The 129,298-nt window shown below is 31.3% G+C and overlaps 13 protein-coding genes and 1 non-coding gene across 23 annotated transcripts; 7 read left to right on the forward strand and 7 right to left on the reverse strand.

Moving 5' to 3' along the window:
- The first annotated feature begins 13,321 nt into the window (after positions 1 to 13,321).
- LOC101209720 (calcium/calmodulin-regulated receptor-like kinase 1) lies at positions 13,322 to 18,465 on the forward strand. Of its 4 annotated transcripts, none has more exons than XM_031883533.1 (8): positions 13,322 to 13,459; positions 14,426 to 14,850; positions 15,280 to 15,433; positions 16,255 to 16,381; positions 16,614 to 16,699; positions 16,999 to 17,070; positions 17,238 to 17,441; positions 17,899 to 18,465. In XM_031883533.1, exons 2-8 carry the CDS (start codon positions 14,537 to 14,539, stop codon positions 18,232 to 18,234), a joined length of 1,293 nt encoding a protein of 430 aa, XP_031739393.1. In that variant the 5' UTR covers positions 13,322 to 13,459; positions 14,426 to 14,536; the 3' UTR covers positions 18,235 to 18,465. The 4 variants fall into 4 exon arrangements, with proteins under 4 accessions (XP_031739393.1, XP_031739394.1, XP_031739392.1 ...); XM_031883534.1 differs by having other exon boundaries at positions 13,346 to 13,459; positions 14,445 to 14,850; XM_031883532.1 differs by lacking the exon at positions 13,322 to 13,459 and adding an exon at positions 13,466 to 13,667.
- A 5,032-nt stretch (positions 18,466 to 23,497) lies between these two features.
- LOC101209475 (50S ribosomal protein L24, chloroplastic) lies at positions 23,498 to 28,491 on the forward strand. 3 transcript variants are annotated; one of them, XR_004215641.1, is made up of 6 exons: positions 23,498 to 23,723; positions 24,107 to 24,145; positions 25,260 to 25,490; positions 25,722 to 25,969; positions 26,834 to 26,893; positions 28,317 to 28,491. XR_004215641.1 is itself a non-coding variant. In XM_031883457.1 (5 exons), exons 1-4 carry the CDS (start codon positions 23,619 to 23,621, stop codon positions 25,920 to 25,922), a joined length of 576 nt encoding a protein of 191 aa, XP_031739317.1. In that variant the 5' UTR covers positions 23,498 to 23,618; the 3' UTR covers positions 25,923 to 25,969; positions 26,834 to 27,202. The 3 variants fall into 3 exon arrangements, 2 of the variants coding, with proteins under 2 accessions (XP_031739317.1, XP_004149305.1); XM_031883457.1 differs by lacking the exon at positions 28,317 to 28,491 and having other exon boundaries at positions 26,834 to 27,202; XM_004149257.3 differs by lacking the exons at positions 26,834 to 26,893; positions 28,317 to 28,491 and having other exon boundaries at positions 25,722 to 26,080.
- An 819-nt stretch (positions 28,492 to 29,310) lies between these two features.
- On the forward strand, positions 29,311 to 36,123 carry LOC101211200 (putative anthocyanidin reductase). Its single transcript, XM_011652246.2, has 6 exons — positions 29,311 to 29,523; positions 34,583 to 34,750; positions 34,879 to 35,096; positions 35,194 to 35,353; positions 35,498 to 35,705; positions 35,782 to 36,123. The coding sequence occupies exons 1-6, from the start codon at positions 29,367 to 29,369 to the stop codon at positions 35,930 to 35,932; spliced, it is 1,062 nt and encodes a 353-aa protein (XP_011650548.1). The 5' UTR covers positions 29,311 to 29,366; the 3' UTR covers positions 35,933 to 36,123.
- A 5,721-nt stretch (positions 36,124 to 41,844) lies between these two features.
- Positions 41,845 to 43,948, reverse strand: LOC101208986. The gene is made up of 2 exons (XM_004149255.3): positions 43,084 to 43,948; positions 41,845 to 42,722 (listed from the first exon to the last, which is right to left on the reverse strand). The coding sequence occupies exons 1-2, from the start codon at positions 43,754 to 43,756 to the stop codon at positions 42,088 to 42,090; spliced, it is 1,308 nt and encodes a 435-aa protein (XP_004149303.1). The 5' UTR covers positions 43,757 to 43,948; the 3' UTR covers positions 41,845 to 42,087.
- Positions 43,949 to 52,481: 8,533 nt separating this feature from the next.
- Positions 52,482 to 60,952, reverse strand: LOC101210952. Its single transcript, XM_011654438.2, has 14 exons — positions 59,562 to 60,952; positions 59,318 to 59,455; positions 58,784 to 58,914; positions 58,488 to 58,698; positions 58,138 to 58,375; positions 57,905 to 58,052; positions 57,509 to 57,811; positions 55,054 to 56,401; positions 54,811 to 54,948; positions 53,994 to 54,124; positions 53,698 to 53,908; positions 53,344 to 53,581; positions 53,110 to 53,257; positions 52,482 to 53,016 (listed from the first exon to the last, which is right to left on the reverse strand). The coding sequence occupies exons 1-14, from the start codon at positions 60,847 to 60,849 to the stop codon at positions 52,711 to 52,713; spliced, it is 4,977 nt and encodes a 1,658-aa protein (XP_011652740.1). The 5' UTR covers positions 60,850 to 60,952; the 3' UTR covers positions 52,482 to 52,710.
- A 4,757-nt stretch (positions 60,953 to 65,709) lies between these two features.
- On the forward strand, positions 65,710 to 66,366 carry LOC101209230 (calcium-binding protein KRP1). Its single transcript, XM_004149256.3, has one exon. The coding sequence runs from the start codon at positions 65,904 to 65,906 to the stop codon at positions 66,258 to 66,260; it is 357 nt and encodes a 118-aa protein (XP_004149304.1). The 5' UTR covers positions 65,710 to 65,903; the 3' UTR covers positions 66,261 to 66,366.
- Positions 66,367 to 69,706: 3,340 nt separating this feature from the next.
- LOC101208743 (diacylglycerol kinase 5) lies at positions 69,707 to 76,785 on the forward strand. Of its 3 annotated transcripts, none has more exons than XM_011652250.2 (13): positions 69,707 to 69,880; positions 70,775 to 70,979; positions 71,069 to 71,191; positions 71,346 to 71,474; positions 71,920 to 72,005; positions 72,497 to 72,593; positions 73,475 to 73,523; positions 74,335 to 74,417; positions 74,855 to 74,922; positions 75,248 to 75,322; positions 75,759 to 75,846; positions 75,940 to 76,056; positions 76,191 to 76,785. In XM_011652250.2, the coding sequence occupies exons 2-13, from the start codon at positions 70,785 to 70,787 to the stop codon at positions 76,515 to 76,517; spliced, it is 1,437 nt and encodes a 478-aa protein (XP_011650552.1). In that variant the 5' UTR covers positions 69,707 to 69,880; positions 70,775 to 70,784; the 3' UTR covers positions 76,518 to 76,785. The 3 variants fall into 3 exon arrangements, with proteins under 3 accessions (XP_011650552.1, XP_011650550.1, XP_011650549.1); XM_011652248.2 differs by having other exon boundaries at positions 69,708 to 70,114; XM_011652247.2 differs by lacking the exon at positions 69,707 to 69,880 and adding an exon at positions 70,141 to 70,418.
- Positions 76,786 to 78,643: 1,858 nt separating this feature from the next.
- LOC101210708 lies at positions 78,644 to 79,703 on the forward strand. Its single transcript, XM_004149262.1, has 2 exons — positions 78,644 to 79,552; positions 79,638 to 79,703. The coding sequence occupies exons 1-2, from the start codon at positions 78,644 to 78,646 to the stop codon at positions 79,701 to 79,703; spliced, it is 975 nt and encodes a 324-aa protein (XP_004149310.1).
- Positions 79,704 to 80,752: 1,049 nt separating this feature from the next.
- Positions 80,753 to 88,120, reverse strand: LOC101208501 (malonate--CoA ligase). The gene is made up of 17 exons (XM_004149253.3): positions 87,711 to 88,120; positions 86,857 to 87,026; positions 86,320 to 86,478; positions 85,967 to 86,165; positions 85,794 to 85,882; positions 85,586 to 85,655; positions 85,431 to 85,483; positions 85,193 to 85,300; positions 84,480 to 84,578; positions 84,159 to 84,251; positions 83,949 to 84,026; positions 82,913 to 83,017; positions 82,424 to 82,517; positions 81,562 to 81,635; positions 81,278 to 81,457; positions 81,118 to 81,171; positions 80,753 to 81,038 (listed from the first exon to the last, which is right to left on the reverse strand). Exons 1-17 carry the CDS (start codon positions 87,871 to 87,873, stop codon positions 80,994 to 80,996), a joined length of 1,833 nt encoding a protein of 610 aa, XP_004149301.1. The 5' UTR covers positions 87,874 to 88,120; the 3' UTR covers positions 80,753 to 80,993.
- Positions 88,121 to 90,509: 2,389 nt separating this feature from the next.
- LOC101208262 (protein PLANT CADMIUM RESISTANCE 8) lies at positions 90,510 to 93,159 on the reverse strand. The gene is made up of 4 exons (XM_011652251.2): positions 92,528 to 93,159; positions 91,535 to 91,606; positions 91,096 to 91,308; positions 90,510 to 90,850 (listed from the first exon to the last, which is right to left on the reverse strand). The coding sequence occupies exons 1-4, from the start codon at positions 92,757 to 92,759 to the stop codon at positions 90,768 to 90,770; spliced, it is 600 nt and encodes a 199-aa protein (XP_011650553.1). The 5' UTR covers positions 92,760 to 93,159; the 3' UTR covers positions 90,510 to 90,767.
- A 1,461-nt stretch (positions 93,160 to 94,620) lies between these two features.
- Positions 94,621 to 96,632, reverse strand: LOC101208019 (cytochrome c-type biogenesis CcmH-like mitochondrial protein). The gene is made up of 4 exons (XM_004149251.3): positions 96,484 to 96,632; positions 96,182 to 96,359; positions 95,281 to 95,412; positions 94,621 to 95,189 (listed from the first exon to the last, which is right to left on the reverse strand). Exons 2-4 carry the CDS (start codon positions 96,323 to 96,325, stop codon positions 94,989 to 94,991), a joined length of 477 nt encoding a protein of 158 aa, XP_004149299.1. The 5' UTR covers positions 96,326 to 96,359; positions 96,484 to 96,632; the 3' UTR covers positions 94,621 to 94,988.
- A 16,385-nt stretch (positions 96,633 to 113,017) lies between these two features.
- Positions 113,018 to 118,458, reverse strand: LOC101207531 (cyclic nucleotide-gated ion channel 4). The gene is made up of 6 exons (XM_004149249.3): positions 117,850 to 118,458; positions 115,967 to 116,182; positions 114,740 to 115,065; positions 114,421 to 114,529; positions 113,882 to 114,205; positions 113,018 to 113,683 (listed from the first exon to the last, which is right to left on the reverse strand). The coding sequence occupies exons 1-6, from the start codon at positions 118,336 to 118,338 to the stop codon at positions 113,168 to 113,170; spliced, it is 1,980 nt and encodes a 659-aa protein (XP_004149297.1). The 5' UTR covers positions 118,339 to 118,458; the 3' UTR covers positions 113,018 to 113,167.
- Positions 118,459 to 122,950: 4,492 nt separating this feature from the next.
- LOC101210465 lies at positions 122,951 to 126,612 on the reverse strand. 3 transcript variants are annotated; one of them, XM_031881758.1, is made up of 7 exons: positions 126,392 to 126,612; positions 125,582 to 125,646; positions 125,451 to 125,480; positions 125,144 to 125,346; positions 124,518 to 125,002; positions 124,153 to 124,315; positions 122,951 to 123,350 (listed from the first exon to the last, which is right to left on the reverse strand). In XM_031881758.1, the coding sequence occupies exons 1-7, from the start codon at positions 126,440 to 126,442 to the stop codon at positions 123,346 to 123,348; spliced, it is 1,002 nt and encodes a 333-aa protein (XP_031737618.1). In that variant the 5' UTR covers positions 126,443 to 126,612; the 3' UTR covers positions 122,951 to 123,345. The 3 variants fall into 3 exon arrangements, with proteins under 3 accessions (XP_031737618.1, XP_031737617.1, XP_011650557.1); XM_031881757.1 differs by having other exon boundaries at positions 122,951 to 123,356; positions 126,392 to 126,610; XM_011652255.2 differs by having other exon boundaries at positions 122,951 to 123,356; positions 124,052 to 124,315; positions 126,392 to 126,607.
- A 1,633-nt stretch (positions 126,613 to 128,245) lies between these two features.
- TRNAF-GAA lies at positions 128,246 to 128,318 on the forward strand. The gene has a single exon. It is a non-coding gene; the product is annotated as a tRNA-Phe (tRNA).
- Positions 128,319 to 129,298: the final 980 nt, after the last annotated feature.

The following is a 129,298-nucleotide window of genomic DNA, read 5'->3' on the forward strand; positions in this document are numbered from 1 at the left end:
GTCTCTTCAATTATAAGTTATATATATATATATATATGAAGGTGAGAATTTGAAAAGATTATAAATAGGTAACAATAATTCTATTTTTTATATTAATTAAATAATAATAAATAAATAAATAAAATAAAATTCGATTGATACGGTAAAGTTAGAATTTAAGCAGAGTAGAATGGTTTAAAAATAATTTTGGAGTTAACCCGTTTTTAATATAGTAAGAATTAACTTCAATTTTTTTTTCCTTGTCCCCTCTCCTCGACGTTCTCTTTCCTATTCAATGGCTAATAGTCACAAGTTGCTTTTTATTCTTCGTGTTCTTTTATCCCTTCTTTTTCTCTCTCTTTTTCTTTTTTTATTTCTTCAATTCTTTCCAATATTCAAAAGAAAGTAGGATATGGAATGCATCTTTATTTTATTTTATGTTTTTATATTTTAAATATGGGGCAAGAAGAAGGGAAGAGAAGGAATGGAAAGAGAGATGAAGAAAGATAAAAGAGAGAAAAACATAAAATCATTAATTGGGCAAGGTTGACACATCTTAATCCAAAAGTTCAAATGTTCATTCCAAACTCAATAATCCAAATGTAATCATACTTCTAAAAACTATACTTTTCCTTTTATTTCTATGATTTAGTTGAGATATAATTTCAACCAAAGTTGAAAGGAAACTTAGAATTTGGAATCGGTATTTCCGAAATTTTAACACACATGATGAATTTTCTTTTGTCAATTTGATTAAAGTCAGAGGTGGCGTTGTTTATTATTCTATTTTTCTACTTTCCTTTCTTTTTTCTAACTACCAAAATTCAACAACTGCTCCCATCTCATCTTTGCCTGGATCGTCCAATTGTCGTCTAAATCAATTTTCAGTTCTTGAAAGTTAGATTTTTTTGGAGATTAAGTTGATCCCATGACTCTTAACATGTAATTATTATTCTCGCCTTTGGGCTAATTATTAGATGACAAAATGAGCTTAACCTGCTTAAATACATCTTAAACTAAAACTAATCCAACTGAAATAAAAATATTTGGAAAAAACACCAATTTAAAATAGCTTAAATACATGTGATTAACTATGTGGTTCTCTCTCAAGAATATGTTATTATTGGTCATGTTCAATGCAACTCCTAATAAATAATTGATTATTCTAATTATGATAGTGGATTAATAATATTGGTTGTATGAGTTTAAGTAATTCATCAAATAGTACAAACACACATCGAATACGGTGTGGCTCACTAGTACGGATATTAAATCTTTTGGATAATAATATGTGTTTGGGATATGCATCATAATTAGTGTTTAAAACTTAAATATTCATGTTTTATTTATCCAAATTTGTATTTAAAATTAAATATTACTTAACTAAATGTAGAAAAACGAAAGATTAGCCATTAGGATAGCATTGCAACGTCGCTCGACACTGTGTGATGAAAATCCCTAATAGTGTCAAGACATTAGGTAGTTTTTCAAGTTCTTTCTTCCAACATCGAGCCTAGTACTACACGTTGTAATGAGGTCTTAGGTGTGATTTCATCTCTTTTTTTCCTTCTTTAATATGGTTGATGTGTATTAGGGCTCCAAATGACGTTTTTAATGTCTATTTCTTACCTCTTACATGCTTCAAGTATACAAAAGTATAAAAGAGATAGCAAATTTAAGGTGTGTTACCAATCATTCTTATTCATGGACATAAATATATATATAATAGTTAACAAGGAAAATAACAATTTTAGTCTCCAATGTTTGGATAATTATGTGTGTGTTTGAGTTTTAGAAATGTATTTTTTTAATTAATCAGTTTTTAAAAATAGGTTTAAAAGGTACTAGATAGTATTTTTTTTGTTTGATTTTTTTAAATATTGTTATATATTTAAAGGGGGTTTTTAAAAAAGGTATATAAAAAATGACAAAACATTTACATTATTATATAGAACAATTTTGAAAATGGAAAAAGCTGGTCCACAAACCCACAATAGAAAATATAAAAAATACATAGATCAACAAGTGACTAATCAGTCACAAACACATGAGTAATCTTCTATTAAACGATCATCATACACGATCATGTAGACAATGATACAACTGGTACACGATCCTGAAGATTAGTATAAATGATGGCAAAAAAGGCCCAAAATAAAAAGTTCAGATAATAAACCTTAAACAATGACGTAAAGCTTTAGATATAAACGATCGTTTAGATCAGTACCTTAAAAATCGTCGTATATGTATGCACGATCATTTATGTAGGGTATAAACAATCATTTTGAGAAGTCCAATTACCCATAATTACAAAAATATCATTAAAATCAGCCCACTATAAAAAGGAGAAGTCTCTTGTTCATGCTTTTTATCTTCTTCACATCATTTTCGTCATACATCTTATTCTTCAATTGTTCATTTCCACCTATCTTCTTCAACAAAACTTCTAAAATTCTTGTTCTTCACATTTTGTTCTCCATCAATCTCCCAAAATTTGTTTCCAGCATTCTATTCGTTGCTCAATATTTTGGTTCCACAATCAAATCTATCTCAATCATCTATCTCGATCTATCTCCCTTATAAAGAGGTCTAAATCTATCTTCATTTTATTTAATTTAATAACTACTCTTGTTCTATGTAATTTAACCCTAATTTTTATTTTGTAAATAGATGGTAAGTAAAAGCAAGCAGTATCAACAAGCAAATCAATGAAATCTAAAGGGAAGGCAGAAGAAAAACATATTAAGAAAGAAAAAAGAAGTGAAGGTAACAAAATAGAATGTCAATGTCTATTTGTATAGCCCTATATTTTTTTCTTTATTTGTCTACCTTTGTCTGGTTGCTCTATCTTTGTCAATATCAATTTGAATAGTGCTCTATATTTGTGTACGTATCTATTAGCACTAGGTCTTGGTTTATAACATTTTGTTTATTATATCTTTTCCACATGTCAACACTATCTAAATGACATAATAATGCAAGATGAATACAAAAATCTTAAAATTATTGTATACTACAGTTTAGAGACATTGAATCTAATCAAATAAAAAATAAACTAAACAATTCTTTCTAGAGCTTTGATGAACAACTCTTTTGGCCACTTCCTCAACATTAAAATGGCCAAAATACCAACACAATTTCTGAATTTCTTAATAAAGAAGCAATGTCATGCAAAAAAAGTCTAATGTTCTTGCTTTTAGCTTCAATGAACATATTAGCAAAATTTGGCTAAAAGAACTATGTTTGGTCACTAGATTAAAAGGGCACAAATTCCTAGAGTTAAATCTAGGAGAAAGAGAAGAGAATGGTTTAAAAAATGTCATTTTCCCTCACGACGACTTTATAACGCGAAGAGATATAAAGAGAACTTTCAAAGCATTTCATAATGAGGAAGACTCATTGAAAGAAAAATTAGTTAATATCCATATCTTAGAAGCCTTTTTTAATTCCCAAACAACAACACAACCACATCAATCTCCAACATCTAGACATATTGGATCATGAAGAAACCTTCAAGGACTATCCACAGGGGAGATTATCCTACATTCTAGCTAACATATCAATATATTCTTCAAGAAAGTATCATACAAAGACAAGGATGTTGTATGCCTTCAAGGATTTCTCCTAGCTTTAGTCTATTGGGCTTTTGAGACAATACCAAGACTTTTAAATTTAGATGTTGGGTTTGGAAGAAATCTTAGAATTCCATGGCCAGCAACCGTGACCTGAAAATGTTTGGAATCAAGTGACTAGAATACTCTAAACATGAACATTTTTAAATTTGAGAATGTAAGTAAATTTAGAACATGTTCTATATATGTCTATTATCTAGATACACAATGATAGATTTCTATCTATGTCTATTTGGATTAGACAATGATAAAAATCTATAAGTGTTTATCAATACAGTTGCTATTTTTTCACTAATCATCTAACACCATATTACTTGTAGTCATCAATGACACCACTAGACTCAACAGAAGAAAAGTCTCAAACAATTTGAAATATTTCAAAGAGATTGAGGAGCAGTATAAAAGAGAAACATAAAAAAAAAAAAAAAAAAAAAAAAGAAATCGAAACTATGAGACACTGATCCAAACAAGAGTTCTGTTGAAGAGGAACTCCTTTGAGATAGATTATTTTGACTAAGTATAGAAAGAGGCATTCTATGAAGAAGGATGCGATTGGAGAAAGGGCGATGCAAAGAGAAGTATTTGAGTCTAAGAGCCATCACGTGAAGTAGGTAACGCGTTGAGGTTGCTAGTAATGGTATTTAATGCAAAGATCTAGGCGATTGGGGTAGCAAGGCGAAAAGAAGTGCCTACGCTAAAAAGTGTAGCAAAGAGGTAGATGTTCGGTTGAAGTGACTAGACGGCCCTTTAGGGAAAGTAAATATTCGTTGCTTCCTGAAAAGAGAGCTAGACAATTTAAAGAAGTTTAGCTTTTCAAGGAGATAAGGTTAGCGTCTCAAGAAAAATGTCTAATCACAACTAATGTTTGGCTACGTGTCATGTTTGAGTTGATTGTATAGTGCGACGAAACACAATAAGGTGACACGTGTAAAACATGAAAGTGGCCATCGAATATGAAGGATCGCTATAAATAGGACCAGATACCATAATAAAAGAGCAAACAATGCTAAACGTTTTACTAAGTTGTTAAGATGAGATTTTGGAGTATTGAAAAGTTGTTGAGGAAAATCACTAGGCAACAAGGGGAAGCCAAAAGCCAAAGGGAGAAAGAGTCGAGGCTAAGTGTTGTTGTGACTGATTCTTATGAACGAATGTTTTTTTGTGAATGATTCTATGAATTAATGATCTTTCTAAATAATTGCATGTTTTTTTTATCACAGAAACGTTGTAATTTACTATCTTTACAAATGAAGAAAGTATTTTATGATTGTTTGTATGAAAAGCTTTCTTTTGTAATCCTTTCATTGATGATTGTTGTATTATAACGGTCTTATGTGTTAAAAGTGATATGTTGAGCTAATGTCTCTCATTTGATGTTGGTGTTGTTTGTGTAACAAGTAATGGAGATTGATCTTATCGCAAGACGTTGGTGAAAATGCCAGGTCTATCATAAGATGTTGATGAAGTGAATCCCAAGTTTGGGTGTGAATGAGTTGTGTTCTTGATGCTAGATGCTATTTTATGAAAATTAGAGATCTAGGCAAGGAATGAAATGTGAGATGTTGGAGAAGGTGCATCCTAGGTCTATCACGAGATGTTGGTGAAGTGAATCTTAGGTTCAAGCGATGAGATGCTGGTGAAAGCGAATCCCAGGTATGAGATGAGATTAAGGGTTACGAGACGGTGGTAGAAATCCTAGGTTTTAATGCGTGATGTTGGTCAAGTGAATCCCAAGTCTAGGCGGTTAGATGTGGATGAGAGAATGTCAAGTCTCGGCAGTGAGGTGAATGTTCGTTGAACTGACATGCGTAAAATTGTTTGCGATCGTTGTGTTGTAAATTGTATTGAAAATTTGTGTTGATGCGGTGAAATACTATGTTCATGAGTTTAAGATTGTTATTATTGAAATTGTTGTATTCCCCAAAAAGGTATTTCTCAACCCATCACTCACTAAGTCTTTGACTTACATTTTAAGTTTCCACTTCCCAGGTTGTTAGACGTTGAAACCAAGTAAAAAATGGATGTCATGAGTAGAAGCCAAGTAAATGAGGGAAAGGTAGGTTGTTATGTAAACTTGTGTGGTGAGCAAGTCGTGACATTCTACATTGCATTTAAGCAGTCAGTGGGCAAGAACTATACTTCTTAATGCCAAAGGCTACAACTCAGAACGAAGAAAGGTTGAGACGTCCCAGAGTACTAAGCTAGGAAAACGAAGCCCTAAAGGTTGTATCTGAAATGGTTGCTGAGCGATTGAGGAGAAGGATGAAGACGAGGTTCTTACACTCTTAAAGACCTTGCTGGAATAGTCGCACCCTGTGGACGAAGGAAGGCGTGTAGATCAGAACTTAGGTTTTATTTTGTGCCTTGAGAGAAAAGGAATATAACTATTAATAAAGAGAAGTTACGTTTATTCCACTAGAATATTAATTATACTTACGCTTAGTATAATGAATTTACGTTACAGAAAGAGTATTAGATGATGGAGTAAAATCTAAATGTTGCATATTTTTTGCTGTGATGAGTAAGTCCCTAAGGTTCGAGCCGAAGGCTACGTGATGAGACAATTTAGTTGTTTCACTTATTAGGCGTTTGATGCGTCATCTCAAGGTGAGGTATGCGCAGGGTGTCTAAGCAACATGCCTTTATCTGGTCGCATGAAGTGGCATTTGGAGCGGGATGTGATAGGTGGTATCAAAGCATGGATTTCTTGGGAAAGAAAATGAGTAAGGGTTTAGTAGTTTGATACCAGGTAGTATCAGAACATGGTTTTGGGAGACCTAATAAGTTCAGAGCATAATTTTCATGGGAGAAGAAGGTGAAGGCTAAGTTTAGAGCAAGAAATTTAATTTTGAAATTTGATGCAAGTCAGTTTTTGAACTTCGTTTGTAGAAAAGAGAGTTGTTAGCAAGTAGTTTGGCCACATGACTTCATGTGCAAGCTATTCTACTAAGTGCATGATTGCATAAAGATTTCCATTGTGACAAGTGCTAAATATCTAATAGTTGATTCTCTGGCTATGTGATTCATTAATTATGTGAGAGTTGATTTTGGTCACATAACCTTATTGACTTAAATAAATGAACAAGAACATATTAAAATTTTTAATATAAATTTATTGGATATTGATCTTGGACTCGAAAGAATCAACTCCACACCTTCAAGATATTCAGAGCATCAAACTCCTAAATTTTCTAGATTATGTGATTAGTAATGTTTTGAGAAAACACTTTTCAAAATAATTACTTTCTTTTTAAATTTGAAAGAAAACTTATTTAACAAAACTCAAAATGTGTAAATTTAAGACTTGAAAATAAATTTTAAAAGTTGAAACTAATAGAAAAACACATTACTAAAAAATTGACATTAATTTAATATGTAAATTTAGTTGGCAAATCATATAATTTAATAATGCATTTAAAGAAACAAATTAACAAACAATAATATTTAGAAGGATGTTAAAAAAAAATTGAAATCAATCTTGGATTCCCAAATAATCAATTTCTCGTCTCAAGATCCTACAAAATTAGACCTCCCAAATGTTTTTACAATCTGTCTTAGGATGTTTCTTAAAATAAAATTAATTAAAAATATTAACAAATTTAAACAACCATTAGCCAGAATATATTAAATGACAATAAAGCAAACACAAAAAATTTATAAGCTCAATATATGCAACACTAAACTCACTTATTGTTCGAAGTGTGGATCATTGTGACTAAAGTCCTTACCGATACATCTCCAACTAAATTAGAGTTTCTTTTGTGTGTTGGATTCTTAATATTGTAGAGAATTTTTGTTAGAAAGATGGGGATTTAGAAAGTTGCTAGAAGAGAAAATAAAATGAATGTTGTAATTCTCTAGGTTTTTGTTAAGAAGACAAAGGCTAGTAGAAGTGATGGCTACGGGGGATGAAGGAATAATTTAACAGAACTTAAACTCAATTTAATTTGAAAAATAAAAAATACCAGTACAATGGAAAAGTACAGAAACTAATTTTCTATAACCTAAAAGCTAAGCATGGTTTTCGATAAAAAAAAAAAAAAAACAAATGTAGAGTAATTGGAACTTACGTACATTGTTGACTCTGTATCGACCAATCACCAAGTTTGGGCACCATCACTTAGAAACCTTCATATTCTCTGATCTAGAGATCTTGGTTTGTAAGAACCAAAAATTGAATGGAAAGTTATTGAGAGATACGAGATACGTGGGAAAGCATCTCACGTTCTCTGAATAACTCTTGTGTAAGGAAGTTATTCGATTAATTTAATTTAACTTAAATTAATTAATTAAGGATTTTTAAAAAAATATAACAAACAGACAAAATATTTACACTGTATAGAATAATTTTGAAAACGAAAAAACCTCCACAGGCCCACAATAGGAAATACCAAAAATGCCCCAGTCAACACACGATTAATCGGCCATGAGGGCGAGTGTAATTCTTTTTATAAGCGATCATGTAGAAAATAATAACAATTGTGTAAGTAGTATCAACACTGGCCACACACGTGCATGTAATTTTTCTTCTAAACGATCATGATATGTGATCATGTAGGAAATGATACACGATCACGTATTTCATGATACACGATTCTTAGTTCATGATAAACGATGGTTATGAAAAAGCCCTAGTAAACGATTGTATAGATGATGATACATGATCGTATGTAGATGGTGATACACAACCGTGTGTAGTTTATGATACATGATTGTGTAGTTCATAATATACGATCAAGTAGTTCATAATATACGATCAAGTAGTTCATTAAACAATGATTTTGAAAAGTCATAGTAAACAATTGTGTCGATCAGGATACATGACCATGTAGTTCATGATACACAATTGTGTAGTTTATGATAAACGATAGTTTTAAAAAGCTCTATGGTAAACAATCATGTAGTTCATCTCTATCCACAACACGTTAAAAAAAATAATACAAGATTGATGATTGATTGAAAACAAAGATAATATAGCATAAATATAATAAAAACTAATAATAATACTGGTAGAACAATGATCATGATTTCAAAAAAATATAAAAGGAAAATTGCAGAAGAAGAAGAGAAGGAGAACATCGCGGGTGCGTGACCGTCATTGTGAAGAAGATGGAAAGGAAGAAGGAACAAATCGAAGCCCCGTGAAATTCAAAAGTGGCAAGACAAACCTGAAATATTAAAAAATGGTCTGTTTCATGGGCTTTTTATTTTATTATACGAGTCGTAAATATTTTGGGATTTTGTTAAATTTATGTAAATTACACTTTAATTTAACTAATTTAGTTAAATCAAATTTAATTAAATAAAATTAAAGTAAACTATTAATTAATTCTTCAATTACTTATTTGCTAAATTAAATATCTTATATTTAATTTAATCCAAATTTGAATCATATTTGCTAAATTAAATATCTTATATTTAATTTAATCCAAATTTGAATCATATTCAAATATAAATTTCTCTCAACCTATAGTTTTAAGGTTTATCATCGACACACTAAATTTTAACATATGGTTTTAATATGAATCTAATTCATATTAAATCACTATTTGAACTCATTCAAATATTTTCTTCTCTCATAAATTAATTTTCAAACATATTCAAAATTAAGTTTATATAATAAAGTTTAATTAAAATATAAACTTTATATTATAATGTATCACCATACATTATTTTCACTCCCAAAGTAAATTTGAACATTTGAAATTATAACCTATAAACCTTTATAAGTTAGGAAGATGACCTAATGGACCTACACATCAGAAGCTACAACGATATGAGATTAATTTGCTAAACTCATTAACCACATTAATTAATATTCGTTAACTGTGTATACACTCTACTAAAGGCTCACAACTAAACTCTTCTCATTGTAGATATATTTATGTGTCAACGAATATAAAACCAATAATAGTAAGTTAGATCTTCATAAGTGTTTCTGACACTAGTTGGATCAAATTACTGTTTTCCCTTAGGTTACTTCTAGTCCTTAAATACTAGTGTTTCTCTAATAAAAAAAAAAAAAAAAAACCCTCGTGCCATAGACAGGCTAGGTCCCTTTATTCAAGTTCCTGAGACACCATATAAGAAATCACTCATCTACTTATCCTAAAGTTGAGAATGAGTGAATTTCATTTTCTGTGATTATGTTTCCAGCTCTCTACACTGTCTTGTTCCCAAAATGATAAGCATATTAAGTTAGAAAATTGACCACTTTCACCCATAAAAATCAAAGGACAATCCTAACAAAATAGAACCCTAACTAGTTAATGGAGTTAATTACATCTAGTAGTTACTATTTTGTAATCCATTCTTATGCAAACTCATTGCATAGGATACCCTTACTCGTATGTCATCTGCACGAACGCGTTGGATCATTACATTTGTATCAAATATAAAGTAAGTCATATCCATAATGTTATCAGGATAAGGTACTCATCATTATCCCTATACTGTAGATCATTTAAGTTGTATCTCAACCATTAATCTCTATATCATGTCTTTACATACTATTCAAGACTCATCAAACAACTTAAGATTTTAGTTTATTGAATTTATGTTATTAAGACAAAACTAATAATATAATAAATAACGATTTATTGAAATATTAATAATAGCACTTTATTAATAACGGTAAATGAATTACATTTACTATCTACGAGTTTTAGGACATATAACCCAACAATCTACGAAGGTTGTGTAAAAATCCTTGGCTTTTTTTTTTTTTGTGGCTTTTTCTTGTGTGAATCCTCCATGGATGAAGAGGATGGAAATTATTTAGAGTATGTTTGATAACGTTCTTGTTTTTTGTTTTCTGTTTATGTTTTTCATTTTCTAAGAAACAGTTGTGTTTGATAACCATTCTCATTTCTCATTTTCAATTTTTAAGAACGTTTCTCAAAATTAGACAAAAATTGAGAAACTATGGAAAGTAGTTTCTCCCAGCTTTATTATCATTTCATTTGATACCATTTTTGTTTTCTTATAATTCCTAGTTGGCTTATAAATACTAAGACAGACTTAAAACGATTCTTTTCCTCCAAGTCTTAGGTTCACCTCCCAACATTGATCATTTTGTATTATCTTTTTCTTTATTTTATTAATTTTTCATATATGATTAATATTTTGTTTCCTTTCTTTATTATTTTTCATATTTATATGCTTAATTTAATTTTGAATTTTGAATATTTAAATTTAGGGTTTTCTAAAAAAATAAAACAAAGCACAAAAATATTTACACAATATAGAACAATTTTGAAAAAAAAAAAAATCATAAACTCACAGCCTGAAATAACAAAATACCCCGAATTGATCGGTCACACATGTGTAAAAAATAATTTTGTATCCAGTCTAAACGATCTTGTACTACCAATTCTAAACGAACTTGTACTCTGGTATCAAATCTAAATAATATTGTACCTAGTCAAAACAATCTTGTACAATAGTTTAAACGATCTTGTACCAAATCTAAAAGGTTTTGATACACGATTTTGTATTTTTATGTAGTCAATCTAAACGATCTTTACTTCTGTATCCAGTCTCAACGATCTTGTACCCTTGTATCCCATCTAAACAATTTTGTACCAAACCTAAACGATCTATTAGTGATAGTAATCTATTTTTCTTTATAAATTTATATATAATTTTGATCTTTCAAATTTAAATATTTTTTAAAATTAAAATTTTAAATTTTGCAATAGACATGTTTATATGTTATTTTAAATTTTAAATTATTATTTTAGTTCCTTTTAAACTAGTTAGAATTTTACCCTATATAGATTTTTTACTAAAATATTCGTTTTGGTTATCATTAACATTTACATAATAATATAATATAATTAAGTTGAATTGGAATCAACACAAATGAATGATGAGAAATAATATTTCAAATAAAACATATTTATTAACATATGACTAATAAAACCTATTCTAATTTTTAATTTTGCAACTGGAATTGTGTAATTGATAATATTAATGTTAATTATTTTTTTATATTTTAAAGAATTATATATAAATTTTTTTACATAATTAAATTATATTTAAACTAAAAGAATAAGCGAAAATGTTATGAAAAATAACACAAAAAATGAGAAAGAAAAAATGATTATCGAATAAATTTATGTTTATGTTTCAATTTTTCTAAAAACAAGAAATGAGAATAGTTACCCAACGTAGTTCTAATTCTTGATTTAAAAGAAGAAGAAACAAGGAACAAAAAACAAAAAACAAAAAACGAAAATGTTATCAAACAAGTTCGATTTATTCAAAACGCTTAAATTCAAATAACTAGATTATTTTTAATTGACAATGGTGCCAAAATTAGCTCAACATAAAAAGGAATTAATATTTTGAAATTAAAACCAAATTTCAATTTTTACCTTTTTTTTTTGTAATTTTTATTATTCTAACTTTATAAGTGTACTTCCATATACATTTAAGAACTTCTTAGTCCAAAATTAAAATATCCATATGAATGTTCACATCAAAATTTCAATTTTACAAATATATCGATAAAATATCGATATCAACATATATTTCTAAAAATCACATAATTTAATTCAGTTGTTTTTTATATTATTAGTAGCATTTCTATTCACAATAAACTAAATAAATGACATATTGTCTTTTATGAGCATTTATAAAAGATGTTAAATATTTTTATGGATATTTAATATGGACATCGAGCTCTTGGATTTATGGATATATCGACATATTCATGGATATTTTATAGTTGTTTTTAACTTGTTCTCTCATATTTAGTTTCTAACCGACTTAGACATCGTAGTGATTGTTTTATATTTTTGTTTTTCAAGTCATCTCTTAATACGTTAAATAGAAAAAAATTGATTAAACTTTGGTAATGAGCAAAATGTGCCGTAGTTAATTATAAAAAGAATTGATTATATAACCAAATGAGTTTTAATAGCAAACAAAAAAAAATCAACTTATATACAGGAGATTACCTCAATCTATTTCAATTTATCTACGAGAATAATTGAAATTTTACTATATTTATCATTTAAAATAAATTTTCTTCTAAGGATAACAAATGATAAAATATTAAAACTATTTAAAAAATATAGCGAAATTTATTATTTATAATTAGTTTAATTTATTTCGCTATATATATATATTTACTATTCATAACAATTTTCTTAACAAAATATCTAATTATAGAACAACAAATATATTATTTAAAAAAAAACATTAAGAACAAAAAATGATAAAAGATCATATGGGAGCATACCCCCTGGATTATATTTGGCATTCGTAAAGAAATCAGTTTTATTAATGGACAAAATTAAAAGTTTCATGTTGTCCCAAAGGAAAAGTAAATAAATAAATAAAATAAAATAAAGTGCTTCATGTGAAGAGTATATTGGTGACATGCTGTCCAATTATGTTGTTAAGTCAATAATTTAACAAAAACATACCATCATAATTCTATTAAAAAGTTTTATAAAATATAATAAAGTTTCAGATATTATAGATGGTATATGGAAATTTAATGGTTATCGATATCTTTTTTTAATTTGTTTTTTTTTTTCAAAACTAAGGCTCAAAAGATAGGACATTTTGAATATGTATACCCTACAAAAATGAACTTTAAGAAACCAAAACTATATTATATAATTATATGAAAAGAAAAATAAAGAACAAAGCAAAACAATATAAGGAAAAAGAAAAACTTTAATTTAAAAACAATAATATTATTGTATTGAATTTAAAAATGAAAAGGAGAAAAAAAGTCGATCGGCTCGACGGCTTGACCACGAATGCCGCGTTCCGTTTCAAACAAAAACGATGGCGTTGAGGACCGCCGGTCACCATCTCACTACTTCTGAATTGTAATGTTTCTTTTTCACATTTTCTTCAATTCTTCCAAAAAATGGAGTTCTAACTACAGATTTTATTCGCTGCACTTTCATTCCCTTTTTCTTTTCTCTCTCTCCCTTCCATTTTCTCATTCTTCATCTTCTTTGCACTTTCCGTTTTTTGTTACCCAACCACGCGCAGTCGTTCCCATATTGTTTTTCTTCATCGTCGTTTCCCTAGGTACATTTCAACCACAATCATGTTTCTTCTTCTCTTTCGTTCGTTTTCGTTTCGTTTTCCTGTTGTTTATTCCTCAACTGCCGTCTGTTTTGTGTTTGTTTTTTCTTTTTGTTTTCTAATCTGATGTTTATGGACTTTTCTTTGTCTTCGTTTTCATTTTGTTGTCGGGTTTTGGATGAATTGAGTAAAATTGTTAGGGAGAAGGGGAAGGAGAAGGAGAATTCAATGAAGTTTACTCTTCGTTTCTTTATGAGTCTGTTAGTCGTAGTGTTTACGAGAATACGCCACAGTAATTTTTGTTTAATGAATTACTGGATTTTGGTTTTGTTATTCTATTTATCTTTGATCTGTAAAGGCGATTTGTCGCATCAAAGTATGGAGTTTGCTAATGTCTACTGGTAGAGAATAGGGATTGATTGTTTGTTCAGCGCCTTTTTCCATTTTAGTTAATTTTATTTGTAATCGCGATGTTTCTGAATTTATTTCTCACTTCTCACGAAAGATTATTTGTGGCGATTGAATTATTATAAGTAATTGGGATCAAGATGTCATGATTAGCTAATGTTGATGGGTACTCGACGGCTCTTGTGAGAAGATTTTTAATACATTTTTCTTTAGAATAATACTTGTCTGCTGGAATTTTATCGCTTTCTTGCGTATTTTTTAATCATCTTGTTGACTTTATTAATGGCTGTCGTGAGGGAAGAACAGAGAATGGGCCTTTTGATTTTAACATCATTTGTTATTTATTATTTCAGTAATATGTGGATGTTGCAGTTGACCAGATTAGTTAAAGGAATCTGAAGCCATTTTGCAGTTGAGGGAGGTTTTGACAAGTGAATAAGAACTTGGGGAGCACGGAAGAGGAGATGAAAGAGGAGTCAACTGGGTTGGCTATTGGAATTTCGATAGGAGTTGTGATTGGAGTTCTTTTGGCCATTCTTGCTCTATTCTGCTTTAGATATCATAGGAAGCGGTTGCAGATTGGTAATAGCAGTTCGAGGAGGGCAGCTAATCTTCCTATTCGAACAAATGGAGCTGATTCCTGTACTATTTTATCAGACTCAACAGTCGGTCCCGAATCACCGATGAAGACCAGCCGGAATAGCATGTCCTCGTGGTTTGATGGATTTAAGAGAAGCAGTGTGATCTCGGCATCTGGGATGCCTGAATATTCTATCAAGTACGTCTCCTTATGAAACTCATCTATGCTATTTACTTTGTATAGGATCTTGTCATTTTGGTACCTTGATATTTAGATTCAGCTGGATAAACCATTCGATAGGGAGAGAAGATGATCCCTATCTTAGAAATTGACAATTTCAAATTGTGATAGTTGCTTTAAAATCTTTTAGATTTATGTATGTTTATACTTTCTACGGGCTCTGGTTGCTGAAACTCTTCCAAAACTTTACATCTTTAGACTTTCACGGGTCTCTTCTAATGATTAGTAGTAAAAAAAAATTCAATTTTAAAATCTTGTTTCCTTCACCTCCCTTAATACATTTATACTGTATTACGTTCTTAGTTCATGCATATGGCACTAAGATTGCTATTGAGCGAGAAAGAAGGAAGATGCCGTTGTTATAGTTTAATTTGTTATACAATGCAGGGATCTGCAAAAAGCAACTGGCAATTTTACAAGTGTAATAGGACAAGGAGCATTTGGTCCTGTTTATAAAGCTACTTTGCCATCCGGTGAGACTGTTGCTGTGAAAGTACTTGCAACCAATTCTAAACAAGGAGAGAAGGAATTTCAGACAGAGGTAAAGATTGTGAACCTGATTCATTCAGTTACATAGAATTTGTTACAAAATGCACAATTTCATAGACAGGTTGTTTCATTCAGTTGTTCCTCGAACTTTAATGAGCAAATATTCCTCACTAGACATATGCCTCGTTTGCTAGTCTGTGGTTATGGCCTTATAGTAACTTTTGGCCTATTTCTATTGGTCCACTTTTGGATGTTATTGATGATTACCTGGTGCTGTCAAAGAAAATACAAAGAGTGAAATATTGCAATGAGTAATAAAACGGTTTCAAACATAGTCTGGAATTCAGATACAGAGCTTGGAGTTTGGATGTTATTGTTGAGTACTTGTTGCCATGAAAGAAGATATAAGGAGTGAAAGTTTTCAATGAGCAATAAAACGGTTTTGAACATTGGCATTCAGATACAGAACTTGGAGTTTGGAAGTACATTAAACTAATTCAGGATAACATTTAGTCAGACCACTATTCCTGCGTTTTCTCCTTTCTTAGAAGCTTTACCGCTGTTTGGAACTCTGAATTTTGGAGGATGAAATCATTTTTGGAGGCCTAAAAGAACATGGAGTTCAAATTCAGTTCGGATTTTAAATTCTGTTTTCTTTTTTTTTAAAAAAAAAAAATAACACTTTTGGTTCCAAATGGATCGGACTTGGCAAGATTTTGAACTTAAACATAATGTTTTCAATTTTATCTTCATAGAGATCTTCTTAAGAAGAAAATCATGCGTCCCTATGATAATGCCTCCTAATTCCTCTATATATCTTCAGTATTCAAACTCATGTATACATTTAATGTTATTTCTCTGTAAATCATTCAGGTGATGTTATTGGGAAGACTGCATCATAGAAACCTTGTGAATTTGGTTGGATACTGTGCTGAAAGAGGCGAACATATGCTTGTGTATGTCTACATGAGTAAAGGCAGCCTAGCTTCTCACTTGTACAGTAAGATAACTATTCCTTCTTGATCTGTGAAACCAACAGTGTCAGTAATTGACCAGAAACTGTCTTTCTTGTCACTATCAATGAGTCTAATTATTGGATTCATCATCAAGTGTCAATATTCGGATTGACAAATAACTTCACAAATTTGAAGGGAGAAAATTATTGTATGGTTAATGTGCCATAAGCTCATAATTTCTACGGTGGAGAATAACTTTCTTTCGTTTCTGTATAGGTGATAAGAATGGACTACTGGGTTGGAATATGAGAGTTCGTGTAGCTTTAGATGTAGCAAGGGGTTTGGAGTATCTCCATGATGGGGTAATTCTTTTTCTCCTCGGTAATCACACGAAATGACGAACATTTTGAAAGAGCAATACTTGGGTGCATCTTAATATGCACTATTTTTGCGTACCCTACCCTAATCATACTAAGAAAAAGAATATATATTTATAGAAAGAAGAGATTATACGTATTAGGTAGGATGTACAAAGATAGATATAGCGTAGGATGCACAAAGGTAGATGTAGCATAGGATGCACCCAAGTATTTTTCATTTTGAAATGGGTAAATGGCCGAATGCTATTTGTGTTAATGATAGCTTCAAAATTTTACTTCAGGCAGTTCCTCCAGTAATTCACCGGGATATCAAATCAGCCAACATTTTGTTGGATGAGTCTATGAGAGCAAGGGTATGTTCTTTCTGCTGGTTTTTAAGTGTTTCTGTAATAAGACTCCAGGGGGATTTGTTATTGTTTTCATCTAAAATCCTTTGCTTTGTGTTGATCAATGATTTTCCAAAACGTGTTTTATACATGAATAAATTCACTTGAATCTGATTTAATATAACTGTAAGCAGGTTGCTGATTTTGGGCTTTCAAGAGAAGAGATGGTAGACAGTCGAGCAGCTAACATTAGAGGAACTTTTGGATATCTTGATCCCGAGTATATGTCTTCAAGGGCTTTTAATAAGAAAAGCGATGTTTATAGCTTCGGCGTATTACTTTTCGAGATTGTAGCTGGCAGAAATCCTCAGCAGGGCCTTATGGAATATGTTGAGCTTGTAAGACCTCTCTCTCTCTCTCTCTCTCTCTGTGAATGAACTAAACAGCTCTAGTCCTTGCACTTCTTGACTGTTTTAAGTTCTTTAGGAATCTCCTTCGAGACAAGGAGTGAGTTATTATAGTCCTAAGTTATTATAGTTTGATCATAATAGTTGTGTTTGAAGTGTAGATTAATTTAGTTTGAGTTATAATAGTATGTGTTTGGTGTGTAAATTATTTTAGTTTGATAAGGGAATAGTAAAGATTGTAGTAAAAAATAAAAAAATGATGAATGTCGAATAGTAAAAACTATAGCAAATAGTAAATACTGTTGCAAATTGGGAGTTTTAAATAGTGTTTACTGTAGCTAATTGAAGACTTTTAAATAGTATTTATTATAGCAAATGATAGCTATCGTAGTCCTAGATAATCTTTGCCCCAAACGGCTAGTTAATCTTCTTCTTTGACGATGATTAGGCTGCTATGAATTTTGATGGAAAAGTTGGGTGGGAAGAACTTGCTGATTCCCGTCTTGAAGGAAATTTCGATGTTCAAGAGCTGAACGAAGTTGCAGCTCTTGCATACAAATGTGTTAACCGTGTCCAAAAAAAACGACCTTCAATGAGAGACAGTGTACAAGTTTTGTCCAGAATCCTTAAACAAAGGCACAGCAAAAAACGTAACCAAAATACATTGTCGACTACAACGGATGAAGTTGCCGTTGATGTTGATCAACTAGAAGGCAGGAGTCCACGTCCTGAACACAGAAGACAACAGTCCGCAGATAGTACAACTGAATCATGTGAAGTTTAGAAAAATGGTTTTTTTGTCCCTCTCCTAGTTCATTTTTTTTTAATTTTTTTAATTTCTTCTTATTTTAACTGCTTTTCTCAACATACCAAGAAACAAAAATTGACAGGAGAAGTTAACAAGAATGTGAACTAAAACTTCTACCTAAGTTTCTTATGAGAGTGACTTACACCCACCCCAACAAATTTCATGTAACATAGTTGACCTTTTCTGTTCATTTTTTTTTTTTTTTTTGTTATTCTTTTTGTTTTTTCTCTTAATTGAAAATATTTGTATATTCTGCACCAGTTTTGAAAATAGAAGAAAAAGGAAGGTTTTTTTTTTCTTTCTGCATTCCAGTTGCTAATGCCTGCCATGTTTGTTTATTAATTTAAATGTACATTATATATATACAATATCTATAAAATTGAGAACTTGACAATTTTGTCAATATCAACCTATTAATTCCTGTAAAGAGGTTACATGGAAAGTTGGTGGTGAAGAATTGATTCCTTGGGAGACCACTTTCAAACTATCTTTCATCCTCGACCTTTGAGTTATCCAAATGTCAGATGTTTGAAAGATAATGACAAGTGAATTCAAGCATTCTTTGATTATGCCCAAATCATTAAAGAAATTTCTCGGGGTAAGTCCTCTAGTCTTGATGAATTCTGTCAGATTACAACAAGGTCTCCGAAGATGTAAAATGTGGCTACAAATTGGCTCAATTGGTTTCGTTCGAATATTCTCACTTCTCAAATATTTTTATCATGAGCAAGATATTGAAGCCTTTGTGGTTGTTAGCCATTCCTACCAAATAATTTTAAAAGCTTTTTATGGAGGACCTGTCCCAAGACCTTACTTGTGAAATCCTTGCATGTTGATAGATCATATACGTTTGAAATGTGCCCTTTACGTTGTTACATTTCAACGATGGCTTCAAACACGTGGAGAGCTAGTGGACTAACAATTAGATCACTCGTCCTTGCCTCTTCATCACTCAACTTTCTAATCTATCACTTGTCTAACATGCAACTGAAAAGAGAAAGAACGAAAGAAAGACAGTACGAACCTTCTTCTTGGATTTATGTTCTTGATTTGGCAAGGGTTAGATGAAGAGGTAAAGTAGAGGAACGCGAAGGAATTATAGTGGTTCAGCTATTCAATCTTACATCCACTTTGAAGTAACCATGGAGCATTTCATTTCAATCTCTTTAAGAATCAAGTACAAAGAGAGTTTTTCAGATGAGTATTTCTTTCCTTTTCTATATCTTTTCTTACCTCAGATTCTCTATTTATTTCTTCTCTACAAAGTAGTTACATAGAGGAAAAGGAAAGGAATTTATAACTATTTGTAACTGACTATTTTCTGTTTTGTTTTTGTTGTAGTTATCGAGCTTGATTTAATTCCTAATGAAATTAGAATAAAAGCTTGTACGGTGGTTTGCTGGTAAGTAGTAAAATTCATTCCCGTTTTAACATGTCATCACAATTCATAATCTAATATTCTCCTTGGTTTTGTAAGGGAAGTAAAAGTATTTGTCTTTTTGGTTTCGTAGTCTCTCTCTGTGATATATCATTTATTTTCTACAATGGAGTCGTTTGATAGTCAAGCCAGTTCCTTGCCTTTAAGCCAACTATCCAAGATTTTCCTCTCACAGCGGAATTATACATTAAGTATTGGCCTTAGAAGTGTTGCGATCACAATCACTCAAAAATGACATAAATTGTTCGAACTTAAAACCATATTCTATTTAGTAAAAGTAGTTATTAAGAACTTAGCAGTGAAAATGAATACTATAATCTAATCTAATAAACTAAGTTTTCAAGGTTCTCTTGTGTAGAGTTGGACTTAATGCATAAACATAAACATGGATTAAATTTGAGTATATAGTCTAAACGGTTTATAGTATATGAATAAGATTAGACACCCTTATTCGCCAACCTTATTCTGGGTACACGATGAATACGACCCGCTTTATAGTTAGTATAGACAATGTGATCCTAAATTATTCATGTGGAGACATTAAAGTGGGAGTATCCTATATAAAGAGTTTACATAAAACTGGAACCATGAAATAGTCACTTTTACGTTATAACATCATTTTCTACTTAGAACTGACGATTTTGTTTATTGATGAACTAGGTAACTTAATATTAATCTTAAGCTAACTAAAAACTCTCGTTCACATAATTATCTTAGATCTGTGTAGGTGAGGGCAGCTTAATAGTGCTATCTAAATATGCTTTCTATTTCAGGGGTAAGACCGAGTGGATAGCTGAAAACACAAGGTACATGACATAATTCACTTCTGACCGTTTTAGAGTTAGTAGATATGTTGTTCCCTTATGCATTGAATCTTGTTTTTGAACAAGAGGCTCCACCCTCTCATTGGCCCGAGAGGGATTCAGTTTATAGGTTGGACTTTAAATCAATGGTTCATTAAAGGATTGATAGGAATTAATGAACGAGATGTAATCTGAAGGGTAAAACGATATTTTGACCAAGTCAAAATTACGAACAACCTGTGAAGAATTAACTTACTAATCAAGGTTATTTCTTATGGACACAAATATATCTATAGTGAGGATGTGAGATGTTAAACTTTGGTGAACTAATCACATGCATTATTGCATGGAATTATGTTACTTTCCTCTTGATTAGTTTTCATCTCTCTTAATTCCTTCACACAATTTGGTTCTAAGTCCGAAGAATAATATATCAATACTAGTATTAATTTAGGTTTAGTTCGTAAGAAACTACGAGCAAACAGGAGCTACGAAAGTATGACTCTCTAACCATAATTCCGTTATTAATTAGGGAGATTTAAGCATGTTAATTTGTATTTAAATTAGATGCAATCAGCGTAATTGGAAGTTACTCTAAATAAAAAGTGATTCACCTTACTAAAATTTAAGGTTAAATTTTGATTTATTTTCAATATTAGTTTAATTTAACTAACAAACAATAAATACATTGTCTATTATATGTTTGAAAATGATGTCAGTTTGATCATTGAAGTGATAACAAATACTTTATTCTTCAAAGTTTGAAAAAAAAAACTTTATTCTTCCAAGTTTGAAAAAAAAATCTAAATATATTCTAAACTCATTTTATCGTTACTACGATTTTTTTAAAAAAATAATGTAAATTTGGAAACATATGTAAAAAATAGGGTGAATGCAAAACTATTGAAAAAAATAGTTGAGTTTATGTAAAGTGTTGTATCCGTCCACGACTTCCATGCAGTAGATCCTACATTTTTTATTTTTTACTTTATATATGTATTTTTATTTTTTACTTTATATATATATATATTACATTGGGCCTCACGCTTTCTTATTTTTCTCATTATTTATATACCTTATGCATGGATTCCATACATTTTATTTTTTCTCATTATTTATATATACATACTCATTATTTTCTTTTATATATATATATATATATATTAAATTTGTAATAGAACCAATTCTTGTTTTTTATGACGATTCCTTCTGTCATAGACATTAATTTTCTTTATTCAATTAGCAATGGCTTCAAGTTTTATTATTACTATTTTGTTTGGAGTAATTTCAACATCTCTCGATTATTATTATTACTATTTTCATTTGTTTAATATATTTTTTAATAATATATTTTTGTTAATATATGAGTTGTTTTTTTAAAAAAATTGTATAATTTTGATTAAAATAATTAAATTAAATTAGAAAAAATGAATTGAATAAGAAATAAAACAATATATTTTTTAATAATATATTTTTGTTAATATATGAGTTGTTTTTTTAAAAAAATTGTATAATTTTGATTAAAATAATTAAATTAAATTAGAAAAAATGAATTGAATAAGAAATATTGAAGATTGAAGATTGAGATATTTAAATACATATAAGAAAAAGAAAAATAATAAATTGATTTAATAAAAAAGATATTTTTAGAATTTGAATGTTTAATATATATATATATATGTGAGTATAGAAGATGTGGAGTCCACTACATGAACCACGACTTCACCTAAACTCACATATTTTTGTTAATAGTTTTACATTCACCTTATTTTTTATCTATGTTTCAAAATTTACCTTTTTTTTAAAAAAGAAAAAAGTCATAGTAAAACGTATAACATTCATGAATTAGCTCATCAACTTGGCAATGAGTTGATATCTATTTTAAAATATAGTGAAAAAGTAGATACAAGTGCTTGTGGTCTTTTACTATATTAAATAATAAATTTAAATTAATAATGGTTGATACTAAATTTTGAGGTAAATTTATATTTTTGGAGAAGAGAGTTTGGTTGCAAGCAAATAGGAACATGACGGACACGAATGTAGTATAAATCACAATCATTCCAATACATAAAAGTCAAAATATTTGAAGAAGAATATGGTATTTGATGCTTGGTGGAGAACTTACCTCTTCCACCTCTAGGGCTTATTTATATGCTCTACCTCACTTCTATTTCTTATTTGAGTAGGATTTATGATCATGTTTTTTCTGGATATAAATTCATTTGGGCCAGGATCGCTATACCAGGTGTTTATAGGGCTCAATCCGTTCTTATCCTAACCCATATTGGGCTTTGTGGCATTTTAGACCTTATTTTGGGCTCAGTTTTGGACCAAGGCCGATTGGGTTTGGTCCTTGCTTGGGCTCGTCTTCTTTTACTCTTTTTTCACCATTCAAACCCTGGCTCGCAATCCAATGCTACAATAATATTGATAAATTAGCTCATCAACTTCAAAGTTCGAAAAATTATGTTACTATATTTGTCATTAAATTTTAAATTAATACAAAATTTGAACTAAACTAATTTTAGAACAATTGATAAAGTAAACTAATTTAAATAACTTGATGAACATTATCATCATCTAATTCACAAAACTCTAAACCTATCCATTAATAATTGTATCTAAATTTCATTTTTACAATAAATTTATATCATTTACTCAATTTGATAATCTAATATTAGGTGAAACAAAAAAAATGAGTTAATTAAAGTTCTTAATCTTAATAAGTCAATCAATTTAAGTTACAATTACCTTTGGGTAGAATTTTTCAAACCCCATTTTAGAAAAATGGACTACCAAAAGAAAATACATATACAATTTTTAAATAACATTCTGTTTATTGGTGTAAATTGAATTGAATTAAAATTTTATTTATGGAGTGTAAATATTAAATGGATAGAATTCCAAATCCCCAACTCAATTTATTTTACTATAAAAAAAGAAAAAAAAAAAAAAAACAGTTAATGGGTAAATTGATATGAATTAAAAATTGGGAAATACGTTGTCGTTTAAAGCCCAAGTACACAACTTCTTTCTATCCGTCTTCGCCATTTTGCAGTTTGCAATTGCTTATCCATTTGTTCTCAGTTCGCGGAGCCAAGCCTACAGCACCAAAAATGGCAGCCATGGCTGCGCTTCAGAGCTCCATGACCGCTCTATCCCTCTCTTCCAATTCCTTCCTCGGCCAACGCCTTCCGCCGCCCACAATTTATGCTGCCCCCGTAAGATTTTCTACTCTTCCCTTCCTTCCTAATTGCTTCCTTATTGTGCTTCATTTTACCTTGTTTTATATACTATCTGTAACCATCCCTATTCAAATGAAAGTACATTTCCTCATCACTTCCAAGAAGTAATTGGATCATGTTTCAGGAACTAATATGCAAGAATAAATCAAATTTAAGAATTTCGTCAAATTTTACTCAAACCACATTTCCCTCCAAACCTTTGAAATTGTTAACTACTTCCCATCCCATAGTTGCTTTAGGTTCCAAGCTAACGAAAATTGCGTTACTTGCTGTTCATATTTGAGCTTATTTTGTGTTCCATCTTGTTGAAGTAATTTTCAGGATAGTTTGTATCTAAGTATCTCTTGTTTAACTTGCAGATAACGTCAAAAGAGAAGCCATGTCTCATAGTAATGAAGGTTAGTATTCTTTCCTTTTAACGATTTCGTTCTTTTTCAACTCATTTAAATTTAATGGAGATAATGTACGTTCTATCTTGAGTATATTTGGTGGAAAATAAATGATGACGTGAAACAGCAAGTTGGATTGTTGACTTGCTGAGAAAAATGATATACCTGCTGCTACATTGTGATATGATAATGTATTGTGGTCAAAGTAAGCTTAGGCGTACACTAATTGACATAACCTTTCATTCTGTAAGTGGAAGGTTCGATACTCTATCCCCACAATTGTTGTACTAAAAGAAAAAGATAATGTATTGTGATTGAATCATTTTAGAATGTCTCTTTCATTAAGCAATCTTCCTTCTAAGAGGCTAATTTATAAGATTTTCATTGTAGCTATTTGATGAAGTACTATCAAATGCTTCTTGGACAGTGCTTCTAAATTATAGCCAAGCATACAACTTAGGAACTCAAGGACACAGTTATACAACCTATACCTATAGAATAGATCCTGTTCAAGTGAGATCTTCACCTTTGATATGGAAGTTTTGTTCACCATTAAAAACCTCCTTTCACAGTTAAAAGCAGCCCCAAGCATTCTTATACACCCAACTATCAATTATATGTTTTACAATTATATTAGGGAAATTGCAATTTAAGAATAAGATATTTAAAGTGTGTCACATGTTTTCTATTTTGCAACTATGACACTTTTTAGTGTATGAAGTGTATGGAGTATATATTAATAGTGGATCAAGTGTATTTCAGTAGTTACTAGAGTGTTGTGTCCGTACTTTTTTGAAATTTCACAGGCTGAGCTTGTTTTTTACTGTTTTGCAGAAGTAATTAGTTTGGGCTATGCATCTAATTGTTAAAACTTATTCTGCCAAATTTCCAAGAAGACCTTTATATTATAATTGTTCGTAAGGCTTCTTTCCTGGAATGGTCGTTGAACTCTCCCTTCTAAATGAACTCAACCACAAAAGTAAACGTTTATAGTGATATGTTTGATGTTTCTGTTCTTGCATTTCTTCTATTTGGCATGATATCAAAATTGTGAAGAAATAATTGGTAATTCTACGACTGTTTCCCCCATATTTACTTCTTAAATTTATTTTCTTATTGGCAGCTTAAAAGATGGGAACGGAAGGAATGCAAGCCAAACAGCCTTCCAGTAGTACACAAAATGCATGTTAAGATTGGAGACACAGTGAAAGTTATAGCTGGTCGTGATAAGGGAAAAATTGGAGAAATCACCAAAATCTTTAAACATAATAGCAAAGTGGTAGTCAACGAAATAAATCTGAAGACAAAGCATGTGAAGAGCAGAGAGGAGGAAGAACAAGGACAGATTATTAAGGTTTGTTTCTGCTCTTTGTAACAAATTCAAATCATCAACTATTGTCTATACAAAATGAAACTTTATCATCAACCAGCAAACTCCTACACTCTCAAGAAAATGAAATTCATCTGGGTGCGTCAAAAAGTGACCAATACTTTAGTGTTAACTGGATTCTGTATTTGATTAGTTCTTCACCCCATAGTCCAATTTCTTTTTGTCAACTTTCATCACTTGGTTTGGATATTTCAGATCGAAGCACCCATCCACAGCTCCAATGTGATGCTTTACTCAAAAGAGCAGGATGTAGTGAGCCGGGTTGGTCACAAAGTTCTTGAAGATGGAAAACGAGTACGTTACCTCATAAAAACTGGGGAAATAATTGACAGCACTGAAAATTGGAAAAAATTGAAGGAAGCGAATAGCAAAGCTGAAGTGGCTACAACTGCCTGAGAATCGTTTTTCAATTGTACCTACCACTGATGTAGTTATGTTGAAGGGTATTTCAATATCCCATTATCTTTTTTCAGCAAATATTTTTGTTGCGGTCTTTTTGTTCATTGATGCATAGTAAAGTAATATCGCTTTGGTAGTTTCTTGTTTATTAATAATCTATAACATATTGAGACGTATATATATATAATATATCTATATCCTCAATTATTTTTAATCGGTTCATCAAAAAAATGCTAGAAGGAGAATTTTTCGTTTGCTCTTTTAAACACGTATATGTATGTGTGTATGTATTCTAAGAAGCTCATGCATGGGACATGGAGGTGGTGAGTTTTGAAATTCTAGTCTCCCGATTGTTTGCTAAAACTACGCTTGAACCAAAATGAGGTTGTGGAATGAAAGCAGACACATTATTGAAAATTAATGTTCTGATTCTTTCATTCGTTTGCTTCCCATGTCTAGATATGTCTCCTATTTCTATCTCTCAGTTTCCTTCCACTTCTCCCACTCCTACCCCCTGCTGATTTTATACCATCTACTGTTGAGTTTAATGTATAGGGTTCAACTGCATCAACAAAAACAATTTTGACACCATTGTTACCCTCACCCTTAAATCTGTTTTTTCTACTCTGGACTAATTGATCCTTTATCTGATAATGTCGATTCTCCATAGTTCTGTGAAATATCTCCTTTCTTTTCAAGGCTTTTATCCTGTATGTTTTTATGTGTTTCTTCATACTTTCACCGGTTGCTCCACCCTGTCTAGTTGTTAATTCATCAGATTTTACAAATATTGGCACAAATACACTGTAATTTCTATGATTCATCAATATTTTCTATACCTTCATACCTTATTGTCCTCAATTTTTTCTCGTGGCCGCTCTTGTCTAACTCTGCTTTTTTCTTCGTAGGTTGCAATTGTCTTCTTCACAATTTTTGCAATGACTACTGCTCTTGTCTTTAACTATAAGGTTTTTAACGAAAACAAACTGCTATCCTAGTCTTTCATTTTCATTTCTTCGTTTTCATCTTAACAACTACATTAGATGCTTCCATGTAGTTCCTCAAAAGTAAAAAAGCAGTGAACATCTGTTAAAAATAAATATTAGAATGCAGATATGTTTAAAACGGTTAGAGATTTGGAATTGGCTATATATTTGTTTATGGTTGCTGGAGTTTGTTTTTGGATTGTCTCGGAAGTTCTCTTTCTCACGATGTCATTCTTGTAGTTTTATATTTTCCTTACCTGGAAATTTTGGAGAGTTATTTTTTCTGGATTATTTCCTTGTTATGTTCCATATATTTTGAATGGGAATGCTTTCCTTTTCTATTGTGCCTTTTATTTGCAAGAGATTGCTTGTTATGGTTACGGCTTTTGCTTTTGTTGCAGATGCAGAAATCATTTAATAATATAATTACAAATTTACAAATTACAACAAACCAAACTATATATATTATTATATTATATTATCTCTCACTTAAATCATGGCATGTGAATTCTGATAACAACAAAAAAAGTTTAAAGCACTTTTGTTATTTTGTTCGCAGAAGAAGTCAAAACCAAAACATGAGGAACTGGTAAAAGACCATAATATATCATTCATTCAGAAAGTTTAAATTTTTCATTCTTACAAACTGTTTTTTAATTAATTTAATTTAAACATTAACAATTTCAAGATACTTTGTTGGCATTGCATTGATGCTCTTCTGAAAATCATTTTTTTTTATACTGCATTTTCCGAGATGAGGTATCCAATCTACTACTTAATTTTAAGATGAAATGTCATCTTAATAATGGTAACTTATATATAAGATATTGATAAAAATAATATTTAATTCATTTTTTATTGATTAAAAACAATGTCTTGAAAACAAAAAAAAAACATGCAAAGTTTAATTCATTTTTGTTGAAGAATTGAATATAAACAACTCACAAACAAAATCAAATGTTTAGAGAGAAAAATCACAAGAAATAATTTTTATGCTAGTGATTGAAATAATATTTTGTTGGGTCCACGTAGACATGTTTTAGGAATCATGTTGACATGTACTTAGGAACTTGATACTTTGTTTTGTGCTATTATATATAATGGAAGTGACTTTGTTTGTTTGTAAAGTTTTATTTGTAGTGTAGGTATTTTGTTTGTCATATACTTTGCGTTGGGTATTGTTATAATGATCATAGATGTTTTGTTTGCTGAGTTTTAGATTTAAGTGTGTTTGCATTTGGTGAAGGGGAAGTGATTTTGGCTTATTTTGAAAAGTTCATTTGTCTGCTTATTAAAAAGGTGAAATATGTTTGGCATGTACTTCATGCTTATGCTTATGCTTATACTTATACTTACACAGTACCTAATGAATGTTGACTAATGTTCATTTTCGACAAATTTGCAGGTAGTTGAAGAATCTATCGACTATGAGATCGATCAAGCCCACTTATGCCTTCGTTTTATTAGATTAGATCACACATAAATGTATTAACAGTTAATTTATCTTTTGGATTATCGTAAAACCTTTACCGACAATGTAATTTACATTTTTTTATTATTAATATCAAAATCTTTCTAAATATATGTGGGTAATGTTTAATCATATATTTAATTTTTTTATTACATAAGAAATATATGACAGAAAAATATGTGTTGCTAACCTCGAATTCTTGTAGTGTGTATTATTTTTTAGAATATACTTTTTTTAATTTACGAGTTTTCAAAGATGGGTGTAGAAAGTGTTCGAAATAACTTTATACTTTTATTTAAAATATTTGTATGATATTTTTAAATTAAAAAATATAATTTTTAAAATTCATATTCTCTCTAAACCAATTTTTTTCTAATTTTAAATATCATATAATTATTCTTAAAAATCAAACAAAAAAATATTTTGTAAGAGGCATTTTAAAACTTAAAAACTAAAATAATACATTTTAAAAACTTAGAAATAAATTTAAAATTAAGTACATTTTAAAAACTCCATAATTAAATCTTCAGAACTAAAAAACTAATAAAAAAGAAACTCTTTTCATAATTTCATATATAAGAACCACCTTAAAGTGGAGGTCTCATAAAAGTCATATACTCGTTGGACTTCGTAACATTTTACTTCTCACTGTTTCATTCCTTATTCGAAGCAGTAAAAAAAGAAAAAGTATAGACAAACAATAAGTTTCAAGGTAGAAACTGAAGCTTTGACGTATTGTTTTCAAAAGCTTTTGTTCCACCCACACCTTGAAATAAAATAAAAAGTGGTTTTGCCGAAATAGGCAGTTTGTTTGTCTGTGTGTGTACGTGCACAGTATTTTATATGTTGAGAGAAGTGAAGAAAAGGAGATGAGGTACGTTTTTTTGTTTGCTTTTGATTAATGCTTGCATCTAAATAGAATAAATAAAAAAGGCAGTAATATTCATTTTAGCAGAGGAAGAGAAGAGAGAGAGAGCGAGAGAGATGGAAGCAGAAGAAGAAGATGAAGAAAATTTTGGGTCAAAAGAATTAGGACCAAAAACATACTGCGTTACTGGTGCCACTGGCTTCATTGGCTCATGGTTGGTTAACCTTCTTCTTCTAAATGGCTATAAGGTTCATGCCACCGCTCGAGACCCTGGTTCGTAATAACTCTTTCCAATTTTCTCTTCTCTCGTCTAACTACCAATTTTTATTATGTATATATTCTCTCTTTTCTCTTCTTTCTTTCTTTTCTTTTCTTTTCTTTTCTTTTCTTTTCTTTTGTGTTTCTTTTTCTATTCCCTTCTTTGTCTCCCTGTGTTCCTTCTCTTCAACCTTTAACAAACAGAATTGATTTTTTAATCGCTATTACAAAATTTCTAGCTTTCAAATTTTGAAAATTGTTTTCACCACGGTGGTATGCTTATTTTCTCGAGGATAATAGAATATTAAATTTATTTTTACTCGTCAACTTAATGATTTAGACAATCAATCACTCACCTAATCAATCACTAAAAAAGAACAAGTGGAATAAAAAAAAGTCGTGAATTTGTGATTTGTTGCCTTCTACCATTTAAACGCATCAATAAGAAGTGTTGGTTAATATAATATTAGCCCAACAAATACAAAATAAGCATAAAATATATTCGAATAACAACAAATTTACTATTATTTAACTTTTTTTAAATGTTAGAATACATTTATAATTATTAGCCCTAAAAATATCATTTACTGCTAATTAATTTACCTTTAACCATAACTTTGATGAATGAGTAGAGACGTTACCAAAGTATATCATCTTTGTCTCTATTCTCAACAACTTCTATTTTCTAAATTATTTAATTAGAGAAATTTTTAAAATAATATAATTTACAAAATATTTACGTCCTATAACAAATTCTATTATTAATAGTCATTTATATGCTACATATGTGATGGAAAAATAGTACGGTCATATAATCCAAAATTTTGCTATAGCTTATAAATATTTTAATTTATTTTGTTATTTTAAAAAATGTTTCATTTATTTATATATTATTTTAATGCTGAATTTTAAAGTTTCCAATACTCCCAACTTTACAAATTTTAACTTTGATTTTAAAATGGTATATTTATATATTATTTTCAATTTGAATTTTGAATTTTGCTATATAAAAGTAATTACCCAATGTTTATATTATATTATCTTTTACAAATAATGGGTCTCAATAAAAGATTTAACTATAATATAATTGAAAAGTAAAATTTGTAATATTCAAAATTTAAAACTAAAATAAATTATCATTTTAAAATAATTAAAAAATGAAAATACTAAACGATATTACTTTTTATATTAAATAACAAAATTATATTTAAACATATATTCGTAAACATTAAAGAGCAAAAGTTGAGAATGTAGTTTTTTTTTATATAAAATAAATCGAATTTATTAGATACAGAGATAAAATTAGGTATGGAATGAGTTATTCAAAGGTACTTTTTACTTGAAAGTTTGAAATTTATCATTTAATAAAATGATTATTAAGATTTTAAAAACATTTATAATACTGTATAATCTATATATGTATTAATTATTTTAATTTCACATCATCAATTGTTTTATTTTAATAAAAGAAAACAATTGAACAAACGAGCTATAATCTATCATTAGATCATAAGGTGAAAGCTTAAAGATTTAAAATTATTTAAAAGAACATACCCTGCATTGCTCTACATATAGTTAAAACTTATTAGTAATTAACTTCACTTTTTGTTCTTATATCTCCTATCCTATCCTCCCTCTTAATAAAGAATCAACATTTTATGATCATGTAATACCCAATCCTTATATATTTTTTTATATTATTTTACTTGTATTGATTAAAGAATGGAAGTAGCTAGATTGTCCAAAATTATTTTCTAACCTTAGATTGCTTTTCATAACAAACCCAAAAATTATATGTACATGTTTATGTTTACGTGTGTGATAGCATCCATATTTAAATTAACTTGTGCATCCCACTTTAATCACACAATACTATTTATATCGTCAACTATTATCTATATCAAAACAAAATTAGAACATATCAAAAAATTTGTAAGTTTGTCTTGAACCAAATTGTAATTTTCAAATCACGAAGATAAATAAATAAATAACGATAGTTAGATGAACCTTTTAAAAAAAAGAGAAGATTAATACAAATCTTAGGGAAAATCATTAAAAGGTACAATTTCTTTCCACCTATGCCTCAACTTAGAGACAAGGGGGAACCCCTTGTGAAAAGTTCGGACTTTTTCTTTTTATTTTTTAGGATATGATATGATTAGATCAACTTTTGATTCATAAATAAAGTAGATCCATTATTCGACATTAACATATTAATTATATATATCATGTTAAACTATATTAACTCTTTGGTCTCGTGAATTTGACTCTACTCAATTCTTCATTCTTTAAGTCAGAATATGAGTAAGAATTGATGTTTTGATAATGTTGTCATTTTTCATTTTCTTTTTCTTTTATATATTTCAAAAATATACACTCAGTTTGCTAACTGTTGTTGGTGTTTTGATCTCATCCGCACATGAGATGATACTGCAAAGTCTCTCATGAATTGGATCCAAGCCCGACTTTCGTTAGGTTGGTCTTGAAGTTTTCAAATTAGCATGCACGAAAGATCCTTGTAACAGTGTGGTGTTGAGTTCATCATATTTCAATGCCTAATTTAATGTGGAGAGATCATAACTCAACCTAACACAAAAAAAGGTCATCAATGCATGCTCTTCTTTACAAAGTTGTTCAATGAGGTTATCTATAAGTTTTTTTCTCTAAAATTAGCCTCTAATCATGTGTGTAACTCCAACGGTGTCCAAAATTATTTTGATGATTGAGGTTGCACGGTACTCACGATTGTTTATTGATTGATATATATTCATCAATTCGATTGGATAACCAAACCTCAAGGCATTTAGACATTTTTCTTTGGGACGCATGTCCTTCCATGCCTCCTCTCAATACTACGTGAGCTCAAACCTGTTATACTTTGTGTCTTGTCCTCGTTGACTTTTAACAACAACTTTTATTGATTGTTTCTAAGGTTTGGTTTGACAACTATTTCGCTTTTTGTTTTTGGTTTTTGAAAACAAAACTTATTTTTTCTACATTTTTTTTACCATGATTAACATATTGGTTAGGTACCATTCATGGATTCTTAGCCAAATTCTTGTATTGCTTAGGAGGGCATGGGATGGGTCGTGTTCGTACCTAGGGACAACCCCATCAAATCGTTTCTTCTCTTTTCTCTTTTCATTTATTTATATTTCTTAATTATCCAATATATAAATTTATAGTATCTTTTCCCCCTAAATTTCAACTTTTTCAGTATGCATGTGTTTGTTTATATTAACTCAACTCAGAATTCCGTTTGTTAGATATTAATTATGTTCATTTAAAATTTTGAAATATACATCGTTTTAATGTTTATTACATTTAAAACCATACTAAAAATTTGCATCTACACCAAAACCTAATATTTAAGAAGATGATATCTAGAGAGCAATATTATTAGAATAGACATGACTTGATATTAGTTAAGGTGAATGACTTGAGTAAGATATAACAGATCAAATTTGAACAATATTTGAATGATATAGTTAATTTTTTTTATATAATGTGACATTTTGATTATTCCTTTACAGTTACATCGTTATCTAAGTCTCCATATAAAAAAATAAATAAATTAAATGGGCCACATATTACGAATGATGTAAGTAGATCACTATTTGCTAATTTGCTAGGAGTAAGGTAGGTGTGTCAAGCTTTAAGAGTTCAGTAAAGTTTGATGTGGTGAATTTCGAAGGAGTGGTCAACTTTGGGTTGTAGAAAATGCAGGCTAAAGATGTGTTGATACAAGTTGGATTACCGCCTAAGTCAAGATTAAGCAATGGTAGTGGCAATGGTGAACCAATGGAGTTTAGCATAGGTGTTTAAAGAAAAAGTCTAACTAGAAGATAGGCAGCTGGGAATGTGAACAATGTGGACGCATGGAAAATAAAGGATGATCATTAAAGAACTTTAGGTCAGGTGTTGATGTTGTCTTTCTCGTTAGAGTCAACAACTTCTCTAAAGAAGACAAAATTCATCCTAATTATATGTTCCTCTTTAATTACTATGATAGATTGTGTTAGCAATTCCACGAGTTTACACATAGGCATTGGCTTGGTAGTTATGCAGGGTGTATCGTGAAAGTTTGCAAGGACTAAATTAGAACTTTTGGATGAGCGAAGTAGTTAGAAGTTGTGCCATAAATTTCATAAATGTTTATTGACATGTAATGAAAGAGAAAATCTTGGAAGGTGGTAATTAGTCTACTCTTTACTTGGGGAGTGAGTTATAATTCTCGAGTTAATGGTTATGAACGTTGGTAAAGATAGTGGATGTAAAAGTGAAATTTGTCGAGTGTTTAAAAAATATTAGAAGTGCAACGCTTTCCATATGTAAAATATTTGATGGATTTTATGTACAATAAAGAAGCCTATGTCTTTAGTTTTTAATAATTCCAATTAGAAGAAGTAAGGTCGGCAAAAATCCTTACATGTCCTCCCTCCTATCAGGGCATGGAATCCTCAATTTGACTGAGAATGAAAGTCAAGTTGGAGCTAGATTGTAGACGGGTCCTTGGTGAGGGACGAGGATGGGGTGGGTATCCCCAACTCGTTCTCAACCCAACCCCATCTCGTTTACATTTTAATAGAGACACACATATCAAAAAAGAAAACCAAGTTGGAGTGTCCATTTAAAATGAAGGCCAAGCTATTATATTTTAGAACTTTAGGAATAATAATTAATTGTATTGTAACATTTTTAAAAAATTGCAAATATAGAAAAGTCTATCGGTAATAGACTTCTATCAGTGACATACTTTTACGATCTATCATTGATAAACCAATGTTGAAAATTGTTGATAGACTTTAAAATGTTTTGATATATTTACAAATATTTTAAAATGTTGTTATATATACTATTATTTTGAATCTATATTTACGTATTTATTTGAGTTTGACGGTGTCCAACGAGAAATTAAAAAATAGGATGAAAGAATTATACAAATTTCAATAGTCTCCCAATTCTATGTTCATTATTTTCCTTTTATTATAAAAAAGTGTGCTTAAACCCTTATAAAGTCATTTCAAACTTTTATAAATTAATTGGACTGAATGTTTGTCATCAAATGTTGCAGCAAAGTCTCTAAAGCTACTATCATCATGGACGGTTACTGACCGTTTACGATTGTTCAAAGCGGATTTGCAAGAAGAAGGAAGCTTTGATGAAGCTGTAAAAGGTTGTGATGGTGTATTTCATGTTGCTGCTTCAATGACTTTCAATGTTGATCAACAGGACAACATTGGTAAGTTTTCTTAAAAAATTTGAGGCTTAATTTCTTACTTCATTTATATAAGAAGATGTCAATTAGATACAATGGATTATTGAAGCAGAGTTTTTTTTTTTTTTTTTTTTTTTTGTCTCTTTCTGAAGAGGAATATGTTCAAAAGAATGTGATTGACCCGGAAATTAAAGGGACCATAAACCTTCTGAAATCTTGCTTGAAATCTAAATCTGTAAAGCGAGTTGTACTCACATCGACAATTAGTACTCTCACGGGTAAAGACGCAGATGGAGAACGAAGGCGTTTAGTTGATGAATCATGTCGAACTTTAGTAGATCAAGTATGGAAGAACAAACCAAGTGGTTGGGTAAATAATGTTTCATATGAATAATTTGTTTCGTTCTCTTAATTTTCTGTCTAATTTGAAACTCTATTTTGACTTTATTTCACTTTGATTGCAATAGGTTTATTCACTCTTAAAGCGCCTAAGTGAGGATGCAGCATTTAAATTTGCATCTGAAAATAGCATTGATATTGTCTCGATAATTACAAGCACTGTTTCTGGTCCATTTCTCACCTCCTATATCCCATCAAGCATTCGAGTTTTCACTGCCCCGATCACAGGTAAAACCATTTTACATTTTTTTTTATTCAAATTCATATGCAAACCATTGAAAATAGGTGATAATAGTATCAAAAGTAGATCTCGTGTTTTGACTCTATAATGTCATTTTTTCTCCAGTTAATATTTAGTTATACCTTGTATAGGCGATTCAGACTTCCTTAGGATACTGTCAAATGTGAATGAAAGAATGGGATCGGTTGCTGTCGTTCACACCAACGATATATGTAGAGCTCACATATTCCTAATGGAGCACGAGAATGCCAAAGGTCGATACCTATGCTGTGTTGAAAGTTGTGGATTGTCAGAGTTGGTTGAACGACTATCGCGACACTGTGGTGCAAATTTTCAAAGGTAATGTTTGTTTCAAGCAGCGAAGTTGAATGTTGGCATATAGAGAGCTTGATATGTTTTGTTAATTCTTGTGCAGATGTGTTGATGAGAAGAAAAATTGGATGCCTTCTGAGGTTTCTAACAAGAAGTTGAAAGATTTGGGGTTTAGGTTTGAGCATGGAATAGATGATATAATAAATGAGACAATTGATGCTTGTGTTGAATGTGGCTTCATATCACTTACTTAGAATGAAGTTGCCAATTTTAGAAGCAAGAAGTTCTATACAAAGCTGTATTGTGCTCTTTAGAAGAAGGGATTGTCTACACATTCATACCAACCAATATTACATAACTCTAATATTTGCCTCAAAAGCAAAAGAAAAATAATCTGATGTCACAAGAAATATCACATATGCAATGCTACAGTAGACATTCGATATAGCGTTTCCGAAACATTATCATAAATGATCTTATAAAAAAATATTTAATTTTGATAGCAGTAAGAAAACGTTGAAAAAGTTATTCTACAACATTTGGCAAGCTATAAATCGAAGTTAATACATTGCAATCAAAATAATTTTGTCACTATTAATCCTGCCAAAAGTCTTATAATTCAATCAATTGCTATATGTTTTCATTGATCCAATAAATTCTTGTACAAATTGGTAAGGAAACAAAAGATCATTTTAGAACACAAGTCTACACATTGATATGGCAATGATAACAATATTAGGGTACCCTTTGTAACGTCTAACACAAGATACCAATTCTTAGCCAAATTATAAATTCTTACACACATGCTTTAACACCTTTATAAACCACAAGATAACAATTCATGTAAGTGAAGTGATGTAACATCCAAATATTTAAGGTAACTTTCACAATTCATGTAAGTGAAGTGATGTAACATCCAAATATTTAAGGTAACTTTCACTGCAAGAAATTCTGGATCTCCCAACGCAGTTTTAAACTGTTGAGAGATCTTGTGTCGGGAAGCTAAAGTCTCTCCCGACTCAGAAACTAGTAAGAAGAGGCACTATCTCCTGACACATTACTTAATTATCGTGTTAGAAGATCTAAGAGAACTCCCGACGTGTTGTTATATACGTTGTGAGTTTTCAACTCACACCTGATGAGGTAAGTAATGCGTCGGGAGTTCGTGGCTAACTTCCGACACAAATTTTTATGTGTCGGGAGTTAGCCATTAATAAACCCTCATCTATTTCCAGATCTGCAAAGAAGGGGAAAGAGGCAAATTTATGAAGAGAGGTGCTAGGATTGCTTTGCTCGTCGCCACCAGATAGAAACTGTCACCGTCATTGGCTGCTTTGCCCGATGCCACCACTCCCTCTCTCTTCGTCTCTTCCTCTTGCTCCGTGGTATTGTTTGAGGTAGTTTGAATGTAAACCCCTTTGGCTTCACCGATTTTACTCCTTCTTGAACGTTTTCATCTGTTACATCTCTATTTGTTAATGTGTTCTTTTGTCTGTGATCTCTATGTACTTTTTTACTTTCTTGACGTCTGATTTGTTTTTTCTAAAGGAAATTAGGAAAGTTCTCTGGAAAAGAATAAGAGACTATTAGAACCAATCTTTTATTTTTTAACCATCAAATTTCTCAAGCAAGATAGATCTAGAGTAGTAAAAAAACTCGAAAAAAAATGAGAGTTTTGGGTGAGTGCCAGAGAAATTTCAACATGCGGTATTTTTTAAAAAAAAAGATAAAGGTTCTCCCGACGAATAAAATGCAGCTTCGAAAGATCCTTTTCCGACTCATTTTCTTACATACCCCGATGATTTTGTGCGTAGGGAGATATTTAGTTTGTTGTAGTGAATTTGTTACTTAATTATTTTGAATAATTTATTATTAGATTATTATGGGTGGTAGATTAATTGGAATTGAAAGTTAAAGAAATTATTTTGTGTAATATGTTGGATTAATTATATATATATATAGGGGGTATTTTTAAAAATAGAACAAAAAAAATAAAATATTTACACCATATAGAACAATTTCAAAAGCGGAAAAAGCCCACACACCTACAATGAGAAATTTTAAAAACGTCTCGTTTGGGAAACAATCGTTTAAATTTGATCGTTTAGATTGGTACGAGTTTTTTGGTACGCGATTGTTTTGATTCGGCACATGATCGTTTACATTTGACACACAAATTTTTTTACACGATCACTTATATTTGGAACACAATCGTTTGCATTTGGCAATCCAATATTCCAACGATTTTTTACATGAACTTGAACCAAATAACAATTTGAAAAATATATTAAAAAATTACCAAATAAATAAAAAGACGATGGAAAAATGAAAAGAAAAAATTATGAGAAAAAGACGAGGTGAAGGAAAAGAAAAATTGCAGAAGAAAGAATATAAAAAAAATGGCAACTGGAAATATTTTTTAAAAATTTACATAAAAACACGATGAAAAGAAAAAATATTGGAGAGTAAAAGAAAAATGATCGCATAATAGAAGAGAAGACGATGATAAGGGAGGACAAACCTGAATGTTCTTTTCAAAAAAATGATAAATTTCATGAGCTTTTCCGATTTGTGACATGGGCCCATAATATTTTATCTGTTTGTTTTGTTCGTGAAAGTTCGCCACATGTATATTCCATTTTTTCAATCTTTTACTAGTTTTTATATGAAGTCGTATCACTGAAAACTTTAGATCAACTATGGTTGACACTTCTATTTCTTAGTTTTGTCCTTGGCTTCAAAATGATTTGTAAAAATTATATTTGAGTATTCTATATATTAATACAAGGTATAATTTTTTTTGTTTTACCTTTCAACATTATCCTCTTACATGCAAATTGCAATGTTAGCTCATAATTACATCCAACAAGCTCTCATATTTTCACTTTCACGATCTAAATGAAAAATACCAAAATATACCCTAGCTAACAATTGATTAATCGACCATACATGTGCACGAGTAATATTCTTCTAAACAATCGTGTACTACAATCTAAATGAATGATCTACATTTGTTTAGGTTATGATACACGATCGTATAATTCTTCTTAACGATAGAAAAAAGTGATCGTATTGACCATGACAAACGCTCATGTTGGTATTGTGGAAAACGATTGTGTTGATTATGATAAACGATCATGTAGTCCAATGTAAATAATCGTTAAAAATTTCAAATCTATTGATCGCATTGACCATGCTAAACGATCGTCTTGACTTTGGTAAGTGATTATTTAGACCATGAAAAAAAGACTTCAAATTTAAATGATTGTGTTGACCATGGTAAATGATCATGTTGATTATTTAAAATGACATTTAAACGATCTTGATATTCTAGAATATGAGGAAGATAAAAGAAGAATATTGAAACAAACGTGAAATAGTTTGAAAGAATATTGTCGAAAATAATGAATAAGAAATAAGAGATTTAAACAAAAGAATAAATCATTTAAAAATAGAATAAAGAAGAGAATAAATAAAGAAGAAAGAGAAAGAAAGAGAAGTGATCAATCTCAATATTGAAAGACAAATTTAGAAATTATGAAAATATTTTAGTGGTTTAATCAGTTTTTGTTACGTAAATTATCCTTTATTATGCAATATATTGTGTTTCCTTTTCTTCAAACAAACAAATAAATAAATATATATATATATATATATATATATATATATCCCCTTTTTTTTTTGTCTTTTTATGATAAATACTTTTTTAAAGGATAAGGGACAATTCATTGTAACTTGAAATTATTCTATACATCCAAAAAACTAACATTGTTTTTATTTGTGTGTTACTTTTCTTTCTTTGTTAAGTTGAATAACATGTGGGATGTGGATTGGAACTTTTTATATACAACTATATCTCAACCAATTTAATTATATTTGGTTGAAATATTCTCTCTTCTATTTTAACAATGGAGAATGTTAATTTAATGCTGATATCCATCTATTTAATATAGCATACATTTAACAACTTTAAATTTAAGGAACATTTAAAACTCTTAACTTTGATGATGACATCTTTGCCCAAATTGTCATCATTTTTTTAATTTTCTCTTTGTATTTCCACAAAAACACTTTAGTGAATCTTCCACATTTATGAAATGTCACCCATCTTTTCCTTTTTCTTTTTATATTTTTCCTTCTTTTCATTTATCTCTCTCTTTTTATGATTAAACAGTGTATATTTCATTTAATGAAAATTGGATAGTTTGTGATAAAGATAATTCAAATTTAAATTTGAGTGTATAGAAGATTTCATTTATTTAAGAAAATTTAACTTCGTAACCCTCCTAAGGTTAAAAAAAAAATCTTTTTTCTTAATTTCTTCATCTTCTCCCTTAGCTATGGACGCACCTGTTTTTTTTTCTCTCTCTCTTTTCTTTTCTTTCTTCTTTCTTTTCCTTCCTAATTCTTTCCTAACTCTTAACGTTTTTTTGGTTTTCGGTTTAATTCGGAGAACTTTTGGAGTTAATTTGTGAATATCCAACTAGGTCGGGTTTATGGAGTTTGGACATCAATTAGGTAAGCAAATTGGATATTTAAAAAGTTAGATGGTAACCGATAATTTTGGACATCAATTAGGTAAGCAAATTAGATATTTAAAGTTGGATGGTAATTGATAATTTTATTTGTTATCACTAGGTTTGATTTTGGAATTATTTTCCAGCCAAGAGTTAAACTTAGTAGTGGGATATTGAAAAGGAAATAATTATCTTATGGTACCATATAAACATGCTAAATTATGATTGAATAATTTAAAAGACATTATTTACGTTGAAAAACTTTAAACTATGACATTATGCTAAAGTCTATTGATTCTTGAATGCATGCTAAGATTAGCTTAACTTAGCTTAACTCTGTACACTTTTTAGGTGTTCCTTGAAGACCCATTATTTATGCTATTATTTGTGTGTTATTCGGTTTCACTATCTACATCATCAGGTTATTTGTACGTTATGTCTAATATTGCCTATGTTGGAGCAAGTTAGTAGTATTTTTATACTTATCCTTTCTTATTTCATGTTTTTCAGGTAAGTTAAGTGGGATTTGCGATTATGTCGTTTGTGATTGGAGGATTGCTTCCGTTCATATTTGTTTTCAAATTATTTTAATTTCTTTTATACGATACTTGATTTTATGATTATTTTATTTTATTCTTATTCTTCTAGATATTTATAACTTTTCACGGGATCCGAATAAAAAATCTATTTACTTATTAATTTTTTTAAAATTGTTTTCTTTTGTGCCATCAATCCTATTTTAAAATAAAGTTGAAAATAAAAAATCTATAGATATGGAAAGTTGAAATTTTACCCATTATGATCATATCATATCAAAATGTTCATAAATTTAGTTAAAGGACAAATGTCCAACAATTTTTTATCATACAAAAAATTCACTTCTTCACATTATCGTGATATTGTCTCGTAGGACAGATAAAATTGGGAAACCTATCGTTTAAGTAAAGGTTTTAATGTCCTATCCTCATAAATTGAACTTATGATTATTGTCAATAGAAAGAGAGGGACATGGGACCCTGGGGTTATCATGAAATAGGATGAAGGCTTTTGTGAAGAGAGTGAAAGAAGAATAGCTTGAAATTTCGAAGGCACATAGCCCTTTTGGATCAAAACTTTAGGGTGTGGTGGAAAGAGACATGCAAGAAAGACAATGTGAAATATGCTTTGCCACCAAGAGTTTGACACATACAGGTCATAGGCTCCTCTAAAATTTGTCCTATAATTTGAATTCACCTTTGTTGTTTGGGCCATATCCCTCCAAATTAAGGACCACCTGCCCTACTGCACCCTTTTCTTTATTAACTGCTTCCTCTTCTCCTTCAAATCAGCTTTTTACTTCACTTCTTTCAAGAAACAGCCATTTAAGGTGGCAACTATTGGTTCATTTTTACCCAATATTTTCATTTTTCTCATCTCTATATTTTGGGTGGACCATGGACTTCTTTTTAAAATCTTAAAAACTTTAAAAGATTAGATTAAAAGGCAGAACTTTTTTTTAACCTGAAGAGAACAAAGTAAAAGCTTCTAAGGGATTTATATACTTTGGAAGATAAAATATATATATGCTTTTGAACATGGATTTTTTCTGTCTCTGATTTTAGTACAGAAAATTCAGGTTTTGGTCTTGTCTTTCCAAATGATGCAATAAATAATTCTCAAACCCACTTTCTCCACTCAACCATTTTGAATTTCAAACTCTTTACACTCACTTTTACATACCCTTTTTTTAAACATAAATCACATACAAGCACCCCCATCTCTCACAACAAAAAGCTTCCAATCTTTTCATTACACTTTTGGAAAAAGAAGAACCAAATCTTCCAAAACATGAAAGAAAGAAAAAATATCGTGTGAACAAAAAATTACAAATTTACCACAATGAAATTTTCCTTTCATGGTTTGCAAATTACCACAAAACATGGAAGCAAAGCTCTAGGATTCAACAAATAAAGTTCTTCTATATTTGAATGCAACCCAACTTTCCCTGCCAATGAATCAAACCCTGTTTGCCCAGCCATTTCTTGTATGTTCTCCAATGGCCTATGAACCCTCCCTGCAATCACCCTGCAAACTATCATCGCCTTCCTCGTCATCCCCTCGTCCCCTCCCGATCCCTTGATCGAGCTGAATGCTCTTGCGCTCGTTGACGTTGTGAACACCCCTATCCCTTCTTCCATCTCTGTCTTTGCCGAGAACCCGTTACGTATGATCCTACAAACGCAGCATTTCTCCGATATGCATAGGCTGGATGAGCCATTAAGACCAAGCAAGCACCCAACTGTCGTGCCGTAGAATCGTAGGAGCTCGTTCCCATCGGCAAGACACCGAGGGTGCTTCTTTGGGAGCTTGCTGGCTTTGATCTTAACTGTCTCGCGATACTCTTCGAAACGAGCTAGGGTTCGTTGCATATTGTGAACTTTCAAGACTCTTTCTATTCTTCCACTTTGATTCTCGGACTTTAACCAACTTGTTCTGCATATGATCTCCACAATTTTTCTTGATGAATCTCCTTCCACAAGCTCAGTCACTAAAAATAAAAGAATCTTAAGTATAAAATATCGACCATCGTCAAGATTTAATCAAACCAAATAGTTCGTTTAATAAGCTAATCAGCTTCAAGTGATAAAACCACATACCAAAATGATGGGAATATGATTACAAGGATCAAAAAGCTAAAATTAATCAAGTTTGCATCACAAATTTAAAAGCGACAAGGGAACAATGGCTTAACCTCTTAAAATCCAAAGCAAATAGAGTCAACTAGATTAGGAAAAGAGCTGAATCTAGCTACAAAATGAACAGATTTTCCCACTTGCCAAACAGGAATTTTCCAGGAAAATGAACAATAACAAGAAAAAAAGTTGAGTAAAGAAAATTTTGATTTATACCAGCATGTTTAGAAAGATGATGAGCTTCAGCAGCATCCCACTTGTTGAATTGCTCTCCACATTTATGGCAAGTAACCGCAGAAGAACATCCGTTCCTACTATTCTCTGTTTCCAAAGAGATTCTGTTACTCAAATGAATTCCAGTACCGCGGGCTCCTCCGCCAGCGCCGCCGCCAGATTTATTAGAGCTACCAAACCCCTCTCTAAAAGAGAATTTTTTCGAAGAAGACCTCAAGGAAGGATTGAAGTAATGCATTGACGGGTGGCCACCGGGGCCGGGGGTGCCGGGTGTCAGAGTACCGACGAAGGTGGAAGTTCCGCCGTGAGTATCGGCTGGAGGAAGATCTTGGGGGAAACCACCATGAAAGCCGGTGATTTTGAGCTCGCATTTTGAGTTGCTGAGAATAACTTCGTGGGTTATTGGGTTGAGAAACTCACTGCTACCAATGGATCTTGGACTGCAACTTGGGGGTTTATCCAAATGTCTTTTGCTGCCGCCATTGATGACATCTTTGAGATTTGCTATAGACCTTGAGCAACCTGATCTTCCTCCTCCCCCTGTTTTTCTTGTCAAAATTGCTCCCAAATTCTTTTTACTTTTCGGGTCATGAACATCTGATGGCTCTGATTTACAGTGTAAAGATTTCTTCAAGGACAACCAAACTGTTGGCATATTTTTGAACCTTTGCCCCTTTTGAAGATTATTTTCAAAGATAACAAAGCCCCATTTCTTTAAAGATGAGTTATATGTTGAGCTACAAAGCAAGAAGAAGAGGGGGATTGATTGTTTAGAGAGATTTTGAGAAGAGATTGGAGAAATTCAAAACTATGAGCTAAAAGAGAAAAAACAGAGGGGAATAAAATTCAATATTTGTGTTTATATATAAAGAGAAAGAGAATAGAAAGAAAAGGATGGGAAAAAATGACAGCAAAAAAAGAAAAAAGAAAAAAAACCTTGAATAGTGAAACTAATAAATGTTTACTGAGGAAAAGGCAGAGAAAGATCCCCAAATGGGACAATTTGAAAGGGGGGTTTTCATGGCCTTTCATTGCTTTTGATCATCTGATTTTGAATTTTTTTTTTCTTTTTCAACCTAGGAAGTGAGGTTGATGTCCATTCATTGCTTTTAATCTAGTTTTTTAAATTATAGATTTTCTTTAGGAGTTTATGTTAGAATTTTATTGTGAAAGATTTACCATGAATGAAATTTAAGAACTAAGAGATAGTTGTTAATTGAATATTGACTGTTGGATTAAATTGAAGATGTTGATAACAATGAAATCTTATGAAACTTTTTAAAACTCATCTTTAATTAGAAAATAGTTGATAGGTGAATTCCATTTAGGTTACTTGCTTTTGGCTAAGTACACAAAAGTAAGGTTATGACTTTTATTTGAAAGTTACTTACTCTTGGTTAGTTTTATAATATCTTTTTCAGTTGTTCGTGGTTACATATAACTTTGATGTTAGAGTAGTTTGAGGCAATAGAGCGCTAGACTTGAAGCAATTCAATTACTTTTTAATTGATATATTCATCGACTTTGCTAGTCAACATAGAACTGAGTCTCACTTGTGATTATGTGAAACTTTAACAATGTCAGAGTAGTTTTAAGCATTTTGATATTGCATGGTGTCACACTAAATAGGACTTTGTTATTTTCTAGTATGTATATTTCACTTAACTCAAAATGTAGAACTATGAAAGCATAAACATTTTCCTTTATTTCCTCATCCACCCCTAATTTTCCTAGTGTTTGGGTCCACACGTAAACTTTGGATTTTGGAGAATGCAACCCTCAACTCTTATAATGTGTTGGATATATATTTAGAAACCAAAAACTGGTTATAGGTACCACTTAAATTATAACTTGAGCATCCACTCATATACAATATCATTTCTTTGAAAAGGAACAGAGAAAGTTACGTTTTCATGAATATACGTGTGGTTGATCCCAAAGTACATAATGTATTTTTTAGTCCTCATATTTATAAGAATAGATTCATTTGGTTTTTAAATTTTCAAAACGTACCTTATGGTCCCTGGATTTTCTAAAACAAGTTTAAAAGGTCCTAAAAGTACATTTTGTTTGATTTTTTTTAAAAATAATTATACGAAGTATAAAATAAAATATAAAAAAAGCAGTATTAGAAAGGATGAAGTTTTTAGAAATTGTTCTTCTAATATATTTAAAATGTCATATAATTATTTTAAATAAAAGTAAAAGCTTATTTGAGGGACTGTTTGAATCAATTTTGGAAAACTTATGAAATGATAAATTTAAAAAATTAGTTGAGCAAATGAGTCTATTCCTATTTTTTATAAACTTTGAGACTGAAAATGTACGTTTATTAAATTTAAGAACCAAACACACGTTGTTCCAAATTTAGAAACTAAAAAAGGATACTTCTTTCAATATTATTTTATAACCATATCACGTAATATACAAGATATTATATTATGCATACTTAAATTTGAAAGGAAAAAGATAATGAAAATTATGTTAGAAGAAATAGAGATGGTAGTGACATGGAGTGTCCACGATGGAGATACAAGTTTTAGAAATAGAGATACAAATGGAGTTTTATAAAATGAACTAAAATATTTATAAAATATAATAACTTTTTAAATTTTATTAATAATATATATTGATAAAAAAAACAAAAATACAGTAGTAGAACCAAATTATAAACAATATTTCAAAAAATAGCAAAATGAAAAAAAAAAATACAGTGATAGAAGTTTATCAATGCACTTATAAACACTAATAGACATTTATCGGTGTCTATTATTGATAAAATCTAATTTTTTACTATATTTTATAAATATTTTCATTAGTTTGTCATTTATAATGAGGTAAATTTTTAAAAATAGCGAAATAAATTAAAATATTTACAAGTTATAGCAAAATTTTGGATTCTATCAAAAATAGTCTTCTATCACTATAACATATCGATAGTCATTGATAGAATTTGTTATAGGTTGTAGAGTTTTTGTAAAATTTGCTATTTTTAAAATTTTTCCTTATAATAATTTTTCTAATAAACATCATTCATTGAGAAATTTTTGCACGTGCAAAAAAGGTAAAACTATTTAAAGAAATAGTAAAAAGAAAAACATTAATTATTGTTATAGATTTCTATCAACTTTTGTTAGTGGATTCCATCTCACAAATACTAATAGGCTTTTGTTCACATTCATCTGATAAACTTTTATCAACTTCTATTATTAAATAGACGTTGATAAATATCTATCAATGTTTATCTAGATTATAAGAAACATATAAAATTTTGTTACATCTTATAAATAATTTATCATTTTTCTATATTTAAAAAAACTTTTCATTTTTTTAATTGGAATTTACCATTGAAATTTCGTGGGAAAAGGGACATTTCAAAAGAAAAGCTATTATAAAGATAGCCTTTTGAAAGTTTATTTTTAAATTAGGTAGGGCAAACTACCCTTTTATCTTGAGGTTGCAAAACATAAATGTGTTTAGTTTTATAAGTTTTCAAAATATACTTTTTTAATTAGTTTTTAAACTTTTTAAAATATGAGCATGTTGTTCATCAGTTTTTTAAAATGTATATTTTGAACGGAGAAAAATGAAATGAAATAACGATGGAAACATATTCATTCATGTCCTCTGGTACAAAATTTTGTAGTTTAGACATGAGAATAATTTTCATATATAATTTATGTCTGTTAACTATACAAGTTCAAAACCACGTTTTCTTCCTCTCCACTCTATTCTCTTTTAATACTTTTTTAATTTTATTTATATACTATTAAAATTAATTACATGAAAATTGAATTTGTGGGTTATAAAATTACATTAGCACTTAACTACCCTAATTTAATAAACAAATAAGTATATATATATTAAACATCATAAAATAAATTATTAAAAGATTTTATCATCTAACACAAGTCTCATAATTAAATATACAATAATAGAGTTGTAACTATCCTTTCAAAGTTTTCTAGATAATTTCATCTTTCACCTGAGTCATTGTTTTAAATGATTTAAACTCACATCTAACTCAACTTCGCTACACGGGATTAGAAATATCTATTTACCCCCACATGGACTTGCCTTAGAATTAAAGAGAGAGTTGGAAGAATTTTCTCCTCATTCACAAAACGTGGATGGAGATAGGAATTACGTTATATGATCTCGTTCATTTCTCATCCATGAACAATAACAATAATTAAGGACCAAACACATACAAATTGTTTCTTGAAAAATGAGAAATATAAATGAAATCAAATGAACCTAATCTAAAATAAAAATATAAGATTGGAAGAATTAAGAACCAAACATATATATATATATATATATATATATATATATATATATATATATATATATATATATATTTTGTGTGCTTTTGTAATAACCTAAGAGCGTACATCTTTTAGTAAAGATTGTTTGGTGTTAGGGTTGGAATTGATACAAAAGAGTGCTTCAACCAATCTAACTTAACTTACTGACACACTTAATTTAACCTAAAATTTAAAACAAAATCAAATAGAAAGCATAGAAAACAAATGGTACCTCATTTTTATTCATAATTTTTTTTATAGAAAAAGTAAATAATAATGGAAATGTGAATTTACAGTGTAGTGGGGGATGAGATATAATAAATTCATAAACTGTACTTTTTCCTATCATTAGAGGGAGCTGGCACCCACCTCCGAAGGGCATTGCAATTGGCAATATGGGATGGTCTTCCAATGAGACAATTTTTGTTTATTTAATAGAAAAAGGTATATCGGAATGCATATTTCATGGCCTAAAAAGTGATTTTGTTATCTTCTTTAAAAAAGCATCAAATCAAATAAGTGTGACATGATATCTTTTTATCTTAAAAAGTAGAAATTGCGCCAAATTCATAAATCACCTCCTCTAGTAAACCCCCCCTATATTTTTTAAGTACAAAATTTCTCATTTCTAAAGCCTCCATATATATATATATATATATATATATATATATACACGTATAATTATTTAGAAAAGGTTAGATAATCATTTGTTTTTCTCCCTTCAAATTAAACTAATAAAAACTGCTTTTTGAAAGAAAAAATATATAGTGTGTATGATAATTTGAATTTAGGGATTTCCAATCTTACCGCACACTTTTCCATTTTGTAGCCATCACATAAAATAAGTTCTACCTAACTGATATATTTGGTATACACTTAATACACATATTTATATACATAAATGTTAAAAATGACAAAAGATTAAAGGCTTCCTTGTTAATGGCAATTCAGTAAATATGTGTAATGTTATTTGGATAAATAAAGCAATGTGATATTTTTGTAAATAAGTTAATTATAATTAAATTTAGGATAAAAAACGTGAAATACTTTTGAGGGGACGTTTGGGGTAAGAAGAAAGTTATTATAGTCCGTATTATTATAATTTATTTATAATAGTTTGTGTCTAAGGTATAACTTATTTTAGTTTGAGTTATAATAGTATGTGTTTGTGGTTTATATTTTTACAATAATTGTACATCAACTGCATATTAGATGTGTATCAATTAGTATCTTAAGTGAATATCACAAGTGCATCAAGTGTATCAAAGTGGATATCAATATAGTAACATATCAAGTGTATATACTTAGTGTATCAAGTATGTATTAGTGGTGTATCAAGTGTTTATCAGTTGTATTTGATCAACAAAAAGTTGTCGAGCCTTTCGATCAAACCAAATAATTGTTTCATTGTTCGCTTTAATTTTGTAATATTATTATAGTAGCAACGTCCAATTGTTACGTGTTAATATAAATGTGTATGTGTTTTAGTTCTATCTTGAATATGTCAAAAAGATTATAAGTGTACAGCTGCGACTAAGCTAGGTGACAATGTTAAGATCATATAGTAAAAGTAAAACATTATTTACCATATATTGTAATTTAACACTTCAAAATTAATATTAAAATACAAAAATTGTGAATGTGAAAGAGAACACGTGTCCCTAGTCTCTTAATAGATCCGTTCATGTCCGAGTTTTTATTTATACATAATAAAGATAATAAATGGATGTCACACACTTGGTTTTATTGTGTGTTTGTCTTATTAAAAACAAAGGTGATGGAGGGCCACAATATACCATTTTCTTTTTCTTTTTGTCTTACATGTTGTGGCCACTATCCTCCCTAATTAAAACAACATCCAAACTATAAATTGACAATCAAATATAGTTCAATCTTTTCTTTTTCTAAAAAAAATTATTATTCCAACTCAAAGTCACATGGATATACTTAAATGAGTCTCTCTCAACCCCAAAAGTTCTAATCTAATACACAATTATAAAAAAAACAAAGGGGGGGGGGGGGGGGGGGGGGGGGGAAGCATACCAACTTAAGATGCTGAGAATGGTTTTGTAGTTAAAATATCACTTCATTTCATTCAAATCATAACAAGAACAAATTATATATATGTTTGTTTTAAGAACTACCCAATTAAATTCAATTATTCTATGATAGTTCAAGTCGTGTGTTTATAATATAATTAATAACTTTGACAATTTTGGATGCATTTAATGTGGAATTATTCTACTCCCTACATTTGTTAATTTGAATAGCCCTATTTTCAACTTGTTTCTATTTAATTGGTAAATTGTGGGGGAAATGATCATCTCATTGTTTATGAAAAGTTTGAACTACAGAACTAAGTCCTAAATCTTTAATTCTTTTTATGTTAATATCTCACATTATCAAACATAGTTTTCTCTAAATTTTAAAATTTTATTGGATTCTCTAATTTTTGCATGAAAATTTGTTATTTTTCTTAATTATTATTTTCATTAATTTTTCTTTAACAAAAATGAAAAAAAGGATTCTACTATGAAAGAAGAGTATTAGGACTTCATTTGTGTGTTGTCCAAATCCAACTTTTTCCCTTTTGTCCTTTTGTCTTTTAAGTCAATAAAGGAAAGACTTTGTAACATAGCCCCCAAGCTAAGTAACATGTCTCTAACCTATTGAAACTTGTTTTTTAAAAATGTATAATTGGTATTGACATAAAAACAAATAATTAAATATTTATAAACTAATCTATAAATCGAATAAAAATTAAAATATTATTACAACCAACTTGCTATTACTTTTTTTTTTCTATTGAAATTGAATGTTTACCTTCTATCTCACTATGTATTCTATCAAAAGGTTTGAAGTTGGTGAATTATGGGGAAGTGTTAAGAGTAGTAATTGTTTTTGTAGAAAAAAGAAATATAGATTGATAATGAGGATTGGTGGGTGCAGCAATCTCAATGTTTCTTTATTTTCAGTGTAAAACAAATCTCAAAGCCCCAAAAGAAATAATTAGATGGGTAAAACTCAAACTTCAGAGACCTTTATTACCCTCCTCCCTAATCCACTTGTGATAATGCATTCAACAAATCCATTACAATAATCATAATTCAAAAAAATCTTCATTTCCTCACACAGTTGATTATTTAACTTTTATATACACATATATATCATCATAGTTATACCATCCTTTTTCAATTTTGGACAACCATCAAAAGTTATATTTATCTCAATTTGATAGGTAACTTAAAAATTAGATCTCATGTAATTACGTTTGGTGTCGTTTATCTGTATTATGCATTTGTACTAATACATGGGATCCGCATCCTAATTTGTAAACAAAAGCTACAATTTGATTGACGAACAAAATGTGTTCAATCTGATTGCGTCTAAAAATTATGTCATATACCATTATGGTTTGAGCTATGATTACCATTATTGCTACTATTTTAAGCGGCCGTTTGGATTGCAAGAATTGAAATGGGAATAAAATTGGTGGAAATAAATAGTGCTCGCAAATGAATTATACATATGTTTAAGGATGAACCTCTTCTCGCAGAACCTCCAGTATGAATTCATATCTTTCATCGTGTAGAAGATTAAAGAAATAGTAAGTACGAGATTGGTGTTTAGTGATAATCTTACCCACCCTCACTCTTTGTCAAACACTTAATTCATTTACCTTTCTAATTCCATTGACTAATGAGTTTCAACATTCTTCTGATCTAATAGACTCTCATTCAACTACCTGTCAATAAAACGCAACAATCTCTTGAATATTATCATTACCACTTGTAAGATGTGTCTGCTGATAACATTCTTAAGACCATTTACTGATGCTACCAATAGGTCCACACTTCTTGCTCTTTTCTTACTAAACCTATTTGATGTATGTGCGCGGTAGGATTGTGTATTGGTTGTTGCTTCACTCATTGAAGCATATCCATCCACTTCTTCCCCTCCAGTTATTGGTGGCTCAAGCACGTAAAAGCTATCCATTTCTCTCCAAACATCGTTGTTATTCATTTCTCACTCTAATGCTTCAAATATGTTAGTTTGACCTTCTGCACCAAGTCCATTGGCTCTATGTTTTCCAAAAACAATGTCCAACTATTTGTAGAATGGAAAAGACTTGTTTCTCAATCCTTTGCATTAGAATGACTATGTGAAAATAAATATAAATCAAATTTTAATACATTTCAATGATTACATGATAACATTGAAATTTTACACTTACATTTACCCATTCATGAAATATATATTTTTCTACTTCTATGCATTTTTCTTTATCATTACGTTCAAAATCGCTGCAATTTGGACCTAACATTTCAACTATTGCATTGTACATCTTCTTCAACAATTTAACTCTACACTGTAGGTATGGTGGTGTGGTTGAGCCTTAACTCTAGACTAGCTCTATGGATACTTTAGACTCTAGACCTCTGTGTGTGAAGTTCATAGTTAGAATTTTTTTTCAGCCATCCATTTCTCTACGTGATTGATATCCTTTCATCTAATCATTTAAATGATATCATTGTCCTCTATAAACTGCCAACAATACAGTTCATCCTAACTTGGGTTGTTCACTCGCATCACCAAAGTTATTGTTCATTTTTTTCATTCACTTGTCATTAGAATTTGTGCTTTAAAACCTCGTAAGTAATGTGTTATTAAATAATTATTTACTTACTTTATTTTCAATATTATACTATACATTACATGAAAACAATTTAGATAATAGCAACATAACTACCATATGTATGTGCCAAGGAACAAGAAGTTATACATCAATCTCCACTATAAATATGTCTTACAGTCTCATATGATGTAATTTGAATTTTACTCACGAACACCCTACCATTCACACTCTTTTACTTAGATTTCTAAAAGTTTTTAGCTTTTTAATCCCTATATATATATATATATATATATACTGATTTAAATCTAAAAAAACAGTCCCTTGGTTTCACGCTCTTTCACTTGAATTCAAATTTTTTTAAATTGGAAGTTCTGTCATATACAATACAAGACATGTAAATCTCTACAATGAACTTATCATGTAATATTAAAAGAAAATTTGAAGACAGCAATGGTGGAGAAAAATATATTCATGTTTAATATTCAGTTTTATAAACTCCCTTTAGACAAACCAATGAACAAAAAAAATTTAAGGAAAAATCAAAGGCACTGTTCCAAATGTAGATATGCAACCCCACATAATAGCAAACTCTAGCCATGGATCACTCATCCAAGTTAATAATGATCAAGCAAGGTTCTTGATTCTTGGGTGTAAACCAAACTAAACTTACCTTGGATCTGGCAGTGTAATAGTTAATTCATTAGTTGAACTTGATTTGTCTTTACTTGAGCTAATTTTCCTTGAAATGGCTTCATTTTCTATGAAAAAACCAGGTTGTTTCGGTTGCGACAAAGGAATTTCACAACCTAACATCATAATCACCGATGACATTGTGGGTCGATCATCGGGATTTTGTTGAACACACAACAAACTGATGTTGATACATCTCAATACCTCCGAAATTATGCACATTTCTCGAATGGCGTCGTCGATCAATTCCTCTGGATTTCCTTCTTTCCACAATCGCCAAGCCTATTACACCAGAATTGAAGATGAAGACAAATTTTCAATCAAAGAATTTTGAACAGAAGAATGTTAATAAAAAAATTAATCCTTGGGACTTACATATGCAATAACATTTTGGTCGTTCAAGTGGCAGAAACTTCTACTCCTTTTTCCACTAATGATCTCCAACAACAAAATGCCGTAACTAAAAGCATCCGATTTTACTGAGAATCGTCCATCGAAAGCATATTCTGGTGCCATGTATCCACTGTTGAAAGATAAAATTGTTTAAGAACTAGAATTTGACAAAGCACAAAGACAAGATGTCTGAGGAAAATATTAATGAACTCTTACTAAGTTCCAACCACTTTTATTGTTCTCCCTTCAGTTTGATCTCCACCACAAGTTTTAGCTAGACCAAAATCAGAAATTTTGGGATTCATATCCGTATCAAGTAAAACATTACTTGCTTTTAAATCCCTATGTATAATCCTCAATCGAGAATCTTGATGAAGATACACGAGTCCTCTAGCAATTCCACATATAATGTGGTATCGTTGTGACCAATCTAATAATTGACGTTGTGTTCGATCTGTAAATTTTAAATTTACTTAGTTTCGTGGAATGAAGGATGAACACTAAGATACAGAATGTGTGCTTCAATTAAATGTGACAAACTAAAAGATCGAAATTTGTAAGCATCCTTACCAAATATAAAGAAGTCCAAACTTTTGTTTGGCATATACTCATAAACTAACATTTTCTCTTCTCCTTGAATGCAGCAACCAAGAAGTTTTACAAGATTTCGATGTTGAAGTTTTGCAATCAGGATTACTTCGTTCTTAAATTCGTTCATTCCTTGTCCAGAACTCCGCGAAAGTCTCTTCACTGCAATATCTTGTCCATTTGTAAGCTTACCCTGAAAAATTCAAAATTTTCTACATGTTTCTGATTTGAAATGAATAAAAAGTGTGCCTCAGATCAGTTAACATTAAATTAAATACCTTATATACTGGCCCAAAGCCACCTTCTCCCAACTTATTATCAATCGAAAAGTTATTTGTGGCACTATTTATCAAGGATAGATCAAACAAGGGAAGCTCCAGATCTTGAGCTTCTATTTTCTCATGGTCATCTGCAATTTGATGGTCTTGTCAATGTTGACATTTATATTGAGTAACATTGACTGAATTAAGAAGGTTTCAGTCTATTCAAGCAGACAAGATGAAACTTGGTTGAAAAGAACAATCAATCTACAACAATTTATTTGCTCATTATTGAATAGTGGAATGAACTTGATGAAAAAAATTGTCATGGAAAATTTTTTGAAGGTCATGTAAATATGTTTACAAATGGTGCAAAACGACCATCACGAATAAGGATTTGGGCATAGAAAAGTAACCTTATATTTGAACAAAGATTTTAGGTATTTAGGCTATCTTCTCAAAATTTGTTTCAATTTAGGCATTTATGTTTGGTTGTTTCTTAGTATTCCAGTTATCCATTGAAAGAAGAATATTTTAGGCTGCCAGTAAAGTTATAATTGCAGCAAGTGTGACAATTACGGTAATAGGATTGGTATTAGAGGAATATTAGAGATACATTAGAAATTAGAAAGGGAGTTTGTCAGAGAAGTTGGTTTATAAATAAAGGAGAGGGAATTCGGAAGGTAAGCAATATTTTGGGTAAATGCATTAGGCCTTGAAAGTTATCTCAAGATTGAGAGGGTTCAAGTACCTCGAACATTTGGCTTATCTTGTATTTCCATTACCGTTTATCTTTCAATATGGGGTTCTATCGTATGGTTTGAGAAATAATTACCTTTGACGGTTGATCTCTTTTTGAAAATGTATAGGCCTATGAAGAGGATAGCCAAACCTAAACTGGGAGCAATCACAGCCAAAGAAATCTTCATCTTAGGCTTCAATCTATCAGTTTTTTGTACCTCCCCACGCTTGACTTTTCGCCATCAAAGAAAAAGTGAAACAATTTGTACATATTAGGAAACCAAATCAATGTAGCTGTCACGTTTGAAGCACTGAAAATTTAAACATGTTCTTTTACCTAATTCTGATGCTAGCATTTTAACATATAAATCCTGTCCTGCGTCCGGAATCAATTTCAAGTCGATTAGATCACCAATCCACAAGGCACAGCCACTGCCACTCCCACTGATGTTTGTATTTGCATAAGCCATACAAGAGCAATTACTCAAGCATTTTTGCTTGCACTCTTCAAGATCCATGCTTTTGTTGACCCAAGTACGCTTTGTGTCTGGCAATTTCAGCTGGTTGAGCGGTGCAAACCCAACTTCATCCCCACAGTTTATCAGTTTGTTTCGTTCACAACCGTCTGCAAATTCCCCCGCCGTCCAACTATCAGGTGATCTTGGCTTAAACCCTTCTAGACATTTACAAGATGGAGTTACCCTTATATCACAATACCCATAAGGGCCACACAGGGCATAATTGTCACAGAAATCTCTTGGCAATGAAGTATAAAGTCTCCACTGTCTCTCGGTTGCAGACCACAAGTACATTATGCGCAAGTAATTGGATTGGTTCATCACCACCATCACAGTATGGGACTTATTTGGAACAGAGTATTGGTAGTAAACTTCATCCTCATTTGAAACAAAGTTGAAGTTCAGAATTGGTGCAATACCTAGTGGTCTACTGGTGACTCTCACACCATTCCATGGGCCATGCCTGAAGTATTCTTGTGAACCTTTCCACATGACAGATTCAGGATATTCATGAAGCTCCATCCTCCAACTGAGGTTTCCAGGTGATGGGTCATTCGGATTCTTCCAAGCGTCTAATCTTCTATTAATGTTATTTCTCAAGTCCCAACCCAGCTTCATTCCAGGCAAGAGAGTGTCAGTGGGGTAATCAAAACTTTGCCAGGAGTAGTTTAAGGGATTTTCATCTTTCCTATCTCTCAGCACAAGATTTCCAGTGTCCAATAATTGGAGTACCCCATTGGGGATTTTTCTCAGCAACCTGGCGGACCAAACAATGGCGGTGGAATCATGGCTGTAAAGCGTAAGATTTCCTGTTGTAATGTTCATCACCAGTACACCAGATGAATCATTGATTGGGGTGTTCCTATTCGCAACCCAAACGGAGGTCGGACCTCGCCGATTCTTGAACCAAATTCCCAAGTAACGATCTCTCGAAAGACCGGGACTGAAGAAACCCAATTCGAAGTTTCCATTACTGGAAACAAGACTAAAGCCATCTTTGAGATATGGGTCTTGAGCAGTTAAGGAATCAGTGGCAGCAACATAAGTGAAGAGATAGAGGAGTAAGTTAAAAGCCAACAATGCTGGAGGGAAAGAGTCCATATCGATGGGGCGGCCATGAGTATTCACTTCAAATAAAATACAGATGGTGTTGGAAGAGAAAAAACACTGTTATGTGTTCAATGGGGTCGTTGTAGACCGATTAGCACGGCAATTTCCAAAGGCAATTTCCAATGGGGTCGTTATGTTGACGTTGAGTGACTGGATTTTTTCTTCATCTTTTGAAAATGAAGCCATCAAGAAGGGAATTGAACGGTTCTTCGAGTGGACTTGGTTCTAGAGACGGCAGCTGTGGACACGTGAATACAAACCTCTTGGTTTGACATCAGGAAATGGACTTGCCAATCAATCAATCAATCAAGAGACCTATATTGTCGATTTATTTCGGAGTAATTGACAGATAGTCCTATTTGATTTTGTGATAGATATCCATTTTCCATATTTTCGGGTATTACGTCCGTCCATTTGGAGAACACAATTGTGTGTATCCCATTTTATCTCACACATAAAAATTGAAAAAAAATAATAAAAATGAATTTGCTGACTAATTATGATTCATCAGTTTGATATAAAACACAAACATCGATGTTATATCAAATGCTGCTGAGTGTTACTTAAGAAAAAAAAAAAGAGAAATTGAAGTCCAGAAGGCTGGGAGGAATTTCTATATTTGGCCCAATAAGTTTTTAGATATAAAAGATTGACATGCTTTTTTCAAAATAACGCTAATTTATGGTTTTCTTTTTTAATTATTATAATTGAGTACGAATAAAAAATAAATAAAAACTATTTTAAGAATAATAATTAAGGATATTATATCAACCATTGGATATAAATATAATATAAAAAATTCACACATTAACAGCCGAACAAAATTATAACTCATGGTGTCCGAATTTGGACAACTAAATCCACACGACCACTATGATAACAAATTTGAATCTTCACGTTTAATTTGTCATATAATATTACAAGAAACAATGTATTGATATTATTAGGCAGTTTGCTAATCTCCTTCTATAAAAAAAAAAGAGCTAAATGAACAAAAAATATTTCAAGGCAAAAACAAAGAACCTTTTCCGAGTGTGAGATTCACACCTCATATCCAGGAAACAAACTCTAGCATTTAGTGTTCACTCGTTCACGCTAACACTTGATCAACCAAGGTTCTTAGGCTTAGCCTTGAACTAAACTAAAAAACCTCGACTGTTCTTACCTTGGATCTGGGAGCGTAACAGTCAATTCATTAGTTGACGTTGATTTATCTTCACTTGAGCATCTTTTCATTTCAATGCCTTCATTTTCTATGAAAAATCCGGGTTGTTTTGGTTGTGACAAAGGAATTTCACAGCCTAGCATCATAACCACCGATGACATTGTGGGTCGATCATTAGGATGTTGTTGAACACATAACAAACTGATATTGATACATCTTATCACTTCCGAAAGGCTGCATGTTTCTCGAATGGCATCATCGAGCAATTCTTCTACATTTCCTTCTTTCCATAATCGCCATGCCTATCATTCAAGAAATGTAGGGTTGAATTTTTTTTCCAATCATAAAACTTTGAATAGAAGAATTGTAATAAACAACTAATACTTGGCACTTACATATGCAATTAGGTTTTGGTCATTCAAATGGCAGAAAGTTCTGCTTCTTTTCCCACTAATGATCTCCAGCAACAAAATGCCATAACTAAAAGCATCAGATTTCACTGAGAATTGTCCATCAAAAGCATATTCTGGTGCCATATATCCGCTGCAAAAATAAAAATTTAAGAATTCATGAATTTAACAAAGCACGAAAACAAAGATGTTTGAGAAAAATATTGAGGTTTCCTTACTAGGTTCCAATCACTCTTAATGTTCGTCCTCCCGTTTGATCTCCACCACAAGTTTTAGCCAGTCCAAAATCAGAGATTTTTGGATTCATATCCATGTCAAGTAAAACATTACTTGCTTTTAAATCTCTATGTATAATCCTCAATCTCGAATCTTGATGGAGATACATGAGTCCTCTAGCAACTCCACAAATAATGCGATACCGATTTGACCAGCTTAATAATTGTCGCTGTGTTTTATCTGTCAATTTAAAATTTACTAAGTCCAGTAAAAATGAAAGGTAAACACCAAGACACCATATGCTTCAATTAATATGGAAAACTAAAAGAATGAAATTTCAAAGTATTCTTACTAAATATAAAGAAGTCCAAACTTTTGTTTGGCATATACTCATAAACTAGCATTTTCTCATCTCCTTCAATGCAGCAACCAAGAAGCTTTACAAGGTTTCGATGTTGCAGTTTCGCAATCAGGATTACTTCATTCTTAAACTCATTCGTTCCTTGTCCAGAACTCTGTGAAAGTCTTTTCACTGCAACATCTTGTCCATTTGTAAGCTTACCCTGGAATTCAAACTTTTATATATATATTTCTGATTTTTAAAAAATAAGAAGTGTGGGCCAAATCAGTTAACATAAAAATAAGTACCTTATATACTGGCCCAAAGCCACCTTCTCCTAGCTTATTATTAAGTGAGAAGTTATCTGTGGCACTGTTAATCAAGGATAAATCAAACAAGGGAAGCTCCAGGTGATGAGCTTCTATTTTCTCATGGCCATCTGCAATTTGAAGGTTTCGTCAACGTTTACATTCATTTTGAGTAACATTGACTGAATTAAATTGAATTAAGATGAATTCAGTCTATTGAAGCCAAAAATGAAACTTTTGTGGCAAAAAAGGTTCAATATATTGAATAGTGTGTAAACGGGATTAAATAAAAATTATCCTGGAAAATGTTTTGGAAGTTCACGAATAAGGATTTGGTTAAAAAAAAAGTAACTTGAAATTGCAACCAAGATTTTAGTCTTTAGGCTACCTTTCTCAAATTTGATCAATTTTGAATTTTGGCATCTTGACTGTTTCTTACTTTCTCAGTTCATCAATATCCATTGAAATAAGAGTATTTTAGGCTGAACGGCAGAATGTGTCAAACATGTTAGTTTGAGAAATAGTAACGATTACCTTTAATGGTTGATCTCCTTCTGAAAATGTATACGCCTATGAAGAAGATGATAGCCAAACCAAAACCGGAAATTGCAAACAAAGCAATCTTCACTTTCGAATTCAATCTTCCAGTCTTGTGTGCTTTCCTATGCATGACTTTCCCATCAAAGGAAAAGTTAATCAATTAGCATATAGTATACATTCAAATCAATGTTTATTTGTTGTACTACATGTGAAGCATTGAAATTTACATTAGCTTTACCTAGTTCTGATGCCAGCATTCTGACATATAAATCCTGTCCTGCATCGGGGATCAGTTTCAAGTCAATTAGATCACCAATCCACAAGGCACAACCACTGCCACTGCCACTGCCGCTAATATTTGTATTTGCATAAGCCATACATGAGCAATTTCTCAAGCATTTTTGCCTGCACTCTTCAAGATTCATGCTTTTGTTGACCCAAGTATGCTTTGTATCTGGCAACTTCATCTGGTTGAGATGTGCAAACCCAACTTCATCACCGCAGTTCATCAGTTTGTTTCGTTCACAACCGTCTGCAAATTCCCCAGTTTTCCAAGTATCAGGCGATCTTGGCTTAAACCCTTCTAGACATTTACAAGATGGAGTTACCCTTATATCACAATAACCATATGGGCCACACAGGGCATAATTATCACAGTAATCTCTTGGCAATGAAGTGTAAACTCTCCACCGTCTTTCAGCTGCAGACCACAAGTATAATATGCGCGTGTAAGTCGATTGGTTCATCACCAACATCACTGAATGAGACTTATTTACAACAGAGATTTGGTAGTAAACCTCATTCTCATTTGAAACAAAATTGAAGTTCAAAATTGGCGCTGCAGCTAGTGGTCTACTACTGAGTCTCACACCATTCCATGGGCCATGCCTAACGTACTTTCGGGAACATTTCCACATGACAGTCTCGGGATATTCATGAAGCTCCATCCTCCAACTGAGGTCTCCAGGAGATGGGTCATTGAGATTGTTCCAAGCCTCTAATCTTCTCTCAATGTTATATCTCAAGTCCCAACCTAGCTTCATTCCAGGCAAGAGAGTATCAGAAGGGTAATCAAAGCTTTGCCAGGAATAGTTTTGGGGATTTTCATCATCCCTATCTCTCAGCACAAGATTTCCAGTGTCCAATAGTTGGAGTACCCCATTGGGGACTTTTCTCAGTAACCTGGCGGACCAAACAACAACAGTGGAATTATGGCCGAAGAGTGTAAGATTTCCTGTTGTAATGTTCATCACCAGTACACCAGACGAACCACTAATGGGGGTTTTCCTATTGGCAACCCAAACAGATGTTGGACCTCGGCGATTCTTGTACCAAATTCCCAAGTAACGGTTACTGGGAAGTCCAGGACTAAAGAAACCCAATTCAAAAGTTCCATTAGTAGAGACCAGACTAAGGCCATCTCTGAGATATGGGTTTTGAGCCGTTAAGGAATCGGAGATTGCTGCAGACCTGAAGAGAAGAAGGGCTAAGTTAAAAGCAAGGAGTGTTGCAGAAAAAGAGTCCATATCGATGGGCAGCCATGAGTGTAACTATAAGCCTCAATAAAATAGTGAAGGTGTTACAAGAAAATGTGAAAAGTTGTAAGGAGTCGTTGTAGACCAATTAGCACGATACTCACCAAAGGAACACGATGAATGACTTGCTTTTTCTTCTTTGACAATGAGGGCATCGACAAGGAAATTGAGCGGTTATTGGAGTGGAGTTGGTCGGTATGAATGGCAGTAGTCAGCTGTGGTGACCGCTTGTTTTGTCGTCATTCTATCAAGAAATGACTTCGGCCATGGAAAATTATCGGTTAACTTGATAATAAGACTAAAGCCTATCCCTTTCTTCCAGAAGCTAATAAGAATTTAGCTAAGTAGTTGTTCTTAGATTTAGTTTTTCTAAAAGTTTCTCAATTTTTTAACAATTATAAAAAGTATTCTTCCATATTAATATTTTATACATATATTTTCCAATTCTAATTCATGTGTTACTGATTAAATTGAAAATTCTTTGACCAATATGAGCATCAAATAAATGTATACTATGTGAAAGTTTTTCTCTTTGTAAAAACAAATCACTTACATTGGCATGACATGAGCAGGAAATTGATCTTCACCTTCAAACTCACTCTCCGTCGTGGCCAATTGGGTGAATTGATTGATTGCCTGTGTTGGTGGAGCCCGTTCCAAACTCTGGTTGAAATGCCTTGTTTTCTTGTCGCATTGCTTGACCTTGTTAGAATGCTTGAGAAGAAGAAAAAGTAGGAGCTGTGTAGATGGGGTTTTGATCCAATTGGGCTTGGTTTTCACATGTCATATTTGGATTGCAACTCCATTCCGAGTTATAGTTGTTGTCGTAGAGAACATGCCTTTGACTACAACCTCCCTTTTCAATATCAGAAATCATCATATAAGTTAAATTTGAAATTTGAGAGTCAAGTTCTCTTGGCTCTTCTATTGATATTTCTATTTCTTCTTACATTTTCTTCCAAGCCATCTTGGTTTTGAAAATTATTTATCAATAGTCTCTTCTTCCTTTATAAAAAAATCTAATCTTCTTTTCTAAATACACTCAAACGAATCTGTATTAATAAGAGAAGAAGAAAGGTCATGCAATACACTTAGAGATAATAAATTTTATCAAACAACTATTTTTCGACTTTTCTTACAAATTGAATTGAAGATTCAAGAAATCTAAAAATCAAGAAATCAAGATTCAAAAAAATTTGCATATGCCTAGCTCCTCAGCAATGACCCATTAAGAATGCAAAAGGTGTACACAAGAATATGTAAGAATTAAACGGAGGGAAACGCAATTGCAATACAAGTAATCAATAGATAAAAAAGATTAAGGAATTGTAAAGGAAATACAAATGGGTAATAACCTACCAAAAACAAAAAGAATCCTTCAAGTAAATTTATAAACTCAACTTCCAATGAATTAATGGAGTAAAGGTAAGACGGGGTTGTACCCAATGGAGCTATATTGATAAGAAATTTATGAAACAAGATCTTAAAAAAGAAAATTAGTAATCTCAAGAATCTAAAATGAATTATTGTAGTAAAATGAGGGTGTTTATGGAACAACATGCTCAAAAAAATGAAAGTAACATCGGTGATAATTGTTCACTTCAAGAATCAATCAATCAACAAAATTGCAAAGAGATTTTCTTTCAAGGTTTAAAGGACAAGGAAATTATTAGATATGCATTTGTCCATTCCAATCATAGATTAAATAAGTAGTTGCAAGAATTATGATCCTTGATCATATTCAAGAGATCAAAAGCCTTATTTGACCCCATGAATTAATTGCCTCAATACAATGATTAATATGCAAGACTTACACATAATCATAGTAAATCAAGTTCTAAGCGTTTCCATTTTAGCAATTTTCACACAAGAATAATTAAACATGCATTATGATCAGGAGGTATCAAATCAAGTCTTGTTAGAATGTGAAAGCCACTACTCCCATACTAATTAATGAAGTCTTGATTTTGTGCTAGGGTTGCTAGTGAGCATTTTAATTGAGAGATTTTTGGTGCATTTTTCTTCTAGAATCTTTCCTTGAGATCAAGTCAAATGGTTCTTGCTGAATCAACAAATAAGAGGTTTATTGAGATGGGTTTGATACAAAGTTTAGTATCCAGGAAATGGCAATGTGTTGTTGTTTCTAACCCAAGCTAGGAGAAGGTCATCAGTTGGGTGGGTGAGGGATCCATCAATGAATCTGATTTTATTATTCACAGAAAGGGTGATGATCATAGCTCGACTCCAAGGAAACATAATTTTCTACGTATGTGTTATCGTTGTGGTAGTGTAGAAAATAGGGGTTTAGGTATCTTTGATTTTGATCAAAGGAAGTTTGAGGAGAGGTATCAAACTGACTGGGAATAAAAAAAATTTAGATTTCCGATGAGGTCTGTGGGGGGTTGGTGTCAACAAGGAAGGGTTGTCATGGTGGTTATGGAGGTTTAGATGCTTTGGCGGAAGATGGTGGAAAATGGTTGTGCAGCCAGAAGAATCCTTCCTTCGAAGGAAGAAGATGATTTAGGAGGAAAGAGTTCCAACAGATACCATATTAAACAGATTTGGGAAAAATACTTGATTTTTAACGTATCGACAAAAGATCTTAACCAATAGCAAAAGTGTTATTTACTTCTAATAACAAGCTATTTACAATAGAAAAAGAGCAAATTAATACACCGAATTTGTGTTTATATATCTCAATATTTCAGGGTTGTTTTTGAATATTTAACCATGTAATCTAGAATTTAGATAAGTATATTTATTATTAATATTGAGTCAAATGAATGCTACATATTTATATCCATAATAAACTAATCCCCAGAGACATGTGATCTAATAACAAATCAAACTAAAATATATTAAGATTTATGGCAAAATGGGTTGATATGAATGTGATCTCCTCTTTTTTTTACCATCCTAAAATTGGATTGGAGAATCCTAATGCATTGTATCTAATTTACTAAACTTGAGCTATTGGATTATTTTTAAAATCTCTTTACCTTTTTTTAATTGATATTTATTTATTCAAATATTAGGCACGTTTTTTTAAATTTATTTATAAATTAAATATTAATATTTTTCAGACTCATTCTAAATATTGTTATACAAATACAATTTTCAAACCTTTTCTTTGACAGTTTTCTAAGTAAATATTGGGCGGTAGCTATAGATTGTGCGATGTCACCTTCAAAAAGAGTTTGGAAGGCATAATACCTAGATGAATCTCAAAAAGAAACAACTGTGGGTAAATGTTTCTTCTTCATCATCGTCTCTCTCTAAGAGCCAAATTCAAACAATTGGTTCTTGCTAAGAACCCAAGCACTAGTGCTCAAAATCTAGCCAGAAGCAGCCTGCAGGTAGAAATTCATTTTCATTTTCGGGTTTTTGCTTTGTATTTTGTATACTTAGGGTTCCTTTCCATGCTGCTAAGTAAACAAACTCCCCTCTTCTTTTCCCACTTTAGAACCAAAAAATAAAAGAGTTGATTAAATTTGTTGTTCTTTGTGTACAGAGATCATATGTTGGATGTACACAAGGAAAAAACAAGTCAATACATTGAGAAAGAAGTATTTAGAAGTCATTTTGAAACAAGATGTTGGATTTTTTTAACATCCATTAGCATTTTAAGGAACACTCTTTTTTTTTAGTAACTTTTTTTTCTCTATTTTTCTTTCCAAAATGAAGAAAATTATAAAACCGATCACTTAACTTACGTTTTTTTGGCATAAGTATATTTACCTATTTTTCAATATATTGTATTTGTGAGTGTAGACTCAAAGACTAAGTATGTATGGTATTGTCATCATGTTTGTCTCATTTCATTGAGTTAATTATTTTTTTAGTATAACGTATTTGTAGAGACTCTGTGACTGTTATTTTGCTCAAAGTATGAACTATAATGTTTTGAAAAATATTATGTATTGCAATAGTTAATAAATTCCTGGTGATTAGGATTTCGATTTTAGATTTTTTTAGCTGTGTAAAATTTAGTATGATTTAAAAATATTTTATTTTAAATTTTTTGAAAAATATTATTATTTTAACAAATAATAACAAAAATAGAGTTCAAGTGAAAGAATTGTGAAACATAGGTTACGTAATCATGAACCTAATTCATCCTTTTCTTGAAATCGCTAACCAGGTCCACAAGTTCAATGAAATTGTGGATTCGATACTAAATGGTCTCCACGTAAGTAAGTCAGTCAAATCGTGTAATTGCATGATTTGTCATGTGCAAGTCCGTGAGTTCGTGGTTCCCAAATCTGAATTATACTCCCATTTTCTTCCAACTCTCCTCACCATCATTACCATCCACCCTATCTCATGCAAGATGGATGAATATTTTGTTACATTGATCATATTCTTTATACATAATAATTCTGTCCAAGATGTAACACAATTTACTCATGGTTTGATTTTTAGCCAAATTTGAAAAGAAAATTTATTTATTTATTTTTTTGTAATTTTAAGATGGGGAAAGATAGAGATAAAAACTAGTGTCAATAGGCATAATTTTCAATAAAAGAAAATAGATATAGAAAGAAAAAAGGATTGGATAGTTTTAATTAATTATTAGTTTGTGAATTAATATGGTGAACATGTGGCCAACTTAGGATGGAGTGTGTATTTAATATCAATATAATAATATATATTGGCATTTAGAACTGGCAAGCTCTGACGAAAAGGACGATTCTACCCTCCATATCAATTTGGTTATCCCAAAGAGAACGGCAAACCCCCAGGCGCCATTCAAATAATTTAAGAGTAAAATGACGAATATACCACCAGAAGGAGGCTTCTCCGAAAATCACACAACCTCCAAATCTAAATCTGGCGTAATTAATCTCCATTATTATCTGTACCTTGGTTGGCTTTCCATGGCGCTCCTTCTCCGAAACCCCATTCACATTCTTCTTCTGATCTTCTTTTTCTTCTTCTTCTTCTTCTTCACTTTTCCCTCATAAATATCCCCCCATTCCACTCCCACTCCTCTTCAATTCAAACTCAGGCCCTAATTCCTAATTCTATCTCACCACCTCACTTCAATGGCATTTTCCGCTGAGAAATCAGGATTCGAGGACTGGCTGCCCACGATGGCAGAGAGGCTGGGCGGGGAGGGCCTCATCGGGGAGCTGTGCAATGGATTCAATCTTCTGATGAATAGAGAGAAGGGAGTGATTGATTTCGAGAGCCTGAAGAGGAACGCTGCGGCGCTAGGGCTGGGGGATCTAAGCGATGAGGATCTGAGATCAATGTTGAGAGAAGGGGATTTTGATGGTGATGGTGCTCTTAATCAGATGGAGTTTTGTGTTCTTATGTTTAGATTGAGCCCTGAATTGATGGAAGAATCGTGGTTCTTGCTTGAGGAAGCTCTACATCAAGAATTCAAGGATTTTTGTTGATTTCCTTTTCTTTCTTTTCTTTTCTATTAATTACTGATTTTTCTTAACTCACTGATCTTTTACTTGGAAATTAAATTAAAATAAATTGATACTTTTTACTAACCAACTTCCAAATTCATCCACACTAACTTCTCTTCAATTTTTAGCACTTGCTCATGAATGAATATATATATATATCCGTAAATTTGGACATTCTTATAAAATAAGTAACGTTCATATTTTTTATCTATTTTATCTTACTAATAACAATTAACAATATCTATAACTTACTATGGGAGCAAAAATAAGTTAAATATTAATCCCAAAAAGTTTTCTAAGCTTTTTTACTTATACAAAATTTGGTTATTTCCATACTTTTATTGATATATTTGATATCCCTTAGTTGGACAAATTTTGTCTATTAAATTCGAATCAAATTATTTAACCATATATAAAAAAAATACGTGGATCTAAATAAGTACCTACATCTTTTTTTATTTGTTTGACAATACACCAGAAAAAAAATGTGAAGAGGAAAACACATACAACAATTAAAAAAAAACTATGAAGCAAAACGAAACAAAGTAAAAAAAATTATTTGAAAAACAAATATAAATCATAATATAGTCATATCCAAATTTCCTATAAAATGAACGTAGAAAAATAAAAATGTCCATTATTTTTTTTCTTTAGAAGTATTGCATTGGGAAGAAGTGATTTTTTTTTTTACCGAAGTTGTGTTGCATATAGATAGAAGAGAGAGATTATGATCTATTTATATAAAAAGATGTTCGATAGTCATATCATTTATAGAGGGTTGTATATATCATTTCGTGAAAATTATTTTTCATCTACCTTTTTAATATACTAGATATGTTTGTAAACATAATCACGCATCAATCAAATAAACCTAAAACTAATTTTATTATTTGTTTCCTCCAAAACTAACTCCGTGCTCCAAGGTGAAATAAACTTTATTATTTGTTTCCTCCAAAACTGACTCGGTGTTCCAAGGTGAAATAAAATAACAACTCATATAGAAAACAAATTTTATGAAATTTGAGATAAATATTCTCACAATGACTTAATTTAATTAATATGATAAATTTTAGAGTTAATCATCTAAATATAGAAGACACATTATCATTCCTAACAAAATATTTAAAGTCAAGTTATAAATTAAGGTAAGCTTTTTTCTAAAAAAATTCAAGGACAAAAACAAACCGTCTTATTATTTTAGGTACTAGAATAAGATACAAAATTTAGGAATGAAACTATGTAGGGTATAAATGGTGTATTTATTAGGTATAATTTTACATATTTTAAAATGAAACACATATATTTTGAAATTGAGCTGTGGATGTAATCTAGCGCAAGTTTAAATGGTCATACAAGTAGTGGTCAATGGGCAAAGAGACTTTGTGGGAGTGGAAGAACAAAAATGTCATCTCAAGTGTTGTCATTGTTTGAATTTTGATCTCTCAAATGTAGTCAAAACTTAGATTTTTTTTACTTAATTTTTATGGATGACTTAAGCTCAAATGATTAATGCCAAATTGTCAAAAGAGCATACTAACATTGTACTAATTATATACAATAATAGGGGCTTAACCGCTAGTATGAGTGCAAGTGAAAGAGCGAAGAGGAACGCAAGTGTATGGAAATGAGAAACGAAAGTTGCTAGCATGTGAGAACACTATTATATTATATTAGTTGAAAGCAAGCACAAGGTAGAAACGACGATGAAAAGCCCTTGTGCATGGAAACACTATTACACCAATGGCCTAATTAATTTCACACTAACAAAAATCATGTTTTTATTGTATTCTGTTAATGTCAAAAGTTTATACTTTATTGTTTTCAAAATTCAGGACAAACGGCATTACAATCATCAAATTAAAGTCACCCATACTATTAAATCCAAATTACCATCAAAATCTCAATTTAACAAAAGTATATAATTGGAGGATGGTCAACCAAGTTAGTTTGAATTTTTAAAAACTTATCAATTTCAATTGATTCCTTATTGAGTTTGAACTTCTCTTAAAATTGATTTCTCATTTTTAGATTTTGACCAAAAACTGTGTTGAACTAAATTTCTTTCCTTCCTACTAGTAACCAAGATGCTTACTACATAGAAATAGCATATATTCTCTTGGGTTCGTTTTCAACACGAAAAGAAATATATCAATCATCGTTTGTTCCATTTCAATTATACCAAAATAAAAAATTACTCTATTTTCAAAACTATCAAGCCAAAGGGAAATATTCACATGAACCATCCAAGTTTTTTTAAAAATTTTATTATTAATTATTACTTTAAAGATGGAACTTCCAAATCTTTTAGCAAAAGATGAATAGGATTTAAATAATAATGGAAAGAGAGAAAAGGAAATTGATCGTAATGGAAATTGATCATAACGTATTTGTTAATGTTGGCAAATGAAAAAATCATACCAAAAGAGATTATCTTTCAAGAATGTAGAAAGTATACTCTTCTAGAAACCAAAACGTAGAAGTAAATATATAATAGAATACCTCTACAAACGAGTCATAGTCAAAAAAAAGAATGCTACACAAAAGTAGTAAACGCAATACCTCTAAACACTTCTAACACTAATTATATACCTTTATTCTACCTTCAAACCTTACAAACTTTAAAAGATGAAGAAATGTTTTGTATAACTGTCATCTCTATCTAATTATTTCATTAACACGTGCATTTTTTTAGAAGAAGAATAAGTTCGTGTCAGATGTTAGAAGGAAAGAGATCACATATACTTTTTGGGTTTTTACGTATATAGCCTAATCATTAAGTCTACTTTTTTTTTATATATATATAATTTTTTGAAAATGTTATATTTTTATATGATTGGTATAATGGATTGCATGTTTTTACAAAAAGTAGGGGTCCAATTACTAATAAGTCTATATTTTCATTGAATCAAGAGATATACCTGTCTCATATGTTCCTCTCAACAAAAAAAAGAAAAAGAAAAAAAAGTTAAAAATAACTTGAGAGATAGGAAATGCATAAGATAAATGCATCATATGATACACCTAACCATTGTCATATTCAAATCATCTCATCATACCCGATATCAACTATATAAAAATAGTAGAATATGTTTTTTTTACCTTGACAGTTTTCAAAACAAAAAATTATGTCTCCAAAGTTATCGAAATTTTAAACTTGGTCCTCAGATGTAAAATTGTACCGACTATATAAGTTTGAGAATTTAAGTTGTGTGATTTGTTAGTCAAATTTTTATAATAAAAGTAAGCTTGAAAAGGTGTGATTGTTGTTGTAGTAAGTGAAAGGGTATAATTGTAAATACAATCCTAATTTTGCAATTTTAAAAAACTATACTTCATGGATTAAAATATATGAAGCAATATGTGAGATTAATGTTTCGTAGATGAAACCTGGACTTTATGATGGGATTGGTGGAAACTTTATTCTTACGTATCAATTATTAAATGTAAAAGGTAATGCCAAATAATTTAATAACAATTTCAATTTTTTCACACGCGACGCCATCGTCTGCGAAAAAATGAAGGCTAAGAAAAATGGGAGTTGATCGATAATGGCGTTGGCGCGAAGGCGATGACTTATTTAATACGAAAAAATGGCAAAGCAGGTGAACCCATTTCTCACCTCTCTTTTCTTTAATTCCCTTTACGTTCGTTGAAATGGTATGACCACGAAATCCCCAAGAAATTTCCATTCTTCTTCTTGGCTTTCTTAATGCTTCCTCTTTCACCCTACAAAACATCCCACGCACAAACCTTCCCTCCATAGTTGCTTCTTTTTTAAGTTACCATTGGATCTTTCGCTTCGTATCTTGAATCTCCCCCAACTAATTCCTTTCCAGGTATACAAGCTGTCTCTTGCTTTCCACTCCTTCCTTAATCCTCTATCTTTTCTCTGCATCTGATTCCCTTATTTTGATTCTCACCCTTTTTTTCTTCCTTGTTTTGGTCGAGTTCTTTTGCTTTCACATCACACGCAAATGGGGTCTTACCAAAATTTGTATATTTTATTCGTAATTTTGGGGTTGTCTGTTTTTGTAACGTTTATAATTGCTGGAAATTGAAGTTTCTGATCATCTCTTTCTAAGCGATGGAGGAATTTCTCTTTCATGTTGTGTCTCGTTCAGCGGACAGAGTTAAAGGGAAGTATGTCCACCTCCTAAATGGTTCTAAAATTATAGAAGGAGAAAATGTTGTGTCGTAATTTGCCAAAGTTAGACAAAGGATTTTCTTGCTACTCAATATTGACCACTATAAAGTTTGTTGATTGATTCCATTTGCGTTGTCTATGGTAAAGGTCAAAACATCGACCCTTTTGTCGTCTGGAAAAGTCAACGGTCTTTTAATGAGTACACTAGGTGGTGCAGCGGAATACATTTCTACTTGGAATTTTCTTGTTTGAAATACTTTTCAAATTTGAGTTGTAAGGCATCTGGTGTTTTAATGATAAGTGCTTTGAGTACTATATTAATACCATGTGAAAGATCTCTTCTCTGCAACAGGCTTTTAGCTATGGGAAGTCTCATGAATGAAATTAACTTGAAGGACTTTTACATTCCAAACTATATTTTGTCAATTGGATCAGAGGGGGAAAGTGTTAGCCATCTCCCTGTTTGTCCAGTTATTGCTTTCATTAACTCCAAAAGTGGTGGTCAGCTGGGAGGCGAACTCCTTATCCGATACCGTGCTCTTCTCAATAAAAATCAGGTAATTTTATCAATGTTAATGTAGGATATTATTGCTATTTTGAGTTCTTTATGGTTATGGATGTTCAAATTTGAGGCAACTTTCTTCAGGTTTTTGATCTGGGAGAGAGTCGCCCTGATAAGGTACTACATCAACTTTATTGTAACCTTGGCATACTCAAGGACAATGGAGATCTCTTGGCTGCTCATGTTGAAAAGAATCTTAGATTAATCGTAAGTTACTTGTTAAATCTTGATTTCTCTTGTATTGTCTATCAGTGAGAATTCGTGATTGAGCGTCTGTTGCAATTTCAATTGTAAAGACCATAAGCTCTCAATTATCATCAATCTCTACTCCTTGCTCTTAACATGTGATTCTAATTACTAGGTTGCAGGTGGAGATGGTACTGCAAGCTGGCTTCTGGGAGTCGTTTCTGACATGAAACTGCCTCATCCACCTTCAATTGCTACTGTGCCATTGGGAACGGGAAACAACCTTCACTTTTCCTTTGGATGGGTATCTTTTTCTTTACTACACCGTGCTTTTGATATTTTTTTGTCATATATATATATGCGTAATAATGATTCCACTCATTATCTATATGCTAGGCTATGATCTATGTGTTAACTGGATTAAATAAAAATATTAATGGGTCAAAAAATCTCAACTTGAATGTCTTGTTCAGTATTTGGCTTTGGAATATTGATCATTTCACGGGAAAATTTTCTAATGGTCTTATCGAATGTACACTCTGACATAAACAATCATGGTTTATTTCGTGGCAAGAATTTTAGCATCTTCTAATTTTCCAAGCCTGTTAAGAAGTTTTTCTACGTAATCACTTATATGAGCTGTCACTTTACCAGGCACCATCCGAGTTGTGCTTTCTGTGTACATTATTCTTGGTGCCTGGACTGATCGAAGTCTGAATTTGAAAAGAGTAACTGTTATTAATTCACAGGGAAAGAAAAATCCCGGAACAGACCGTCAATCCGTTGAATCATTCTTGAGTCAAGTAAGGAGTGCAAGAGAAATGAAGATTGATAGGTAATACGTCAGACTAGACTAACACGAAAATTCAAGCATGTTTATTAAAACTTTCTTTTGTTCTAGCTTGACCAACCAATTATGTAGTATAAGGGTGTAGGATGGACATGTACTTAAAACTTTGTCATTGTACATTTTTATCGATTAAAGCATTATGTAATAATATGATAAATTCTCAACTAACATAACTAATGCATTGGCAGACTAAGGAGTTATCTAGTGGATGGAAACTTAGATAGTTGCGCTACTCTGGTATTACCAAGCTATACCTTTTTAGATCGACTAGTCATTGTGTAATTAAACAACTTTCTGTCAATTTTTGGGGAGTGCTGCTTTGGCAATAGTGTTCAGAATTAGGATAGTGCAATTTTTATCATTGGACATAGTTAATGTTATAACCAAATTCTATTGAAATGGAAGACTTCATTGGTTGTTTAATAAGAATGACTTTGTTATTGTTTTCTTCATAAACTCAATTTTTTTCATTCCAGCTGGCATATTCTCATGAGAATGCGAAGTCCAAAGGAAAGTTCTTCTGATTCTATTGCGGCTCTAGAACTCCCTCACTGTTTGCATGCATTCCATCAGGTATCTCAGCCTGACAAACAAAATATAGTAAACTCGTCTTGGTTCTTATTTTAAATGAAAATTCAGGTTTTCATTCTTTCCACAGCTTATACGTTCAGCAAGTTGAATTGAAACTATTCTGACTCAAGCATTAATGCCCATAGTCCATCGGTAGGAAAGAAAAATTTTCACGAGAAAAATGAGGTGTTTCTAAATGTAGATAAAAATAGTAAAAACACTCCGATTGGTTCTGTTGAATTCTGAAATTAAATTCTAGGATTGATTGAATAGAAAAGTTAGAAGAACAGAAAAGAGAATAGCTAACTGTACTTGAACACCTCAAGAAGGAACTACAAGTTCTTACGATTGTTTTTCAATATATTTGAACTAAATGAAATTCAACTAGTCTGCTTGAATCAAGATTTAAAAAGAAGTTTAGAATAAGGATTTCAAAACATTAAGTTAAAAGCAACATTAAGTACTTATTAGTTGTTACTGCAATTGGAGTTTGAGTTTTGGGATGGTATCTTAATTGCTTATTAGACTAAGAAGTAGAACAAAACCTATATTAGGATTTCTCAATTGCTGCAAGAATTTACCACTTGTTTATTTTTTTGTTATTCTTTAACACTAGAGATTTTCAATTGCACATTAGGGGTTATGCTTGAGTTTGGTACCTTGGGGTTAGTTTTTCCCGTTAAGGCAGTTGAATATTTAAATTCAGCGTTTGAAGACTGTATTTAAATTATATTTACAACTATTAGAAAAGCTTCGTCTTTTAGTGCAGTGGGTTCCAAAAAAAATAATCAATATCAAATATGGCTATCATTGTGAAATGTGTGTGATTTTATTTGGTTTGACGTTGCTTTCTATGCTTTTTGTCTTGTTTTTCCTATTTGCAGGACAATTGGCATGTATATCGTGGTGGATTTTGGAATTACTTCAGTATTGGTAAGGAAATTTGTGCCTTTTAACACATTAGAATGTGTGCCTTTTAACACATTTTACCTATTCACTGAATCAACATGTAATGCAATAAAAAAATATACGGACATTTTCAAACATGGCAAAATAAATTAAAATATTTACAAAATACAACAAAATTTCAAATTCCTTCGATAATATACTTCTATCTGTGTCTATTTTTTAGTAGGTAGAGATGTTTACTTTATTTTTTATTGACTAAAATAGACCGATTGATTCGAAATACATGGGTTTAGAATCAAATGGCTTCATTTGATGGAGCTTTGGGTTTAGATAAGCAAGCCTCCAACGCTATCAATTACTTTTTGATGTTTCATCGAAAGATGTAAGTGTCAAACTCCGCAGTCATGATCTTTCTACCATGCATCCACATATAATTTCGACTTTTGATACTGAGCGGCCAAAAAGAGAGTGACTAGCACTTTAGTTTATTTGATTAAGCTCTATCCAAGAATAGCCCTATAGCATAACTCTCCTACATTATCATAACCATGATAGTATTTAATAATGATATGGGGTCGGAATACTAGAACTATCCTTTTTTGAACACCATAATGAAACTTAACCTTTGATAGGGTTTACTATTGGGTCATGCCTTCAGTGTTGTATGATAGTATAATTATTTATATTAGACATTAGTGCACTCCATGTATAATGATGAAGCTTTGCACTCCATGTATAATGATGAAGCTCTATGTTAATATGCTTGCTGCTACAAGTATACCTAAAAATATACCAATTGAGTTCACCATAAATTTGACAAATGGTCTATATTCAGGAATGGATGCTCAGGTATCCTATGCTTTTCACTCCGAGAGAAAGTTGCATCCTGAAAACTTTAAGAATCAATTGACCAATCAGGTATTGATTTAAAGTTCTCTTCAAGCTTGACATGACTTAAATTTTTTATTAAGATATGTACAAATAAAAAAAATAAAAATAAAAACTGTTTTTTTTTCATTATATCTTTTTCACGTTATTAGTGGGGAGATTGAACTTGGCGGTCCTCAATCTGTTGACAATCCACGACATTTCCTGCTTAAGTTGTACTAGAATGTTGTCAGAAAAGAAATGTATTTTATATTTATATTATTATCTAGTACAAGTAGTAGTTTTGTTAGATTTAGCTTGTTCTGTCCATGATTATATCCATCCTACATTAAATGATAGATACCCGCATGTTTTGCTTATCTATAGTTTTTCTAGGTTATCATGTGCTTCAATTGTTTTAATTGGCCTTTTTTACCAATACTTTTGTTGTAGTATTAAACAATCGATGTTTTTTTTTGTTGAGACAGAAAGCATATCTGAAGATTGCTTGTAAACAAGGATGGTTTGTTTCTCCTATTTGTCATCCTTCTTCCAGGTATGTCTTTGATTATTTAAGCATTAGTCACCTGCCTAGATTGTTTATAATACAGCAAGTGTTACATTCCACACCACGATAACATTGATATGAGTTGGGTGTGCATAAACTAGCTCAAACAGCATTCATATTTATTTAAAAGGAAAAATATGATAGTTTTATTTTTACCCATATTTCTAGAACATAGATCATGTTATCTGATGAACGGCTGATAGAATCCAGTATAGAATATCAAATTTCTATTTGCTTTTTATTCGATAAACACATATCATTTACAATTTCTTTTGCCTTCAATTGTGAGTTAGAATGAGTTGATGCAATGCAGGAACATATCAAATGTTGTAACGGTGAAGATTATGAAGAGGGAAGGTATATGGGAGGACATCGTGATTCCCTTAAGGTGATTCAAAATACTTTTTTTCCAATTGTTTGGTGCTATTTAGGGTGTGTTTGGTTTAGATTATAAAGTGTTTAATTTTGCCAAAAAGAACTATTTTGAAAAAAAATGGTAATGTTTGGCAAATTAAAATAATGCATTTTTTAAAAATCCATTTATAAAATAATCTATTTTGGAGAAATCTTTAAAAATCAAATTCACATATAAACACTAATAAAAAAAGTCTAACCAAACATTAAGCCTTTAAATTTTAAACTTATTTCCAAAAAAATGTTTAAAAAGAAATGTATTATTGAAAACATTTATTTTTAATTCAATCCAAATGGACCCTTAAGATTATGGCATATTTGAACTTTTCCTTCTCCACATGGCTGAGCTGATCTCATGAAAAAATGGAATAACTGGCTTTGACACTTTTTCTTTTTATTCTCAAATGCAGTATCAGATCTATAATTTGTCTTAATTTGCCAAGTTTTTCTGGTGGACTTGATCCTTGGGGAGATCCAAGCAAAAATAAATTACGTGATGTTAGTTACTTTCTTTTTTCCCTCTTAAACCATGAGCCGATGTTTAGATATGCTGGTTTCAATTAACATATTACACAAAATTTCACGTTACAGAGAGATCTAACTCCTCCATATGTGGATGATGGGCTTATTGAGATCGTTGGTTTTAGAAATGCTTGGCATGGACTAGTCCTACTTGCTCCAAATGGACATGGAACTCGTCTTGGTCAGGTAACTTCAAGCAAAACTAGAATTGGCTTAGATTCTAAAACAAGAACAGGCCAACATTCATCATAATTTATCTCTTTGTAATGCCATGAGAATGAAATTAACGTTGATTGTTCCCGTTCCTATTATTGATGCAGGCAAAAAGGGTTCAGTTCGAGTTTCATAAAGGTGCAATTAACCATGCTTATATGAGAATTGATGGGGAGCCATGGAAGCAACCCCTTTCTGTGGAAGATGACAAGGTGTCTATAGAAATTAGTCATCGTGGTAGAGTCAACATGCTCGCCAACCTACCTTGCCGAGCTAAAAGTGTGCATGACCCTTCTTCAACTCACAGTCATAGCAGCAAAGATTATGTTGACGAGGACGATGAATTTACAGAAGAATACGAGGTGGTAAAGAAGTTTGGTGCAGCTTCTACCTTTAAGTATTTTAACACGGCTGACACAGTTCATTACCAATAGGTTTTGACGTTTTGGCTTATCTTGTTATCATGTATATGTTTCATTGTCATCTGATCATCTGACATGATTGATGAAGTAGGTTGCCTCAACTCTAAAGGATTACTCACATCTAGGGAGTGTAGAGTAGGACCCCAGTTATAGATGTATGATATTACTGTTTAAATTGAACACCACACTCATTTGATCTGCAAATATTTGATTCATTATGTGAAATATTTACAAGGATGTTATTAGAATTATCTTAATTAACAACCGAGCCCTTCATCAAGAGTCTTGTATTACTGGACGCCCATTTGGTTATACTCTCGTTTACACTTAAGACTTCTTTTCCTAAAATATAATGTAGGTTAAATTTTAAAACAGGTCAATTCCTAAAGTTTTGGGCGAAGTTTCATTGTGTATTTAAAAGATTCAATTTATAGTTTCTATAGGTTGGGTAATACTTTTTGATTTAGTATTAACAACAACAAAAGTAATATTAAATTTGATCAAATCTTAGTTGGAATAATTAATATGATATAATATAATATTTTAAATTTGAAAATTAGTCGAGGTAGGAGACACAAAAATTCAAAGCAATTTAAAATATTGGATTTTTACAAATTTAAATGTAGAGATTTATGGCTAATTATCCACTCGAAAAAAATGCATCAAATTGACATTGAAAGTCAGTTGGGATCTTAGGAGAGCCCACCTTATGTATTTGAACAATCAATTGCATTGTAATTAAGAAAGATAATGATAATTTTAGTATTTATAAAAATTAGAGTCCCATGAAATTTGTGCATTACTTAAATATCCTTATTTGAATTTCCAATTTCATATTTTTTTTAATAGGTAATTAGTTTCTTTCCTATTTCAATTTTCGTATTCTTGTTTTTTCCTTAAAAAAATATATTTTCAGAATTTCAGATATAGCAGTATATTCTTTTAGAAATTTATTAATTCAAAATTTTCAATGCATCTCTCCTGTTAAACGTAAGACGAATGCAAAATTAGAAATGTAAATCTTAGAAATTTGAGTTTATAATGGATTTTTTTTTTATTTATATATAATTACTTTGGAATAGGAATCGGTTTATATTTTATTTAAAATCTTTTAATTTAGGAATAGGTAAGATGAAATACCTATTTTATTTTATTAATTGAAATTTTAAGGAAAAATCTTATATTAGGAAAAATTGTATAATATCTCATTTATTTTAAGAATTTGAATTATAATTTAGCAGTTAAAAGTATTAAAATTCTAAAAATTGGATTTTGGAAAATTTAGAAGATAAAAATCAAATAGAAAATAACGATGGAAATTAAGACATATGAAATATGAAATATGAATTAAATCATTATTAATTATGGAAATAAGAATAGTTAATAGCTTTACCTTTATATGATTAGAAATTCAGAATTTGAATTAGGAACTAGAAATTAGAATTTGTTTCTGAAGGATATAGACATTATGTAATATAGTTTTACTGTTACGAATTCAAAAAAGAACTTATAAAATAGTATTCTTATTGTTATTATTCTGTATAATAATTCTTTCCTAAAAAACGTTTATTAATGTTTGAGTTTGATTTTGAAATTGTTAAAATTTGATTAATATGCATAATTGGTTGGTTGCATTATTATTTCCATATACCTATTTAATTTTAAGATCTAAAAATCTTTATAAGTATTTAAATCTCTTCTTCGCCAGTTATTTATTTAAAGTATATCTTTTCTCTTTCCATGTTTAGAATTAGGACTTTGTATCCATATTTTTTAACAAAGATTAAATTCTAATAATAATAAATTACTTCTTCAACCTCTCACTTTATTTTCAACAATTGTTTGATATTGAAGAACCTGTTATGAAGAGTGAACACCGTTTCTTCCTCCACCGATATTCACCAACAAATCCACCCCGGTGAGCTTCTATTCCTTTTTCTTAAATATTTTATCTTTCATTCGCCAATAATTCTTTTTTTCATTCTTTCCTTTAAATGTACGTATTGTATTAAAAAAAATATACAATTTACGTATCATTTGTGGCAAAACAATTAATAGAAAAAATCAATATACTTCAAAACAAATATATACGACAATTAAGCTTATAATTTTACTCTCTCATTTGTGATTAGACACACATGGATTGTTTGGAGTCTCGAGATTGGTCAACACTTGAATATGATGTCCTTGGTATGATTCTTAACAAAATGGTATCTCTCTATGACTATCTTCAATTTAGCAGTGTATGCAAGTCTTGGAATTTTATTGCCTTACGCTACAAACATCACCGATCCTTAATTACATCTAACCTTCCTCAACTTCCCATGCTTATTGTTCCGTCCGAATATGATAGTGGAAAACAACATTGTCTTTACGATCTCATTAACAACGAAATCCGTCCTGTAGACTTTGTATGTTCCTTCAACAAAAGGTGTTGTGGTTCATCTTTCGGTTGGTTGATCATGCTTGAAGACACACTTGATATTACTTTGTTTAACCCTTTTAATGGGAATGTGATTCATATTCCTCCCATTACTATACATGATGAACCTGGTTACTCTCCTATTGCCATACATAAAGCCATACTAACCAAAGATCCATCGATATATCCACAGGGGTTTACTATTGTTGCCATTTATAGTTCATTTCGTAGATTGTGTCTCATGGAAGCTAAGGATAAAAGGTGGATCTATCACAACCTAAACAGGAATAATGGTTTTGATGATGTTAATGTTGTCGATGACATTTTATATGTTTTGGATTGGCGGATTGGACTTTGGATTGTGAAAGTTGAGGATAGCTCAATTTATTTGAAGAAGGTCATATTTAGTTTCAATTTTAACGAAGCTGATATTGCGTATCTTATCGTGTCCTCCAAACGTGAGCTTTTATTAGTTAGTAGGTTTGTCGTAACGCAATGGGAAGGACAAGTTCCAAATGAGATTTTAAAGTTCACAAGGACTTCCAAATTTATAGTCCACAAAGTTACTCATGAATGTGAGGATGGAATAATGAGAGTTGTAGAGGTGGAGAGTTTAGATGGGGATGTTATGTTTATCGGTGACAACCAATCCATTTGTGTGTCAACTAAAGATTTTCCCAAATGTTTACCTGATCGCATATATTTTACAGATAATTGTCACCATTTTGCTTTTCCTTATTTACATGGACATCAAGATGCAGGAATATACCGCGTAGAAGACAAGAGTTTTGATAGACATTATATAGTCAATCGTGCACACAGAAATTTGCCTCCACCCATATGGATCATCCCAACAATATCTTACAAACATCTTGAGGATCCGTTGCCAAATATTTTGAAAAGGAGTTTATATTGGAATATAGTATTTATATTAAGTTGGTGCTTGGGTATAATGTTCCTACTGTGTGGGTGGTTCTAATTTTGAGATCACAACTTTACATTTTTGTAATTTTATTGAATTAATGTTTAAATTTTTTATACATTTATTTTTCCTCGATCTTAGCTTGTGAGTATGAATATATATATATATATATGTATATGTATATATAGAATGCGTGGAATTAATCTTATAATAAAAAACAATTGTGAAAAAATTAACTACGTAGTGTTTTAAAACAAACAGAATTATAATTTTGAAGTTCTAGAGCATGCAAATACCCTCATTCTTCTTTGAAAGTGATTTTGGAGGAGAAAAAGTTATTTTGATATCTCATAATCATTCCCAAACAAATTCTAAAACCCTAGATAAATATATATAGTTTCATTCTAATTATTAATCTAAACCCATGATTTTAATCACTCATAATTAATTTTATATACTTAATTTTAGAGTTTAAAATATAAAATTTTTGTATAATCAAAATAGGTTATAAATGATTTTAGAACGAACATATTTTTGTTATTTTAAATAACTTTAACATTTTACCTTAAGAGATACTTTTTAAAAAATTTAAAAATTTAAAACTCAAAATTGTCTCGTTTGATTTGAATTTTGTTTGTATTAACAAATGAGAATTTGGGTAAACAAATATTGGAAACTAAAATTCTCTTTATTTTATTTTATTATCTATTTGTATATTATTATTATTATCTATCTATTTTCCCTTTCTCTCGAAACTATGGCTTCTCCTCCCACTTCCTCCTTGGGTTATCCAATTATCATAATTAATCAACCCAATTATCATAATTAATCATGGCGACATGGCGACCGAATTCGTTTCGATTTTATTAATAAGAACAAGCCAGTATATAATAGGCATAGTAATTAAATATAAAATGATTATTCTATTACTTTTGCATGTCTTTCCAAAAATCAACTAGTTTCATTATAGAACCATTGTTTGTTTCTTCAGTTGTCTAGGAATGATATACATTACAGAACCTAATTAATGGCTTAATAGCAGTGATTACAAAAGTAATCAAATAATCAACACTATTACTACTAGTAAGAACAAATGTCTATGCCTTGCTTTTCATCGCCAATAGGTCCAAATTGTCTATTAGGTTTACTCTTCGACTATCAGCTTTTTCTTCAACTCTTTCTTGTTCACCTGTAATTCAAGAGCAGTGACAGCTCAATTAGACAAAAGGAAGGAATGTGAAGAAATGTCTCTTGAAAATGCAACAAACCTTTCCCATTGCGTTCCGAGGCAGCGAGTCCTTCAACAATAACATAGTTGGTAACTGGAAAAAACGTGTCATATTATTATTAGTTTATCAAACTGTCTTAACAACGTATTTACGTGAAAATGATGGCAGATTTACAACTAGATACTTCTCTCTGAATTACCTTGTATGGTGCAAGCTTGTCTTTAGCCCATGTTCGAAGTTCATCTAAGCTCATACTAGGATTGGACCCATCAGGTATTGTCGTTTTCATGTTAGCCTGAAGCACAACAATTGCACAGACACGTTCTCCGTAGTCTTTGTCTGGTAATCCCAACACACAACATTCTATGACAGACGGATGCTGCACAAAGTGATTTAGTCAGTAGTCATTCTTTCTTTTGTGTGCTAGGGGGTCCTCTCTCACTTTCCTTAAGAGAGAGATAATAGAAGGATCGATGGAGCTACCTGCAAAATCACTGATTCAATCTCTAATGCTGATAACTTATATCCCCCAACTTTCATGATATCGGCACTCAAACCTGAAACATCAGAAAAGGGAGGGAAAAAAAACGATTCAATTCATGGCATAGGTTATTATTAGCACAAACACTTTAAGATAGTTTTTCAAATTATCAAGACTTAAATTAATAGAAAGAATAGAACGTCGAATTAAATAGCAACCATATACAAAAAGGAGAATGTCAAATCAGTTAAATTAACTAAATGTTGAGGCTAACCCCACAATTCACATGTTGCAAATATTAGGTGGCTCACACTATCAAGAGAGTTGTGACCAAAACAAAATCGCATAAGAGGGAGTTGAATCCCTTATGTTGTTGTTACCCACTTTGGATATACTTACAAGTAAACTCTATTGCTTATTGTCACCTGTGAATGTGGGAGCACATCACCAACTAGGAGGGTTTTAATAAAACGTACTAAAATATGCATAGCTGACAAGAGCTTGAAGCTGATAAAGTTAACGTTTGCAAAGTGGTATAAGTATGATGAGCATGCAAAGACATCTCTGAAATGCTTTGTTAACAACTTTAAGTTATCAGATGCATGTACAACCCTACTCTGACAGGACTAGCAAAAAGATGGAACATGGAAAGACCCAGCGCCATTCTCATGCCTGGACAAGGAAGCATGTTTGATTCAACAGGGTCGAAGCTAATGCTATTGTCTAATAGGTATCAATTCATTACTCCATCACCATCACATGCTCGAAAAATAAAACATGCATTCGATTTGCAGGTTATAGGAGTGAAAGCGTAAAAAGAGCTCAGGCATCCTATAAATAGAATGTATGTTATAAGTAACTTACGTCCTAGTATGATGTAGTAACCACCATCTTCATCAAGTCTAGCAGCATCTCCAGTCTTGAAGAAACCACCATCAATAAAAGATTCTTTGGTAACCTACAGAAAGAAAATCATAGGATTTATTTGAATCAATTACAATTCCTCCTTTTATTATTTTTTTTTTCTTCTCCTTTTTAGTAAAAGGTACAAGTGCAGGGAGAAAATTTTAAGCTAGAATAGAAGTTTCAAACTAATTGAACTTTATCAGTTGAAATGCCACATAATTTTTTTTTTCTCCATTTGAGAATTAAAAAATATGTAGAGTAGAAGAATTTGAACCTCTAACCTCTTGGTTGAGGTTGAGGGAGTCAAGAATATAGTGCCTCAACCAATTAAGGTTGTGCTCACATTGGTAGTTCGTTCTTCAATTTTTTTGACTAGTGCATTTCAAGCTTATAAGAATAATACCACAGTATTTAAGGTGTCATTCATATTTCTACAATTCTACCTACCTCGGGAAGCTTCCAATATTCTTTAAACATTGAAGGGCTCCTAATACACAGCTCGCCCTCCAAGCTTGAATCATTGGTACTCCCATCATCTGCAACAATCTTGGCCTAACACGTGCAGAGTGTAGCATTTAAAAGAAATTTGAAGAGCAGAGAGACACAAGTAGTGAATACAATCCAGTGGTAAGTAGTTTTTTCAGTATGACTTTGAAAGGATGGCAGAAAGTTCATCTCATTTGTCAGATGCAAAGGTTAACAACCACTAGTTTTACGGGCTTATTACATCTTTGCAGTTGATAGAGTTCACATCACCCGTTAATACTATTTAATATAAATGATCATGCCTTTACTATCTACAGGACTGTAATAACATGTTTCTTAAGATGAGCAATCAAATTATACCAAAATGCAATACGTTTAGTTTTTATTTTATTTTATTTTTCTCCTTACTTTTTATTTTCTCTTTTAAGTTCATGCTCTCCCCAAAACCAGACTTTGTAAACATCTACGCTTTCCTTAATTAAGCTCACCCAAAAATTCAAACATACAACTTCTTGGTATGTATGACTTTGAGACCTTTAGCTTTTCTAGCGTGCGCCAGTTGGAATTATGCAAACTTTCTTCATCTATTCTGTGAAAAAAAATGAACTGCTCGGGGAGTGAATTTCAAAATCTATGAAGGAAGGAGCTTTAAAACCTTCCTTTGTAAGTATTCGCTTGTCTTTGTTCTTTTGGATTGGGCACCTTTCCTACAATTTTATCTGTACCTGCTTTTTTTTTTATTTGTATGCCCTCGAATATCCTTTCATCTCTTTCCAAGAACCTTAGTTTCTTATTCCAAAAATAATAATATAAAATAAAACAAGAATTTGGTATTTGTCCATTCGTAGATGGAGCATCCTTGACAAGGGCTTCTTGAGACTACCAATCTCTTTTCCTAAATACTAACAAGAAGACCCTTTTGCAACTTTTGTGAGCTGCTTTGATTATGGATTTTTTGTGTGTCGAGTGTGGTGATCAGGAGGGGGGGAGTACTAACCTCCACGCCAGGGAAGGGTTTGCCAACAGTTCCAATCTTTCTCTGACCATTTAAAGGATTTGAAATTGCCATGACAAACTAAAAAAGCATAATTGAGAGGATAATACTTTAGTGTTTTTTCTAGCAACAAAAAATAAAATGAAAAGAAATAAAATGGTGTGATGTCACTAGGATACAACCTTAATAAATTCTCAAACTAAATTCACTTACTTCGGTCATACCATATCGTTCCAAAAGTTCATGGCCAGTTACTTCCTTCCATTGTTTCATGATAGGAGGAGGAAGTGCAGAAGAGCCACACATCTGAAGGAGATAAGAGTAAATTTTAAGGTAAAACAAGGAACTTTGGTAGCAGGATACAGTTAAAATACGTTAGAAAGACCAAAGAACATACCATAGCCAGAGTCAATTATCGTACTATACAAGATATTTGCTACTTTGAAACCCCCAAAGATAACATTATTAGGTTTGATAAATGAACCGTTCATAATTATGCAAATATTTCAGGATCCTTTCTTCCCTCAAACTCACCATAAGGCGCAACTGTCTTGCAGCAGAGGCAGAAGCAAGCTGTAGCTCTGAATCCATTGCTTCATAACCTTGTAACAATCGAGCATACATGGTCGGAACCTATACATCCACAGATATTTGATTGGAAAACGTTTTAATATTTAAGAACTTTTCAATATGAAAAATGTTATAGATCCCAAATATATTGAGATATGAAAGATAACCAAACTATGAAGAAAAAAAGAAGTCATAGAGGTACATGGCCTCCCAATCTTGAGATCATTGTCAAGCCTTATTCACTCACCAAAATATTGCCAACATTTTTCCCTTGCTCACTTTCTCTATTTATAAGAAACTATCATAACAACTTCTTTAATTGCTAATATGCTCTTAATACTCTAATTATTTCCTAATAGCATTCCTATCATTATGATGCTTCAATGGGTATAGTTTTTAACCTCTATAATAATATTAATTCATTAAATGATCAATAATTGACAGAAACATGCAAAATAAAGAGCATAACCAAAAAATAGTTAATTCATTAAGGCAGACAGCTAATCATTGTAAGCAATCCAATTGGAGTGACTTCATAGATACATTTGAGAGTGTTAAATTCCATTGTGACTTGTGTTTGGTAAGCTTTGGCATCATGTCGTATTTAAAATCTAGGCAACAAGGCCGTATAACATTTAAAAAAAAAAATGCAACCTCAGCAAAAGAACTGTGCGTACCCCGGTAAAAACAGTTATAGCATCATCAGATTTAGAACTCTTGGATGGATATGATTCCCGCCACCTTTTCCAGATACCACTGACACTAAATTTTGGCATAAACTCAACCTTGATTGGAAACATGAAAAAGAAGCCGAAGTCAAGCTGACTTTGAAATTGAGCTAGAACTTTTATGCATAGAACAACAGAAATGGGAAAAAAACCTAATTTCAAAGAAATCTCAATAAAGTTAAATTACCGTGGAACCTGCATAGATAGGAGCTAACAAGCCATTGAACAGCCCATGAACATGTGCATTACTAGTTAACATCAACAATTTTCCACTCCATCGTAAGTTGCAGAAATAAGACAATTAAAGCGATCCTGTGAAAAATGAACATAATTCAAGGATATGATGCAGGGGAAGACAATGCAGAAATTGGTCAGCTGATGTATATTCCCAAGCATTTGACAACATTTGAACCTGAAATTAGACCAAAGGATCCAAAAAAAAATTATATCAATTATGAATGCTGGACCTCACACATATTATTGTTATTAATTCTGTGGAGTGAGGTCGTTTATCATAATTTATCACACACATAAGAAGAACATGCCATACCTGTGAAGTGATGCTTTTATGAGTGTGAACAACTCCTTTTGGTTTACCAGTTGTACCACTAGTATAAATTATCAATGCAGGATCATCACCTTCACATTTGAAATGAGAAATAAAAGACATGTTTGATGGGTACAATCCATAAGTTTACAAAGCAATTCAATCCGCTATCTTACTCAAGTTCTCTACTGTCCCCTGAAAAACTCTATCTGCATCTGCTGCATCTACTTCTATATTGGTTGATTGATCATGAGAGTTTCTTTCTGAATAAATATGAGGAACAGGTGGAATAAGAGAAACTGTTGCAACTGTTTTAGCAGCAACACTTTGCATAAATTCAACATGATCTTCAGTACTCAGTATCATGGAGACCTCCTACAGTCAAGTAAACTGTTAAATACTTCTACAACTTTCCTCACACAAAGGGAAAATAGAAATAGATGTTAAGATGAACTAGTCAAAGTAGAATTTTCCAGTAATAAGACATTAGAAGGGAGAAAAAGTTATGAGAGGGTAGGCAAAACCAAACCGAATCATTCAAGACATGTAAGAGCTCAGCCTCTGGATAGCTGAGTGCAAGTGGAACAGCAACACCTCCACTAAACCAAGTTCCCAGCACTCCAGCAAGAAATTCAGCCGAGGGTTTTGCTACAATGCCAATTTTTGCTCCACCAAGATGCCCATGACCCTTCACATCATTTAATAAGATTATGAATCAATTAAGTGATTCAAAGTGGTCGAAAAAGCGATAATGGTACACTTCATCATACTTCAAAAAATGTAGCAAGAACTAAAAGTTTAGTCATCCCTCGAGCACTGAAACAATTATTTAAATGGTGCAATGAATCCATTAGTGACATTTTTTTCTGGAATAAAAAGGAAATTACATTTTGAAGTTCAATATCAAACCAAGTCAACATTCTGCTTACTACAATCTCATGACAAAAACATCAATTAGACCTTCTGCTTGCTATAATCTCATAACAAAATCACGTACAAATATACCAAGCAAACGCCACAGTATCAAACTAAAATATCCAGTTTTCACCATATAAAGTAGACATACAGTTCGTAGATCACTGCTAGTCAATAGATCAGATATCTTTAGTGCAGATGAGATCAGTTGTATGTAACTATGACTTTTCTGGTTAGCTCTAATAGCAACATTCTCACGGCAAGTTGCCCCATGCTTTGCAGCTGATTTGACCACCTCCATGAAGGTATAAGAACTTAATACTGCATAACATGAGAAGGAAATAATAATCAGAATAAGAACATATATAACAGTTAACACGATACTTTTATACTTCCAATTGGTGGAACCTAATGCATGTCATGTAGAACTTCATTCAGATTATTACAAAACTAGCTCCCGGAAGTTCGTTACTAGCTATAAATTTAACAGAAGAAATGCCATGGTGGGGTTTCAAGCTATACATTCATGAAAGCTAGCAGAAAGGTGATCTTCTACTATGCTCTAAAGATCCCGGCCCACCACGCAAGGTAAGTGAGAGGGAACCATAATGGGATCAATCGTCATGACTGAAGGAAAGGTCTCAGAATCAAGGAGATTGTAATCATTGACTAGTAGCAATGGCATGATTGAGCTTCAATTATACATTCTAGAAATCAACTAATTCCACCCCAAGTAAAAGTCAAAAGATACAACTACTCATCCCAAAAACATAAGAACAAACAAGCCCAACTAGCTGGTGACAGAGTAGATGAACAAAACAACTTCAAAAACCAAACCCACATAAGAACAATGGAAAATAAATTTCCAATCAACTATGTAGAGAAACTTTCTAAATGACCCAGAAACCAAAAATTAAAAAAAAAAGCAAAACAAATTTCCCATCATTACCCATCTTTTCATGATTTCCCACAATAAACAAACAACTAAAAAGGAAGAAAAGTCACCTGAAAACAACCGAAAACGTGAAAAACAGAACTTGGGAATGCTCTTCCCAATACAAAAGCAAGCAGAACTCGATCGAATGGCAATCAAACGAGAAGAGGGAAGTGAAAGATGAGAGATACGAGTAAATAAAGAGGTGGGGTTATTAAATGTAGAATAGTTCATGAAGAAAAGGTAGGTGGCTAAGAAGGAAAAGGGCGGTGAGTCCTAACTACTTGTGTACAATATATTATTTGGTTATGGAGATGGTAGACGAAAACGTTTAATCAAATTGAATAGGTAATAAATTGACCATCTGGGGACATTCAAGTGATGGGTTTCTGTGAATGGGGGGGTCAAGACGTTGGTCGAAATCGCTATCGAAGTATTCAGTTTGAGGCACCGCCAACAAATGGAGTTGTTTATTTAGGATGACAAATCCGAATGTAAGCTGTTTAATTCATTTAAGAAAGAGTGGAAGCTTCTCAAGTTTTATAACTGATCTGTGATTTGCATCACTCTGTTAACTAAGGAGAAATGTAGTAACTGTGCTTCAATTTATCAACAAATGAGGGATTGTGTTTTCCACAAAATGATTGAGAATTATTTAGGTATTTTGATTTGCTTTCTCTTTCACTTGTAGATGTAAACTTAGCTCATCATTGTCATTACTCCACAAGTTTATGAATTTCATATTTTCTTTATTATCTGCTAGTAATGTTTTAAAAAACTAAGCCAAATTTTTAAAACTAGAAAAAAATGTTTTAGAAACTTGATTTTTATTTTTTAAATTTGGCTAAAAATTCAATTATTCTATTGAAGAATGATACAAATGGTTGAAGTAACGGAGAGAAAATAAGTTTTTATTTTTTTTATTAGTGAGGGTTTTTGCTAGCTTATGCGCCCTTCAATTTAATCCTACGTGACAAAAAAAAAACTTAATCTAGTTATCAAAAACCAAAAATTAAAAAAAAAAAAATGATATAGTTATCAAACAAGTCTTACCAATTAAATTTAGGGTTATTTGGTCACAACCAAAATAGTGAAATCTTCGAATTATCAATAAAACATTCAAATAAAGTTTAAAAAAAAAAACGTAAACTTTTAAAATAAAGTTTTAGAATGATACCCTTAATGCTTTTTTCAAAATATCTTTCAAATTTCTTTAATTGTATCGAATATGTCATTGACCTTAAAAAAGTTTTTAAGAAAAACACCTTAGTATATGAATGGAAACTATTAATTTTTTAAAATTTGAAAGTTCAAAAGTATTTTTGAAGAAAAGTTAGAGGATCCCAAAACCAAAGGATTATCTAATCAAACGGGGGAAAAGACTTAATTAAGATGGAAACTTTGTTGGCATTTGGACTACTATTAACAAAAGAGATCAACAACCCTGATTGAGTAGTTTCCTCGTAAATCAAACTACCAAATTCTTGATTTCTAAAGTACATCCGTTAATATTTAAACATTGACAATCTTCAGTCATTCGGCTTCAATGACGAGCTTAAACATGCATGTCGAAGATTTTTCTAATACTACAATAATATCATACTTTCTTTGTTTTAATGAAAAACAAATGAAAAAATGGAAATAGTTTCTAAACAAAAAAGATATTTGAAGGGAAAATTTGTAAGGATGTTTAGGAACATTTAGACAGTCACATCTGCTTTGTTTGTATGATTTTTCAATGAGGATATGATATCTTGAAATGATGTATTATTCCAACCACACTATTCTATTTCAATATAATTTCTATCTTAATTTGATATAACATACTTAAATTTATACAATATTTCAGTGTCTTCGATAGTGTAATATTTTATTTGGCCAAGAAAAACAATTTCATATTTATTGTTGTAAATATGAAATAAACATAAATGATATTTTTTAGTATAACCATTCAAGCTTGGCTGATTCAAACTTTCAAATCATCTTAATTATGATTAAGTTCAACTCGGTTTGATATATAAAAAAATGACGTTAAATATTAATTTTATTACACATATTTGAAATAATTGATTTTTAAGAGGAAGCATTGGATTACATGATTGGTACTACTATGGTACATGAATAACCACTTTTTCTCAATAAATTAGAGACTACTTGAAAGAATCGATATTGTTTTATGGATATAGATATTAAATATATGTAATTTGAATGTTTGAATTTTAAATGTTTAGAATAATTAAATTTGTGTGTTTAATTCAATCATTTATAAAAATTAAAATTAAATTTAACATAAACTAGTTTATTGTTATGTTAATAAGTTATTTAGTTAACAAAATGAAAAATAAAATAATAACTTCTAAAGGAATGTAAATAAATTAATTACTAAAAATAATTAAATTAATATTAAAATATTGATAATTAACAACAATAATTTATACTAAACGGTTAATAACATAAAATATTGATGGTAAAAATATTTGTTAAAATTTATTAAGACTAAATAATATATTTATATTCAATAATTAACTAAAATTAACAATAATAAATAATTGATATTAATTTATAAATTAATTAAATAATATATCGGTTGTTCATCTCCCAAACATAAAAGTCCCACATTTTTATAAGTTATTAAAAAATTGGTTTAATTTTAAAATTGGTAGATATCTTGAATTTAAAGAAATAAATTTATGTAAAACAAACAAGGATACTAAAGATATGTATGAAATTACATGAGAAAACTTGTAAAACAAATTGGATCTTAGAGTCTCGATTGAATTGAAAAGATATATATATTAAAGAAAACTCATTTTTTATTTAAACATGTTAAATAAAAATAGTTCAAAATACATTTGAAGAGTTATTTGGAATAGTTATCAAACACTTTAATGTTTTCGGATTTATCTACTTTCCATCAAAATTTGCTTTCAAATACATTCATAAAGAATGGACCAGTGGTGGGGGAAGACAGAAATGGCATCTACCTCTTCTTTGTCATCTGAGTAATCCACAAATTTTAACAAATTCAAAATCTTAGAGAAAAGGAAGAAATAAGTTGTAGAAACAGAACCAGAACCACACACACAGATTGATGGATGAGAAAATTCAACAGGTTTTCCATTTGTTTATCAAAACATGGTTTGTGTTGGAGGAGGAACTTCCATTGTTTCATTTTGTGTTGCTTGTCTTTGAGCCAAAATTCCATTCCATCCTGTGTACACAACAAAGTTACATTAACAAATTATTAATTTAACTTTCCAAACTGCCTTGGAAACTAAAAGCCTAATGCATCATTTCTGTTATTTCCATGGTTACTCTAAAAACACGCCTTAAACTATTAAGCAAAGACTGTTTGGTAGCTGGTAGAAGTGATTAGCAAGTGTTTAAGAACCATACAAAGTCATTATTCTCAAGACTTGGGCAATGTAAAATAAAAGAAATAGAATTTATAAGTACCTAAAGCTGGGTCAAGTCCTCTTTTTCGAAGTTCTCTAAACTCTTGGCAAAGTGAACAACATGGGCAGAACACATGAGAAATGATATCAGTATATGGAGCTTCTACCAAATTATATCTCTCTCTCAGTCTTGTTCTGTATTTTGAGCCCATCAACCATTGAGAGCACAAAGCAGGCATCATCAAAGCATATATAAGACTTCCCAAAGGACAGGCTGCAATCAATATCACGCATATATTATCATCCAGAATGTTAAAGAAATCGACAAACAACGTAGAACAATAGAGAATTGACACATAGATTTATGTGGTTCACTAGCTATGTCTAGTGACAAGATGGAGAAAGCAATTTCATTAAATATAAGATCTCGGACACAATTTTAAAACGGCAAAAGGTAATCTGAGAAAAGAAAGAAGTTGAAGGTTAAAGGAAAGCTTTACTCAATTCTCCTTGATCCATCACTTCTGCAATCTGTCCAAATGTAACACATGGTAGGAATGCTGTCATGACCGCTGCCAAATAGAAACTAATGTGTAAAAGATATGTTCAAAACCCTCCATGTATAACCATACCCTTTTAAATAGTGAACAAGAACTTTTAACAGTCAACAATTAAATAAAAAAGAACAGAAAGATTAAGGTTTACACTTCTGATTCTTGAACACTTGTGAAAATAACAATTTAGTCCTAACAGTTGTAAATTTATAACAATCTACTTGTTGTGCTTTAGTATGTAACAGCTTTTTCCCTATATGTTAAATTTTCTTAAAATTTTCATCAAAATTAAGTACTTAGTTTTCGTTAGCCTTTGTTTTTTATAAACACATATGGTCCCTAATCAATTTATGAATCTACATATGAAAGAAAGTCTTAGTGAGTCATACCAATACTTTTTCTTCCTATAGACTAAATCATTACCTAGGAAGGTTTAGAAGCTAAAGTCCAATTGGATAACCATTTTTCGTTTTTTTCTTTTTGGTTTTTGAGAATGGAGTCAATAGATAACACTCCTTCTACCTTTAAATTTCTTGCTTTACCATCTAACTTTTACCATTTTTTTAAAAAAAAACAAGCTAAATTTTGAAAAGTAAAATAGTAGTTTTAAAATCTTGTTTTTGTTTTTGAAGTTTGGCTAACATTTTAACTCTTAGTACTTAAGGAAGATGTCAACTATTCTAAAAAACCGAGAGAAAATAAGTTCATTTTCAAAACAAAAAACGACGTGGTTAAAAAACGGAGCCTAAGTTGTTAACAAAAATTGTCTAAGAACCCTCTTCTTAGTGTTGGATAAAATCATCCATCTCAAAGAACCAAAAACATCATATACACAAGTTGAAAACACAACAGAAACACGATAAAACAATCTTCCAAAGTAGAGAGTCAACCTTAGAAACATACATAGTCATCAACCAAATTACGAGCAAAAAAACGAACCATTTGTTTCATCTTCATGGCAATCAAACAATCCAGTGCTCCAAACATTCCCACGGACAGTATTTGCCTGATACATAGTTGGACCTGAGAACTCAGTTTCTAGTGTATCCCCACCACCACCATAATTAGTAGCTGGATTCCCTGTATTTGCTTCATACATTCTTGGACCTGAAAATCCATGTTGAGCAGATTGTGTAGTTCCACCATAACCATTAGCTGAGCTTCGATCCATCTGTTCTTCACCACAGAAGTATCTACCCGAAGATGAATATGCAATATGCCAGATGTGTTTTGTACCTTGATTGCTTGGAAATTGGTCTTTAAGGAGTTTTCAATGTGAAAATCTTCTCCCCTCCAACTGTACGATCCTTCCACTCACTAATCATAAAAAACAGAAGTAAGACTTTGAATAAAGAGCTGGGTCAACTAAGTTTATCGTTTAAATTGAAGTCAACTAATAAAAGAACAGCAAAGCCCCTTTGTTTGAATGTCTGATTGGATTTACGTGATTTCTTAAATGAAGACAGATCTGAGTACCAAAACATTTTGGTGGCTGCGTTAGTCGTTGACTCAATGTAACACCAGTTGGATAGTTGACAACTTGACATAGCAGCCAACCAGACTTCCCTGCAGCAAGAATCTGCCTGTGCCAGCACATTGATCCAACATAGTTTGCTTCTCGTATGAGGTCAATGGATTGAAGGATTGAATGGTCCTTTTGGGGTTTTGATATTAAAATGAAAATTGGAACTCGTACATAATTGTATGGTGATGTAAGATTTGGGCTAAAATTGAAATTACTCGACTTTTTAAAACTTAGGTTAGTTGACCTTTTGCTTACGTTTTATTATGGTTGCATTGTGAATCTCGTTCTTGTTTTCTTGTTTCTCGCTCTCAATTTTTGTTTTTTGTTTTTTCTATTTCCCTTTTTGTATGACTAAATGTTCGTGCTCTTTGCTCTTAGAAGAGAAATAAACTAAAGGACAAATGAGAGAGAAACTAAAAACAAGATATAAGAGCAAGGACAGAAAACTAAAACAAGGCCAAGAAACGGGAGCAAGAACTAACAAAGTGAAGATAAACCGAAACAAGGAATAAATGAAAGCGAGTGCGCGAGTTCAAAATGTGAACTCTCGTTTTACTTCAATAATAACATCAATAAAATACTATATAACATTAGTTTAATAGATGGGCACAATCACATCTGGATCCTCTTTAGGCCATCTAGACGAAGTCCCTTAAACTTCTTAAGTTTCCTCCTTTTTGTTCTTAAAACTTGAAATATATGGACAGTCCATTGAATCGTAATAATATCTTTCGTAGTAGAGACTAAACTATTACAAATATGAATACAAAAATTAAACTCTTTACACAACACTTTAGGACTAGATTGTTACAGAAATTAAATTTGTTCCAAACTAACTCAATTCTCCACAATCCATCACTTCAGCCGTTTGTTCAAATGTCTTAGATCATAGAATTTCTCACTACCGCTGCCAAAACACAAACTCAGGATGAGGTTGACATCTTCTAAATCCCAAGATAAATACTAACATAGTAATATTTCTTCTTAAAATAGTGTTTCTACACATGTAACCTAGGGAATCTAAGCAACTATTAATTTAAACACCCATTAACTGGATTTTCTGCAAAACAAAACTACCATTTTGTCCATCTTCCAGATATAATCCAAGTAAGCCAGTGCTCCAAACATGTTCTTTGGACAGCATTTCTTTAGTTAGGGTGCATATTTTCTCCCTAACTAGTATCCATCTGATACTTGACAAAGAATATATACACAAAGTTGAATTTGCAATGCTTGTTCTGTACGTACCTTAATTCCATGGAGGTTGGTCTTTTAAGGAGTTTTGGATGGTGGAAGTTTTCCCTCCATCCCATCCCTATCACACTCCACTCACCAGCCGTAAGAACAAAAGCAATAAAACTAAATTGAAGAGTCGTCAACGAAGGTTAATTTATAAAATGGGAGGCTACATTATAAAAGAAATTTTGTTCTTTGTTTAAAAAGAATCCATATTCACTCAAAAGTTGTAACATTACCACCCACCTTCCATAAACAGCTCAAAACTATCTTGGAGCATAATCCTTTAGAATTTTAAATGAAAATAGGGTCCAGGAATAGTGTGATAACAACCTGGAATTGTGTGGTAATCCAAACTTCTGTTCATTGGTGTGTTTCCTTCAGAGAACCCTATGAACCTAACTAGGTAACATCTAAACTGGCGATAAGAAACAAATATAAACAGAATTGTAAGGTGCAAGTTCATATTCACAATGTAGGTAACATTTTTTCTAGCAAAAGTAATCATAAAACCATCGTTGAGTATAATACAGTACAAAAATTGTAATGCTTTCAGATTTGTAATCTAATGTGTAGATCTTCAACATACTCTGAAACTCTTTGAACTGTTGTTCGAGCTAGCAATAAGGAGCAGTTGCCTCATTGCCTACGCCAATTCCTCCACCATGAAGAAGGGGTTCTCTGAGAAGGCGGAGGTGAGAGGAGATCTAACATGGTTTGCTTCTCTTTAGGGGTCAATGGAACACCCCTGACCAGATTTAAAGCCATGATGTGAACATTAGACCTTTGCTTGTGCTTACTATAAGCCCATACTCCTACAGCAGCACCAGCCACTATCACCTATTCCAAAGTGTAATATATTTAGAATTAAAATTAGAAGAAATAGGATGAACTATTTGCTTAATTCTGAATTTCACACACATTAACTGACCGGTGATAGCCATAAGCCTGCAGTTTGAAGGTCAAACTTTGGGGTATAAAGGATCGTCTCCCCATAATCATTCTCAAGCTTTTTGTAGATATCTTTGTCCGATTTCCCAGACCGAATCTCATCACGAATCAACTATGGTTACATAACAAATACAACCCAATGTGAAGCAAATTTATTGCAAAGCAATATTCATCCAAGAATTATTGGCAGGTAACTCAACAAATATGTGAGAAATCGTTGTGTGGCAAAGATTCAAGGTCTGGTATAACCTTCTTTTTCATTCATCATTATGACATAAGAGGCACCGTGATCAAATGAAGTTATTTAAAACTATGCATTATTTTAAAATTTCCAAGGGGATGGCAACATAGATGGTTATTTTGTAGATAATCTACTAATCCAAAAGAAGAATTTTTCATTAAAAAAAATTGATTTATTTCTATTTCCTTCAAGTAGTTTATGAAATAGAGAACCACTAAATACTATATTTCCCATTGACATGAACCATCTCTTGTGAAAGTTTCGACCTCCATTGATACTTGCCAGAGAGATTGCAGGATTTCTGGTTCAAAGTATGCCCCCATTGACAAGTTAGAATTTTTTTTTTTTTTTTTTTTTTTTTTGGATTGAGATGATTTTCTAGTTATTTGGATTACTTGGTTTATTGACCTTCAGTAACTGCATCCTCTCCTCCTTTACTTGTAAGAGTAAATTAGTATTATAATCACAATTACAAGAAGCTTTAGTAACTACACTTCTTCCAAGCCATTTTCATCAGAAATCTAGTATCCATATTTCTGAATTTCATCATTGAAAAGAGAAAACAAAAAGGCAATTTGCACAAGAGAGAAGAAGTGTTAGTTAAATTATTTAGATTGAAGTTAACCTAAATAACCGATACCTTTCTGAGGAGAATCGCAATATCTGCTTGTGAATCTTCAATGGATTGACTACCACACTCAATACACCTAACATTGTGACTAATATTTCTTGCTCGGGCTTCCACTAGCTGGGTTTTTTTCAGAGCATCCTCATCGGTCTCCATTTCAGACACTGTGAAACCTTAAGCTCTGACCCAACTGCAACGCAAGAAAATACCCAGAAATCATTGAATGCAAACTGCAAGTTAAAGATACAGCTCTGATAAAAATCGAGCAAGTCAGAGAGAAAAGTTTAGCAGATCAAATTCCAGTTAGAAATTACTCTGATAGGATGGAAGGGATGAATTCTCGTTAGGACAATACAGGGAGAGACGGCTCACCTCAATCAACCCTACCAAGAAAAAGCAATAGGATAATAAGGCCCAAAAGGGTGGTGGATCTAAAGAATTAAAGTATGGATGGGTGTTTGGCCCATGGGTTTTCAACTTAAGGGTGTTCGGCTTTGTTGTTTGAGCACTTAAATAAAATTCCTGTCATTAACAATGAGTTTGGAATAGCATATGTTTCATTTGTATGAATACCATCAATTTTAGAAAAAAATTCACTTCTTTTATCAATCATAATTCATAACAAATGTTGGTCAATTTCAAAATCAACTATTAATGACCAACCGTGACCGATCGACAGTCACAATGACCGATTGTCTTGATTGTCAGCTTTGGATCGTCTTGATCATTGGCTTTAGATCGTCTTGAATGTTGATTATCAATCGTTTTGACCGTTAATGATTGACCATCTTGATCGTTAGTGACCTACAACTTTGGACGTCACTGTCATCAAGTGAACATCTTGATCATTGGCGTCCAATCGTTATAGTTAAGGATTGATTGTTGTGCCTATTAACAAAGGATCATGGTGATGGTCAATGAGCAATAGTCATGACCTTTGGCAACCAACTGTCATGACAGTCAGCGGCCAACCAGTCTTCTTAATCATTGGCGATAGTTGACATCATTACTAGGGGTGTTCATGGTTCGGTTTGAAGCTAAAACCACATTAAACAAAAAAAATACAAAAAAAAATCTTGTTTGAAATCGAACCGAACTACTCATTTATGTCAAACTCCCACTTATGCATAAATATTATAATCGAAATCCTTTATGAACATTATACGTAAATAAGTCCTACAAAGTTACAAACATAGTTTAAATTAATTTGTACAGTAATTAAGTAGAAGATATATATAATTTTTTAAAATAAAGTGGTTTGGTTCGATTTTAGAATCAATTTAATGTCTTAAATCGAACCAAACCGCATAAGAATCAGTTTCAATTTAACACAAATCAAATCAAATTGCATGCATTCAGTTTTGGTTTGGTTTGGTTTGTTAATCGATTCGATTTTCAACTATTTTTTGAACACTTCTAATCTTCACCCTTGATCGACGACCATTTTCACCACGCTTCCTACACTCTTTCCCATGGGTTTGAATAGCAAACATCTATTTCAAGCCCATGGATTACCTCTTTTTTTCCCATTCTTAATTCAATATAGAAAATTTGTCAGCCAAGTCCAGATACCACTTTCGGTAACCATTGTCGGATTCAGTTAACCATTGGGTGCCATTTCCGACAACCTCGCTAACAAACTTCTGTCCATCAACTTTGATGACCGCCACCAACCTTGCAAAATTAATAAAAATGATTTTTTGTACAACAGAAAAATTTAAGTGATTCCAAAGAGGCCATTGACTTAATCACAACAATATTTTTTAAAACTACATTTTTTTTTTTTTCTGTTGGTGTCTTTTAATAATTATTATTTGCATTCTTCTATTTTTTTATTTTGGAGTTTTTTAATAATAAATAATTATTAGATCATCTTTCTTTAATTTTCTCTTTTTCTCTTTTTGGTTTAAAATTAATCCTTTTAAGAATTTTTTTTATTTTGTTATATTTTTTCAAGGTGAAAATTGATGACCTATCTATATATTTTGATCTCAAGTATAAATAAATATCAATATATTGATCATATAGTAGAAATTGTAAATGTAAGCATAATCTTGACATGATAAAATTTTGGATGTACAATTTACAAAAAAAAAAAAAAAAAAAAAAAAACTAAACAAACTAGTTAAACCCACAAATTCAAAACCAACACCCCAAACATAAGTATCAGAAACTCAAATTTTCAAATCCTATCCCAAACACAGACATTTGTAACTTTTAGGCATCAAAACCCCATCAGATAAGCCTACAGACGTTTAATTTCTAGTAATTTGATTTCAAACCTACACACCAAATGTTATGAGCATGCTTGTTCAGGGCGTTGTTTGCCTATGGCCGCATGCCAAAACATTCTCAACCTGCCTTATCCTTTATGTTTTGTATTTAGTTTAGTTTAGTCCATTGTTTTCCTTTTGCTGTTGTTGACCTTTGGGTGTGACATTTCGCACTTTTCCTATGTAAGCATGTCAAATCTAAATATGTTTAAAATGTACTATAAGGGAGATCCACTAGTTGAATCCCTGACCAAGTTTTGTCGTACTCTTTGCAATCTAAGCTTTCTTTGCAATTGGCAGTCTTCAATGATTTTTTCAATTCTTTCTTTCTCTCTCACGTTTTATAAACACAATTTTCTCTCAAAACGTGAAGGAAAGCTACATAATATCGTGAGTTTGCTTGCAACTTTCAGATTTAGTACTGCTAACTTGTTCATCGAGGTAAGACAAGTGTCTCACAATCGTCTGTCCCATATCTGAAAGGTCGAGATAATGACAAGCGGTATTGAAGCTTTTTTATCTCCTTGGCTAAGTGAGACACAATTATGTCGACAATGAAACAACTTTCGAAGTAGCAATTTGAGCCATTGACTGGAATTTAAGAGCAATTCTTGTACATGAGAGAATTGTCAAACGAAGTAAGATTTCTCTAGACTCGACTGACTGAGTTGGATAAAAAGGTTGGAGCACATTAGATGCATTAAATGCCCAGATAGACGGACTACCTGTAAACGAATTAACGCTAATGGTTGATTCGATAGAACATAAAACCGCCCAAGCAGTTAGTTTTGAACTTGAGAATAGTTCTTCGAATTCTGTTACACACATGGAAGAGCATGTCAAAGAGCTTGACTATTCCCATAAGACCATGCTAAAGTTGTTTAGCGATCTGTCAGACGACTTTAGAGCCACGATAGAGACAATCAAAACCAAAATGGTCGAGATGAAAGTGCAAGTGAATTTAACGATGTGAGCACTAGCAAACCAGATTTCGAATCAAGCATGTATTGCTTCGTGGAAGTTCAAGATCCTGAAACCCAAAGCCTTCAATGGGAACCTCGATGCTAATGAGTTTGAAATTTTCATCTTTGATATGGAACAATACTTTAAGGCCAGTGGAACCAACTTTGAGGAAACTAAGGTGACATTAGCCTTCATGCATCTGTTTGATGATGCAAAGCTTTAATGGAAGTTGAAAGTTAACGACGTCCAAAATTGTCAATGTAACAATACTTTAAGGAAGAACTAAGAGCTTAGTTCTTTTTTGAAAATGTTGAATTTATTGCAAGAAGCTAGAAAACTGGGGGAACTTAGACACGGGGAACCATAAGAGACATGTCGAAAAAGCATAAAGTATTGTGCTTTGTAGAAGGGCTCAAGTTGTGGGCTGAGACAAAATTATATTAACAAAAAATTCAAGATCTTGCCTCTACTCTTGCTACAGCAGAGAGATTATTTAACTACGGTGGCGACCAAGAGTCTTAAAAGAAGAATGTGACAACACTAAATCTCGAGAATAGCGTCTTCAAGCCTAATTATGCAAGAAACTTCGCATGATAAGAAATCGTAGACCCTAAGCACTATTCTCCTCGAGGAGCACATAAGTCATGTTCGAATCAGACAAGACCTATTTTTTGCTTATTGTGTAAAGGCCCCTATCAAGTATCTGAGTGTCAATACTGGGGATCGTTGACAAAATTATAAGATCTTAGTACATGATCCATGATCGTGTATCAAATCTAAACGATCTTGGTTCAAAATCTGTAGCAAATATAAAAGATCTTGGTACACGATCTTGAATAAAAATCATTTAGATATTGGCACACAATCGCGTACCAAGAGCTAAACGTCGTGTACAAAGTCTAAAGGATATTAGTACACGATCTTGTACTAAATATAAATTATCTTGGTATAGATCTTGAACCAAGTTTGTTTAGATTTTGTACACGATTATTTAGCTCTTTGTATGTGATCGTGTATCAATATCTAAATGATCTTGATTCACGATCGTTTAGAAGAAGAATTACACGCGCACGTGTGGTCAATGTTGATACTACCTACACGATCGTATATCATTTCATACATGATTGCGTATGAGATCGCTTAGAAGAAGAATTACACACGCCCGTGTGGCCGATTAATCGTGTGTTGTCAGAAAGATTTTTTATATTTTTCATTGTGGGTATTTGGACCTTTTCCATTTTCGAAATTGTTCCATACAGTGTGAATATTTTGTTGGGTTTGTTATATTTTTTTTAAAAAATCTCATTATAAAATTCTAAAACAACTGATTTATTAGAGAAGATTTAGTTAATTAAAAGAATTGAGTATCTGGTTTGATTTGAGATCTTAAAAGGAAAAGTTAGTTTTGGTGGACCTCAATCCTCAACTACATCACAAACCTCGGAAAATCTCACTGCTCCAATTAACATTGAACAGATACTCGTAAATCTTGTCACAACCAATATAACACCCAACCAATCCATACAAATTCCTACACATAAATGACCCCAAACTAAAAAATTCATCCCGTGTTTCAAAACTTCCAAGCTACCTCTAGAACTACCAGTGTAACCTTATAAAAAGGTCCTCTCCCCAATTACCACCAACTTACATCCTTTACATAACCACATCTCTTGTGAAAACCTCTCAACCCAATATTGCGAGACCTTTGCAATGAACATATCCACACATTATGAACTCCAATTTTACCATCAAGCTGTCCCATATGAATGTTGGAAATTAGATATATAAAAGTTGAGTTAGAAACCATGGAGGTCAATAACACGCATGGATGATCATTCCACTTCCAACCCACAAACATTCAATTGGTTGTAGATGAATTTATAAATGCATAAAGCAGATGGTTCCATAGAAAGATACAAAGCTCGGTTGATCACAAAGAAATATACTCAATATGAAAATTACATAAGTCGGTATATGGATAGAAGCAAGCTTTTTGACAATGGTTTACAAAGTTCTTTAACACCTTGATATCTTTAGGTTTTCAGCAATCAAAAGCTTATTACTCCTTAGAGGTTCTGATGCTGACTTCTTAGTCCTGTTAGTATATACGTAGACGACATCATGATTATTGGAGTAAATGAGTCTCAAATTACACAAGTAAAAATCCTCTTAAATAAGAAGTTTAAGGTAAAATATTTAGGAGAACTCAAATACTTCTTAGGATTAAACTGGCAAGATTTTCTCAAGGGATTTTTCTATCCCAAAGACATTTCACTTTACAATTACTAGAATCTTGGCTGAAAACCAGAACCTGTACCCATGGATCCTAGTCTCAAACTGAGTAAGGCCATTAGTGAGCCCTTGAAAGATCCCTTTACGCATCGAAGGTTGATTGGCATGTTACTTTATCTTACTATAACAAGATTGGATATTAGTTTTATTGTCAACAAGCTAAGCCAACTGTGTCTCAAACCTTGTTAAGCTCACCATTTAGTTGTCCATCACTTATTGAAGTATTTGAAAAATGCTCCAGAATAAGGTGATTCTTCGACCAACCAAAAACTTTCAATTGAAAGCATTTGCAGACTCAAATTAGTCATCATGTGTTGATACTCGGCGTTCTACCTACATGATTTTGCATTTTCTTGGGAGATGCTCAGTGTCATGGAAGTCCAAGAAGTAGAATGTAGTCTCACGATCTTCAACAGAGGAAGAATATTGATCCATTACGCTGACATTGTGTGAACTGATTTGGTTACATTCTTTGTTAAAAGATTTGCAACTTCCTTCCTCAAACAATCTTGTTTTGTGACAATCAAATTGTTGTCCATGTTGCCTCTAATCCAACCTTCCATGAACAAACGAAACATATAAAACTTGATTGTCACTTCATAAGAGAAAAAGCTCCATTTGGTTTCTTGAAGATTTTACGTATCAATTTTCGAATTCAACTCGTATAGATACTCTCACAAATTAGTCACTTACATCTATTGTGTTTTGTCTCTATTGTTATCCAAGATGGGTTTATTGAATATTTTCAATCCATCTCGAGAGGGAGTAGCACATATAAACTGAAGTTTGTTATTCAGTTATCAATTAGTTTTATCTCACACTCGATGTAATGCCCATTATACATACGTGTGTGTGTATATGGTTGGTACGTAAAGTTAATGAAATAAGGCAGACTTATTTTGACCCTTCTTCCTCGTTAAACCTTGTGTTTCTTTCTCCTCTATTTCTTGTTATGTGTATGACTCGTGATCATCCTATGTTAAATACTAACCCTTCTTTCTATACGAGTTCTAGAGCAATATATATATATATAAAAGAATGCTAAACTTTACATGGTGGCTATGAATTGCCAAATATTATTATATAAAGCCAATTCTCCAAGGTTGTATGAATATATGTGAATAAATTAACTAACTTAGTACATTTAACTTTTAATTATTAAACGTAGGCACGTGAGATTATACCAAAAAAAGAGAAAACTCAAAAATCCTTTTAATAATAACAATAATAAAACAATAAATTCCTCAAAGTGGTTTTCAAGTTGAATCTTGAAACCATCCAACTGCTTATTTAGTCATTGAGTCGTGTGGTTCTTTTATTTTTCATATTTTGGAAGAAAACCCAAACTCATGGATTCCATTAAAACTTGTGGATTTACCATATGCGGTTTCATAAACTTCTTAGTCAATATGTGGATTCCATACAACATTATTTTTTGCAACATCTAATTTTAGGTTCTCTCTTTTTCTATTTTTCTTTCTTTTTTCATTCTTCTTTTATACAATCTTTACTGTTTATAAAGTAAGCAAATATTTTCCAATAACTTTAATAATTAACACTTTGCCTCTTTTTCTTTTTCGTTTTTTCTTTATTTGCCACTATCAATATTGTAATAATAATACCATTAATTATTACTTAAAATATTACATGCACATTTCAAACTTGATTATTTAATAACTATATTTTCATGAATATGTTTAAATTATATACATGAAATTCTTGATAGATAATTATAACGTTGCACTAAAAAAAATTCAGGTTAAACTAATCATTTACGTAAAAATATTTATTGAAAACTAACTCTTCAATTACAAAATTTGAAGTGATATTTTCTAATATATAATTTAATATTAAATTAAAATATTTATAAACTCTATCTATCCAACCGTTTAATAGACTTTCATAGATTTCTATTAGTATCTATGAGGAGTAATATTTATAGGTTCGTTTTTTATAATTTTTCAATTTCAACCAATTTTATCTAATTTAATTAATTTCTTTCCAAAAAAATGGAAATGATTCTCCCCAATAATTCAAGCATTAGAACTTCTGTACTACAATCTCTATCAAATTAAATGAGAATTTTTTAAAATACCAAAAGTGAAAAGGAGAGATAGGGACAAGAAAAACAACTCTAACCTCATTTCATCTCATAAATATCTCTAGGTTGAAAACCAACAATAAAATCTTTTATTGATATAGGAATACACTTTGAAACATTCAATGTCGATATTAGATATTTATGAATATCATTTTATACATACTCAAAATATAATAAATGTCAAATATTTAATCCAACATGAGTAAAGTTTAGAAGTAAAGACAACCTAAAATATTAAAGAGCGTTTGCAAAAAGAAAAAGTGGGTTCATACCCTTACATTTTCTAAGTTAGTTATTGAATATATCTAATTACTCGTTATTTTGTCGTATTTACAAAATATATAAAAAAGATGGGTTAAGGGAGTGTTTTTTTCTAATTCTTTTTTTGTTAGGTAATGCAATTTCTCAAATATACTAGTAAATAATTTTTGTAAAAAAATTAATGAAAAAGAAAATATTTAGTAAAAACTCACTAAAATAATTATAAAAAAAATGTTGCTACCAATTTTATCATAAAATATAAATATATTTTCAACTATATAATTTTTGAGTTTGTGGGACGGACACAATAGAGAGACATTGATATTTAATAATGAGTAAACTATGGGGAATGAGGAGAATATAGTAATTTAAGTTTGGAAAATAAAATAATTAGTCCTTGAAATCACAGGTAACGTTAATAAATAAACAACTAAAAGAAGAAAACAGCGTAAACGCCTTTTTCACAAAATCCAGGAATCCTTCTCCACCAAAGCACCTTGTTTTCTCCTCAAAACCATGGCTTCCAAAATCTTCCTCCTTTCCCTTTAATTTTCCCCTTTCTTTTCCCCTCTCTCTATAAATACTCACATCTCACCAAAATTCCACAAACCCATTACAAATCTCTTCAATTCCTTCTTCTTTCTTCTTCTTCCATCAATTCAATTCACCAAACCTAGAAACACACACAGAGAGAGAGAGAGAGAGAGAGAGAACAAAAAACAGAGCAGCATGTCTAGGAGCGCAGTTTGCAGAGCGTGGTTCGTGGCGGCGAGCATCGGGGCAGTCGAGGCGTTGAAGGATCAAGGGGTTTGCCGGTGGAATAATGTGATTAAATCACTTCAACAACATGGGAAGACCAAAGTTAGGTCTTACTATCAAGCTAAGAAGCTCTCTGCTTCTTCTTCTTCCGCCATTGCTAACCAGATCAAGAAGTCTAGAGAGGATAAGATGAGGAAAGTTATGGATTTGAGCTGTTTGGGACCTAGTACTATTAGATTCTAGGACATGTTTTTGTTTATGGGTTTATATGAAGAGTGTTTTGGGTCTTGGTCATGTGGGGTAGAAGAAGATATAATGTTCTTACCAAAAGAAAAAAAAAAGTACTTCTAGAGAAATGATATATATATAGGTTGTTTCTTCTCTTGTTTTTGTTTATGTTTGTGATGGTTTTGGGTTTGAAGTTTGGTAATGAAGCTTCAATTCCCTTCACTTTTTTTTTTGTAAATAGGTCTCTGGACTCTGGATTACATATTAATGGACATTCAAATTCAAATCTTCCTCTCTTCCAAAATGGAGATGGAGAAGAATTCTCTGTTTTTTTTTTCTTTTCTTTCCATTTCCCTTTGTTGGGACCAAGAATGTTTTGAGCACACAGATCATCCAAGATTTCAATTTCAAAATAAATAAATTAGCTATTTGTTGAAAAAATAAATATAACATTAGAAAAGATTATAGACAACTTTGTTATTTTTTTTGCAATTTTGAAAATGTATAAGTGAAATAAATTTTATTATAAAAAAAATACTTTTTTGTTACTTTTACAAACTCGCTATTTTCTGTTGTCGTAAAACGGTTCGATTTGTAGATTATTATATTTCAGATTTTTGGTTTTAAAAAATTAAACTTTTTGGAAAGTTGTTAGAAGAAAACAAGTTTTCAAGTAATATTTGTCTTTTAGTAGCAAATAGTTTGGGAAAATTTTCTATTTTTTAAAAAATTCCTTATTTTTAATTAAAAATTAAAAAATGAATTAATTAGCAAATGAAACTTTCATATTTTTAAAACAACTCTAAATTTATTTTAGATGATATATAATTAAATTAGTTAATTGTAAAAATTATTTAATTAAAGTATAATAGTAGTTGTAAATATACCTTTAAATATTTAAAATTTAAAATTAAACCTAATCAAATATAAAAAACTGTATTAACAATAAGTTTGGGGATTTAAATTTCATAGTCTCATCAATTTTTTTACAATTATTGTATGTTTGATGATCCAATTTTAACAATTTAGAAGTCTAAAAGTCCAACGGTAGTTAGATCAATCGATGATTTAAGATGTTCAAACTGGTACGTTGTTTCCTCTTCTATTAATATTCAATTTTCACTCCACAGGTAAAAGGTGTTACATATTATTTTAAACTTGCCTTCTTTTATCAATTTTGAAATACTCAACCCTAAACATTTTAAGTTCAATTTTTGCTTTCTAATAAATCCGATCCATGAAAAAGGATTACACTTTAATGACATTACTCATCTTAAGATAGAATGTTTAGATATAATATACGGTCTTGAAAGAAAGAATGAGAATCATCTAGAAAAGTTATAAGAAACCTCACGAATTATTTTTAAAAAGATAATGTTTTAATTTTAATATGTTGAGATGAAATCTCATATATATATTTTTATTCTTGAATGTTAAGCTAATTTTTGGGGAAGTTGCCATTTTTATTAGATTAAATAAAATATAATTTCGGTCCAATGTTTGGGCTTTGGTTTTTAGTTTAATCTATGTACCTTTAGTCCCACGTTTTCTCCCAACCTTATATAATAAAAAGTGCTAAATAAATTATCACACAAAATTACCAATTTGGTCTTCTTCTTCTTCTTCTTTTCTTTATTTATAAATTAATTAAATTAAAATAAAATAGGTGAATTTGTTTTAGAACATAAAACATCTAAAACTACCCATTTCAATTCCATTGTTTTAATACATATACTCAAAAAGAAAATATTACTTATTGATACTTAGTTTAGTATGTGATATCCAATAAAATAACATAATGGGTATCAATCAAATTATTATGCCAACACGTTGAAAATACAATCGAATATTTCTCTCTCTAAATTATTCTTTATATATAAATAAGAGATAAAAGACAAAGAATTATTGTTAGAAATAGTGATAGGCTCATAGCTAACATATTAGTTGAAGTCAAATAATGAAGTTAAGGTGTGAAGAAATGAATTGTACTGAATTAAATAAGATATTAAGTAGTTGAGGGGATGTGTGGTGACAGACATGCCCATTTTTGAGATCTAGAGATGCAAATCAAAAAATTTCAAACCTTACAGATAAATGTAACAATCAATGTACCATATCTGACTAATGGGTCATAAATTATTTGGGATAACCACATAATGTGTTAGACCATTTTAGGATTGTGTGGTTATCCCAAGTAATTGTAAATAAAATAAACTAAATTTTGTGGCTCATAGAATCTATTACTAGCTAACAATTGAGTTTGATGAATTTTTACAACATTATTTTAAATTAATATAATTTAAGGAGAAGTATCGAGATTAGGTCAAAGTACCATTTCGATCTCATTGTCGTTTTTTTTGTTTTTTCTTTTTCTTTCAAATGGATTCAATGATTTATGAATATATTTTAAAATTTATGGTAAATGTGAAAGTGGATTATTTTTTTAAAAGAATTTAAGGAGTGAATTTAAGATTTATTAAAAGTGAATGGACTAAAATTGAATTTTAAAATATATACATACTAACATTCAACAAACTTCCAAGTATAAGTATCGAAATGGTATTTTAACCATAAATGTTATGTCAACTTTAAAGTAATAAACTAAATTGTTTGAAAATGTTATTAGATAATATGATATTTCATCTCAAAACCAATTTAAACTATAACAAAATTGGTGGTTCATTATACAACATACAACAGTATAGTCAAATTAAGCTGCAGAGAAAAACAACACTACAAGAAATCAGGGCATTCCCGATGTCAAAATGGGTGTCAATGAAGTGTATGTCGGGAATGTCCCACTATTTCTTGATGCCGCTAGGCAAGCGTCAGCAGAGATGTCCATTCCCTACGTCCACATTTAGCTAGGCATCGAGAATGGTCAACTAACCCCCAACATCAATGTTCATGGCATTGAGAAAAGAGATATTATTATTTTATTTTTTAATTATTCCTGACGTCATGCTAACACACGTTAGGAGTGATGTTAACTATTCCCAACAACATAAGTGAAACGTTAGAAATGGAGGCACCTTTTTTTACGTTGTACTTTACGGCGTTGGGAATAGGTGGATCTTCTGACGTTCATAAAGTGAGTCGGAAGATCCCCTACATATTTGAGTTTTGTATTCACATAACACATAACTCAAATTGAAAGGAAAAGAGGAAAAGACCGAGAGAGAGAGATCGCCGTCCATCCGTTGTCGTCTGCTCTGCTCGTCGCCGACACCCCCTCTGTCTTTGTCTCTTTCACAACCTCTTGGTTGGAGGTAATTCAAAGTTTAATATCTTAAATATAATCCCTTTTGAATTTGTTCTTAATTTCCTTTTCTATCATTGGGTTTCTTTCTAACTCTCCCAATATTTCTTCTTGATTTCTGTTTTTGTTATATTCAACAGTTTGAAATGTGTTGATATCGCTCTTTATGTTATTGGCAACAATGGTGAGTTTAGAAGGTAAAGTATATGATTTTATTTTTCTTGTTGTTTACTTATTGTTTAGTGTGTGCTTGTGGTTTGAATTTTTGTATACGTTTGTTTGCACACAACAACTGCAAAAGAGGAGGAAGTTGAAGAAGATGAAATGGATGGTTACCCAAGCAGGAAGATGACGACAACGAGAAGATGTTTCTTTTTTTTTTTAAATAGAGGATATCCAGATGCACGAGATATAGCGTCGGGATATCCTCTCTCGAAAGACTTTTTCCAACTTCGAACTCAATGCGAATTTATGTGTCAAAAAATTATTTTCCGACGTTTTTTCTATTTCTCCCGATGCTTTTGTGTGTTGGGAGATCCTCATTTTCTTGTAATACGATCATAAATACTACAATGTACAACTTTTTTTGCAAGATTAATAAATGTTGATTTTTATATTTTTTGAAATGTATGACATTTGTAAGTGTCACCAAACTATGTATGGGCGGATCAATTAAGGGGTCGAGGGGAGCACGTGCCCCCCATCATATTTCCGGTTTTTGTATTTTAATATTAATTTTGAAGTGTTAAATTATAATATATCTTAAATAATGCTTTAATTTTACTATATTTTGCATTTGGTATAGTAGTTGTGGCCCTCATTTAAAACTCTAGGGTTGTAGGTTCAAACCCCTACATATGATTTTTGGATACGCTGCTAAGTGACTATTAAGATTGTAATTAGGTCGCTAAGTGACTATTAAGATTGTAATTAGGTCGCTAAGTGACTATTAAGATTGTAATTAGGTGATGAACCAGTAAGTATTTCAATTCAAGGTGAAATATTGAAGGATAAGAAGTTTAATTTTCAAATTGATAAAAAAAGTTAAAGAATAGGAGGGTAATATTTTTATGTTACCATATAACATTTTCATTGTTCTTCTCGTCCTTCTAAATCCTTCTTTTCCTTTTCATTGTCCTTTTCAGCCTTAAATTATATTGTTGTTGAAGTAATTTGGGTGATATGTGTAGCAAAATTGCTTCACCTTTGGACCAGTCATTAATTTTAAAATTGAGCGTGTCAAGAGATTCATTTAATAATGCATAGCAAAAGACGAAAAGGGTGACAATAACAATGCCATTGTTTTGTTCTATTTCATATCTTTTAACTTTTTATTCCATAACCCTATGATACTTTGCATGGCTTCTCGAATGAAAATGCAAAGAATGCTCCCTTACTTAACGTCAACAACAACAACTTAGTTTACATAAAAACCAAGTTGGCCATTGACCACGACATATCATATATTCTCTCCGAGTCAATAACGCACCAAATGCAAGTAGTACAATTTGAGAATTACCATCAATAGTATGCAGACAAACGTGTTAGCGTACCCAGGTATTTATTCTTCATGAATGCACTATCAACTGAAATTATTGGTAAACAATAATTCTATGCATCGATAGAAGCAACAAGATTCATGAAATAATACTTAAACCTACCTTCGCTTTCTGCTTCTTTGATAGTATATGTTCATGTAAATAGTGAAACGAAAAATGAGCTACGCTTGATAACTTAGAATGTATCATACTTGAATTACATTGTATTTATGAAAGCATGTGTACTTGAATTATTCGAATCAATGTAGTAGAGAATGTTGACAACATGGCATTATAAGGCCTCTGGAGTACCCCTAATAGAATTCAAAGCAATTTCACACCCTCTCCGAGCCTTGTCACAACTAGCTTACATACACTCCCATGATGCATTTTTATACAATTAACAACATCAGAAAAATGGCTTTGTACACTAGAAATAATCTAAGATGTTGCTTGCCTAAGATCATCTTTTACTATGCATGTCAACCAGCACACGGGTGCTGGGTATTTGTGAATTTACGAACTATCCAAATATCACTTTTATTAAATATAGAATTATCACGTAAATACCAAGGACATGACGGATCCTTATATCAAATATCTAATGAGATACAATTCGACCTAATCATAATAAGTTCAAAACTATTGTTAATAGCAAACAATAAATAGCTTTTTAGTTTCAATATTGATTTGCTTATAACATTAATCCTACTTTAATAGGAATTTCAGCGTGAGATGATTCAAATGCATCAAAGTCAATAATTTTGGTGCCATGATGTGAATGTTAAGATCTAGGTATTTCACTATTTAAATACGCTATACTTCTAGCAACACTCGCTAATATAGAGTTCAGCAATCACAAATAAATCCTTATAGAAGAATTTCGATAGAACTAACATAAGCCAAGAAACATTTTTATCGTTCTCGCCAATTTGAATGAGATTGGAATGGTTGCGACCATCCTAGTAAATTGTCAAACGAGAAATAGATAGATTGGCAAATGGAAAAAGTTTACCTTGAATATAATACATTCAACAGATTGTTGAAACGAAGTTGCAAATAAAACATAGCCCGATAATCATGATACTAGGAAGTTATGATCCATCTACCATAAAAAATAGTCTTTACTCGTTGTAAATTAATAACAAAAACTTCTTGATTACAATTCTATTCTTGTCTTCCAATTGTATAATAGACACGAACTTTTTAAAATATATTGCTATAGGTCGATCTAGTACATATAAAATAATTAACATGCAAATCATTTCAAACAAGTAAAATATAGTCTAAAATTAGTTTAAATACAACTTTAATTAAAATAATAAAAACGTATAAGAGAAACATACAATTTCCAAAATCCAACTTTAAAAATACAAATATATATTAAAAATACATATATTCAAAAATTTATTAAAGATATATCATACAACTACTAAATATCTTTAAACTTGAATTAAAAATGTATTTAAAATACAACTAGATCCATTGAGATTCAGTTCTTAAATTTCGATTCATTTACGATATAATCTCATAACCAATAATTGAGTAAAATACACTGTGTTTCATAAAATCGATCACCTTATCAATATTCACTATTACAGTTACAAAATCGAGATACATTTAAAATGCATTGTATGCAGTAAAGATGATTTACCCACAACCATAGGTAAAAATGGAATATTTAGAAAACTAGAAATGTGGGTGTCACAACTTTGTTAAAAGTCTTATACTCGTCGGTTATATCTATATTTGAAAGGGGCACCTCCAATTTTGTCATTGTAACAAATTTCACTCTATATAAATGGTGTGATTATGGCAACCTAGCCCACCTCCATATACATCTAACTCAAACAGCCCATCAATCATAACCATCACCCTAATTTCAAAGAAGTAGGAAAAACAAGAAAACTAGAGGTTGTTTGAGTCATAACTAACTCACCTTTTACTGCAACAAATATTATTAAAAGTCTTCAATTAGCTATATAAACGACACTATTTCAAAGCCGTATCTGATATTGTATATATTTACTATTTGCTACACTTTTAATACTATTTTACATTATGTCGTTTTTCTATTCTTTTCTACAGTATTTACTATTTCCTTCTCAAATTAATTAAAATAGTTTTCACCTTAATTTCATCCCATTGCAATCCAAAGTAAAATATAATTTACACTCCAAACATAAACTATTGTACTTCGATTATAATAATTTAGGACGAATAACCAACTTTTGGACCCAAACAATGCCATCAATTGTAAATTGAAAAAAAAAAAAAAAACCACATATGATTATCCCCATCCTCCTCCGACCTCCATAGCTTCCCTCTACACCGATCTTCCCGTTTCCTCAATGGTTCAACGATCTATAGCTCCATCGTCCCCGCACCATCATTCTCTTTGAGTTCAACATTTTAGATAAGTTTTTTTTTCTCTTTCTATTTTCTTTTTGTTGAAAAAATTGGCACTAACTAAAGAGACACTCACTTGGAAGAAAGAAAGTTTTATTGAGACAATTTACAAATGATGGACACTTTTAGAGGGAACACTGCTCACTCTCACTTAAAATTTCTTACTAACTCTCTTTCTCTCTTCCTCATCCACTAGGATAGTGTTGAAAAATGTGAGTAATTGAAAATAAAATGGAAATGAGAACTGTGAAGCGTGAAACAGTATTTGGATTGAAAACTGTTGGAATGAAAATTAGTTTTGTAAAACAAGTCGAACCTAATAATACACACACACTCCAAACATGGAATTGGGATTAAATTACATTACTAACTCATTCTATTACGGACCACCAAAGACCCTCTATAAAAGGGAAGGAGGTCTTCCATTTCATCATGAACAACTCACCCTTCACCAGAGAAATAAAATTGTGCTATAAGGAGGCATCACTATCACTAAGATAGTATCCAAGCACAACATTGCTGATCCTTTATAAAGATTCTCATAGTTAAAGTATTTGACAGTTATTTATAGAATCCAGACCTAAAAGATATGCATCATAGACTGAAGTACAAAATAATTAATTTATCTTTAAAAATTCGTTAAACATTAGAGAGAATAATATTTGAGAAGATGATCATAAGTAACTAACACGATTTTGATCTATTTGGATCATATATTTTATTTTTCAAAATAAAAAAAAAAGATAGTAAACTCACTTTCTATAGAAAAAAAATCTTTTTTCTTTCAATTTGTAATCAGAACACAATAATATATATAATATAACAACAAATAAAATAAAAAAAATAAAAAAACAAACGAAAAAGAAAATCCAATTGAAAGGCAAGAAAATGCCAAAGATAAGATATGTTGATTCAAAAATCAAAGTGGTCGTGGTTGGGCTTTGGAGAAGTAAGCAACGCCGTATAGAGGCGGAGGCGATCCTCCCCCAAGGAAGAGCACCGTGAGAGTGGGCGGCGGGGCCGAATAAAGGACAAGGACGTGAGTGTGAGACGATGGCGATATCGGCGCCAGGCTAGCTGGATGGCAACAGCAGCCCAAGTGCGCCAGCCTGGGGAGTAGTAGCGGGCACTGCGCTTGACCTTGTCATTGACAAAGGTGTAGCGGAAGTGCTGGGTTACATACTTGACATCCTCGGCCTCCAAGCTGAAGGCTTCAGTGGTCTCCAGTGTCACGAGAGTAAAGGAGGAGGGTGGAAGGCGCTCTATGAAAGGGCGGCGGAGGCACCAGGATAGAAGCTCGTCGCCGCTGAAGTTGCCGGGGCCCAACATGCAGCAGCTTTTTACGCCGTCGCGTAGGACTTGGCTGCTTTGGAGATGCCCTCGCACTACGAATAGCATTCTTTGTACTGGATCTCCTTCTCTTGTTATCTAAACATCCACATTACACAATTTTCAACTAACATTAACAACACTCTCATTTTTTAATCAACTTCCCTTTAAATTCTTAACAAATTTTTTTTTTAAAAAAAACTACCCTTTTGAATTTTGGATTTTTAGAAACACTTTTAGAAGTGAATAATAAAACCAAAAAAAAGAAGAAAAATTAGGGTTTCAGTTGAAACTCACGGTTTCGCCCTTAGTGAAGATGAGGGACTTGACACGATCACAAATGTTCTCAAGAACAAGATCATCCATATGTTGAAACAATGGCACCTGCCTGACTAGATCCAAGCAAAGGTGATACTTTATGTCTCGTCTAAGCCCTTCCGGTAGGTTTTTTATCATCTCGCACTCGTCCACACCCCGCATCGCCGCCCACCGTTGGCGTTCATAGTTCCGAACACGCTGCCGAAACCCTTGTGGCAGCCTTCGCTTCCTCATCCACCACTCTAGGTTCCTCATCTTCAGCTGCATTCCTTGTTTTTTTGACGTTGTTGCATGTAGAAACACCTTCGTAAACACATAAATACTACCAAATTGGCTTCATTTTCATTGGGTTTTTTTCTTTTTAAATTCAACAGAAACTAAGAACCAGCTGACTTCTAAAACACAAAAAATTAAAAATTAAAAGTAACAAAAGATTTATTTCCAATTGTTAAAACTGAACCTGAATATTAAAAGCTAAAACATTTAATTACAAAAAAAGAAAAGACAAAAAAGGGTACCTTGATATTTCCAATCAACATGGTGACCAATAAGAGTCCACTGGTGAGAACAATGATATTGAACACTACTTCCAGCCATTCAGTTGTGCTTTCCAAATTCCCAAAGGTACTGTCTCCTCACACACATCCAATTCCACAAAATTAAAATATAAAATTATATAAACCCCATTGTTTAAAATAAAATTAAACGTTTGTTTTTAAATGTCAGATATTTTAAAATAAATTTTCTTCTGTATAAGCTTATGTAATCGAAGTTGATGCATGAAGATAAATATGCAATATATATCTAAAAGAAAATGGAAACGGCGGAATTAGATACCTAAGAGTCATGAGGCCCCAAAAGATGGGGAAAAGGATTTTCTCCAACCGACTTTGATTGACAACAAGTTGAACAGTCCATTTATAAGCTCCATAATCAAAGTTATCAGCAGTATCTAAACACATGAATTTTGATAGCCTATTGTTTGCCCAATCAAACCTTCCTCCATCTCTTCCCATTCTCATATTGTTTGGTCCATAGAAGATTGGGTCTTTGCATGATAACAACCTCAGCCCACAGCTGTTGGTTGTTGCTGATCTACATTGCTCTTTTAGACATTTTGCTGCTCTTTGTACCCCTAATAGATACCAACATGCACCTGCAGCCTTCATTCGTGTATATACATTATATACACTTTTCCAAAGCTATTGTGTTGCTTTTGCAAATGAAAATTTCATATTTTGATTCCAAAACACACACGTGCTTATGGTTTTGCAGGAAAATAAGCAACAGAAATAACAGGGAAATTTAAAGATAGACAATAAAACTAAAAACATAAGAATTAATAATCAATGTGAGAAAAAACTCCAAACTTGAGAAAGAATTATGTGTTAGAAAATTTCTGCTAGGGTAAAAGATTATTACAATATTTTTCCTAATCTCAGATTGAAACAAGAAAACTTTCTTAAAGCATTTTTATAACTTCGCCATCTCACGTTTTTTCAGTTTTTAAAGTAGAGAATATAAAAAGAAAATTTAATTAAAGTTAACACAGTCAAGCTTTAAAGAGTTTATTCTAATTGGAACAATTTGAAATAAAAAACATAACGTTAGATAAGTACTGCACTTCTAATATTTTGCTAAATCTTTTAAATTTAATGTAATTAAAATCAGCATCCTAGAATCATGAAACTAGCTTAAATAGGGATGGTTCGTGTTGGAAAGAAACTTTTTGCTCAAGCTACTTGTATTGTTGTTGATCACTTCAATCTAATCTAGTTCTTTAATTTTGTGATGTTGATTCAAATCTCAAACTAACACTCATATTTATACACAAATGATAGCCCTATACACAATATCTAGTAGTTATAAATGACTTTCTAAAATATTCTTTACACAATTACGTTTGTGGTATCGTATTACAAATAGGGAAATCTTTTTAGAAAGTTGTAAGAGATAGTAGTGTTGTTAGGTTGAAATGGAAGTTCAGATACAATTAATTGTAGGGAATAAAGAAAAAAGAAGGGTGGGGGTTGGGGATGAAGTTGAACTAGAAGCAAAACTTACATGGGCAGCAACAAAGTAAGCAATGAGATTGAGAGCAATGCCCCACCAAACAGTGCCAAAGATGTAACCAGAAAGGTTTTGGAGACGTCGTAGTAAGCAAACAGAATGGTACAATTTTGGTAAATATTGAAACAAAAAAACTATCAATAAGACTGTCATCACCGATGTCACTAATCCTTCTTTCATTATTCTAGGAATTACTATCCATAATACAACCTGCAAACAACATCCAAATCATTTCAATAAAACATCAGATTTTGAAGAATAATTGTTTTCTTATTATATTTTCAAAATTAACACTTTTCCAAGTTAGGATTATAACAGTTTTTTTATTTCCTCACATATTTAACAGTATGGGAATCACATAGAAAACGAAAATAGATCGAATCCCAATATATTCCCGAATCAAAATCAAAATCAGAATCAGAATGAGGAACTAAAAAGAAATAAAAAACAAGAGATGTTGAGAAATTAGAAAACGGAAAGGGGGAATTCATAATTGTCCTCCTACGCTACACAAAAAGACATCCAAATTTCACATGTTCTTCTGCCAAACACTCAACAGTTTCCCAAACATCACATTCTATTATTGATTCGTTTACTCCCCTAAAATAAAATTTTAAACTTTTTTTTTTTTTGTTCCAATAATGTATTTCATAATTATATGACACTTTATGTTAAATCACAATTATATTTAGAAAAAAAATTATATTGTATAATTTTGAAAATTTTGTTTTCATTCTTTTTATTTTTTCAGAATTATTTGTTGGGTTTAGTTATTAGAAGTTTAATCTTTTTTGAAGAAATAAAAAACGAGGAAAGATGTGTGAAGAACATTTTCTGACAAAGGAGGGCATAGATATTATTCATAATTGTTCCATTATTCTTTATTTTTAGCCATTTCAATTTTTTCTAAAAATTTAACTGTTTTTTGTTTTCTCTTTTTTTTTTTAACTAATTGTTTTCAATTTTTTACATGAAAGTTTTGGAAATTTAATAAATTTTCAAATTTTTTTCAAGGATGATAAAATTCATGTTAAGGTAACTATGGGAAGTAAAAACAAATTTCAATAGAAAAGTACATGGGTGCTTTTCTCTTGTATGATTTTGGTTGGGACATTTTTTAAAATAACAAAATTAATTAAAATATTTACAAATTATAGCAAAATTTTAAATTTGATCAATAACAAATTGATAATGTCTATCAATGTCACTTATTGAAGGATATAAGGGTCTACCAATGTCTATTAATGAAAGAATATGAAATTCTACTATATGTTAGTAAATATTTTATCAAATTCACTATTTTTCACAATTTCTCGTTTTACTAAATTGTTCCGATGGCAAATTCATCTTACTTTTTTCAAAATATTTTAATTTTTTTAATACATGTCATAAGCTTGAAATGTATAAAGATGAATGTACTCAATATGCATCTTCTAAGTATTGCTTAAAATAGATATTGATCCATGCTTTTGGACATGTAATTTTTTTACCAAAGAATTGAAGTAGAAGTTGGAGATGGAGATTTCCATCTTCTATGTAGATCAAAGACTAAAAAAACACTAATTATATGACTTATTAACTTTCTAATTAAATAATTTCACTGGTTACTCCAAAACTCCCTTTCCCTCTATATGTTAGTATAAGAACTAAAAGGATACAAATCCAACTAACAGATTTGAAAATATTTGTTGGGTTAGGGGGAGTGTTAAAGAAAAAACGCATTAATTTTGATTTATAAAAACTAAACAACTCTACTGTTTCAGTTTGTGAATGGATCGAGTTATTAAAATAGAAATTTTATAGAATGAAAAGAAGAATATATATAATATGCATAATTTCATGCATGTGGGTATTGGGTTTAGGTAAAAACAATATACCTGAGGAAAAGGAAGAATGACAAAGAGATCAAAAAAGAAGCCTTTCTTGGACTTCAAATACCGGAGAGCGACGGCGCGTGGGCTACTATCGCAAAGCCGTCTATTTTCACCCCTCCCATCACCCTCCCCGCTACCAGCAAAGGATGACTTTGTAGCAGTCTTGAGCTGAAGCCACATATTCCAAAGGTGCAAAGCATCGCCCATGCAGCGGAGGACGGTCACGGTGATGGCCAACCACCCGTCAATAAAAACGCACATCCACGACTCGCTTATGGATAGCGTGTAGAGAAACAAAGGGTCGACGAACAGGCCCGCTGCACAGACGAGGAGGAAGACCCAATTCCATTCTCGAACCCATTTGGATGTTGGGTCGAGAACTGAAGCAACTCCGTATAAGCTCTGACAAAACGCAGCGTTGGAGTGTTCTTCTTCTTCTGATTCTTGGTGGTCTAGCTCTTCGTCATCGGATGTTAGGGAGGTGGTGGCCATGGATGAAGGGAGAGTTATGGAGGAGGGTAGTGAGGTGTTATATTGTTGTTTTGTTGGATGTGAGAATGTGAGTTTTGGAGTGTTAAAGATAGAAGTGACAAAAAAGGAATTATTAAGAGAGGTGGAGGATTGAGGAATAATATAAATGCAAAAGGGGAACCCCAACCCCAACAGAGATTTCATCAATAACGACAATATTAGTTCTTAATTTACAAATTTATCCTTCTCTATTTCACAACCTCCAAAAACACCTTCCCCATCTTTTGTTTGATTTATAGAACGGGTGCAAGTCGGTTCAGTTTTCTTAATATATTTGGCTACAACTACTAACATTCCAATCAATACGTTTCCTTTTTGTTAATAACACTTTTAACCTTTCCTCTAATTCAATTCTGATTTTATTCTTCTTTTCTTTTCTCTAAATCTGAACGTGGGGAGAAATTGTCCTTCTTTATTACCCTTTATTAGCGCCCTAAACCAACTCCAACATTATGGCTATCAAAGTTTTTAACTAAAAATATGATTCCAAATGAATTCATCTTAGCTTTTAAAATCACTCTTTACTGTCATCACAACAACCAACTTTATTGAAATCTCTAAAATCTCCAAACTTCCAAGAAAGAGCATGGAATTAAAGAAAAATTCTTTAAATCACACCCCTACCAACCCTACTTAATTTATTATTAAAATCACTGACCATTTAGCATCTAAGTGTATTAGTAACCACCCACTCTATTGTTGAAATGCCCTTTCCTCAATTGTGATACTAAAAGGAAGTTCAATGAATGACCTATACTAAAACAACACTTAATTAGAATCTATACTAAAAATAAGGTCAATGATTTGATTTTCATAATGGAACTAATAATAATAATAAAAGATAAAAAGTGAGTAAATTGCCTATAGTAAAAAAAATTTAAGTGGAGAATTGTTGAATGGAAAATTCTTTACCTAATAAGACCAAACAGTGTGATATAACTATGTTTTAAACGCCAATTCTTTATGGGATGCGAGAAGACTAAGCTATGTTTCAAATTCGATGCGAATGAAAACTTGATAGTCTTTCATGTTTTAGCAAGTTTTCAACTATGTAATATTGATCATGACTATGCGATAACATGAGCTACGCGAAAGGTTAGAACATCGTCTCATCGTATATATTGACATTCTAGGAGAGATGGTCGAGCATGATGAGATATATTGATGTCATGATCTTTATTACATATTTAAAAGAGTCAAACGTTTTATTATCGTTTTGTATTTAATAAGTCAACCTAATCTCTCCATAAATAAAATTGTTACAAAATTAATTTTCCAAAAATTAATTTCCAACCGTCTATTGATAATTCTCTCACACTATATATACACTTTTTTCATTCTTTCATTATATATACGCGACAAATTTTCATAAGCTAGAAAAAATTTCTTTCAAACTTCTTCTTTGAGTTTATCAAGCAATTTTGAGCGTTTATCTGAGTGCTGAGATTCCGATTGATTTATATGCAAAATCAATTGAAAAACAAAGGTTTTTTTATCTTGGGGATGACGATGCAATAACTTTATTTGCACAAAGAAGCAGAGCCGCAAAACGACTTAAAGAGAGTGTGATCCGCGATTCAACCATTTATTAACTATTTGTTGTTTTTCTAGCTTTGCGTTCTGACCACTAAACGTTTTATCTACTTGACGAGATAAACAGTAAACTTTGAGTGAGACACAAGCCAAGTGCAAGGACAATTATATTTTATACTACACGAACAAGAAATGGATGAGTAGTACAAAAAAGAATGCCCCACATTAATTAATACAAGAGAAATTCTGTAGAAGAAAATTTGAAAGGTTTAATAATAACTTTTTTACAACACTTTAAAAGTTTATTTTAGAAACCTTTTAGGACAAAGAGTTGAAATAAAATAGAATTTGTAAAAAACCTTTTTCTTTCAATCTAAAGAAACACCGTAAATCAATGATCAATTAAACTATATATTTGGATTGTGAATATTGTTTTTTAGAAAAAGAAAATCAAAATTGATACACATAATTCCTTCTACTTTTTGTTTTGAAGAATTTTTAATCCACAAAATAATAAAACATTTTAAGGCCTATTGATCAAATTCAGTAGTAGAATAAATCAATAAAACAAAGGTCCTAATGATATCATCGGCAATGCAATTAAGTGCGGAATAATATGTGATGAGATGAGATGGGGGATGGGAAGCATAGGAAGCATAGGAAGCATAGGAAGGAATAAAAGGATATTCTCCTCTTCTTCTTCTTTTTTTTTTTTTTTTTCTTAATTCAAGATAGTAATATTACAAAAGAAAATAAAAATGAATAAATAAATTCTTTTTTTAAAAAAAGAAAAAACAGGTTGTGGCAACGTGATAAATTAAGATTATTAGTTTAAGTATTTGAATTTTGAATAAAGATGAGTGTGGACAAACAACACCTAACTGTTTCTGAAGGTACTCAAAATTATACTCTCTAATTTGTCTTTTTTCATCTCAATAATTGAAAATAAACAACAAAATTTGATACATTATTTTCCCTAAAAATCTTATATTATTTTAATTATATAACAATTCCCTACCTTTTATCTCTTCTTCACCACCACAATACTGTTTGGAGACAAAAAAAAGTACAATAAAATCATCCAAAAGGACTCCCCATCTTCTCAACAAATTTAAAAGAAAAACAAAATAGATCAAGAATTAATGATATAATTTTCTATTTGATTTAATTCTCAACTTTTAAATGTTACAAATGAGATGAGAAGATTTAAACAAACATTGTCAATAGTAATCCATTTTTAAAATCCTATCTTATTAAACTCAACTTATAAATGCATTCCTACTGCATAAAACAATGAACGAGTTTATATTAAATAATAAAATAAGTTATTTTATTTACAAAATATAGGGATGAACGTTGAAATTTTGAGTGAGAATAAAATTTTTAACATTTATTATTTATTGTTTGTAAAAAAAACATGGCAAGTAAATTCAAATGGATTTGAATAATGGAATAATCCATATGACTTTATTAAGAAGTTTACAAAAAAGAAAAAAGAAGATGAAGGGCAATATAATTCAATATTATGAGGGGGAGAGGGGTGGGGGGGAGAAAGGGATAAGTAAGGTAGGGGGAAAGTGACAGATGTTATTGGCTTTGGCTCATTTTGTGTTACAAGTTAAACAACACAGGTTCTTTGAAGTTTCCTTCTTTTGTTTTCATTGATCACAACAATGTATATCATAATGCATCAAAACCCCATTTGTTTCATACTCATCTATTCCCAAACCAAAATACTCCACATTCTTCCTCTTCCTTCTCTTTCTATACAAACACTATTATAAATGGTCATCACAATGCCTACTTCTCACTTCCGTTACCACTTTGATGATACATGGCCATATAACTCAATAAAACATGGAGTTCATCAAATACTATTTTAGTCTTTGATGTACTTTAATACTTTCCATTGTCTAATTGTTCTTTAAAAAAATGTTATCTATTAATTACCATATCTCTGTGTATTTTCATTCCTAACATTTAATTTGTTTTCTATTGTATCTTGCATTTACTCAACATTAAGGCTCATCTTAACACATTATGAGTGGCTAAGGTAAGTTTTCTAACTCAGGATAGGATTGAAATTAAACCTATATTGTATATTTGGCTTGAGACTTGGTTTTTAGTTTTCATTATTAGTGAGTACTTGTTGATTTTGTACTGTTCTTGAATGAATATATACTTCAATTTCATGCTTTGAATTGATTTTGTACTGTTCTTGAATGAATATATACTTCAATTTCATGCTTTGAATTAATGAGTTATTTGCTCATCTCTCATTGATTCATTGGATGCTAGTGTGGAACCTCTTCGTATCTCATTAATCCAAGGGCATCATGTTAAAACTCACTTGGGTGTGGATTTTAGGTTATTGTTTACAATAACTCTTTCACAAGCATTATTGCATTGATTTATTGATTTGAAGAACAAGTTGATAGTAACTCAGTTTTCCAGGTTATTAATCAACTTAGCTTGACTAACTTGCTCAATGCGGTAGTTCAATTAATATTATTTGAACCCAATTTGTTGAGCATCTAGAATGTATAAGAAATTTCTTCAAAAAAAAAAAAAAAAGAAGAAGAAGAAGAAGAAAAGGTTGTTTAAGAAATTAACCAACGCATTTGAAGATGTATATTGAGTTTTCTTGAGTATATTGGTTAAGAATTAGATCGGCAAACATTGCACATTTTTAGAAGTTCTATGATCAACCAAGCAAATGGCAAATGGGTGGATTCTGTATCTGTATCCCTAGGCTACATCTTCTACAACTTTTACTTTATCAAAAATATGAACAAACAGAAACAGATCATACACTTCCTAATTTTTCTCTCATACATCTAACAATCATACAAATGTTAACCACATTATTACGGTAGTCACTTTCAGTATAAGCCTCTTAATAAACAAAAAATTAGATTAGATCTCGTTTAGATTTTCATTGTGACTTGACCCTGCTTGATAGGAAAAAAAAAATTGAAAGAGGGACCCCAAGTTTCTAGAACAATGAATGACTCAATGTGGTCGGTCCCATAGAGAAAGATATCAGCATCTCTTGTTTAATTCATAGTTCGGTATGATCCTTTATCTGATATCATCAACAACCTCATCATCCACTACATGTGTAATTTGGTTTTGGTTGGTCCTAAATTGTTAATCCTATACCAATTTTTAAGGATGCTAGAGATCAACAGAAGTAAGAAGGGAATAACATTTTGCCAAATTCGTTCATATCCCTCTATTATTGATCTTCCTTTTAGTGTCTGGTAAAGTAGGAAAAAGGTATAACATTTCTGCACAAAGAACATACATTTACCTTTTGTATGTGTAGAGAGAAGTTACACAATATATATTTACAGACTCCATCAGCTCACTCAACGGAAGTACACCCTTTTGCTTCCATTTTCCAGAATCTTTCCTTCACTTGGATGACATATTTTAGCCTGTTGCTGTGAAAAGAATAAAAGGGTTAATCAAATGGAGATGATAATAAAATTGATCCAAATTGATCTACTTATTAATATCTAAAAGACACCGATACAGTTACGAGACATGGATATGACACAGACATTGCGACATGGCATATTTAAAAATATAGGACATGAGACAAGGAAAAGACACATTTATTAAAATTTACATTTTAAAAAATAATCAGAAAAAAAATACATCACTTTTATACTAAAAAAATGAAAGTAAATGAGTTGATAGATTTATACGTTTAGAAAAACTTAGTTTGGTGTATTTCACATTCTAAAGTTATTATTATATTATATGTTTGTTTAGTCTACACAACAAGATTTTTATGTTTGTTTAGTCTACACAACAAGATTTTTATGCATGTCTAATATATTTGTTGCAGTAACAAGTATCCTACACATGTTGGACATTAACATGCTAGCAAAACTAAAATGATTGTGCTATTTGAATAGCACTAAATTATCCAAATTGTTGTCTTAATGAAAGAGATGTTGTGATTGGGATTAATTCAATCCATCTTATGAACAAGTGCAATCTTTCCATTTGATACAGCAATTGACAATAACAGAAAATGCCCTTATAATCAAATTACTACTTATTCCAGAAAAAGTCATGCAAGTATGGATTTCAATATCTGAAAATAGTTGAAACCTACTATCTTTTTTACCTTCAAGCTAAACACACTTCGTCCGCCAAGTCTTAGTGGTACGTTATGTTGTGTCTTTTTCTGATCCTTGACCATACTAAAAGTTGAAGGAATGACTCTACCTTTGCATTTCTGACTCACAGCAATTCTCCCCACTGCATTCTCCTTTCCGGCTTCTACTGTTTTGCATCTTCCTGTTCTTTCTAGACCTTCCTTTTTCTTCAGATTTAAGCAACTGTTTTGATTGTCTCTTTGCAGTAGTAGAGAAGCTTTAGGACGAAGTATCTGGTTGAATAACAAACAAGATTAAGTACATTTCCCTGACATTAAGTTTGCACACTGACAAATTAAAATTTTCAATACCATTTCTCTGACACAAAATTGATTGCAAGAAAACCTTGCGTTTGATTAGGAGTTACCAAATTGAGTTGATAAAATTAGTTTTACAATATAGATATCTCAATCTTAAATTCTAACAGCTTCTCACCTTTGGTTTTGAAGCCTCAGGATTAGCATTATTTAGTTTACCAACCACCCTCCTTGAGTTAGAACTCACACCCTCCAGTTGGACTTTTAATGTGCTTGACAAAACACTCAAAACTTTGGACTTGTTCATTGATGCTTGAGTCATTCTGGATAAGCCTCCAACGCATTGACTGTTTTTCAAGTGATGTTCTGATGTTTTGGTGATGTTTTTAGAACCAAAACTAGGATTTAGAGAGGAGGATATGCTAGAGTTACGGCCACTTGACTGTCTTCGACAGTTATTAACTTCCAATCTAGATGCTTGTCTGGTGGCACAGCTTTTCCTAAGACTTCTCCTCATATCTAACAAAAGTTTACTAGAACTGCTCAATGATTGACTTGTTACCTCCGTTGGCTTATGTTGTTGTTGGTGGCCGATACCGGATACGATTGTGCTGCTCGTTCTGCTGTCAACTGACTCCTTTCCCTCTGAACTGGAACCAATAACTGAAACATTTGCAACTACGTTTTCAATAAAACCGCTTGCATAAGGAACCAAACTTGACTTTGAACTCGAGATTCCTTTTGAGTTTGTAAAGCTTGATTTAGAGTTCAATTTAGTGGTTGATCCTGAAATTAGCTTCTCACCTACAACTTCCTTATTCATTGCAAAACCTCGACAGTTGCCTTTGCACTTCCTTCCGTCAAAGTCTTTCCCTCTTGATCTTGAGACAGAGTCAGGAAGGGTTGGAGAAGAAGACGCTTTTATTAATTCAAAATCCAAAGTCTTTTTCTCATCATAAAGCTGAGCAAATACTAATTTCAGGTCATGAGACGAACTTTGGTGGACCCTGATACGTGTATATGTAATTTTAAGAAAAACACAAGGAACAAAATCATGAATTTATGTATTTAACATCAAGTCTATAAACAGAGAAGCTAAATGGGTGCTTACTGATGGTGTGTATAGAACCATTTATCATCACTGCATTCAAAGTAAACGCATACGAGGAATTAGTACAATGAATTATTAAAAAGAAAATATACCAATCTGTATGTACCTTTGACCAATTTATCAGCACTTACATGTTCTGGTTGTAGGACTTCCCTTCTAAGGAGAGATCAACCCACATGGGTGCTTCAATTTCTTCCTGACTCAATCAGAAATTACACACCAAAAAAAGCCTCATTGTATAAGGCTTCTGTTTAATGGCATCAATTTTGAAAAATAAGGAAGAAACTCTTCCTTAGTTTTATAATCTAATAGCAAGATAAGTGTTCAAAACATAGATAAATTTTAAAATCTAAAACAAACAATTTATCCTTTTCAAAAAGTAGCTAAGATTCCAAAAGTACGTCAAAAGAAAAGTGAAAAACCAAAACGAACACAAATAAACATTAAACATCAGTCATGAACGTCATCTCTTTTTCTAAACATATTGATTCTCAATCTGAGATTCTGAATCATTAAAATGAAGCAATATCCAGGAAAATGATGCATTACCTTCTCCCTCGATTTTCAAGCACAATTTAAAAGGTAGAGAAACATGATATGGATGCATGAGAATATTTGAGGAACAGAAAATTAATCACATGATATATATTAACCATTTACTCAAGGAACTAGAGGTCAACATTAAAACCTAGAAATCAAACATTGAAAAATCAATGAATCCGATCTCCACAAGAAAACGAAAACAAAATAATAGAAACAAAGAACAAGAAATAACATTTAAAAATTAAACCAAAAGGTGAAAAAGAGAATAATCAATGATGAAGCGCCAAACCAAACAAAAATCCCATTTCATCTAAAATAAATAAATAAAATAAAAACATCAAAGAAAGTGATGAGAATAAGAAATGAAATCACAAGAAGAAGAAGAAGAGAAGAGATACCAGGAAAGCCCAATAATGATTGGAGTTGAGATGCACCATTTTTGGAGGCATAAAATGTTGTGGAAATGAAGAAAGTGGGAAGGCAAAAGCGATGGTGTTGGAGGTTTTTGAAAGCTTCAAAATACCTCCATTTTCAGGGCGTCCTGGATTTGGTTGATTGAATAAATAGTTGGGTTGATGAAAACATATGTTCGTTATATTATTATTAACCAAGAGCGGGGAATGGACGGTGTAGATCTTTCAATTAACTACGCACTCTCTCTCTCTATATATAAATAACTTTTTTGACCGTTGCATTTTTCAAACTGTTTCAGCACACAAAATTACGCTATTGCCATCTTTCATGCCTTTTCCTTAATAATATTTAATAATCTTTCATTTTGATCAAGCTTATAAATATTATTATTCATATTCTATATTTGAAAATGTTCCACGTTAATTTTTACGAAAAATATTAATTTACACGTTTAATTATAGAAGTTATATCGATTTGAACTTTAAACTAACTAGCATATTACCATGTGCATTTGCACGTGTATTTTTGTATACATTTAGTTTTGATTCTTGTTTAATATTACTATATAAGTTTTATGTGCTTTTGTAGTTTTTTCTATACATTTCACATGTTCTTTTGCACATATTGAAGAAGAAAAGAAGATTGTTGTTAATTATAGCCTGTGTGCGTGATAATATTGCAGATTAAGGAAACCACCGTTTAGCGTGCAATAAGCTATATAACGTGGTGAGATTTAGAGTATGAGATGCAAACAATGAGACTATGAGTATTACAAGATTTTCTATTCGATTTCAAGTATAAACTTAAAATAGATTTCTTGGTGAGTTGAACGCAACGATTTTAGCATTATTTATGATTGAATAATGTTTAAGTTGAGCTTTTGACGAACAATCAAAATAACTTATATTTAGTGTTTTTGACAAATAAATTTTATGAACAATTATTTATACTAATGAATCTCCTACCTTAGTGACATGAATGATCTTTTTCCAAGATTATGCCGTGAGAGTGTTGAGCAATCAAGTGTATAATAAACATAGAGTAAGGAATTATATGCGATGAATATGATTGAGAAATTAGTTTTTCAACGTTCCTTCCAAACCAAGCATAAATAACATTAAAGTGTCCTACTATTAATTAAGACAAACTATCTTTTGACAATGAAATACTTTGTTTCTAGATGTATATGATGTCGTTATACACAACAAACTTACTCTTATTTCTAAGATTTACTTACATATTCACTTAACTAAAACTTAGCAACTTATTCTTTCGAGTAGTTAGCTTGTTGTACTTGAACCAAACTTTCAATTAACTTGAACTTCTTTTTTAACTTAAAAGAACTTAAGTTTACTCATTAAATTTATACTTTTCTAGAATGTTAGTTCATCTCTTCTTAACCCATTGCAAGATTTAGCTACTCATGACGAAGGAAAAGAATATAATAGATTAAAAGTGATAGTGTGAATGTTCATATTGAGGAATATAGAAGATTTCTCACTCCTTATTTCACTGTACAACACAAAATTAAATACAAAGTGAAAAATCAAATTGATGTCAAGGAGCTGATCACACTTTCTTACTCTCCTTGGCTCCAATGGTGAATGCATGATTGAAGAATTTTAACAAAGGATCCTATTGTATGATCTTGATATATTCTCCTGCTTCTTTTGGCTTCCATGTGTCCATGTATGACCTTCACGAGTATCCTTCATTAAGCATGTTTCCTTGGTTTAAGGGAGAATATTTGTATTTGTCAATGACATAATAGCTTTTGCTTTTCTCTTTCCTATAATTTTAAAATTAAATAAGAAAAAGGTAGCCTTGTTTCAACAACAGCGGGGATAGCTCAGTTGGGAGAGCGTCAGACTGAAGATCTGAAGGTCGCGTGTTCGATCCACGCTCACCGCATTCTTTTTCTTGTTTTTCTCATTTAATGAATCACTCATACGTCGTCGTTTCCATTGTCATAATCCATGAAGCGCTTTCAGCCCACAATTACCACTTTCAATATCGGCCCATTTTAATTCTATTCAAGTTTGAAGAAAATCTAATTATACTCAGGAGAAAATCTAATTAAATCGTTTTTTTTTCTTTTTTCGATAACCATTAGTTTTTGTGTTTAAGTTTGTGAAAATTGTTTGTTTTATTATTGATTCTAAATTTTATAAATTTTTTTAAAATAAATAAAAGTTATATTCTATTCTATCTTGATTGTATGAGGAAATGACGAGAAGTTATTTATGTTGAAGGATGACATGTCTTCTAATTTTATGACTGTCTTTGATGAAGTTGCAAGAATATCTTCAATAATTTGGCTGACAACATGACACCCAACAACTTCCGGTGCTTCCTTTCGTGTTCCGTAGAAATTTCTCAAGAGAAACTCTACCAAGGTAGTAGTGTTATTTGTTGGGGTTGAAGAAAGTTCTCATCTTCTTCATCAATAAACTTAAACTTACATGACTTTCTTCTTTCCTTTCTTTCTTTTTTTCTTGAGTCTTTCATCCTCGTGTAATTTTGATGGAATTTTAACTTCTTTGGGATAGAACTTGATTTTCTTCTCTTTTTTTTTGGTGAGTCACGGACGTCCACCCTTTATCATCATCTTCAATATACTCATTTTTATACTTTGCGAGTCATCCTTTGGAACTTTCTATTGAAACTCAACAACTATAGCGTGAATATCCCAAACTAGATTAAACTTTTTCTTTTAATCATTGTTTAATAAAAAATTTTGAGACGATTCACAAATTGTCACGCCATTTACTAAATTAAAGATGAAAAATACAAATAATTGAATTTGGGACTAATTAAAAAATGACATGTATCCCAAATTAAAATTAAAGACATATATTGACAACTCTAATGATGCCACATGTTTTCATTAT

The sequence above is a fragment of the Cucumis sativus genome, chromosome 3 (genome assembly GCF_000004075.3).
Source record: "Cucumis sativus cultivar 9930 chromosome 3, Cucumber_9930_V3, whole genome shotgun sequence".
Taxonomy (NCBI): Eukaryota; Viridiplantae; Streptophyta; class Magnoliopsida; order Cucurbitales; family Cucurbitaceae; genus Cucumis; species Cucumis sativus.

Bases quoted from the DNA above. Each gene is read 5' to 3' on its own strand.
- LOC101209720 (XM_031883533.1), top strand. From the start codon at position 14,537: ATGAAAGAGGAGTCAACTGGGTTGGCTATTGGAATTTCGATAGGAGTT. The intron at 14,851-15,279 runs GTACGTCTCCTT...TATACAATGCAG, and splicing joins ATGCCTGAATATTCTATCAA to GGATCTGCAAAAAGCAACTG. The intron at 17,071-17,237 runs GTATGTTCTTTC...AACTGTAAGCAG, and splicing joins ATGAGTCTATGAGAGCAAGG to GTTGCTGATTTTGGGCTTTC.
- LOC101209475 (XM_031883457.1), top strand. From the start codon at position 23,619: ATGGCAGCCATGGCTGCGCTTCAGAGCTCCATGACCGCTCTATCCCTC. The intron at 24,146-25,259 runs GTTAGTATTCTT...TCTTATTGGCAG, and splicing joins CATGTCTCATAGTAATGAAG to CTTAAAAGATGGGAACGGAA. The intron at 25,491-25,721 runs GTTTGTTTCTGC...TGGATATTTCAG, and splicing joins AACAAGGACAGATTATTAAG to ATCGAAGCACCCATCCACAG.
- LOC101211200 (XM_011652246.2), top strand. From the start codon at position 29,367: ATGGAAGCAGAAGAAGAAGATGAAGAAAATTTTGGGTCAAAAGAATTA. The intron at 34,751-34,878 runs GTAAGTTTTCTT...CTCTTTCTGAAG, and splicing joins TGATCAACAGGACAACATTG to AGGAATATGTTCAAAAGAAT. The intron at 35,097-35,193 runs GTAAATAATGTT...TGATTGCAATAG, and splicing joins AGAACAAACCAAGTGGTTGG to GTTTATTCACTCTTAAAGCG.
- LOC101208986 (XM_004149255.3), bottom strand. From the start codon at position 43,756: ATGCCAACAGTTTGGTTGTCCTTGAAGAAATCTTTACACTGTAAATCA. The intron at 42,723-43,083 runs GTATAAATCAAA...TTTTATTTTTAG, and splicing joins TCATCTTTCTAAACATGCTG to TGACTGAGCTTGTGGAAGGA.
- LOC101210952 (XM_011654438.2), bottom strand. From the start codon at position 60,849: ATGGACTCTTTTTCTGCAACACTCCTTGCTTTTAACTTAGCCCTTCTT. The intron at 53,909-53,993 runs GTATTTAATTTA...TGAATTTTTCAG, and splicing joins GCTTTGGGCCAGTATATAAG to GGTAAGCTTACAAATGGACA. The intron at 53,258-53,343 runs GTAAGAGTTCAT...ATCTTTCAACAG, and splicing joins ATAAAAGTGGTTGGAACTTA to TGGATACATGGCACCAGAAT.
- LOC101209230 (XM_004149256.3), top strand. From the start codon at position 65,904: ATGGCATTTTCCGCTGAGAAATCAGGATTCGAGGACTGGCTGCCCACG.
- LOC101208743 (XM_011652247.2), top strand. From the start codon at position 70,363: ATGGAGGAATTTCTCTTTCATGTTGTGTCTCGTTCAGCGGACAGAGTT. The intron at 72,594-73,474 runs GTATCTCAGCCT...TCCTATTTGCAG, and splicing joins GTTTGCATGCATTCCATCAG to GACAATTGGCATGTATATCG. The intron at 74,923-75,247 runs GTATGTCTTTGA...GATGCAATGCAG, and splicing joins ATTTGTCATCCTTCTTCCAG to GAACATATCAAATGTTGTAA.
- LOC101210708 (XM_004149262.1), top strand. From the start codon at position 78,644: ATGGATTGTTTGGAGTCTCGAGATTGGTCAACACTTGAATATGATGTC. The intron at 79,553-79,637 runs GTTATGTTTATC...TATATTTTACAG, and splicing joins TGGAGAGTTTAGATGGGGAT to ATAATTGTCACCATTTTGCT.
- LOC101208501 (XM_004149253.3), bottom strand. From the start codon at position 87,873: ATGAACTATTCTACATTTAATAACCCCACCTCTTTATTTACTCGTATC. The intron at 85,484-85,585 runs ATATCCTTGAAT...CTAGTAATGCAC, and splicing joins GCATTGTCTTCCCCTGCATC to ATGTTCATGGGCTGTTCAAT. The intron at 81,636-82,423 runs GTAAGTTACTTA...CTGATGTTTCAG, and splicing joins TTACTACATCATACTAGGAC to GTTTGAGTGCCGATATCATG.
- LOC101208262 (XM_011652251.2), bottom strand. From the start codon at position 92,759: ATGGATCGAAGCTCAGCTAATGGTTATGGTGGAACTACACAATCTGCT. The intron at 91,607-92,527 runs GTTCGTTTTTTT...TCTATTTGGCAG, and splicing joins CCATGAAGATGAAACAAATG to CGGTCATGACAGCATTCCTA. The intron at 90,851-91,095 runs GTACTTATAAAT...TTGTGTACACAG, and splicing joins AGGACTTGACCCAGCTTTAG to GATGGAATGGAATTTTGGCT.
- LOC101208019 (XM_004149251.3), bottom strand. From the start codon at position 96,325: ATGGAGACCGATGAGGATGCTCTGAAAAAAACCCAGCTAGTGGAAGCC. The intron at 95,413-96,181 runs GTATCGGTTATT...ATGTAACCATAG, and splicing joins TTGCGATTCTCCTCAGAAAG to TTGATTCGTGATGAGATTCG. The intron at 95,190-95,280 runs GTCAGTTAATGT...ACTTTGGAATAG, and splicing joins CAGGCTTATGGCTATCACCG to GTGATAGTGGCTGGTGCTGC.
- LOC101207531 (XM_004149249.3), bottom strand. From the start codon at position 118,338: ATGGCCACCACCTCCCTAACATCCGATGACGAAGAGCTAGACCACCAA. The intron at 114,530-114,739 runs GTATCTAATTCC...GTGAGGAGACAG, and splicing joins TGGGGCCTCATGACTCTTAG to TACCTTTGGGAATTTGGAAA. The intron at 113,684-113,881 runs GTGAGTTTCAAC...GTGGATGTTTAG, and splicing joins TCTTCACTAAGGGCGAAACC to ATAACAAGAGAAGGAGATCC.
- LOC101210465 (XM_011652255.2), bottom strand. From the start codon at position 126,442: ATGCCTCCAAAAATGGTGCATCTCAACTCCAATCATTATTGGGCTTTC. The intron at 125,003-125,143 runs GTGAGAAGCTAA...CAAATGTTTCAG, and splicing joins AATGAATAAGGAAGTTGTAG to TTATTGGTTCCAGTTCAGAG. The intron at 123,357-124,051 runs GTAAAAAAGATA...TTCTTTTCACAG, and splicing joins GAAGTGTGTTTAGCTTGAAG to CAACAGGCTAAAATATGTCA.